This window comes from Coregonus lavaretus, assembly GCF_964263955.1.
Source record: "Coregonus lavaretus genome assembly, chromosome: 6".
NCBI lineage: Eukaryota > Metazoa > Chordata > Actinopteri > Salmoniformes > Salmonidae > Coregonus > Coregonus lavaretus.
This window is the reverse complement of record NC_139993.1, coordinates 3663164-3807342: the sequence shown is the minus strand read 5'-3', so window position 1 is coordinate 3807342 and position 144179 is coordinate 3663164. Positions and strand designations below refer to the sequence as shown.

The 144179-nt window shown below is 42.5% G+C and overlaps 7 protein-coding genes across 12 annotated transcripts in view; 2 read left to right on the top strand and 5 right to left on the bottom strand.

The window, feature by feature from the left end:
• Window positions 1-2094, top strand: part of LOC311131479 (serine/threonine-protein kinase N2-like) — a gene marked incomplete at its 5' end in the record, with an annotated part of 3095 nt that extends 1001 nt beyond the window's left edge. The window contains one exon of the mRNA XM_084164500.1: window positions 77-2094. Coding sequence (XP_084020626.1) covers window positions 77-280 — 204 coding nt within the window. The 3' untranslated portion in view covers window positions 281-2094. The remainder of the gene's footprint in view (window positions 1-76) is intronic.
• A 667-nt stretch (window positions 2095-2761) lies between these two features.
• Window positions 2762-17167, top strand: LOC311131617 (dual specificity mitogen-activated protein kinase kinase 7-like). 2 transcript variants are annotated; one of them, XM_084164684.1, is made up of 12 exons: window positions 2762-3289; window positions 5031-5078; window positions 9180-9327; window positions 9498-9564; window positions 9774-9887; window positions 12466-12585; window positions 12732-12839; window positions 13069-13248; window positions 13485-13565; window positions 14111-14253; window positions 14470-14515; window positions 16053-17167. In XM_084164684.1, exons 1-12 carry the CDS (start codon window positions 3166-3168, stop codon window positions 16191-16193), a joined length of 1320 nt encoding a protein of 439 aa, XP_084020810.1. In that variant the 5' UTR covers window positions 2762-3165; the 3' UTR covers window positions 16194-17167. The 2 variants fall into 2 exon arrangements, with proteins under 2 accessions (XP_084020810.1, XP_084020811.1); XM_084164685.1 differs by lacking the exon at window positions 5031-5078 and having other exon boundaries at window positions 3177-3289.
• Window positions 17168-32463: 15296 nt separating this feature from the next.
• On the bottom strand, window positions 32464-49171 carry LOC311130174 (lysozyme g-like). Of its 2 annotated transcripts, none has more exons than XM_084162868.1 (4): window positions 49056-49171; window positions 41817-42007; window positions 41555-41693; window positions 32464-32979 (listed from the first exon to the last, which is right to left on the bottom strand). In XM_084162868.1, exons 1-4 carry the CDS (start codon window positions 49057-49059, stop codon window positions 32846-32848), a joined length of 468 nt encoding a protein of 155 aa, XP_084018994.1. In that variant the 5' UTR covers window positions 49060-49171; the 3' UTR covers window positions 32464-32845. The 2 variants fall into 2 exon arrangements, with proteins under 2 accessions (XP_084018994.1, XP_084018993.1); XM_084162867.1 differs by lacking the exon at window positions 49056-49171 and adding an exon at window positions 44931-45031.
• A 5818-nt stretch (window positions 49172-54989) lies between these two features.
• On the bottom strand, window positions 54990-70882 carry LOC311130674 (lysozyme g-like). 2 transcript variants are annotated; one of them, XM_084163461.1, is made up of 4 exons: window positions 70720-70882; window positions 59781-59971; window positions 59519-59657; window positions 54990-55505 (listed from the first exon to the last, which is right to left on the bottom strand). In XM_084163461.1, the coding sequence occupies exons 1-4, from the start codon at window positions 70721-70723 to the stop codon at window positions 55372-55374; spliced, it is 468 nt and encodes a 155-aa protein (XP_084019587.1). In that variant the 5' UTR covers window positions 70724-70882; the 3' UTR covers window positions 54990-55371. The 2 variants fall into 2 exon arrangements, with proteins under 2 accessions (XP_084019587.1, XP_084019586.1); XM_084163460.1 differs by lacking the exon at window positions 70720-70882 and adding an exon at window positions 62990-63166.
• A 6335-nt stretch (window positions 70883-77217) lies between these two features.
• Window positions 77218-85442, bottom strand: LOC311130871 (lysozyme g-like). Its single transcript, XM_084163678.1, has 4 exons — window positions 85266-85442; window positions 82057-82247; window positions 81795-81933; window positions 77218-77733 (listed from the first exon to the last, which is right to left on the bottom strand). Exons 1-4 carry the CDS (start codon window positions 85267-85269, stop codon window positions 77600-77602), a joined length of 468 nt encoding a protein of 155 aa, XP_084019804.1. The 5' UTR covers window positions 85270-85442; the 3' UTR covers window positions 77218-77599.
• Window positions 85443-120117: 34675 nt separating this feature from the next.
• LOC311130673 (lysozyme g-like) lies at window positions 120118-136200 on the bottom strand. Of its 2 annotated transcripts, none has more exons than XM_084163459.1 (4): window positions 135886-136200; window positions 124935-125125; window positions 124673-124811; window positions 120118-120633 (listed from the first exon to the last, which is right to left on the bottom strand). In XM_084163459.1, exons 1-4 carry the CDS (start codon window positions 135887-135889, stop codon window positions 120500-120502), a joined length of 468 nt encoding a protein of 155 aa, XP_084019585.1. In that variant the 5' UTR covers window positions 135890-136200; the 3' UTR covers window positions 120118-120499. The 2 variants fall into 2 exon arrangements, with proteins under 2 accessions (XP_084019585.1, XP_084019584.1); XM_084163458.1 differs by lacking the exon at window positions 135886-136200 and adding an exon at window positions 128138-128314.
• A 6183-nt stretch (window positions 136201-142383) lies between these two features.
• Window positions 142384-144179, bottom strand: part of LOC311130751 (lysozyme g-like) — a 12230-nt gene continuing 10434 nt past the window's right edge. For both annotated transcript variants that reach the window (XM_084163545.1, XM_084163544.1), the window contains exon 4: window positions 142384-142899. In XM_084163545.1, coding sequence (XP_084019671.1) covers window positions 142766-142899 — 134 coding nt within the window. In that variant the 3' untranslated portion in view covers window positions 142384-142765. The remainder of the gene's footprint in view (window positions 142900-144179) is intronic.

Genomic DNA, 144179 nt, shown 5'->3' with positions numbered 1-144179 from the left:
TTTGTTAACCCTCTTTTTCTCTCTCCTATCTCTCTCTCTCCCTCTCTCGCTCTCTCCCTCTCTCTCTCTCCTCCAGGGTCTGGATTGGGAGGCCCTGCTACAGAGGAAGCTTCCTCCTCCCTTCGTTCCCTCCATCAAGGGCCGGGAGGACGTCAGCAACTTCGACGAGGAGTTCACCGCCGAGCCTCCCGCCCTGACGCCGCCGCGCGAGCCCCGCACGCTCTCCCGCAAAGACCAGGACAGCTTCTGCGACTTCGACTACGTCTCCGACCTCTGCTAGGGGTCGAGAGGTCGTGACCTCTATCACATCGTCATATGAGGGTCATGGGGTCACGGCAGTCTGCAAGGGTGGTCTGCTGCATCCACCACACTGTGAATGTGATGTGAGAAACTGAGAAGGGTCGGTCTGTAGTGTAGTCTATGTCTGTCTGTGTGGGGGGATATGAACTATTGGAGATTAATGCAGACCCAGGCCAAGACCCTGTGACTGTGTTGCTATGTACACTCTGTGGCTGTGGGTTTTTTTACACTGCAGCAGCATCTCACACAACTGTGAGAAGGAGCCCGTCAAGAGGACAAGTGGTTGATGGGAAATTAAGTTCTGTTACGATGAGAGACACCAATGACTATGGTTTCCAAATGTTTTTTGTTTTTTCTATATAAACTGTGACGCCCGCTAAGCTTGTGCCACCTCCTCCCTATCTAGAACACTCCAATGGCTGTGTCCTTACAATAACTTGTCATAACATGTGTAACTTCTACTACACAGTCAACCCCTTTAACTTTGCCTTCCAGTTCCATCCTCCTTTGTGCCAGTGTTGTAGTCTGCTCTGAGGATAGAGGAGGATCTCCATGTAACTTTCAGGGTTGGGGTCCATTTCAATTCAGTCAATTCAGGAAGTCAATTGGAATTGGAATTTCAGTTTATTTCCTGAATTGAAATGGAATGGACCCCAACCCTGGTTCCTTCATACTGTGACGAAACAAAAATAATATTTGGGAGAGGGTGTGGTGCATGGCTTGAAATGATGCCTTACATTTCTACTGGGATCTATAGAAATGCATTTCATTTTGTTATTTTGTGGTCCTTAGTAACCAACTGTGGTCCTTAATAAGGGTGATAATGTTTTACATAAATGCTAAGAGGAGAAAAGGAAGTACCTCCATCTGCCTATCAAAATGGTCGCTTGGAGGAAGTTGAATCAACAGTGTGTAGAATCATCTATATATGTACTCTACATTGTTACAGTGTTGTGAACGATCACCCATCAAGTTACCCAATGCTAGTCTTGTGTCAACAAAAGGGGTAAAGAACCACTGCTTGTGAGGAACGGTCAATTCTGATCCAACCAGATCACAATGGGCTGTTGTTGCCCTTATAACATTCTTTAAAATGTTCTTTTTTTATGGGATTTTAAAAAATGTAGGACGACAATGCTTTTGGTTCTGTTTTTGGTTGATAATGATGATGTTGTTGAGAAAAGCAACAGAGAGCGTTATTGAATTTATCCTGTTGCCTTTTAATTGGTCCAGTCTGTGAATTTTATATAAGGGTGTGTCATGATGGGACAGTCTACACCTGTGCCATTTGGTCATATTTGAACACACACACAAAAAGGCTGAAGGATGCTAGTCTCGTTCCAAACACTTAAATATTCACACGAACGTACACCCACACAAATGTGTACACACACATACACACACACTGAGAGACTTTAATGCTCAAGACACTCAAATTCAATCAGTGGCATGAAGCGGAAGGAAACACATCCAAGCAATGAATCATGCACAATGCTTCTCCAGGTTGAAGTGACCATTAAGAATGGGTCTAGGATCAGTTTATTCTAACCTCATCCATTAGGAAGTGAAAAGAAAACTGACCTTAGATCAGAACTTAGAGGCAGCTTCATCCTCCAACTACAACACATGCTCATCTGCAGAAGTCAATAGAAATCAAACTGTACCTCCCTTGTCTTTGTGTATGGGGGTGTGTTGTGAATCATGTTTGTCTGGCTGCAGACTACTTATCTTGTGTAGGACTATACAAAAGGAAGTGAAAGTATGAGATGAGTTATTTATAAAGAAAATCTGGTGAAAAAACCTGTGTATACGGTTTACTGTGTTTGATTGGGTGTCTCATCATCAGACCATTCTCTGTCACCTCCCTGCTATTAATGCAATACTGTATCTTCTTCACAAGTAAGATGGTCATAAAACCAAAGTAATTTTTAGACAAGCTCTACCATGTAAACTCATGAAGAATATCCTGAAAGTATCAACTCAAGTCCTCTCATCCACAAAACACATTATAATAAATCACTCAAAATGCAGTTTTATTTCTATGTTTTGAATGGGACTGTGTGAGGATCTAAGAAGTAAATTGCAGGACTATGCTAATTTGGGAAAATAGTATTAATATTTTCATGATCAATTGACATGCATACTTTAGTCCTCTGTAGCTCAACTGGTAGAGCACGGCGCTTGTAACGCCAAGGTAGTGGGTTCGATCCCCGGGACCACCCATACACAAAAAATGTATGCACGCATGACTGTAAATCGCTTTGGATTAAAGCGTCTGCTAAATAGCATATTATTATTATTATTATATGGCCCCAAAGTTTGACAGCAAGTTTTACAACATGCTATTCCAAACATGCAAGCAAGCCAATTTCCTGTTGAAATGTATGACCTGAGAATGTTTCACGCAGGACATTGGGACATCAGCCGTCCCTGCCTGCATAGTCCACCAGAGAGGGAGTCTAGAGCTAGCTGGTTACGCTCGATGGTGCCAGAGAGGAAGAGGCGAAGCGAGAGGATTTACTCCAATCTGTTCGCGTGAAATAAGCCCTTTTTTGTACGGAGGTATATGAGCGTGTCGGAAGTTGAATTACGTTATGCTTATTTGATCGAATAGAAGTTTCGTAATGTTTAGGCTATTACAAATGTATTGATATAAGTGGATACACGTTGCATTCTGGCAACTTTGAGAAAAACTACTTAGTTGTGCATGTTCACACTCGTATTTGCCCTCTCATTGGATAGAATGGTCCCACCTGATCGTTCCTGCCTTCAATCATTGAGGACATGTATTTCCATCGTTAGAGCGGTCACTCGGCTATCTTGTCAATATAATAGATAATCTTCGATAGCGCTACATTTTTCAAGATGTCGTCGCTGGAACAGAGACTCTCCCGAATCGAGGAGAAACTAAAGCAAGAAAATAAAGAAGCTCGTAGAAGAATTGACCTCAATATCGACATGAGTCCACAACGTTCACGTCCGAGGCCAAGTGAGTAGGTGGGGGAGTCGGTAACGGAGAGAGGACAGGGAAAATAAGTGAAAGGAGAGGCAGAGTGAGGGCAGGAGAGAGGGGGTGTAATAGGGATATGCTGCTGCTGATAGCTAACAGGCTAAATGGATAAACAAATACCCCAACTCGGGACGTTGCCCTGCCCAGAGGTGTCATGCGTGTGCATGTATATAACATATCACATAAAGATTTTGAAACATTGTAAACCAGCATTTGATATCAGTCCAACGTTGTAACAGAAACAACTCAATTTAAAGCCACGTCCCGAACTGTGTTTTGATTCTGTCCTGGCAACTGCTGGCTAGCAGCAAGCTAGCTAAGTTAGCTCTAGCAGGCCCCATCATCCATCCGTCAGTCAATTTGTTGTTGTGTTAATTTCTCCACACGAAACAATTGGATTTCTATCAGTATTTAACATATGTATATCTGGTCTAATATGGTTTATTGTGCAGATATGGCTTGTGTATATACATTTCTAGCGAAACTTCCAATATGATTTTGACCGAGTCAATGTTAGCCAGCTAGCTAAGCTAACGTTAGCTTTTCGAGCTAACGCAGCTTGCCAGCTAGTTACGTGAACAAACTTGCCAGCTAACGTTCAAGATAGCAAGTTACCCCTAAAAGTGGTTCTTGTCAAATCAGAAATTGCACGAATATGGTGTTGTTAGTAACTACAACACTAAACAACAGCTGCTATCTTTTCGGTGTTTCCATTTTCTCAACCAATTCCATATGTCTGGTAAGCCCGTGATTTGTTTTGCATTAATGCAGTTCTCATATTTTGGGCATGATGGATATTTCTTTATTTAGGATGAGGCAGTCTTGAACATCTTTGGCAGATAACGTTTTGGTCATAATGTAGACGAACACCTCTGGCAGAATGTGTGGACATAATATAGCTGGCTAGCTAGAGACTTTGCCAGCCAAGCCACCAAAATGCACCATGTGGAATTTATCCCAACAGACCCGATTTAGGATCAGTTACAGCCGATATGAAGGTCAAACAGGCTGGGCTCCTGCCCAATGCTTATGGGTGAACTTCATCCTGCACCATTTCAATGGCAGCCACATTCAGTGTAATGTGGTGGTAGGGGTACTCAACCCTATGGTGATAGTGGTGTGATCGCCCTGAGGTAAATTCCAATACTTTTCAATCAAGGTATTTGATGCGTTTTCTTATCACTTATTTCCCCCACCAAATCTGACAGCATGAATGATCCAGTGGTGTTTGATTTACAACCAGCCTCATTGGAAATCTAAAGGCATAGGAAAGCAAAGATGGTATAGAGGTAATGCAACCCTCTTATCTTTGACGAGCTCAGCATTTGAGGTGTTTTTTTTAATTTTTGCACACAGCATATGTTTTGTTTTATGTTTTAGTCATTTTAGCAGACGCTCTTATCCAGAGCGACTTACAGTTAGTGAGTGCATACATTTTCATACTGGTCCCCCGTGGGAATCGAACCCACAACCCTGGCGTTGCAAGCGCCATGCTCTACCAACTGAGCTACACGGGACTATCTGAGGTGCTCTGATCTATTGAACCTTCCTTCATTTTGTTCTGTGTGTGTGTTAGTATGGGGGTTGTAGTTCATTGGCGTGTGTGTATGGTAGTTTATTGGTGAGTCTCTGTGGGTGTTAGACAGGGTATGTGTGAGTGAGTACGTGGCAGTGAACAGTGCAGTAATGTGCACGTGTGTATTTTCTCTCCTCTGTCCAGTCATCGTGATCCAGCTCAGTCCTGCTCCAGCTCCTTCCCAGCGTGCAGGTATCATTCAATCATCGCTCTCTCTCTGCCACTGCACCCTCCATCCATCCCTCTCTTTCTCACAATCCGTTCTTTATCCCTCTCCTTTGCTCTGCTCTCTCTCCCTATCTCCATGTCACTCCTATTCAACAGCAAGGGAATATTTCACCCTCAGTAGCTCAGAACAGAACGTACAGAAGCTAGCAACTTCATACATTCTTCAGATGGTTTCGCCAAACCTGAATGACTGGCCTGAATGATACCTTACCAACACTGATAACTTCTCCTTAGATTTGAATGAAGGCCTAAATGAATTGCGGTACACAACACATAGCCTATTACACATATTTTGTGAGAGGAGAATACATTGGCTAAGGCTATTGTTGTGTAAAAGCGATAATTTCAGATATTTAGCACACAATGGTACACAGCACACCAAAAATATTGTAAGACTATTCTGAAAGTGTGGAAGCCAAGAGGCATTTTTTTTAGGTGGCCATTTGCACTGTATCCCCAGTTGGTCGCTACTCTCACCTCCCCTCTAATCTCATTCTCCCTCCATCTTTCCATCCCATCCCTTCTTCTCCATGTGCCAGTGGCAGGGCAGTGCGTGTGTATGCCTGGGTCTGCGTGTGTGTGTGAGGATATTATTAACCCCCGTTTTGCTGGATGCAGAGACACGGTGCATGTGGCTTCCTGCACGGCACGGTTTTTATTACACAGTCTAATCCAGCTTCCCACCACCGGTTGGTCTGCAGGAGTGCTGCTGTGGCCAAACCTGACCACCTCTTCTCTTTCTCCTTTCACGTCTGAAATCTTGTCCTTCAGTCTGTCTGTCTGTCATGTCTTCCATCCAGGCTGGGCCTATGTCTGTGTCCAAGCTGGCGTTCTCTTTGCTCTGCAGTTCAGGCTGTCTGACAGGTCCATTTCTGTCTGTCCTGTTGTGCGTCTGTCTGTCTGTTTCTTCCATGCTCTCTCTCTTTCTCAGGGACAGCTAGTGTTCTTTGTGCGCTCCTGGCATCCTGGCAGTGGCATTGTGAATTGCCAGCAGTGCCTAAGTGGCTGATGTGTGTTTGTCTGGATCCAGCTGTGTGGAGGACTTTCTGGTCTTTGTCAAACCAAAAATTGCCTGAGTCTACTACTAACCCCCACTAACCGATTCTCTCCAGGGAGCAGGTCCTGGCTGCAGGTGATTGAACCAGGGATAAAAGCTACTGCCTGGCGTTGGTGCATTTTTCTCTTGAAAAGGCATTTTATAGAACTGTTCAACACTGCCTCGTTGCTTTGAAAACCTTACACAAACCAAGGGCTCCAAATGTGCGCTTTGCAAAACATCCCCACTCACAGATGAGGAATGGGGCACTCTTCACACACAGCGTCTAAAACACACCATATGACATTTGTTGATTTCATCTGAAGAAAATAAATTGAGAACGGTCTGAACTGATGGTTTTGGGGGTGGGGGGGATTTTGGAGTCCTCTCAATGTCCTTTTCAGGGTGGTCTCACAGAGGTCAGAGTTCACTGAGAAAGCTCCAATGTTATACAGCAGAGGGTCCACTCCGTTTGGTGCTGCTAGCTAGCTACTGACTGAGCAGCAGTCTGAACCCATGGTCTGTTTGCATGGCGGGTCAAAGCTAACACTACTCTCATAGCTGGTCTCCACTGCTCAGTGCTCACCCTGTCTATCTGCCTGTGAAGTGCCGTCTCCTTGAACAATAACACTTTTTGCCTTTGTGTCAAATGAAGTAGTAAAAATGGATTGACTAAGCAAGCCTTCAAGTTCAATTGAAGTTGTTTACCTATGCTTTGCTAATATACAGGTAACGGGTTGTCTTGCTATTGTTAATACTTGAGGAATGTCTTGTCGAAGTGTTCGTATTGTGGTCTATAGACATTCACAGCCAACCTCTGTTGGAGACGGAACTGAAATCGTTCTACTTACACTGGCCTGCTCTCTGTCCGTCAAGGTCAAATTGAGCATGGACTGCTTTCATTCACTCCTTTCGAAGTCTGAATAGAAACATGGGGGAGTCCCAAATGGTACCCTTTTCTCCCCTTATAGTGCACTGCTTTTGACCAGGGCCCATAGGGGATGCACACAAAATGTGTACAAACTGAGAGGCAATCGGTGAGACCATGAAGTAGAATGTCACCGAATGTTATAAGCCAACATATACAGTGCATTCGGAAAGTATTCAGACCCCTTCACTTTTTCCACATTTTGTTACGTTACAGCCTTATTCTAAAATGTATAATAGTTTTTTTTCTTCATCAATCTACACACAGTACCCCATAATGACAAAGCAAAAACAGGTTTTTAGAAATATTTATAAATAATAATAAAAAAACAGAAATATCACAGTTTACATAAGTATTCAGACAATTTACTCAGTACTTTGTTGAAGCACCTTTGGCAGCGATTACAGCCTTGAGTCTTCTTGGGTATGACACGACAAGCTTGGCACACCTGTACTTGGGGAGTTTCTCCCATTCTTCTCTGCAGATCCTTTCAAGCTCTGTTAGGTTGGATGGGGAGCGTCACTGCAAAGCTATTTTCAGGTCTCTCCAGAGATGTTAGATCGGGTTCAAGTCCGGGCTCTGGCTGGGCCACTGGGTTGTTGTCCCGTTGGAAGGTGAACCTCCCCAGTCTGAGGTCCTGAGAGCTCTGGAGCAGGTTTTCATCAAGGATCTCTCTGTACTTTGCTCCGTTCATCTTTCCCTCAATCCTGACTAGTGTCCCTGCCGCTGAAAAACATCCACACAGCATGATGCTGCCACCACCATGCTTCACCGTTGGGATGGTGCTAGGTTTCCTCCAGGCATGACGCTTGGCATTCAGGCCAAAGAGTTCAATCTTGGTTTCATCAGACCAGAGAATCTTGTTTCTCATGGTCTGAGAGTCCTTTAGGTGCCTTTTGGTAAACTCCAAGTGTGCTGTCATGTGCCTTTTACTGAGGAGTGGCTTCAGTCTGGCCACTCTACAATAAAGTCCTGATTGGTGGAGTGCTGCAGAAATGGTTGTCCTTCTGGAAGGTTCTCCCATCTCCACAGAGGAACTCTGTCAGAGTGACCATCGGGTTCTTGGTCACCTCCCTGACCAAGGCCCTTCTCCACTGATTGCTCAGTTTGGCCAGGCGGCCAGCTCTAGGAAGAGTCTTGGTGGTTCCAAACTTCTTCCATTTAAGAATGATGGAGGCCACTGTGTTCTTGGGGACCTTCAATGCTGCAGACATTTTTTGGTACCCTTCCCCAAATCTGTGCCTCGACACAATCCTGTCTCGGAGCTCTGCGGACAATTCCTTCGACCTCATTACTTGGTTTTTGCTCTGACATGCACTGTCAACTGTGGGACCTTTTATATAGACAGGTGTGTGCCTTTCCAAATCATTTCCAATCAATTGAATTTACCACAGGTGGACTCCAATCAAGTTGTAGAAACATCTCAAGGATGATCAATGGAAACAGGATGCACCTGAGCTCAATTTCGAGTCTCATAGCAAAGGGTCTGAATACTTAGGTAAATAAGGTATTTCTGTTTTTAATTTTTTATACATTTCTAAACATTTCTAAAAACCTGTTTTCACTTTGTCATTATGGGGTATTGTGTGTAGATTGATGAAGGAAAAATAATAATTTAATCAATTTTAGAATAAGGCTGTAACAAAATGTACACTGAACACTTTCCGAATGCACTGTAGACCTGTAACTGTCAGTGTGTTTTGAATAGCCCTTCAGTGACAGGGAGTTAATATAATCCCAGTACTCCAATGCTATTTGGCTTCCTTTCCTTAGGTCTTTCTCTGTGTCACTGTCGGGTCAAAGAGCTAGATAGATTTCCACTACAGCACTACCCTCTATTCAATGCTGTAAGATCAATGAACATCAAGAAGAGCGATGAGGAAAGAAGAGTATAATTGATTATAGTAACACTAGCCTGTCTGTTTCTGACAACGACGAGTTTCCTAAAGCAGAAACCAGACTAGCACAGACTAAAGCAGAAACCAGACTAGCACTAGCACAGACTAAAGCTAAAACAGACTAGCATCCAGGCTAATAAAGGACAGCCACAGTCTTCTTCTTTTACCGTCCCTTCTTTATAATCCTCTCCTCCTCCCCCCAGCTCTTCAGCTGCCCCTGGCTAACGACGGAGGGGGGAGTCGCTCCTCGTCCTCTGAGAGCTCGCCCCAGCACCACTCTTACCCCAGCCGCCCGCGACACATGCTCAACCTGCCCCCGCCGCAGTATGGCCTGGTGAAGAGCCTGGAGAAGTACGACAAACACGCATACACGGAGCATACGCGCACACAAATGGATACACATGCACACAGAGCATTCATGTTCTGGAAAGGCGTACAGAAAGTCTCAAACGCTTTCATTCTCACACACGTGTCAAATGACACACCTAACCTTATTGTGTGTCTGTGCCGTGTCCCCTTAGTGCAGAGATAGACCAGAAGCTGCAGGAGATCATGAAACAGACAGGCTACCTGAAGATCGACGGCCAGGTAAGAGACAATATCATTGCCTAAAGTGATTTCTTTTTGTAATTCTCTCTACTCATTGAAATAATGTGCTGTATTGACAAAGAGTCGGGACACTATTATAACCGGATATCATACACAGAGCATTATGGGTACTGTAGTACATCATGCTACATGTGCCCCGTTTGTTTGTAATTGACATGTTGTGACTCGTCACCTGTTCCCCTCCTCAGCGGTACCCAGCCGAGGTCAGTGACCTGATCAGCGAGGGGGAGATCGGCAGCGGCACGTGCGGTCAGGTGTTCAAAGTGCGCTTCAAGAAGACGGGCCACGTCATCGCCGTCAAAGTAAGCCTCGTCCACCTCCAACCACAGCTTGTTGGCATTAAGTCAACGGTAATAGTAATGTATTGCATTTAAACAGGCAGTCTGGAAGCGCTTTATGTTGTATGGAAGGGGGCCACTTCACATTTACTACTAGCACCTCATCTCTTGAGGATGAAAAGTCTGTCCCTCCTGCCTCCGCTCTGATTCTGTTGTCCAGGATGCATTGTCTTGTTGCAGTTTGACACTTACAATACAATATACTTTATTGTCGGTTTACATGGAAATTCATTTTGTGATGTCCGCATACAAACACAACACAATATATTACATGCAGTACAGAAAAATGGAAAGGTATTACACAAGTATCCATTTACATTTTCACATATTCAAAGTCTCTGCGGCCTGCTGTCCGACCGTGTATTGGGTCTGCATCTGTCCGATGTCCCACTGTTCAACACCCTGATGGAATAAATCTTGCCTTGCTCCTATTCTTGCTGAACAGTGGGACCCTTAATCCCCTTCCAGAGGGCAGCAGCTCCAAACATTAGGCCTATTCTGTTATACAAGTGCTGTGTGGATGTTCTACTGCCGCCTATTTGGGTTAAGGCCATAGCATTGGTTTTTCCTACTGTGGCAGAACACATAATTCCATAGCAGCTGATTTGGCCAGAGGATATAACTGTTGGAGGCAGCCCTGGGCTGTTTGTCAGTTCAGTATCGCTGTCCTTTTTTCTATTGGTTTCTATCTGGGTTTTGCCTTCCATTGTTTATCCTCACACAATGATAGTAATTATAGTGTATCGTCACAGTTTAAATTAAGCACTGTTAAATGGGGGTTAACTTAACTGTTTAACTATTAGGAAGTCAGTCACTACTACTCTATGGGGGGTTGCTTATCCTTGGTATACACAGTCATGGTTACAAGCACAAACAACATGGCCTACAGGGATAATGGCAGACACTGGAGCTGTAAATTATATATTATAGCTATGCAATTTAAGATGTAGAATGCTATTATGTTTATTTCGATGTTTTGTACAGCCTTAACTGGCTGGTATAAACTTTATAATCTGTGTGTTCTGTTCTTAAAATACATAGGCCTACCTCTATGGTTAAATCATATACAGTTTCTCTTCACCATCTGGTGACTAAATAGATGAGGGGGGAATAGGTTTGGATGAGGTGGGAGGGGGGGATAGGTTTGGATGAGGTGGGAGGGGGGATAGGTTTGGATTAGGTGGGAGGGGGGATAGGTTTGGATTAGGTGGGAGGGGGGAATAGGTTTGGATGAGGTGGGAGGGGGGATAGGTTTGGATGAGGTGGGAGCGAGGATAGGTTTGGATGAGGTGGGAGCGAGGATAGGTTTGGATTAGGTGGGAGGGGAGGATAGGTTTGGATGAGGTGGGAGGGGGAATAGGTTTGGATGAGGTGGGAGGGGGGATAGGTTTGGATGAGGTGGGAGGGGGGATAGGTTTGGATGAGGTGGGAGGGGGGGATAGGTTTGGATGAGGTGGGGGGAGGATAGGTTTGGATGAGGTGGGAGGGGGGATAGGTTTGGATGAGGTGGGAGGGGGGATAGGTTTGGATGAGGTGGGGGGAGGATAGGTTTGGATGAGGTGAGGGAGGATAGGTTTGGATGAGGTGGGAGGGGGGATATGTTTGGATGAGGTGAGGGAGGATAGGTTTGGATGAGGTGGGAGGGGGGATAGGTTTGGATGAGGTGGGAGGGGGGATAGGTTTGGATGAGGTGGGAGGGGGAATAGGTTTGGATGAGGTGGGAGGGGGGATAGGTTTGGATGAGGTGGGAGGGGGGATAGGTTTGGATGAGGTGGGAGGGGGGATAGGTTTGGATGAGGTGGGAGGGGGAATAGGTTTGGATGAGGTGGGAGGGGGGATAGGTTTGGATGAGGTGGGAGGGGGGATAGGTTTGGATGAGGTGGGAGCGAGGATAGGTTTGGATGAGGTGGGAGGGGGAATAGGTTTGGATGAGGTGGGAGGGGGGATAGGTTTGGATGAGGTGGGAGGGGGGATAGGTTTGGATGAGGTGGGAGGGGGGGATAGGTTTGGATGAGGTGGGGGGAGGATAGGTTTGGATGAGGTGAGGGAGGATAGGTTTGGATGAGGTGGGAGGGGGGATATGTTTGGATGAGGTGGGAGGGGGGGATAGGTTTGGATGAGGTGGGAGGGGGGATAGGTTTGGATGAGGTGGGAGGGGGGATAGGTTTGGATGAGGTGGGGGGAGGATAGGTTTGGATGAGGTGAGGGAGGATAGGTTTGGATGAGGAGGGAGGGAGGGGGGGTAAGTTGCTGGAAACAGCTGATACTCTGGAATGAGGTAGGTTACTATGGTTACCCAGAGACAGATTGGACTATGAAGCACTTTCGATGGATAATCTCCTTTTTAGTCTAGGATTAGTCCTAATCTGTGTCCGGGAAACCGGCAGTATGTGATTGGCCAATGGTTAAGTGCAGACAGGTGTGTGGGGTGGGCGGAGTTGTAAATTCGTGGTGCCATCCGGTTGCTTGAAGTTCTCTTCCCTCAACTAAAATATCAACGTTGAATATTGATGACTGATTTATTGTGGGTGTGTGTCACCAGCAAATGCGCCGGACAGGAAACAAGGATGAGAACAAGAGGATTCTGATGGATCTGGATGTGGTGCTTAAGAGCCACGACTGCCCTTACATCATCCAGTGCTACGGCGCCATAGTTACCAATGTGAGTCACACGCACAGATAATTTAGTATGTCACATCATTTAAACCACATTCATTCAGATTGACAGAAATAGCTTCTTTTTTGTAGCAGTTTCACTTTTCTGTTTAAAATGCCAATGCTATGTGACTGACTGTGATTGGTCCTCAGACGGATGTGTTCATCGCCATGGAGCTGATGGGGACGTGTGCTGAGAAACTCAAGAAGAGGATCCAGGGACCCATCCCTGAACGCATCCTGGGCAAGATGACCGTGGCAGTGAGTCTCTCTATCTCTCATCTATTATCTCTTGCTCTCTCAAACCCTCAATTCAGGCTTTGAACCGAAACTCGAATGATGAATAAAAAATTGCCCTTCATTTTCAATTAGGATTCTATTTGTTCAGTTAATCTCCTGAATTTAGTTAAAAATGGAATTGACCCCATCCCATAAAGTGTTGTTTACCTTCTCTTCAATGTAGTAGTGTGTACCCGCTGTGTGTCTACAGATCGTGTCGGCTCTGCTGTACCTGAAGGAGAAACACGGTGTGATCCACCGGGACGTGAAGCCCTCCAACATCCTGCTGGACAACAAGGGCCAGATCAAGCTGTGTGACTTTGGCATCAGCGGACGCCTCGTCGACTCCAAGGCCAAGACCCGCAGCGCCGGCTGTGCTGCCTACATGGCTGTGAGTCACCTTGGTGGACACATACACCACCATTATACCCTACCACGATTAGCCTACCGAAGTGAAGGCAGCCATTTTGATGCTAAAGCGCCACTATTTCTCCACCTGGGTTGCTCATAACTCCGTAAAAATGCTGAATGCTGCTGTTCTCTGTAAATGTTTTTAATTTCCCTGTGTATTGGTACAATAAATGCTGTTTCCCCCTAACCCAAGCCTGTTTCTCTGCGTGTCCCCAGCCTGAGAGAATAGACCCTCCAGATCCCAGCAAGCCTGACTATGACATCCGAGCAGACGTCTGGAGCCTGGGCATCTCTCTGGTAAAACACCTACACTACTACATCACACCCTATTCCCTATGAAGTGCACTTCTTTTGGTCAGTCCTGGGCCTTCGTATGTGGCCCTGGCCAAACATTGAGAGCTTTACCTACCTTCTACACTTTGACACTTCTCAATGTCCCGTCATCCATCTGAAAGGATCAAATGGGTGTAAGCAGTGTTATTAATTGCTCCATCAAACCCTTTGGTAGTCTAGGTGGACATTCCGCCATTTTGTTTACACCCATCCAGGGAGCATGAAATACTGTCTAGGTTAGGGGCTAAGGGTTGATTTCTAACCAGTGAAGAGGTTTGATAACTTTAGTCTTAGTGACCTGTCGTTGTGAGTGTAAAGGCTGGTTTACAGTCAGTCTATCGACACGTCTGTAGACAATTTTCTTTATTTTGTCGTCCAACATCAAACTTGTTGTTGTCGTTATGAAAAAGTATATACACAAAACGACATCAACAGCCCTGTGCTCCAAATAGCATACTTTCTCTATTTGAACACCGATTAACGCTGTAATGTGTCATCTCGGCCTGCAGGTGGAGCTGGCCACAGGACAGTTCCCCTATAAGAACTGCAAGACAGACTTTGAGGTCCTGACCAAAGTGCTGCAGGAAGACCCTCCCTCGCTCCCCCTCAGCATGGACTTCTCCCTTGACTTCCAGTCCTTCGTCAAAGACTGGTGAGACAAAACGCACACACATTGTGACTCATTGAGATAGTTTATACATTTTTGAAGTCTTACTGCGCACACACATTGTGACTCATTGAGATAGTTTATACATTTTTGAAGTCTTACTGCTCTCAAAACCAGTCTCTTGTGACAGGACAGTTGCTAAGTAATATCAAGTGCTTTGTCTATGTACATTTTTCCGTCATTGACTGCCTCTTTCCACAGCCTCACAAAGGATCACAGAAAAAGGCCAAAATACCACAAGCTGCTCGTAAGTCTCTCCTCTCCAGCTATTCACACTAATTAACCACCACCACCACCACTCTAAATCGTGATTTGGGATTACAAGAAAGGGACAGAAAGAGAATAATATTGTCTGAATGAAATGTTTATTAGAAAGAAAAATCTGTACATTAGAGAGAAAGGGAATGGACGCAGTGTTCTAACTCCTCTCTCCCCCCTCTACCTCACTGTTATTCCTCCCGCCTGTCTCCCCCCTCTACCTCACTGTTATTCCTCCCGCCTGTCTCCCCCCTCTCCCTCACTGTTATTCCTCCCGCCTGTCTCCCCCCTCTCCCTCACTGTTATCCCTCCCGCCTGTCTCCCCCCTCTCCCTCACTGTTATCCCTCCCACCTGTTTCCCCCCTCTCCCTCACTGTTATTCCTCCCGCCTGTCTCCCCCTCTACCTCACTGTTATTCCTCCCGCCTGTCTCCCCCCTCTCCCTCACTGTTATCCCTCCCGCCTGTCTCCCCCCTCTCCCTCACTGTTATCCATCCCGCCTGTCTCCCCCCTCTCCCTCACTGTTATTCCTCCCGCCTGTCTCCCCCCTCTCCCTCACTGTTATCCCTCCCGCCTGTCTCCCCCCTCTCCCTCACTGTTATCCCTCCCGCCTGTCTCCCCCCTCTCCCTCACTGTTATCCCTCCCGCCTGTCTCCCCCCTCTCCCTCACTGTTATTCCTCCCGCCTGTCTCCCCCCTCTCCCTCACTGTTATCCCTCCCGCCTGTCTCCCCCCTCTCCCTCACTGTTATCCCTCCCGCCTGTCTCCCCCCTCTCCCTCACTGTTATCCCTCCCGCCTGTCTCCCCCCTCTCCCTCACTGTTATCCCTCCCGCCTGTCTCCCCCCTCTCCCTCACTGTTATCCCTCCCGCCTGTCTCCCCCCTCTCCCTCACTGTTATCCCTCCCTCCTGTCTCCCCCCTCTCCCTCACTGTTATCCCTCCCGCCTGTCTCCCCCCTCTCCCTCACTGTTATCCCTCCCTCCTGTCTCCCCCCTCTCCCTCACTGTTATCCCTCCCGCCTGTCTCCCCCCTCTCCCTCACTGTTATCCCTCCCTCCTGTCTCCCCCCTCTCCCTCACTGTTATCCCTCCCTCCTGTCTCCCCCCTCTCCCTCACTGTTATCCCTCCCTCCTGTCTCCCCCTCTCCCTCACTGTTATCCCTCCCTCCCTCTCACTGTTATCCCTCCCACCTGTCTTCCCCCTCTCCCTCACTGTTATCCCTCCCTCCTGTCTCCCCCCTCTCCCTCACTGTTATCCCTCCCGCCTGTCTCCCCCCTCTCCCTCACTGTTATCCCTCCCACCTGTCTCCCCCCTCTCCCTCACTGTTATCCCTCCCTCCTGTCTCCCCCCTCTCCCTCACTGTTATCCCTCCCTCCTGTCTCCCCCCTCTCCCTCACTGTTATCCCTCCCTCCCTCTCACTGTTATCCCTCCCACCTGTCTTCCCCCTCTCCCTCACTGTTATCCCTCCCGCCTGTCTCCCCCCTCTTCCTCACTGTTATCCCTCCCTCCCGTCTCCCTCCTCCCCCAGGAGCACAGTTTCATTCGGCGCTATGAGGTGCTGGAGGTGGACGTGTCGGGCTGGTTCCAGGCAGTGATGGAGCGCACTGAGTCACCGCGCAGCAGCCAATGTTACAGCCAGCACCAGCTCCACTCGCTCTTCAGCAGGTAGCCCCCAGCCACTGGCCCCGCCCCGGAGCCACTGGATCCTGCAGCCGCCCCAGCCTGCAGCCGGGAGACCCCGGAGAGGGACGTAGAGTTGGAGACACGGAGTAGGCCTATAACCCTAGACAGACAGACTGGCTCGGTGGATTGATTGATCGATTGATTCTGGATCAGGACAGACAGACACGGGGGAGCGTAGTGCTTCACACTGTAGTTAGGCGTCATAAGAAGTCATATCAGCACACGTACATTATTATCGTGAACACCTCAGCACATACTGTAGGTTAGTCTGTATCCAGAATGCATGTTCACTTGTCCATCCGTTAGATACTGACGTACAGTAGTGATACTGTAACTGCATTTACGTGGTTAAACACATACATAAATACTACTCACTCACTAGTCATATCTCGCTCGCCTGTATAATCTTGTTCAGTTCTAGCTCAGGCCCTAGTCATAGCTATGGGGTCTGACAACAGAGTAGTCGATACACACTGGAGCAGATTCCTGCTACGTCATGTAGTGTTAAGACAATGGAAGAGTCCCTACGGCAAGCCCAGAGGCCCAGTTTCATCCACAGTGATGGCTAGGCTCAGAAGTGGAAGGTTCAGTGCAATATTCAGCCGGGTATTATGATTTCTATACTTACTCTTCAATAGGTTGTGTGTGAGTTTGAGTGTGTGTGAAGACACAAGTGTAGGTTGACTTTTCTGGATGGCATATAGCTGTCCCACTAGTTCTAACACACAAACTAGACCCGCTGTATTTGTAGATGAGAGAAACATTAACTTTGATTCAAATGCTTAAAGAGAATATGGACAAGTACATGTTCTAGCAGCTTTGAATTGGAAAAACCGCGAAAAATACAAAAAAAAGTAGGGTTATGCGTAGCTCTGTAGAAAAGGTGTTTTGTATTAATTCTTTGAGTTCAGGGTGGTTTTGAGTGGAACTGGATAACAGGTGGGAGAGATGGAGGGACACAAAGGAGGAGAAAAGGATGAGGGGAGAGGAGGACAAAATAGTCTGCCTTTAATCGGGCCCCACCTGCTGTGGTGAAACTGTACTGCCAGGTAGATGAGGTTCAAAGCAGTGTTGCTTATTGTTGAAGAGGAGTGTTAGAAAAGAAAACCGTTTGGAGGATAACTGAGGGGAGGCGCGAGTTATTTTTGGCAAGAGACAGGAGCTTGCCCTTTACAAAGAATACAATTAGATATTGTCTGGAGCATTTCAACCCTCTCGCTTTCTGCTCTTTCTCAATGGCACTCAGCCACTCACCCTCTCTCTTCTTTCTTTCATTCTTTCTGCTGTTCCATCTTTTAGAGGCTCCACAGTTTTGTCAAACCAAATGTGGTAGTTGTCAGTGGAGGGTGTCACACAAGGCCCTCTCGTTGCTCCTGACTGTTGCCTCCCCTCCTGCAGGGCCAGAGCCAGGTAGAGAAGACGACCCCCCTAGCCTGAGCATTAGGAGTTGGCAAGACGGCACAGACAGATCTGGGAGCAGGCTAGACTTCCCCAACACACACCAAGCCAAATCACTGCTAGACACAGACGATGGGAGAGGGAGATCAACGGTATGTCAGAGAAATGGAGAGAGGGAACTGGAAACGTCGACTATGAATATGTGCAGAAGAAGAGCTAGGGAGCAGCAAGGAGAGGAAAGAGTTGGATAAAAAGTATTGGGGATGAAAGGATGAGGCAAAAAGGAGCAGAGGAAGAGAAGGATAAGAAAGTGAGACAAGGTCAAGAGAGGTAAGCGACAAAGGTAAGGGCCATTAGAGCTAGTGAGGGAGGAGTGACAGAGCAGGGAAGTGAGTGTTTGATAACGGAGAGATGTAAGAAGGAGAGAGAGTTTGGAGCCCTGCATTTAGCCATAGGCAGCCAGGCTATGGATCAGATGCTGAAGCTAGCTGGACGTTGTAAAAGCTTTCAATGGTGTTGCACCAATATACCAATTATGATTTTAGGGAGTGAATTAGGATTTGTGTTTTGTTTGTTTGCTGTTCTATTCAGTATTGTATCTTTCAAAAAAATATTTAATTATTTATTACATTGCTACTACTGCTGCTAAATCTTTGCTTTTGACTCTGCTGTTGATAATTTTCCCCCAAAGGACAAATATGTTCTTCTTTTTAAACCAAATAAGTGAAATAATGCAATGTCTTTACAGTTACCAAATACAGAAAAGCAAGTCTGATGATGGTGAAAGGTGTTACAACACTGACCGAGAGCTAAACCCATAGATGAGTAGCGTAGGTTAACGTCACAAAACTAATCCACACACATGATGTACACCTCACATGTATCTAACAACGTAATGGTATGTTGTAGTCACAATTATCACACTACAGCACCGCAAAGTCTAGTCGTTATTAGTGAAGGAGTGTCCGTCTGTCCGTCCTGACCTGTGAACCTTGACCTTTTGCTCCCTGACCTTGGGGACATTGTTGTCCAGGGTCACCCTGATTTAGAATGGTCTGTCTACCTGTCCGTCTGTCTGTCCATGGGCCTCCTGCAAGCTCGACCTTGACATTACACACCAAAGGTGTCATCAACGAAAATAAATACAAGAGTTGTTATTGTTATTGATATTCTAATTGATTACTATGACTATGATATATTCAGAGTTTCTCTGTAGCTAGTGAGGGATAGGGGGAGGGGGCGCTTTAGGGGTAACAATGCCCATGTGTGTAGAATACAGGGAGAGACTTGTACTCTGACAAAGCCTGGGCACAGCAATCACACCCACTCAGCCAGACAGACCTACTTACTGTGTAAACCGGTACTGTAATAGGCCACTGCTCACCATCACCAAGTCTTGGGAGAGTTCAGGAGATTGGAAGTGTTGCAGATAGAAATGGGATGATGTACGATAGACATGGTTCTCTTATCGTTGTGGAATAGAGAACAGTGTTGGTTCTTTGCGTTATGTTTCAGTCTGCAACATTCTGTTTGTTGTTCCCGCTCCACAAATCATCATGTACCAACTTTGAACCATGGCTTTTTGATTTTGGTTCTCCTGTTGGCAATCAGGTAGTAATGATAGACATTATTATACAATCTAGGCTGCCTGGCCCACTTGCTAAAACAAAGTACTGACTTTATATGTACTTCTATAAGTACTATCCCTTGTAATTTACACGCTCTCTAACCCTTGGGTTGTCCAAAATCACTACAAAGTGCCCCCTATTCCCTCAGTCTTGGCTGTCCAGTGCTGTGTCAGACCCAGTCTCCCACTGTCAACTGTTTCTCTTTTGTTTTGCTGATGTCCTTTTACAAACACACACACACACAAGTGGTTTGTACGTGTGTTTGAGAACACCGACTGCTGACTGTGCTGCTCTTCACCTTTCTAAAAACAGCAAGAACTTTTTTGGGTCGGGTGCAAAACCGAATGACTTGGGTGTTAGTGTGTGTGTTCGTAAAATGTATAATAATAAAAAAAAAAGTTTGAATACTAATCCTAACCCATTGCCAAGGACAGCGGTGGCTTGCCACACATACACACACCAAATGTAGGCTATAGACAATATGTCCACAGTGATGCTGGTTGGCTGCCGTTTAGTGGCTTTGTGTGTTTTTTAGCAGGCAGTGGCAAAGCCAGCGCTGTTAAAGATGTACTCTAGTAGGGTGCCCCCTGAAATCACACCCTATGTAGTGCACTACTTTTCACCAGGGCTCATAAGACCCTGTTCAAAAGTAGTGCACAATGTAGTGAATAGGGTGCCATTTTGGATGCATATAGTAGTGTCTGCTGCTGCGCTGTACCTTGGGCGTGCGGTGGGAGGGTGTGTCATCGCCACATATGTAAGTAAAGCCAAATATCATTTTCACTATGCAGTCATTCAAATCTGTCAGCTTGCTGTACTTTAGGAAGTCCTCCTGTATATACACATGGCGATGAAACTGGAGTTGGTGACCATATGAGATCTTCTCCCTAGTACGGTTGAAATCATGTCTTCAGCTAGTCCAGAGGGAAAATGAGTAGAGCGAGAGACGTGTTTTTGAATGAGCTGACTATTTAAGGATTGTATTGGGGTTGGGGAGGGGCCGTCGGGTTGTAGTTTTTGGGGTGGGGTGGGTTAAATGGGGTTTTGTAGTTTGGGAGTTGCTAGTCCAATGCTGTAAGTATATCAATTGCATGTTATTGTCACTGATGTAACTGCTATTGATTTTAGATTATGGTCGAGGGGGGGGCACAAAACGATCTTTATTTATAATTTTTACATAGAATATATTCTCTCTTTTTTGCGAAATGTTGAATTGTGTACTTAGAAAAAGACACACTTTTGCCTTTGTTCTCTCGACTTGTTTTGAATCTGCTATTTGCAATATACATTTTTACGTGTATCGTCACTTAGTTGGTTTCATGGCGAGAATGAGTTGTTATTTGTGTAGATCTTAACAGCAGACTAGTTTTTTAGTCTGTTTCTTTTCCTAAATGTGCCGTGTGTCTTTTTCATTCAGTTAGCTGTGTGAGTGAGGAGGGATGGAGGGCAAGGTCTGTGTCTTGGAAGTATTTTGTCTACCAAAAGTCTTTATGATTATTATTTACCTTTTATTTTCGTCCATTGTTTATTTTGTATTACTATTTTTATTATATTCAGGGAAAAGACGACACCAAATTGAATAAAGAAATTTCCGGATGATCCTAGAGAGCGGTTGAGATGGAGAGAGTGTGACAGTGTAGTTAGAGGAGGAGAAGAAGTCTTCTTTCTGTCCTTCCGGAACGCCGGGGTCAAAGGTGTCTTTTTCTCTCAAAGCGGAGCGAACACTTTCACTGCTCCGTTTAGCCTCTTCACCCTGTGTTGCTGAAAAAAACGGTCCTCCGATATCCTCTTAACTGAATTTTGCTTTATTTATTTTCATGATCAAAATATCTTGATTAATGTTTCTCGGTTGAAATCTTTTGTGTGCCATTTTCTATTATTTTTTTGTACCCAGAAGCCCCACTTTGTTTTTGTGGTTCTCTGATGCTGTATTAAGCTGTATGGTCAAACTAATTTGACTACATCTGAAATGGCACCCTATTCCCTAAATAGTGCACCAAAAGTAGTGCACTACATCGGGAATAGGGTGCCATTTGCGACGGCGCCAATGAGAGAGCGTCTTAATGCTGAAATTGTCATGAGTGCCGTTTGCACTTGGGCGGCTTTTGAAGCGGGAGGGGAACGGGTGGGGAGGAGTCGTTTGGAGCTCTTTCGGGTTGCAGACGTCCTGTTTGACCAATCACAGACCTGCGACTGGCAGGAAAAAAAAACTGATTTCAACAATGTATGTATTTTCACTGATATTTATTTATTGGTTGGTTGTGCGTTTTATTTTTTTAAAGCCAAACAAGACACGCATGGTAAAAGGAATTGTCTGTCTGTCTGTCTGTCATTGGGTTTGCCGTTGATACAAAAGCCAAATATCGAACCACACTAACCCACAGGAAACCTATTGTAGTGGAGCGGTTTAAACTCTAGATGGTGTATGCTCTGCTAGTACTGGCTTGGCTGAGCTGTAGGATGTCTGTTTGGATACTGAAGTGTGTGCACTCATTTCATTGAAATCCTACTCCGTCAAGCCAAACAGTGGTTATGGTTTAAACCTTAACATTTACAGCATGTGTGGTATTAGAGAGAAAGTGCTAAGCTAATACCCATTTAAGTTAGCTCCTATTGTTTGAAAAATTGATTGGTTTTACACAAGTAATGAATTATCCTCCTGAAACAGACTAGCAGTCAATGTTTTATGCATACTATGACTGAAATAGTTTTCTATTCCGAAGTGGACTGATTGGCTCGTATTTAACCTGCACTCTGTAGCGAGGTGGAAACCCTGTTTTTAAAATGTTGGTAAAGAATAATTAGCTTGTTCCCTAGGGTTTCTAAATGCAGTATTGCATGACTTGCTCGATTTGAAGGGGGGACATTTTTCCATCGCCATTGCAATTCCATGGCTTCTTGTTTGTATGTATGACTCAAAGGGTTTGTTTTGTTTTGACAGTTGTATCAATCTACACAGCTACTGTCTCACTCTGCTTTTTGCTGTCTTTCATTTTCCGTCTCATTTCCTCTATTTCAAACAGAATAAATGCCATTATATTGTGAATACCTCAGGATTTTTTTGGAGAAAAAATTAACAAATCAAATAAAGAGAAACTTCCAAAAAGTTGCGGAGATGTGTTACACGAGTCTTTATTGCCTGAAGCCTGCCTCTTATGACTTAATGATTTTTTTGTAAAGCATGAACCATTCCTTATTACATGATCTTCATGTCAATTGAAAACAACTAGAATGTTAGACGAAAGCATTCAATTAAACCTTCCTATTACATTGTGTATAACATTTTGTGAATTTAACGTTGATCATGATATCGGGCTACTGAACCATTCAATGCAACCTAGGGCCATACAACGTTGATTTACTGTTTAACGGATGCCCCTGTTGATGCTATCCCACTTTTGACACAAATGAGGTGTTGACAACAGAATCTATCCTATAAAATGTCTATGTAATTATATGGTCTTGATGAGGTCGCTAGGTGTTGAACTAAGGTTGCTATAGTATTTTTTTTAGAAAGTGGTTAACCTTTTGACTTGCTTGCTCGCCTCATAAAAATAAAAAAAACATCTGTTAAACAGTTTGTTAATCAAGTCTGTATGGCCTATCCTCCAGATACATTTAGGCTACTCAGACGGCACATGACATGTCGTTAGAATATTTGTATTTATTACGATCCCCATTAGCGGCTGCCAAGGCAGCAGCTACTCTCCTGGGGTCAAACCACAATTTACATCCAATAAAACATAACACAACACCTTATTACACACTACTCTACCATAACATAGCAAAATAACAATATTAAAATGTGCGTGTGTTAGCATGTGTTTGCGAATGCTGTTTGTGTGTCTCTTCACAGTCTGCACTGTTCCATAAAGTGTTGTGTTTTTTCTGTTATTCTGATTTTACTGCTTGACTGAGTTACATGATGTGGAATAGAGTTCCATGTAGTCATGGCTCTATTTAGTACTGTGTGTTTCCCGTAGTCTGTTCTGGACTTGGGGACTGTAAAGAGACCTCTGGTGGCATGTCTCGTGGGGTATGCATGGGTGTCCGAGCTGTGTGCCAGCATTCCAAACAGACAGCTCAGTACATTCAGCTTGTCTACACCTCTTAAAAAAACAAGCAGTGATGAAGTCAATCTCTCTTCCACTCTAAGCTGGGAGACTAACATGCATGTCATTAATGTTAGCTCTCCGTGTACTTTTAAGGGCCAGCCGTGCTGCCCTGTTCTGAGCCAACTGCAATTTTCCCAAGTCCCTCCTTGTGGCACCTGACCACACTACTAAACAGTAGTCTAGGTGCAACAAAACTAGGGCCTGTAGGACCTGCCTTGTTGATAGTGTTAAGAAGGCAGAGCAGGGCTGAATTATGGAGATACTGCTCCCCATCTTAGCTGCTGTTGTATCAATATGCTTTGACCATGACAGTTTACAATCCAGGGTTACTGCAAGCAGTTTAGTCACCTCAACTTGCTAAATTTCCACATTATTCATTACGAGATGATAGTCTGGCTCAAAGGATGGTCGGTCCCACAGTTTACTTTAATAACCATTCTGCTTGAAATATTAAGTTTAGGCAACATCATGGAATAGTCCTTCCTTGTAGTGTAGGCATCCATTTTCTCATGAGATTAGGCAGTACAATAATATTTGTCAAAATTACACTCGTCATCTGGGGGTAAAATGATGGCAATTTGCATATACTCCAGAATGTTATGAAGAGTGATCAGATGAATTGCAATTAATTGCAAAGTCCCTCTTTGCCATGAAAATGAATTTAATCCCCCAAAACAAATTTCCACTGCATTTCAGCCCTGCCACAAAAGGACCAGCTGACATCATGTCAGTGATTATCTCATTAACACAGGTGAGAGTGTTGACGAGGACAAGGCTGGAGATCACTCTGTCATGCTGATTGAGTTAGAATAACAGACTGGAAGCTTTAAAAGGAGGGTGGTGCTTGAAATCATTGTTCTTCCTCTGTTAACCATGGTTACCTGCAAGGAAACACGTGCCGTCATGAATGCTTTGCACAAAAAGGGCTTCACAGGCAAGGATCTTGCTGCTAGTAAGATTGCACCTAAATCAACCATTTATCGTATCATCAAGAACTTCAAGGAGAGAGGTTCAATTGTTGTGAAGAAGGCTTCAGGGCGCCCAAGAAAGTCCAGCAAGCGCCAGGACCGTCTCCTAAAGTTGATTCAGCTGCGGGATCGGGGCACCACCAGTGCAGAGCTTGCTCAGGAATGGCAGCAGGCAGGTGTGAGTGCATCTGCATGCACAGTGAGGCAAATACTTTTAGAGGATGTCCTGGTGTCAAGAAGGGCAGTGAGGAAGCCCCTTCTCTCCAGGAAAAACATCAGGGACAGACTGATATTCTGCAAAAGGTACAGGGATTGGACTGCTGAGGTAAAGTCATTTTCTCTGATGAATCCCCTTTCCGATTGTTTGGGGCATCCGGAAAACACCTTGTCCGGAGAAGACAAGGTGAGCGCTACCATCAGTCCTGTGTCATGCCAATATATTTTTTAGATGTATTGTAAAGTGGTTGTCCCACTGGCTATCATAAGGTGAATGCACCAATTTGTAAGTCGCTCTGGATAAGAGCGTCTGCTAAATGACGAAAATGTAAAATGTAAATGTAAGTGAGAATGCAAGAATGCTTCTTTTTGCGAGATTGTCCTTGAAAGAGATCATGTCTCGATTTGTTTTGGATTTTCTCAACGGCAGTATTGATCTGACCATTTTTGCACCCCCTTTCCTTGAATTTTCTTTGCATCTCAGCCATGATTCTGTCTAGATCTGTTTGTTTTCTTGCACATTCTTTTGATTCGACAGAATTGGCTGTAGGGCAAACTGTTTTTCAAGAGCAGTGTGTGACAGCTATTAGCCCTCAACAAACTGTTACGATCAGTGGGTTTCCTGTAAAGATCAGTGTATTGAACCACACCAGGGTGGGCCTTCATGCAGGATATGTTTAAGCTCCTGAGGGTCAAACAGCTGTGCACCTCAGTCTACCCAGAGATGTCGTAAACATGGGGAAAGAGCGTACTCCCCAACAACTCCAAGAGGTAGGACACTTTGTTGATCAGTACAAGGATGTATTTTTCTCTTTGCCCAGGTGATGTGCTAGAAGCTCATTGCAAAGCCATCTGCACTGAGGTCAAAAGGCTGTGGGAGTTGGACGCCATAGAGAAGTCAAAAAGTTCATTGGCCAGCCCCGTTGTCCTGGTTTTAAAGCTAGATGGTACACTGCGCTTCTGAAACTACTTCTGACAACTAAATGAGGTGTCAGAGAATGATCTCGCTACATCACCACAATATACCTTACCAAAGGGTATTGGCACGTCCCACTGAATGCCTCTGCCTGTGAGAAAACAGACTTCTCCAAGGTTTTTCCTTTTGGCCTTCACAGGGCCCCAGACACCTTTCAACGGCTGATGGACTTTGTCCTATGGCCACATCGAGACTTTGCTGCTGCCTACCTGGACGATGTGATAATCCATTTGGAGACCTGGGAAGACCACTTGGAGATGGTAGGCCGTGTATTGGGTTCTCTCAGACAGGCAGGCCTGACAGCCAACCCAAAGAAGTGCTACATTGCACAGAGTGAGGCGCAATACCTTGGATAGATCATTGGTCGAGGACTCATCAAACCACAAGAAGGTTGAGACAATCCGGTGGTATACAAGGCCTAAAAAGACATACATTGTTTCACAGAAACAGTTCCAAAAAGACAGTCATACTCACACAGTGGCGGAGTAAATTCAACACCACACATAGGACTAACTATTAATTCAGGACCACGGACAGTTACTGCGCATCAGAGCAAAGAAAACAGGCGCACTGCCTCCGCTATTTCAGCAACACGCTGAAAGAGAGCGCCGACAGAAACAGCAGTCACACACAGCATCAAATCATCTTAAAGAAAAAGCAGCCCATTCACTCGAAAATAATAAGCCAGTAGACCCCAATACAAGAACACAACTATTTAGCAATTCCAACACAAAATGAACAAGCCATCTATTACTTCCCATTGCAAAAATATTTTATCACGTTCAGCACACAAAATGACCAGTGATCAAAAGTTCAAATGCAACAATATTTTACACAAGTTCTAGCAAAGAGATCAATAGCAACAGCGAGCAAACTTCAATAATAAAACTGTCTCACTCACCAGATGATGATCATTTGAAAACAAAGTCCATCCTCCATTCCTTCTTTATGAAATGGGCAATGGCAGGGTCATATAGTTTGTCCTTAGATTTTTTATTCAAGAGAAGTACTTTCCCAATTGAGATCATCGGCCAAGGCTGACAGCTGGGCCTGCCTAGTGGTTTTCCTGGAGTAAGTCTTGATCCGTTTCAGGGCGGAGAATATCCTTTCAACTGAGGCAGTGGACACGGGAATGGTCAAGACCAGACAGTTAAGGAGATACACTTGGTACATACTCTCATTCTTCTGCCGGAGAAAGTGGAGGAGATCGGCCAGGCTCCTACCCTCAAAGTCAGACGTGGAGTACATCACTGTGAGTTCAGTTTTGAGCCGTGGCAGATCAAAGTTGGGCCCATAACTTTCCTCGAGACTTGAGAACGCAGTATTTTTTTATCATTGTGAGAAAGAGTCTCTCTGCTCTGCTGCTCGTTAAGCTTAAGGTCTACTATTGTGTCCACAAATGTTTTTGAACTCAAAGTAGCTCGCAAGTATGAAGTTGAGTTTTGGTGATGCAGAGCTGACTTCGTAAAACTGTCTAGGTCTCTTTGGAACCAGTACTGGCCCAGGTTGAAGTCTTGTCGGTGCTGAAGAGTTGACAATCCCAGCAGTACAGCTTCTTGGTTTGCTCACACCCAGTCATCCTCAGATAGCGCCCATAATTGTTAGCTTGAAAATGCCTTTCATATCTCTTTCTTCGTTGCACCAATCGTGGCAGTGCTGGTGTTGGCCTCACCCGCATTTAACTTCTCATTGAAAGTTAGTCATAAAAAGGGTGATGCTAACAAATTAACCACCACATCCTCCTTGATAATTCCTGCTACAGCTGCCGCCATTGTCACACACACACTACTACAAAAGCATGGGAAAACTAGGCTATTACTCACTATTGGCTCTGTCAGTAGTGACCTGCCTTCCAGAAGAGAAGCAATTCGGGGCGTCCCTGCATGTGGGTATTCCTGTATCTGCAGGAACCCCTCTTTATACACTATACAAAAGTATGTGGACACCCCTTCAAATTAGTGGGTTCGGCTATTTCAGCCACACCCGTTGCTGACAGGTGTATAAAATTGAGCACACCGCCATGCAATCTCCATAGACAAACATTGGCAGTAGAATGGCCTTACTGAAGAGCTCAGTGACTTTCAACGTGGCACCGTCATAGGATGACACCTTTCCAACAAGTCAGTTTGTCAAATTTCTGCCCTGCTAGAACTGCCCCGGTCAACTGTAAGTGAAGTGGAAACGTCTAGGAGCAACAACTGCTCAGCCGCGAAGTGGAAGGCCACACAAGCTCACAGAACGGGACCGCCAAGAGCTGAAGCGCATAGCGAGTAAAATCGTCTGACCTCGGTTGCAACACTCACTACCGAGTTCCAAAGTGCCTCAGGAAGCAACGTCAGCACAAGAACTGTTCGTCAGGAGCTTCATGAAATGGGTTTCCACGGCCGAGCAGCTGCACACAAACCTAAGATCACCATGCGCAATGCCAAGCGTCGGCTGGAATGGTGTAAAGCTCACCGCTATTGCTCTGGAGCAGTGGAAACACTTTCTCTGGGTTTGGCGGATGCCAGGAGAACATTACCTGTCTGAATGCATAGTGCCAACTGTAAAGTTTGGTGGAGGAGGAATAATGGTCTGGGGCAGATTTTCCTGGTTCGGGCTTGAGAACATTCTGGATAAAACAGTGAACCACACAATGTAATGTTCTGAATATTTACCCTCAGACCAAGTTGTTGTGGTACCATTGAGCCCTGGCAACAACATCATTCGAATAGTCCTTTCCAGTGGTGTTCTCATCCACTTTCGCATATAGCGAACCGATCGCTCCATCCCCCTGGTTGTAGGCCGCAATTCCCCCTGAAAAGTAACAATCATGGCTGGATAACCAACCAGGCATGCAGTGCAGTTGATTTTGTTAGAATTGTTCAGCATTGTATTCCCCCCACGCAGCAAGTATCTATCAACTATCAAGCTTTGTACCTTTCAGCTGCTGCTCCCTGGTCCATTCAGGAAACTTGTCTTGGATTCTTTTGATGAAATAAATTAGAATCCCAGTGGCTTGTGGTCTAAGGCACTGCATCGCAGTGCTAGCTGTGCCACTAGAGATCCTGGTTCGAATCCAGGCTCTGTCGTGACCGGGAGACCCACGGGGTGGCGCACAATTCGTCCAGGGTAGGGGAGGGAATGGCCGGCAGGGATGTAGCTCAGTTGGTAGAGCATGGCGTTTGCAACGCCAGGGTTGTGGGTTCGATTCCCACGGGGGGCCAGTATGAAAAAAAGAATGTATGCACTCACTAACTGTAAGTTGCTCTGGATAAGAGTGTCTGCTAAATGACTAAAAATGTAAAATGTTGTTCAAGATGATCCTTACTGTCCCATTTACCCCTTCTCTTGTGGTTGCCACCACTTGGGTTAACATCAACCTAGGAAATATATTATGTAAATCAATGGACAGTACTTCATTTATGTTGTAATGCCATTCAAACATGTCATTCAGCATCAAACCGTAAAGGTAATGGAAACAGAAATAGGTTCAATGGCTTTATTAATCTGTATAAACTCAATTTATAGCCCCCTTCACAAATCCAGATACCAACTCAGTGGCCTTGTGGTTAGAGTTTCAGATGCTGCTACGTGGTACATGAAGGGAATTTTCTATCATACCAACTCAGAAAACACCACGTATTTGTTTAACCATTTTAGAAAGTAAATGAGAATACATTACATCTTGGCTGCAGCTTCAGGGTAGCTCACTGCCATAGTAAAGCTAAATAATGACCATACCACTGGTGAATCAACGTTGTTTCCATGTCATTTCAACCAAAAAAATGTGATAACGTTGAATCAACGTGGATTATGGCCGTGATAATAAAGATCTGTTCATTTAACTTTGACTTTGAGTCCTCAGTGGTAATTTCCATGACAACTGCCTCTATGAACACTCACAGGACTATACACACTCACGCACACTGACACTCCAACACACACACACACACACACACACACACACACACACACACACACACACACACACACAAATTCATACTGATTCTACACACATGCACATGGTGGCTGCATCATGTTATAGGTATGCTTGTAATCGTTAAGGACTGGGGAGGTTTTCAGGATAAAAAAGCTTGAAATGGTTGTTTAGCAATGATCAACAACCAATTTGACTGAGCTTGAAGAATTTTGATAAGAATAATGGGCAAATATTGTACAGTCAAGGTGTGCAAAGCTCTTTGAGACTTTCCCAGAAAGACTCACAGCTGTAATAACTGCCAAGGTGATTCTAACGTATTGACTCAGTGCCCAGGGGTGTGAATACTTATGTAAATTAGATATTTATGTTTTTCATTTTCAATACATTTGCAAAAATATCTAAACACGTTTTCACTTTGTCATTATGGGGTAGTGTGTGTTGATGGGTGAGACAATTAAAAAAAAATATTTAATCCATTTTGAATTCAGCCTGTAACACAACAAAATGTTGAACTAATCAAGGGGTATGAATACTTTCCGAGGGCACTGTAACCTCAGTTTTCACCACCAGGAGAATCAATGCACATATAGACCTTCAGCCTAAGAACCTGCTACCAGCTGATCTGAGATCAGTTTCAACCACAAGGAACACTACTGCTGATAGGCTCACAAATGGCCACAACTGCTGAGTTCAGTTTTAATTTATCAGTAGCCCAAGGATTCTCTCATTCCAGCCCTGTTTAGCACTAGCTGAACATTTTAACTTCTGTTGTGTCTTGGACTTTAATACCGGCATGGTGTTTTCCAGATTGTATCTCTGGTATATTAAGAGGACCTGATCAATGGATATACTCAGAAATAGGTGATACTGTCGGTCTTGGATCAATATGATACCACATATTATGATCTCAGTATCTAGAGTCATTATTATTGATTATTTGATTGATTACTTATTATTGGATACTACGTTTTATAATAAACTGCCCAAACAAATACACAAACATGATGCTCTTTCCATGACATAGGCTGACCAGGTGAATCCAGGTGAAAGCTATGATTCCTTATTGATGTCACTTGTTAAATCCACTTCAATCAGTGTAGATGAAGGGGAGGAGACAGGTTAAAGAAGGAGTTTTAAGCCTTGAGACAATTGAGACATGGATTGTGTATGTGTGCCATTCAGAGGGTGAATGGGCAAGACAAAAAACGTAAGTGCCTTTGAACGGGGTATGGTAGTAGGTGCCAGGTGCACCGGTTTGTGTCAAGAACTGCAACACTGCTGGGTTTTTCACGCTCAACAGTTTCCCCGTGTGTATCAAGAATGGTCCACCATCCAAAGGACATCCAGCCAACTTGACACAACTGTGGGAAGCATTGGAGTAAACATGGGCCAGCATCCCTGTTGAACACTTTCGACACCTTGTAGTCCATTCCCCAAGACATTTAGGCTGCTCTGAGGGCAAAAGGGGGTGCAACTCAATATTAGGGAAGTGTTCCTAATATTTTGTACACTCAGTGTATCTTTTAGAGTAATGATGTACCGTAATTTTCGGACTATAAACTGCGCCTTTTTTCCCATTTTTCGACCCTGCGGCTTATATAACGGTGCGGCTAATCTATGGATTTTTACAGCTAACGGCCACTAGAAGACCTCCTAAATCTATGGATTTTACAGGTTACAGTTGTAGTGTCTGAGGAATTATGACTTTGCTAACGTTTTCAAATGGAACCTGAGAGGAGTTTTTTCAGCTTAGAGGGAGTAGTTTTGTGGGGACACACCATAGAACAGAGGAAGTCTGTTGTGTGGAGACAGGGGATTGGTCTGTAGGGGAACACCCATATCAGATTACATTGAATATATACCACAGTTGGGACAAAGGAAGACAGAATAATCAGATTTGAGATGGGGCGATTATTCTCCGGGTATCTGCAGGTATCTGTAAATCGACGCTGTAACCCTTTGTTATGAATAAACCTTATGATGAAAATACAGCGTCAGCGGTTCTCCTTGGTATCACAGCATAATTAGCAATGTTTGCTCGACACAACACAGTCCACCAACTTTAACTCTATGGGCTCTATGACCGGTCCGCGCCCCCCACCTTTAAGCGGCGGGCTCCAGCAGGAAAAGCTGGAGGCCGGAAAAGAGTGAGACAGGTAGCGCGCAAAAGTAAAAGTGGAACCGAGAGTGGTACGAGAGACAGAACGAGAGCAAGACAGACAGACATTACGAAAGCGAGACAGTTTGTCTCTTTCCCAACAATCCCCTCTGTGCACGAACCCTTACATATGGTAATTAAACATTAAAACACCTGCGGCTTATAGTCCAGTGCGGCTTATATATGTACACATCATTCAATATCATTCAATTTAGCTGCTGCGGCTTATACTCCGGTGCGCCTTATAGTGCGGAAAATACGGTAATTGCCTATGTAAGGTTGTTTTTCTTCATTGAGTGGTAGACCTGTGTATGCATGTAAGTGATATTCTTCAAGAATCAATGGGTAGCCTATATTTCATTCATTTCAATTATAAAAATAATACCCTTTATTAATCAGAGATGAAAATACATAAAATGATTACAGATTAAATCACAGAAATGAAATGTGGTGTTACTGCTAGTGCTTGATGTATGGTAAAATTCAGCAATGTAATCACTCTACTTTTTGACAATTAAAAAATATTTACATTAAAGTCATTTAGCAGACGCTCTTATCCAGAGCGACTTACAGGAGCAATTAGGGTTAAGTGCTTTGCTCAAGGGCACATCGACAGATTTTTCACTTAGTCAGCTCGGGGATTAGAACCAGCGACCTTTCGGTTACTGGCACAACGCTCTTAACCACTAAGCTACCTGCCGCCCTAAGCTACCTTACCAAACTAAGAAAAAGTGAGTGTGTGTTCTGTAAAATGTTATTTTGACAAGTAACTCAACGTGTGTGTGTGTGTGTGTGTGTGATTCCATGACATGATTAGGGTTGCCACCAGATTTCCGTCATACTGATACTTATTTCAACAGAGGTCAACAACAAAAGACTGTAATCATACGTTTTATTTTTAAGGTTGTAGCTAGTCATGTTATTTCAATACATAGTGATGGTGCAAGACAATCGCAGGGAGCACAAATAGGTCAGAAACATTTCTTATTACATTGGGATTGGAAAATCATATGAACTAGAATGTTATAAATCTGTGCTTCCCAACTAAAGGTTTGATGATGAGTTGACTCAAGGGTGTTAGTGCTAGGCCAAAAACAAAAATGTGCACCCAAGGGCAAGGATGAGTAAATACTGGATTAATGAATCATAATTAATTAACAATTAAACATCAGCCTAAGTTTCGATAAGGTAGTAAAGGATATGTCATTTTCTTCACAATGGTCTGAATCAGACTGCTAGGCAACCACTGAGTTGACTTTAATAACCATTGCTTCTGTAAAATGTAGCTCTGGCAAGAACATCCCTGGAGTAGTCCCCCCCAGTGGTGTTCTCATCCACTCTGCTGTATGAGTGGACATTATCCAGACCCCTATTGTAGGCCGCTAATCCTCCTGAAAAAACAAACACAACAGGTTGTAGTGTAGCCATGTAATCTATGTAGTTGTATAATGCATAATAAAGTTTGTATTAAATGTATGACTGATCATCTCCATCAAACTCTTGGCAGTTTCATTTAAGGACCCAAAAACTGACAGCTGTGCCATATAGATTGCAAAATAGTTCGGAAGAGATTTTTGATGTACCGATTCCATGGCACATGGTTTATGAACTGATTCACAAAACAACGCCGGATTTAAAACGTAGAGTTTTCCCATTTAAATTATTATACAAAATTCTTGCAACCAATAGAATGTTAAATATATGGGGGATACAACCATCCCAGCTCTGCAGATTTTGCAGCGAAGAGACAGAATCATTAGATCATTTGTTTTGGTACTGTCCATATATTTGTTTTTGGTCGCAGGTCCAATAATGGTTGAAGAATTGCAACATTTACCTGGAACTAACTCTGCAGATAGCACTACTGGGTGATTTGAAAAATCATAGTCAATCAATCAATAATATAATAATACTTTTAGCAAAGGTGTTTATCTTTGGTTTGCAATCTGTAGACACTATGAGAATAGAAAGTTTCAGAACTTTTGTGAAACATCACAGCACAGTTGAAAAATATGGCAAATAGAAATCAAAACTGGATGGTCTTCAGAGATAGATGGGAGGGGTTGAGGGTAGCTGAAGGACGGGATTAAAAACAAACAAAAGAGAACTATTGTAAAATACATTGCGTCCGTAAAATCTATATAGTGTGTATAAGCTGGAAGTAGAAGCTTTAGTGTTGTTTTCCATTAGTTTACTCCAATTAGGGGAGGGGTGGTAGGGTTAGGGGAAAATTTATATATTTAAAAAGGATATATATATATATATATATATATATATACACACACACAGTACCAGTCAAACGTTTGGACACACCTACTCATTCAAGGGTCTTTCTTTATTTGTACTATTTTCTACATTGTAGAATAATAATGAAGACATCAAAACTATGAAATAAAACATATGGAATCATGTAGTGTTAAACAAATCAAAATATATTTGAGATTTTTCAAATAGCCACCCTTTGCCTTGATGACAGCTTTGCACACTCTATGCATTCTCTCAACAAGCTTAATGAGGTAGTCACCTGGAATGCATTTCAATTAACAGGTGTGCCTTCTTAAAAGTTAATTTGTGGAATTTATTTCCTTCTTAATGCATTTGAGACAATCAGTTGTGTTGTGACAAGGTAGGGTTGGTATACAGAAGATAGCCCTATTTGGTAAAAGACCAAGTCCATATTATGGCAAGAACAGCTCAAATAAGCAAAGAGAAATGACAGACATGAAGGTCAGTCAATCCGGAAAATTTCAAGAACTTTGAACCATCAAGCGCTATGATGAAACTGGCTCTCATGAGGACCGCCACAGGAAAGGAAGACCTAGAGTTACCTCTGCTGCCTCAGAAATCAGCAATTAACTGCACCTCAGATTGCAGCCCAAATAAATGCTTCACAGAGTTCAAGTAACAGACACATCTCAACATCAACTGTTCAGAGGACATTACGTGAATCAGGCCTTCATGGTCGAATTGCTGCAAAGAAACCACTAAAGGACACCAATAAGAAGAAGAGACTTGTTTGGGCCAAGAAACAAGAGCAATGGACATTAGACAGGTGCAAATATGTCCTTTGGTCTGATGAGTCCAAATTTGAGATTTTTGGTTCCAACCGCCGTGTCTTTGTGAGACGCAGAGTAGGTGAACGGATGATCTCCGCATGTGTGGTTCCCACCGTGAAGCATGGAGGAGGAGGTGTGATGGTGCTTTACTGGTGACAATGTCTGTGATTTATTTAGAATTCAAGGAACACTTAACCAGCATGACTACCACAGCATTCTGCAGCAATACGCCATCCCATCTGGTTTGCGCTTAGTGGGATAATACATTTGTTTTTCAACAGGACAATGATCCAAAACACACCTCCAGGATGTGTAAGGGCTATTTGACCAAGGAAAGTGATGGAGTGCTGCATCAGATGACCTGGCCTCCACAATCACCCGACCTCAACCCAATTAAGATGGTTTGGGATGAGTTGGAGTGAAGGAAAAGCAACCAACAAGTGTTCAGCATATGTGGGAACTCCTTCAAGATTGTTGGAAAAGCATTCCAGGTGACTACCTCATGAAGCTGGTTGAGAGAATGCCAAGAGTGTGCAAAGCTTTCATTAAAGCAAAGGGTGGCTACTTTGAAGAATCTCAAATATAAAATTAATATTCCTAGAGGGCAATTGTGGTGGGGATCGGGTGAGGTTGTGTTTTCTCTAGCAGGAGGTAAGCTTGGCTTCTTATATGGTGTTGAGTAAAGCTTAAACCATGTATTTAGATTGTAGGTAGGTATTGTAGTTAGGTATTGTAGGTAGTTTATTTAGGTAGTTATTGTAGGTAATTATTGTAGGTAAGTATTGTATTCGAGTGAGCCCGGTGAAGCACGAGGCTAGCTAACCTAGCGGGTAGCTACTGGTAACTTTTAGCAACTGTAGTAAAGCTTAAACCATGTATTTAGATTGTAGTTAGGTATTGTAGGTAGTTTATTTAGGTAATTATTGTAGGTAAGTATTGTATTCGAGTGAGCCCGGTGAAGCACGAGGCTAGCTAACCCACTGCCTGGACCAATAGAGCTAGCTAGCTAGCGGGTAGCTACTGGTAACTTTTAGCAACTGTGGATAGTTGTTTCCAATGTTATTTCACGCTTAAGAGTACATGTAATTAAGCCAGCTAGCTACCTACCATTCATCTGTTTTTCTAACCTCATTATCTGAAGCATTAACGTTAGGTAGTTAGTAGCTACTGTACTTAATTACAGCTACTGATTGCAGAAGACCAATGTCTTCTTGTCTGCCACCCAGACAGCTGGCGTCGGGTAAGTTTGGCTTTATGCATAGCTTGGGCTTTGTCGAGTAAGGCTTAAACTATGTATTTAGATTGTAGTTGGGTATTGTAGCTAGGCATCGTGGGTTGTTGTGGGTAGTTGTTGTATGTAGTTATTGTAGGTTAGTATTGTACTCGGCGGTGCCGGGTGTAGCACGAAGCTAGCTAGCTAACTCACCTCCTGGACTAGCTGGCGAGTAGCTATTAGCAACGGTAGCAACTAAATACAATATCCTTTTAGCCAGCTACATTCGTTCGCAGCGATGCCGTTTTTCAAACAAAGTCAACACAGCAGCCATTGCTAGCTAGCCAACACTACCAGCTAGCTGTACTGTAGTAGCTAAATACAATATCTTTGTGCTAGCTAGCCAACGTTTAATTATTGCTGTGTTATGAAAGAACTAGACACGGACACGAATTATCTGTTTAGTGTGTTAACACACTATTGGTAGTTTGTTGTAACCAAGTATTGGTGCTAAACTGTGTGTTATTGGATGCTAGCATGCTAGTTAGCTATGGCGTCATAGTTAGCTAGCTGAATAAAGTAAGTTGAGTCTATTCCTTGAAACATTGAACCGCTGTAGTTTACAGCAATTCTAATTTCTAAAGTGGAAGTTGGGAGAGTTTTATTCGGGTGGTTCAGTGAAACAATTATAGTTTCTGAGGTGGAAGTTGGGAGAGTTATATTTGGGAGTTTTTTGGTGAGGGAGGCCCTGCTCTCTCCTTTCCCAGATGTTTAGTTCACTTCATTCCGATCTCCTCTGCATTATTGTAGCCATCTGCTACAGCCTGTCAACTATGCCTCTGCCTATCCCTGTTCTCTCCTCTCCGCACAGGCTACACAAACGCCTCACACCGCGTGGCTGCTGCCTCTCTAACCTGGTGGTCCCTGCACGCACCACACACCTGGAGTTCCAGGTCTCAGGCAGCCTCTGGAACTGCCGTTCTGCTGCCAACAAGGCTGACTTCATCCCAGCCTATGCTACCCTCCAGTCCCTCGACTTCCTGGCGCTGACGGAAACATGGATTACCACTGAAAACACTGCTACTCCTACTGCTCTCTCCTCGTCTGACCATGTGTTCTCGCATACCCCGAGAGCATCTGGTCAGAGGGGTGGTGGCACAGGAATCCTCATCTCTCCCAAGTGGTCATTCTCAATTTTTCCCCTAACCCATCTGTCTATCTCCTAATTTGAATTCCACGCTGTCACAGTCACTAGCCCATTTAAGCTTAATATCCTTGTCATCTATCGCCCTCCAGGTTCCCTTGGAGAGTTCATCAATGAGCTTGACGCCTTGATAAGTTCCTTTCCTGAGGATGGCTCACCCCTCACAGTTCTGGGGGATTTCAACCTCCCTACGTCTACATTTGACTCATTTCTCTCTGCCTCCTTCTTTCCACTCCTCTCCTCTTTTGACCTCACCCTCTCACCGTCCCCCCCTACTCACAAGGCAGGCAATACGCTTGACTTCATCTTTACTAGATGCTGCTCTTCTACTAATCTCACTGCAACTCCCCTCCATGTCTCTGACCACTACTTTGTATCCTTTTCTCTCTCGCTCTCCTCCAACACTACTCACTCTGCCCCTACACAGATGGTAATGCGCCGCCGCAACCTTCGCTCTCTCTCTCCCAATACTCTCTCCTCTTCCATCCTATCATCTCTTCCCTCTGCTCAATCCTTCTCCCTCCAATCTCCTGATTCTGCCTCCTCAACCCTCCTCTCCTCCCTTTCTGCATCCTTTGACTCCCTGTGTCCCCTATCCTCCCGGCCGGCTCGGTCCTCCCCTCCAGCTCCGTGGCTTGATGACTCATTGCGAGCTCACAGAACAGAGCTCCGGGCAGCTGAGCGGAAATGGAAGAAAACTAAACTCCCTGCCGACCTGGCATCTTTTCACTCCCTCCTCTCTACATTTTCTTCATCTGTTTCTGCTGCTAAGGCCACTTTCTACCACTCTAAATTCCAAGCATCTGCCTCTAACCCTAGGAAGCTCTTTGCCACATTCTCCTCACTGCTGAATCCTTCCCCCCCTCCTCCCTCTCTGTGGATGACTTCGTCAACCACTTTGAAAAGAAGGTTGACGACATCCGATCCTCGTTTGTTAAGTCTAATGACACTGCTGGTCCTGCTCACACTGCCCTACCCTATGCTTTGACTTCTTTCTCCCCTCTCTCTCCAGATAAAGTCTTGCGACTTGTGACTGCAGGCCGCCCAACAACCTGCCCGCTTGACCCCATCCCCTCCTCTCTTCTCCAGACCATCTCCGGTGACCTTCTCCCCTACCTCACCTCGCTGATCAACTCATCCTTGACCGCTGGCTATGTCCCTTCCGTCTTCAAGAGAGCGAGAGTTGCACCCCTTCTCAAAAAACCAACACTCGATCCCACTGATGTCAACAACTACAGACCAGTATCCCTTCTTTATTTTCTTTCCAAAACTATTGAGAGTGCCGTCTTTAGCCAACTCTCTTGCTATCTCTCTCAGAATGACCTTCTTGATCCAAACCAGTCAGGTTTCAGGACTGGTCATTCAACTGAGACTGCTCTTCTCTGTGTCACGGAGGCTCTCCGCACTGCTAAAGCTAACTCTCTCTCCTCTGCTCTTGTCCTTCTAGACCTGTCTGCTGCCTTTGATACTGTGAACCATCAGATCCTCCTCTCCACCCTCTCCGAGCTGGGCATCTCCGGCGCGGCTCACTCCTGGATTGCGTCCTACCTGACCGGTCGCTCCTACCAAGTGGCGTGGCGAGAAGCTGTCTCCGCACCACGTGCTCTCACCTCTGGTGTCCCCCAGGGCTCAGTTCTAGGCCCTCTCCTATTCTCCCTATACACCAAGTCACTTGGCTCTGTCATATCCTCACATGGCCTCTCCTATCATTGCTACGCTGACGATACACAACTCATCTTCTCCTTTCCCCCTTCTGATAACCAGGTGGCGAATCGCATCTCTGCATGTCTGGCAGACATATCAGTATGGATGACGGATCACCACCTCAAGCTGAACCCTGGCAAGACGGAGCTGCTCTTCCTCCCGGGGAAGGACTGCCCGTTCCATGATCTCGCCATCACGGTTGACAACTCCGTTGTGTCCTCCTCCCAGAGTGCGAAGAGCCTTGGCGTGACCCTGGACAACACCCTGTCGTTCTCCGCTAACATCAAGGCGGTGACCCGATCCTGCAGGTTCATGCTCTACAACATTCGGAGAGTACGACCCTGCCTTACACAGGAAGCGGCACAGGTCCTAATCCAGGCACTTGTCATCTCCCGTCTGGATTACTGCAACTCGCTGTTGGCTGGGCTCCCTGCCTGTGCCATTAAACCCTTACAACTCATCCAGAATGCCGCAGCCCGTCTGGTGTTCAACGTTCCCAAGTTCTCTCACGTCACCCCGCTCCTCCGCACACTCCACTGGCTTCCAGTTGAAGCTCGCATCTGTTACAAGACCATGGTGCTTGCCTATGGAGCTGTGAGGGGAACGGCACCTCCGTACCTTCAGGCTCTGATCAGTCCCTACACCCAAACGAGGGCATTGCGTTCATCCACCTCTGGCCTGCTGGCTCCCCTTCCTCTGCGGAAGCATAGTTCCCGCTCAGCCCAGTCAAAACTGTTCGCTGCTCTGGCACCCCAATGGTGGAACAAGCTCCCTCACGACGCCAGGACAGCGGAGTCACTCACCACCTTCCGGAGACATTTGAAACCCCACCTCTTTAAGGAATACCTGGGATAGGATAAAGTAATCCTTCTACCCCCCCCCACATTTTTTTTTATAATAATTGTAAAGTGGTTATCCCACTGGCTATAGGGTGAATGCACCAATTTGTAAGTCGCTCTGGATAAGAGCGTCTGCTAAATGACGTAAATGTAAATGTAAATAAAATATATTTTAATTTGTTTAACACTTTTTTGGTTACTACATGATTCCATATGTGTTATTTCATAGTTTTGATGTCTTCACTATTATTCTACAATGTAGAAAATAGTAAAAATAATGAGTAGGTGTGTCCAAACTTTTGACTGGTACTTTGTGTATATATATAAACACACACACACACACACACACACACAGTGCCTTCAGAAAGTATCCAGACCCCTTGAATTTTCCCACATTTTGTTAGGTTACAGCCTTATTCTAAAATTGATAAAATTGTTTTTTTCCCTCAATCTACACACAATAACCCATACTGACTAAGTAAAAACAGTTTTTTTGAAAATGTTGCTAATTTATTCCATATAAAAAAACGGAAATATCAATTTACATAAGTATTCAGATCCTTTACTCAGTACTTTGTTGAAGCACCTTTGGCAGCGATTACAGCCTCGAGTCTTCTTGGGTATGACGCTACAAGCTTGGCACACCTGTATTTGGGGAGTTTCTCCCATTCTTCTCTGCAGATCCTCTCAAGCTCTGTCAGGTTGGATAGGGAGCGTTGCTGCACAGCTATTTTCAGGTCTCTCCAGAGATGTTCTATTGGGTTCAAGTAGGGCTCTGGCTGGGCCACTCAAGGACATTCAGAGACTTGTCCCGAATCACTCCTGCGTTGTCTTGGCTGTGTGCTTAGTGTCGTTGTCCTATTGGAAGGTGAACTTTCGCCCCAGTCTGAGGTCCTGAGCGCTCTTGAGTAGGTTTTCATCAAGGATCTCTCTGTACTTTGCTCTGTTCATCTTTGCCTCAATCCTGACTAGTCTCCCAATCCCTGCCGCTGAAAAACATCCCCACAGCATGATGCTGCCAGCACCATGCTTCACTGTAGGGATGGTGCCAGGTTTCCTCCAGACATGACACTTGGCATTCAGGCCAAAGAGCTCAATCTTGGTTTCATCAGACCAGAGAATCTTGTTTCTCATGGTCTGAGAGTCTGTAGGTGCCTCCAATCGGGCTGTCATGTGCCTTTTACTGCTTCCGTCTGGTCACTCTACCATAAAGGCCTGATTGGTGGAGTGCTGCAGAGATGGTTGTCCTTCTGGAAGGTTCTCCCATTTCCACAGAGGAACTCTAGAGCTCTGTCAGAGTGACCATCGGGTTCTTGGTCACCTCCCTGACCAAGGCCCTTCTCGCCCAAATTCTCAGTTTGGCCGGGCGGCCAGCTCTAGGAAGAGTCTTGGTGGTTCCAAACTTCTTCCATTTAAGAATGATGGAGGCCACTTTGTTCTTGGGGACCTTGACAGTCCTGTCTTGGAGCTCTACGGACAATTCCTTTGACCTAATGGCTTGGTTTTTGCTCTGACATGGACTGTCAACTGTGGGACCTTATATAGACAGGTGTGTGCCTTTATATAGACAGGATGCACCTGAGCTCAATTGCGAGTCTCATAACAAAGGGTCTGAATACTTATGTAAATAAGGTATTTCTGTTTTTTATATTTAATATATTTGCAAAAATTTCTAAAAACTTGTTTTCGCTTTGTCATTATGTGGTATTGTGTGTAGATTGATGAGGAGTTTTATTTATTTAATCAATTTTAGAATAAGGCTGTAACGTAACAAGATGTGGAAAAAGTCAAGGTGCCTGAATACTTTACGAAGGCACTGTATATATACCAAATAAATATGGGAGATTGAAAATGATGCAGACAATTACATTGATGGAAGCTGCAATATTAAAGCTGCAATATTCATATTAAACTCTTGGCAAGAAGAGCGGGTCAATTGGTAGGCTATACCTCTCAGCTGCTGCTCTGCGGTCCATGAAGGGAATTTACTCCGGACCGATCCGATTATATCAACGAGAATCTCAGTTGCTTGACTGAGATGTTCCTCACTGTCCCATCTCCCCCGTGGCTTGTGCCAGTTTTTGTCAACCTATAAAAAATATTCAATAGAAAACTATGGACACTGCTTACATTGTATTGTGAAATAGGAAACAAGCTCTCTTGTCTGCCAACAACAGTATAACAAAATGTACCTGCAAAGCTGAGTGCCTACCTGCATGAGTCCAAACCCATTTCCATTGTCCCCCCAACCATTGACCAGTCCTGCTCCTGTCCCAGCCCTGGTCTCTCGAGAGATGATACCAGCTATGATGGATGGCGCCACTCCATGCTTTTGCCCGACCCGCTTTATGATAGACTTATACTTGTTCATGTATTGCAGTTCATCTGCCATTTCGTGAGATCCTGTTTGTAAATGAATGTATATATAAGAACTTATTATATTGATTATTTGTTATAACTTGTAAGAATTGCCAGAGACCACTTACAGCTGTATGAGGTACAAGTAGTATCAACCTTCATATCATAGGCTATAATCAAGACAATTCACATTAGAGTGCACAGACTACACAAGACAAACTGAAGCGTACATTTGTACAAGCCCTGTTGTAAACTAGCAGTAATATTCCAAAAACACATTTATATAGATTTCTGGTAGGGGCGAGTGGGGTAAGTTAAGCCATTTTTTACATTCAGCATCACTCTGTTAAGTTGCGTCAATTCAAATCTGGTATAGGAACAAAAAGAGGTCAATACACGTCTTCTAAAATAGACTAGTATTTTAATTAATGCAAACACTTGAATTGGTAAATATGATGTTCGTATATACGGGCCCACTGAAAAACCACGCAGGGCAGTCAGAGAACTGAGCCATTGTTATAAGATCTTCTTTATATACTCTGACAGAGATAGTTCCCGCTCCCTGCTGGCCTATCAGAGTAGAGACTGAGCGTGGTTTAGACTTACTCAGCCTATCGTTGGCGCACAGGCTGGTCCCAGGCCCTTGGCGCTTCACTGTTGCCAGGCATTAGTTGTTATCTCCACAACTTGTCTCGAGTCAGCAACCTCAGACATCTTTGTAGCAGAACACATGTCCTTGAGCGGTTTAACAAAGAGGCAGTGTGTGTGTATGTGAGACACAAGTCTTATCTCATCCTACACCCTTACAGTTCCCGACATTAATCACAGCTTGTTATATTAAACAATCTATATCAGTACAGCACAAACCTATTATGTTTAATCATTAATGTATTATTTCTAAGCTAGGCATCACATCTAGTTATAAGAAAATAGATCCCCACAACTCTGTCAAGGGAAATATAGTATTATTTATATTAAAGATATCTACATATATTTCAGGATATTGTGTGTCCCTGAAAATAATCAGAATTGATGTAAACATTATAGTTTTGAAAACATAGCTTGTCCAAAAAAAGAGGTCTCTTGGCACAACTTACCCCGGGTATGGGGTAAGTTGAGCTGAGGGACAGGGTAAGGTATGGCGCCTAAACATTTCTGTACTGAATTAAATATTACCACTACCTTCTTAAACCATCTTTACTTCCCAAACACAATTCAAAACAATCACAATAGATTTTTTGTCTTTTAATCATTTTAAGCACCTTTTAACAAAGGCCTAACACCTAACAAACACTATGTGCTTTTTATTTTACACTTTTAACACAGGCCCTGTTGTTACCTCATACAGCAGCGATAATGCCTTGCATTACGCCTGGGAAGAAAACATTTCAATTGGCTCAACTTACCCCAAGGCAAACATTTTTACTGTATTAGCCCACAGAACTACAAGGACACACTTTCATGCTAGGTTTAGGACCTCATTTTGAAGCTTACAGAGATGTATAGAACTATCTTAAAAGTGTCCACTTTTTCCATGTGGTTTCTTCCTTCACAGACTCCATGAAATGATGACCTTTTCCTAAAAGATTTGGTAAAATTATACATTTTGTGTATGGTTTCCTAGAAACAAGGCTGGCTTCATTTACCCCACTCTTCCCTACATATACATTTCAAATCTAATAATATAAATATATGACAGGATCTTTTAACTGGTGCACCAGTTTTTGTGAAATACCTTTAACTATTATTCATACTTTTGAGTTGTAGGCTCAGGAAACCCATGTGCAACAGACAACATGGCACTGTAACTAGGTTTCCATCCAAATGTCAACAGATTGTCATGCAAATATTCTAAAATCCGCATAATATGCACATTTTCCCACCAGTAGTGTGTTTCCAGCAAATGGACTTGTTCCTGCAATATGTATCCTTTTGGGCGGCCTAACCAAATTCATATAGAAATGGGAGTTATAGATCTGCCATTCTCATTGAAAGCAAGTCTAAGAAGCTGTATATTCTATGTGCACTATTTCTATGCCTCCCATTTTTAAGTTTCGTTTTTGCCTCTTTTACTTTTGGTTTTGTACACAAGCATCAAACAGCTGAAAGTACAATATTTTTGGTTATGGAAAATATATTTCAAAGGATTTAGATGGTACAATGATTCTCTACACAATGACTACTTGTTTGTCACATAAACTGAAATTAGGCGAACTATTAGAAGTTTTGCAAACAGGACATGGCTGAGCGATTTCTGCATATTGCACATTTAGTTTTCATGTACCTAATAAAAATCTAAGGTTCAATATTTCCATCGCATTTTCAATGTCACAACAACTGTTGCGTTAAATAGCAAATGTGCCTGCCTACTATTTTTGGCTCGTGCGCTCTAGCCAACATCTCGCAGATACAATGCGGATAGGCTGTGCACGTATGCTACATGATGAGATTATTATGGATAAGAGCAATAATATTTGTATTTGTCAAACGGCAGTCAAGCATTGATCATCATGTCACTAGAATAAGACCCTTGATATTTATTGAAAAGGAGCATCAAGCTCATCACCGTGCACTTTTACCACCCTGTGAAGTTTGAACCAGTAGTCTCCACAAGCCCAGGTACTGGTTCTGTGAAGTTCATCACAATTTATTTAATCTGTAGCCAAATAAACTGCATGGTTAAACCGACTCGTAGTGACTCCAAGTATACTTCCATTTGATAGTTATTTAATCCACCACCATTTCTCGCATTATTAATTTTACCGACCCAAAAAGATCCCACCATGTCAAACGAACAAATGATCTGTCTGCATTTATACAATTTAACCGGACCTTCATGTTTCCATCACAACTGTTTTTAAAAATACAGTATGACTTTACTTTCATAAAAACTGTGGATGGGAACGTGGTTAATGGATGGAACCGAATCGCACCATTTTCCCTCTGTTTTCACAAGATAAAAGCTTACCCATGTTGAAGTTTTGATTATTGAAACTGGAGATTCCTCAAAATTGATAGACTAAAGCTCAGCTAGGTGCTGCTGTTGCAAATGTGACAAATATGCCTGACTTATTCCTTGCACTTCTACTTTTTCCCGGATAGTTGTTGCCTCTGTCCGTGCATAACTGACCTCCTGTAGGCAACACTGTTTTTATAACGGATATGGAGAGATTAAGGCTGGCCTACCAGTTGCAAGCAAATTGCATTGAGAGGCAGGGTCGAGTCACAGAGGAGGCGTTCCCTAACGGAAATATGCAAACACATGCTACAATGTGCCAACAAGATCTCGCTTGCTCATGCTTGGCTTTGCCCACCTCCTTGCTTGTTCTGCCCACTATGCTTCATTTGCTCCCACTGTAAATGACACAGATGAACTACAGTGCATTCGGAAAGTATTCAGACCCCTTGACTTTTTCCACATTTTGTTACGTTACAGCCTTATTCAAAAATGTATTACATTACTTATTTTCCTCATCAATCTACACACAATACCCCATAATGACAAAGCGAAAACAGGTTTTTAGACATTTTTGCAAATATATTAAATATAAAAACAGAAATACCTTATTTACATAAGTATTCAGACCGTTTGCTATGAGACTTGAAATTGAGCTCAGGTGCATCCTGTTTCCATTGATCATCCTTGAGATGTTTCTACAACTTGATTGGAGTCCACCTGTGGTAAATTTGACATGATCTGGAAAGGCACACACCTGTCTATATAAGGTCCCACAGTTGACAGTGCATGTCAGAACAAAAACCAAGCCATGAAGTCGAAGGAATTGTCCGTAGAGCTCCGAGACAGGATTGTGTCGAGGCACAGATGTCTGCAGCATTGAAGGTCCCCAAGAACACAGTGGCCTTCATTATTCGTAAATGGAAGAAGTTTGGAACCACCAAGACTCTTCCTAGAGCTGGCCGCCCGGCCAAACTGAGCATCGGGGGAGAAGGGCCTTGGTCAGGGAGGTGACCAAGAACCCGATGGTCACTCTGACAGAGCTCCAGAGTTCCTCTGTGGAGATGGGAGAACCTTCCAGAAGGGCAACGATCTCTGCAGCACTCCACCAATCAGGCCTTTATGGTAGAATTGCCAGACGGAAGCCACTCCTCAGTAAAAGGCACATGACAGCCCACTTGGAGTTTGCCAAAAGGCACCTAAATGACTCAGACCATGAGAAACAAGATTCTCTGGTCTGATGAAACCAAGATTGAGCTCTTTGGCCTGAATGCCAAGCGTCATGTCTGGAGGAAACCTGGCACCATTCCTATGGTGAAGCATGATGTTGGCAGCATTATGCTGTGGGATTTCTTTCAGCGGCAAGGACTAGGGACTAGTCAGGATCGAGGGAAAGATGAACGGAGCAAAGTACAGAGAGATCCTTGATAAAAACTTTCTACAGAGCGCTCAGGACCTCAGACTGGGGCAAAGGTTCACCTTCCAACTGGACAACAACCCTAAGCACACAGCCAAGACAACGCAGGAGTGGCTTCATGACAAGTCTCAGAATGACCTTGAGGGGCCCAGCCAGAGCCCGGACTTGAACCCGATCGAATATCTCTGGAGAGACCTGAAAATAGCTGTGCAGCGACGCTCCCCATCCAACCTGACAGAGCTTGAGAGGAAATGCAGAGAGGAATGGGAGAAACTCCCCAAATACAGTTGTACCAAGCTTGTAGCGTCATACCCAAGAAGACTCAAGGCTGTAATCGCTGCCAAAGGTGCTTCAGCAAAATACTGAGTAAAGGGTCTGAATACATATGTAAATGTGATATTTCATTTTTGTACCGTTTTTTTTGTGTGCAAAAATGTTGTGGTATCTGAGGAATTTATGACTTTGCTAATGGTTTCAAAGGGTCTTAGAGGATGTTGACTTAGCTTAAGGGGAGCATCTGGAGAGTAGTTTTATAGGGGCAATCTAGAACAGAGGAAGTATGTTAGGTGGAGTCCTGGGATTGGTCTGTAGGGGAAAACACCCATATTATGTTACATAGGGCATAGGATATAAATACCACGGTTAAAACAAAGGACGGGGAGAATAACATATTACAGATTGGAGCCAGTTATTCTCCAGATATCGGCAGATATCTGTAAATTGACCCTGGAATTCTTTGATATAAATAAACCTTTATAATCAAAGTACAGTTTATAATCAAAAACAGCGGATTTCCTTGTTTTCACAGCATAATTAGCATCGGTTTCTCGACACCACAATGTCTAAAACCAGTTTTTGCTTTGTCATTATGGGGTATTGTGTGTAGATTGATGAGGGAAAAAACGATTTAATCAATTTTAGAATAAGGCTGTAACGTAACAAAATGTGGAAAAAGTCAAGGGGTCTGAATAATAATATCTTTGCTTGGGGCTCTATCCAATCTGCATTGCGGAAGTTCAGCTTTTCAGCCTGATAGAAATGTAAACGCAATGGTCCCGCTTTAGTGGAGACTGCATTCACAGTAAATGGCTCAATCGTAAATTATCTTTAAATTTCTCTCGCGGAATCTATGGCGCTTTAGCATTACAGATTGAATAGAGCCCTTGGTCCTGGGAGCCCTAGCAATACAGCTGATTCAAATAATGAAACATCAAGCTTTGATTAGCTGTGTAGTGCTAGGGCAAAAAACCCTTCACACTGAGCAATGCAGGGTAAAATGACAGTGCCAACTCAATGTATTTCAATGGGGAAGGTGAGTTGGGATTGGCGCACTACCATGCAAGCGAGTGTACAGAAAGTTTGAACTCTTGATGGAACGCACCCTGACATAACGGTTTGTCTATCAACAGTGTTTACTGTGAATGTGATTGCCACGACCATCAAGGAAATTGCCTTTAAAAGGCGCATTATCAAGTTTGGTTTTACTCGCATTCCATGCATTGTTTTTGGGGGAATTTGTATTTATTGGGTTGTATTCTATGCATTGTTTACTTAATTCTAAGACAGCCACATAACTCCTCTTGAGGTAAGAATATAATTAACTATCTATTTATGTAGTGGAAGGTCTGATAATATTTTAACCAAGTTTGTAGACTATTTATCGTTTTAGGTTGTATTTTGAGTTCAACATCCCTTTAAGGGGCAGAGTTGCCTGATTTCCAAGAAATCCTGGTTCAGACTAGAAACAACCCCAAGCTTATTTACAAAAGGCTATGGCTCCATAAACCAATTCCAAGTCCAGCCAGGTGTAGTGTGATACATATTGTAGTTTCAAAGGACCTGATCACGGGACAGGATATCATAACGAAACTGAAAACAAAGTGATGATTTAAAGATGCCCTCCAGGATCTTAAGCACAACCAATTTGGTAACATATTGCACGAATTGGAGCCGTAGCATATCGCACGAATTGCAAAATTCGTATGATATGTAAATAGCTAAATTCGTTACATTTCACACGAAATGGAAGACAGTACACAATTGGATGATGTAGTACAAAAAAAACGGGGACCACTTTTGACTCGTGAGCACCACTTTCAAAACTACTGGCTGAAATTATCCAAAAGTTAAACAGTGCATCTTTAGTAGACTATGGCATAGGCTAAACACATTCTTATCTCAACAAGAACGCCTTGTTTTAAAAGAACAATATAGGCCAGCCCACAGCAGGAAGCTACAAATCAGACATTTGCTTTACCTGTTGTAAAGTAAATGTGTTTTCAGTATTTTTTTGTGAATGAGATGGATGTATGGATTAGTATTGATAATGTAGGTTCTTTTAGTTTCATAGGCCACATACCTCTAGCATGTCCGTCAGCATCTGCTGTCTCCTTAGAGGCACTAGCAGTTTCAACCTTCATAATGTTTCCATAACGAGAATCAGAGCTTCCTATCTCAACAAGACAAACATAAGCTGAGGTGTAGCTCAGTGGGTAGAGCATGGCTCTTGCAATGCCAGGGTTGTGGGTTCGATTCCCACGGGGGGCCAGTATAAAAAATGTACACACTCACTAACTGTAAATCGCTCTGGATAAGAGCGTCTGCTAAATGACTAAAATGTGAACTGTCCTGTTGTAGGCCTATGCCAAAATACAACAGATGTTTTATTTTCCAACTACTAAACACAAGTACACTATTTTAAAAAACATAACAAAGCTCACCCATGTTGATGTTTAATCTTCAAATTCTTGAAATTGGAGGATCCTCAAAATGATCAACTAAGCCCAGCCGGGAGCAGCATAAATGTGACCGTTAGTTAACTGAACCAACGTTCGCAAAATGTGGTCAAGACATCCGTTCTTCAGTTTCCGGCTGAATTTGGGTGTACGAATACACAACACTTTATGGTATCGCGTGTTTCTGGTAGGGGAAGCTGAGTCTAATGCACTCTCATGCACAGATAGAGACGATAGCTACACATCATTTCAAGTAAACAGTTTGAAGCACACTTATTCAATCTTCCATAATCCAAATGATATCATATAATTTATTCATTTTCGTGCCTTATCAAAAAAAGAGGGAGGGGGGGGGGGGTTTCGCGTCCGAACCAGCCCCCTGCACTCCTGATCTGAGGACACGCACATGCTAGAGCCATCTATACCCTTCCTGTGATGTTTTATACTTGCTTACTATCCAAATACACAATCATGTAAGAAGGAAGGTGTACATGTATACTGTGCGTGACTATAATACAATATGATATCTTTTTTGGACTGACTTAATATCAGTCTTTTTAAAGAATGTTACTTAATTGAATGAAATGTTATAGCTTGAAAAGAACAACATTTGCACACTTGATAAAGCAATGATTAATTCACCACAAAATCAACATTTTGCAATGGCCATCTCAGTTGCCTGACTTTATTTCAAACCAGTGTTTTGAATTAAATGGGGGAGTTCATAATAGCAGACGAAGGATATCAAGGATCTGGAAAGATACTGTATGGTGGAATAGTCTTAAGATCATTCCCAATGTGTTCTCCAACCTCATAAAACATTTGATAAAAAGTCTGTTTTGTTATCTACGCAAGTGGAGGGTGCTGGAGTATTGAAAACAGGTGGCAATAATTTTGCTCCATATCTTTTTGATAGATAAATAATAATTGATTAAACAAAATCTCTTTCTCTGTTCAATTGTATTAGTATAAAATAATATAATATAATATAGCACATACATCCAATATATCTCAGTATTTGTATGATTTATTTGATAGTCTTTTTTCCTCTTCTTTATCAAGGTTGCCAATAATTTTGGAGGTGACAGTATCTACACTAGGGTTTGGTTTGGAACTGGGCATATCTTGGAGTGGGACAACATTCCACAGGCCACAATCAACAGCCTGATCAACTCTATGCGAAGGAGATGTGTCGCGCTGCATGAGGTAAATTGTGGTCACACCAGATACTGACTGGTTTTCTAATCCACGTCCCTACCTTTTTGTTGTGGGATCTTATTCCGTATGGTTTGTATTGTAACCAAGGACTTCACGTTTCGTATCGTTTGTTGTTTTGTTCGTGTGGTGAATTAATAAAAAAAGCATGTTCACTCATCACGCTGCGCATTGGTCCACTTCCTCCAGCGATTGTGACAGAAGATCCCACCATAACTGGACCAAGCAGCGTGTCCAGGAGCCAACGCCAGAGAGGGCTCTAAAGGATATCAACCTCGACTGGGTCAAGCCGCGGGAGGAGGAGAGAGGCTGGACTTGGGAGCAGAGGAGCGAGAGTCTGGCGAGAGCCATGGAGGCCTGGCCCACGGGGAGGAGAGACGCCCAGAACATTTTTAGGGGGGGGCTCACGCCGTGGACGACGGGGCAGCAGGAGGCCGGGATAGAGTGGTTCAGCGGGTTGGCAAAGGAGGCCGCCAGGTTACGGGAGTCACTGGTCACCAGGGGGAAGGAGAATGTAGAGGCACGGCGAGAGGTACTGGGGTGTGTTGCCAGTCCGGTCCGGCCCGTTCCTGATCCCCGCGTAGGGCCAGTGGTGTGTGTTCCCAGTACGGTCCGGCTTGTTCCTGTCCCTCGCACCGAGCCTGTGGTGCGCGTCGTCAGCCCGGTCCGGCCTGTTCCTGCTCCCCGCACCAAGCCAGTGGTGCGCTTCGTCAGCCCGGTTCGGCCCGTCCCTGCTCCCCGCACCAAGCCTGTGGTGCGCGTCGTCAGCCCGGTCCTGCCTGTTCCTGCTCCCCGCACCAAGCCAGTGGTGCGCTTCGTCAGCCCGGTTCGGCCTGTCCCTGCTCCCCGCACCAAGCCTGTGGTGCGCGTCGTCAGCCCGGTCCGGCCTGTTCCTGCTCCCCGCACCAAGCCAGTGGTGCGCTTCGTCAGCCCGGTTCGGCCCGTCCCTGCTCCCCGTACTGTCACTCCCTGGCTCTGGGACTCTTATGTTGAGCCAGGGTGTGTTGTTTCTATGTGTTTTGTGTGCTAGGGTTATATTCTAGTTCATTTGTTTCTATGTTGGCCGGTGTGGTTCTCAATCAGAGGCAACGTGTATCAGCTGTTGCTTGTTGTCTCTGATTGGGAACCATACTTAGGCAGCCTGTTTTCCACAGTGTGTTGTGGGATCTTGTTCAGTATGGTTTGTATTGTAACCAAGGACTTCACGTTTCGTATCGTTTGTTGTTTTGTTCGTGTGGTGAATTTATAAAAAAAGCATGTTCACTCATCACGCTGCGCATTGGTCCACTTCCTCCAGCAATTGTGACAGTGAGTATTGGCAAAGTGGGACACCTTCTGAACATTTGCTTTCCGGAAAACCTTACATTTACATTTTAGTCATTTAGCAGACGCTCTTATCCAGAGCGACTTACAGTTAGTGAGTGCATACATTTTTGTTTTTTTCCCCCCATACTGGGCCCCCGTGGGAATCGAACCCACAACCCTGGCGTTGCAAACGCCATGCCCTACCAAGTGAGCTATTTGGGACCCCAATGAATCATCCCATTGTTTTAACCCCCAACATGATACTATTCTAGATAGCTTAAGAACTCTACTACACTATACAAACCAGAAAATAATGGTGTTGATGCTCCACATCTTTCAAGCCACTGGAGCACTGGGCCAGCCACTCTTAAAAATCACCTGCTCCAGCACAGGACAAGCCAGCACACGTGTAACACATACTGACTAACAAGGTGACAGCAATCTGTGCGCCCTACGTGCTAAAAGTCCAACCGCAAAATATAAATGGAAAAAACAAAACCTGTAGCACTTAGATCTTGCTGTGAAGCTGTGTGTGTCTGTCTCTGTCTCTGTCTGTATGTGTCTGTGTACTGTGTTTGTATGTCATGACTGTAAACAAATCTTGCTTTTACAATTTAACATTTTCTGAACTACGTTTTATAATAAACTGCCCAAACATATACACAGAGTGTACAAAACATGATGATCTTTCCATGACATAGACTGACCAGGTGAATCCAGGTGAAATCCAGTTTCAACCACAAGGAACACTACTGCTGATAGGCTCACAAATGGCCACAACTGCTGAGTTCAGTTTTAATTTATCAGTAGCCCAAGGATTCTCTCATTCCAGCCCTGTTTAGCACTAGCTGAACATTTTAACTTCTGTTGTGTCTTGGACTTTAATACCGGCATGGTGTTTTCCAGATTGTATCTCTGGTATATTAAGAGGACCTGATCAATGGATATACTCAGAAATAGGTGATACTGTCGGTCTTGGATCAATATGATACCACATATTATGATCTCAGTATCTAGAGTCATTATTATTGATTATTTGATTGATTACTTATTATTGGATACTACGTTTTATAATAAACTGCCCAAACAAATACACAAACATGATGCTCTTTCCATGACATAGGCTGACCAGGTGAATCCAGGTGAAAGCTATGATTCCTTATTGATGTCACTTGTTAAATCCACTTCAATCAGTGTAGATGAAGGGGAGGAGACAGGTTAAAGAAGGAGTTTTAAGCCTTGAGACAATTGAGACATGGATTGTGTATGTGTGCCATTCAGAGGGTGAATGGGCAAGACAAAAAACGTAAGTGCCTTTGAACGGGGTATGGTAGTAGGTGCCAGGTGCACCGGTTTGTGTCAAGAACTGCAACACTGCTGGGTTTTTCACGCTCAACAGTTTCCCCGTGTGTATCAAGAATGGTCCACCATCCAAAGGACATCCAGCCAACTTGACACAACTGTGGGAAGCATTGGAGTAAACATGGGCCAGCATCCCTGTTGAACACTTTCGACACCTTGTAGTCCATTCCCCAAGACATTTAGGCTGCTCTGAGGGCAAAAGGGGGTGCAACTCAATATTAGGGAAGTGTTCCTAATGTTTTGTACACTCAGTGTATCTTTTAGTGTAATGATGTACCGTAATTTTCGGACTATAAACTGCGCCTTTTTTCGACCCTGCGGCTTATATAACGGTGCGGCTAATCTATGGATTTTTACAGCTAACGGCCACTAGAAGACCTCCTAAATCTATGGATTTTACAGGTTACAGTTGTAGTGTCTGAGGAATTATGACTTTGCTAACGTTTTCAAATGGAACCTGAGAGGAGTTTTTTCAGCTTAGAGGGAGTAGTTTTGTGGGGACACACCATAGAACAGAGGAAGTCTGTTATGTGGAGACAGGGGATTGGTCTGTAGGGGAACACCCATATCAGATTACATAGAATATATACCACAGTTGGGACAAAGGAAGACAGAATAATCAGATTTGAGATGGGGCGATTATTCTCCGGGTATCTGCAGGTATCTGTAAATCGACGCTGCAACCCTTTGTTATGAATAAACCTTATGATGAAAATACAGCGTCAGCGGTTCTCCTTGGTATCACAGCATAATTAGCAATGTTTGCTCGACACAACACAGTCCACCAACTTTAACTCTATGGGCTCTATGACCGGTCCGCGCCCCCCACCTTTAAGCGGCGGGCTCCAGCAGGAAAAGCTGGAGGCCGGAAAAGAGTGAGACAGGTAGCGCGCAAAAGTAAAAGTGGAACCGAGAGTGGTACGAGAGACAGAACGAGAGCAAGACAGACAGACATTACGAAAGCGAGACAGTTTGTCTCTTTCCCAACAATCCCCTCTGTGCACGAACCCTTACATATGGTAATTAAACATTAAAACACCTGCGGCTTATAGTCCAGTGCGGCTTATATATGTACACATCATTCAATATCATTCAATTTAGCTGCTGCGGCTTATACTCCGGTGCGCCTTATAGTGCGGAAAATACGGTAATTGCCTATGTAAGGTTGTTTTTCTTCATTGAGTGGTAGACCTGTGTATGCATGTAAGTGATATTCTTCAAGAATCAATGGGTGTCACACCCTGGCTCTTGGACTCATTATGTTGAGCCAGGGTGTGTTTATTTTCTATGTGTGTATTTCTATGTTGGTGTATTCTATGTTTGCCTGAGTGACTCCCAATCAGAGGCAACGAGTGTCAGCTGTTTGGCTGGTTGTCTCTGATTGGGAGCCATATTTAATCTGTATGTTTTCCCTTTGGTGTTGTGGGTTTTTGTTCCGTGTCGGTGTTTGTTCACCGTGGACTTCACGAGTCGTGTTTTGTTTTGGTAAACTTTAACTATTAAAGTCATGTTTGTTTCACACGCTGCGCCTTGGTCTACTCACTCCTACGACGATCGTGACAGAAAAACCCACCATAAAAGGACCAAGCAGCGTGTCCAGGAGCAGGCAGACTGGACATGGAAGGAAGCGCCAGGAAAGGAGATGGAGAGGTTGGCGATGGCCCAGGTGGGCAAATCGTGGTCCTGGGAGGACATGCTCGGGGGCAAGGGACCTTGGGGTAGGATTAAGGCCCTGGCGAGAGAGGAGCAGCGGCGTCAGCAGTGCCATCGTCGAACGGACGAGATTAAATCACAGAAATGAAATGTGGTGTTACTGCTAGTGCTTGATGTATGGTAAAATTCAGCAATGTAATCACTCTACTTTTTGACAATTAAAAAATGTTACCAAACTAAGAAAAAGTGAGTGTGTGTTCTGTAAAATGTTATTTTGACAAGTAACTCAACGTGTGTGTGTGTGTGTGATTCCATGACATGATTAGGGTTGCCACCAGATTTCCGTCATACTGATACTTATTTCAACAGAGGTCAACAACAAAAGACTGTAATCATACGTTTTATTTTTAAGGTTGTAGCTAGTCATGTTATTTCAATACATAGTGATGGTGCAAGACAATCGCAGGGAGCACAAATAGGTCAGAAACATTTCTTATTACATTGGGATTGGAAAATCATATGAACAAGAATGTTATAAATCTGTGCTTCCCAACTAAAGGTTTGATGATGAGTTGACTCAAGGGTGTTAGTGCTAGGCCAAAAACAAAAATGTGCACCCAAGGGCAAGGATGAGTAAATACTGGATTAATGAATCATAATTAATTAACAATTAAACATCAGCCTAAGTTTCGATAAGGTAGTAAAGGATATGTCATTTTCTTCACAATGGTCTGAATCAGACTGCTAGGCAACCACTGAGTTGACTTTAATAACCATTGCTTCTGTAAAATGTAGCTCTGGCAAGAACATCCCTGGAGTAGTCCCCCCCAGTGGTGTTCTCATCCACTCTGCTGTATGAGTGGACATTATCCAGACCCGTATTGTAGGCCGCTAATCCTCCTGAAAAAACAAACACAACAGGTTGTAGTGTAGCCATGTAATCTATGTAGTTGTATAATGCATAATAAAGTTTGTATTAAATGTATGACTGATCATCTCCATCAAACTCTTGGCAGTTTCATTTAAGGACCCAAAAATGGACAGCTGTGCCATATAGATTGCAAAATAGTTCGGAAGAGATTTTTGATGTACCGATTCCATGGCACATGGTTTATGAACTGATTCACAAAACAACGCCGGATTTAAAACGTAGAGTTTCTCATTTAAATTATTATACAAAATTCTTGCAACCAATATAATGTTAAATTTATGGGGGATACAACCATCCCAGCTCTGCAGATTTTGCAGCGAAGAGACAGAATCATTAGATCATTTGTTTTGGTACTGTCCATATGTTTGTTTTTGGTCGCAGGTCCAATAATGGTTGAAGAATTGCAACATTTACCTGGAACTAACTCTGCAGATAGCACTACTGGGTGATTTGAAAAATCATAGTCAATCAATCAATAATATAATAATACTTTTAGCAAAGGTGTTTATCTTTGGTTTGCAATCTGTAGACACTATGAGAATAGAAAGTTTCAGAACTTTTGTGAAACATCACAGCACAGTTGAAAAATATGGCAAATAGAAATCAAAACTGGATGGTCTTCAGAGATAGATGGGAGGGGTTGAGGGTAGCTGAAGGACGGGATTAAAAACAAACAAAAGAGAACTATTGTAAAATACATTGTGTCCGTAAAATCTATATAGTGTGTATAAGCTGGAAGTAGAAGCTTAAGTGTTGTTGTCCATTAGTTTACTCCAATTAGGGGAGGGGTGGTAGGGTTAGGGGAAAATTTATATATTTAAAAAGGATATATATATATATATATATATATATATATATATATATATATACACACACACACAGTACCAGTCAAACGTTTGGACACACCTACTCATTCAAGGGTCTTTCTTTATTTGTACTATTTTCTACATTGTAGAATAATAATGAAGACATCAAAACTATGAAATAAAACATATGGAATCATGTAGTGTTAAACAAATCAAAATATATTTGAGATTTTTCAAATAGCCACCCTTTGCCTTGATGACAGCTTTGCACACTCTATGCATTCTCTCAACAAGCTTAATGAGGTAGTCACCTGGAATGCATTTCAATTAACAGGTGTGCCTTCTTAAAAGTTAATTTGTGGAATTTCTTTCCTTCTTAATGCATTTGAGACAATCAGTTGTGTTGTGACAAGGTAGGGTTGGTATACAGAAGATAGCCCTATTTGGTAAAAGACCAAGTCCATATTATGGCAAGAACAGCTCAAATAAGCAAAGAGAAATGACAAACATGAAGGTCAGTCAATCCGGAAAATTTCAAGAACTTTGAACCATCAAGCACTATGATGAAACTGGCTCTCATGAGGACCGCCACAGGAAAGGAAGACCTAGAGTTACCTCTGCTGCCTCAGAAATCGGCAATTAACTGCACCTCAGATTGCAGCCCAAATAAATGCTTCACAGAGTTCAAGTAACAGACACATCTCAACATCAACTGTTCAGAGGACATTGCGTGAATCAGGCCTTCATGGTCGAATTGCTGCAAAGAAACCACTAAAGGACACCAATAAGAAGAAGAGACTTGTTTGGGCCAAGAAACAAGAGCAATGGACATTAGACAGGTGGAAATATGTCCTTTGGTCTGATGAGTCCAAATTTGAGATTTTTGGTTCCAACCGCCGTGTCTTTGTGAGACGCAGAGTAGGTGAACGGATGATCTCCGCATGTGTGGTTCCCACCGTGAAGCATGGAGGAGGAGGTGTGATGGTTTGGGGGTGCTTTACTGGTGACAATGTCTGTGATTTATTTAGAATTCAAGGAACACTTAACCAGCATGGCTACCACAGCATTCTGCAGCGATACGCCATCCCATCTGGTTTGCGCTTAGTGGGATAATCATTTGTTTTTCAACAGGACAATGATCCAAAACACACCTCCAGGATGTGTAAGGGCTATTTGACCAAGGAAAGTGATGGAGTGCTGCATCAGATGACCTGGCCTCCACAATCACCCGACCTCAACCCAATTAAGATGGTTTGGGATGAGTTGGAGTGAAGGAAAAGCAACCAACAAGTGTTCAGCATATGTAGGAACTCCTTCAAGATTGTTGGAAAAGCATTCCAGGTGACTACCTCATGAAGCTGGTTGAGAGAATGCCAAGAGTGTGCAAAGCTTTCATTAAAGCAAAGGGTGGCTACTTTGAAGAATCTCAAATATAAAATATATTTTAATTTGTTTAACACTTTTTTGGTTACTACATGATTCCATATGTGTTATTTCATAGTTTTGATGTCTTCACTATTATTCTACAATGTAGAAAATAGTAAAAATAATGAGTAGGTGTGTCCAAACTTTTGACTGGTACTTTGTGTATACACACACACACACACACACACACACACACACACACACACACACACACACACACACAGTGCCTTCAGAAAGTATCCAGACCCCTTGAATTTTCCCACATTTTGTTAGGTTACAGCCTTATTCTAAATTTGATAAAATTGTTTTTTCCCTCAATCTACACACAATAACCCATAATGACTAAGTAAAAACAGGTTTTTTGAAAATTTTGCTAATTTATTCAAAGTAAAAAACGGAAATATCAATTTACATAAGTATTCAGATCCTTTACTCAGTACTTTGTTGAAGCACCTTTGGCAGCGATTACAGCCTCGAGTCTTCTTGGGTATGACGCTACAAGCTTGGCACACCTGTATTTGGGGAGTTTCTCCCATTCTTCTCTGCAGATCCTCTCAAACTCTGTCAGGTTGGATAGGGAGCGTTGCTGCACAGCTATTTTCAGGTCTCTCCAGAGATGTTCGATTGGGTTCAAGTAGGGCTCTGGCTGGGCCACTCAAGGACATGCCCCAGTCTGAGGTCCTGAGCGCTCTTGAGTAGGTTTTCATCAAGGATCTCTCTGTACTTTGCTCTGTTCATCTTTGCCTCAATCCTGACTAGTCTCCCAGTCCCTGCCGCTGAAAAACATCCCCACAGCATGATGCTGCCAGCACCATGCTTCACCGTAGGGATGGTGCCAGGTTTCCTCCAGACATGACACTTGGCATTCAGGCCAAAAAGTTCAATCTTGGTTTCATCAGACCAGAGAATCTTTTTTCTCATGGTCTGAGAGTCTTTAGGTGCCTCCAATCAGGCTGTCATGTGCCTTTTACTGCTTCCGTCTGGTCACTCTACCATAAAGGCCTGATTGGTGGAGTGCTGCAGAGATGGTTGTCCTTCTGGAAGGTTCTCCCATTTCCACAGAGGAACTCTAGAGCTCTGTCAGAGTGACCATCGGGTTCTTGGTCACCTCCCTGACCAAGAAGGCCCTTCTCGCCCAAATTCTCAGTTTGGCCGGGCGGCCAGCTCTAGGAAGAGTCTTGGTGGTTCCAAACTTCTTCCATTTAAGAATGATGGAGGCCACTGTGTTCGTGGGGACCTTCAATGCTGCAGACATTTCCTGTCTTGGAGCTCTACGGACAATTCCTTTGACCTAATGGCTTGGTTTTTGCTCTGACATGGACTGTCAACTGTGGGACCTTATATAGACAGGTGTGTGCCTTTATATAGACAGGATGCACCTGAGCTCAATTTCGAGTCTCATAACAAAGGGTCTGAATACTTATGTAAATAAGGTATTTCTGTTTTTTATATTTAATATATTTGCAAACATTTCTAAAAACGTGTTTTCGCTTTGTCATTATGGGGTATTGTGTGTAGATTGCTGAGGATTTTTATTTATTTAATCAATTTTAGAATAAGGCTGTAACGTAACAAGATGTGGAAAAAGTCTAGGTGTCCGAATACTTTACGAAGGCACTGTATATATACCAAATAAATATGGGAGATTGGAAATGATGCAGACAATTACATTGATGGAAGCTGCAATATTAAAGCTGCAATATTCATATTAAACTCTTGGCAAGAAGAGCGGGTCAATTGGTAGGCTATACCTCTCAGCTGCTGCTCTGCGGTCCATGAAGGGAATTTACTCCGGACCGATCCGATTATATCAACGAGAATCTCAGTTGCTTGACTGAGATGTTCCTCACTGTCCCATCTCCCCCGTGGCTTGTGCCAGTTTTTGTCAACCTATAAAAAATATTCAATAGAAAACTATGGACACTGCTTACATTGTATTGTGAAATAGGAAACAAGCGCTCTTGTCTGCCAACAACAGTATAACAAATTGTACCTGCAAAGCTGAGTGCCTACCTGCATGAGTCCAAATCCATTTCCATTGTCCCCCCAACCATTGACCAGTCCTGCTCCTGTCCCAGCCCTGGTCTCTCGTGAGATGATACCAGCTATGATGGATGGCGCCACTCCATGCTTTTGCCCGACCCGCTTTATGATGGACTTATACTTGTTCATGTATTGCAGTTCATCTGCCATTTCGTGAGATCCTGTTTGTAAATGAATGTATATATAAGAACTTATTATATTGATTATTTGATATAACTTGTAAGAATTGCCAGAGACCACTTACAGCTGTATGAGGTACAAGTAGTACCAACCTTCATATCATAGGCTATAATCAAGACAATTCACATTAGAGTGCACAGACTACACAAGACAAACTGAAGCGTACATTTGTACAAGCCCTGTTGTAAACTAGCAGTAATATTCCAAAAACACATTTATATAGATTTCTGGTAGGGGTGAGTGGGGTAAATTAAGCCATTTTTTACATTCAGCATCACTCTGTTAAGTTGCGTCAATTCAAATCTGGTATAGGAACAAAAAGAGGTCAATACACGTCTTCTAAAATAGACTAGTATTTTAATTAATGCAAACACTTGAATTGGTAAATATGATGTTCGTATATACGGGCCCACTGAAAAACCACGCAGGGCAGTCAGAGAACTGAGCCATTGTTATAAGATCTTCTTTAAATACTCTGACAGAGACAGTTCCCGCTCCTTGCTGGCCTATCAGAGTAGAGACTGAGCGTGGTTTAGACTTACTCAGCCTATCGTTGGCGCACAGGCTGGTCCCAGCCCCTTGGCGCTTCACTGTTGCCAGGCATTAGTTGTTATCTCCACAACTTGTCTCGAGTCAGCAACCTCAGACATCTTTGTAGCAGAACACATGTCCTTGAGCGGTTTAACAAAGAGGCAGTGTGTGTGTAAGTGAGACACAAGTCTTATCTCATCCTACACCCTAACAGTTCCCCACATTAATCACAGCTTGTTATATTAAACAATCTATATCAGTACAGCACAAACCTATTATGTTTAATCATTAATGTATTATTTCTAAGCTAGGCATCACATCTAGTTATAAGAAAATAGATCCCCACAACTCTGTCAAGGGAAATATAGTATTATTTCTATTAAAGATATCTACATATATTTCAGGATATTGTGTGTCCCTGAAAATAATCAGAATTGATGTAAACATTATAGTTTTGAAAACATAGCTTGTCCAAAAAAAGAGGTCTCTTGGCACAACTTACCCCGGGTATGGGGTAAGTTGAGCTGAGGGACAGGGTAAGGTATGGCGCCTAAACATTTCTGTACTGAATTAAATATTACCACTACCTTCTTAAACCATCTTTACTTCCCAAACACAATTCAAAACAATCACAATAGTTTTTTTGTATTTTAATCATTTTAAGCACCTTTTAACATAGGCCTAACACCTAACAAACACTATGTGCTTTTTATTTTACACTTTTAACACAGGCCCTGTTGTTACCTCATACAGCAGCGATAATGCCTTGCATTACGCCTGGGAAGAAAACATTTCAATTGGCTCAACTTACCCCAAGGCAAACATTTTTACTGTATTAGCCCACAGAACTACAAGGACACACTTTCATGCTAGGTTTAGGACCTCATTTTGAAGCTTATAGAGATGTATAGAACTATCTTAAAAGTGTCTACTTTGGTTTAGGTACAAGCATCATGAAACCTCTAACACAATAAAATCAGTTTGTTGGACCTAACTTGTTTACCACTTTTTCCATGTGGTTTCTTCCTTCACAGACTCCATGAAATGATGACCTTTTCCTAAAAGATTTGGTAAAATGATACATTTTGTGTATGGTTTCCTAGAAACAAGGCTGGCTTCATTTACCCCACTCTCCCTTACATATACATTTAAAATCTAATAATATAAATATATGACAGGATCTTTTAACTGGTGCACCAGTTTTTGTGAAATACCTTTAACTATTATTCATACTTCTGAGTTGTATGCTCAGGACACCCATGTGCGACAGACAACATGGCACTGTAACTAGGTTTCCATCCAAATGTCAACAGATTGTCATGCAAATATTCTAAAATCCGCATAATATGCACATTTTCCCACCAGTAGTGTGTTTCCAGCAAATGGACTTGTTCCTGCAATATGTATCCTTTTGGGCGGCCTAACCAAATTCACATAGAAATGTGAGTTATAGATCTGCCATTCTCATTGAAAGCAAGTCTAAGAAGCTGTAGATTCTATGTGCACTATTTCTATGCCTCCCATTTTTAAGTTTCGTTTTTGCCTCTTTTACTTTTGGTTTTGTACACAAGCATCAAACAGCTGAACGTACAATATTTTTGGTTATGGAAAATATATTTCAAAGGTTTTAGATGGTACAATGATTCTCTACACAATGACTACTTGTTTGTCACATAAACTGAAATTAGGCGAACTATTAGAAGTTTTGCAAACAGGACATGGCTGAGCGATTTCTGCATATTGCACATTTAGTTTTCATGTACCTAATAAAAATCGAAGGTTCAATATTTCCATCGCATTTTCAACTCTACGGATAGTTTTGTCACAACAACTGTTGCGTTAAATAGCAAATGTGCCTGCCTACTGTTTTTGGCTCGTTCGCTCTAGCCAACATCTCGCAGATACAATGCGGATAGGCTGTGCACGTATGCTACATGATGAGATTATTATATTATAGGATAAGAGCAATAATATTTGTATTTGTCAAACGGCAGTCAAGCATTGATCATCATGTCACTAGAATAAGACCCTTGATATTTATTGAAAAGGAGCATCAAGCTCATCACCGTGCACTTTTACCACCCTGTGAAGTTTGAACCAGTAGTCTCCATAAGCCCAGGTACTGGTTCTGTGAAGTTCATCACAATTTATTTAATCTGTAGCCAAATAAACTGCATGGTTAACCCGACTCGTAGTGACTCCAAGTATACTTTCATATGATAGTTATTTAATCCACCACCATTTCTCGCATTATTAATTTTACCGACACAAAAAAATCGCACCATGTCAAACAAACAAATGATCTGTCTGCATTCATACAATTTAACCGGACCTTCATGTTTCCATCACAACTGTTTTTTAAAATACAGTATGACTTTACTCTCATAAAAACTGTGGATGGGAACGTGGTTAGTGGATGGAACCGAATCGCACCATTTTCCCTCTGTTTTCAAAAGATAAAAGCTTACCCATGTTGAAGTTTTGATTATTGAAACTGGAGATTCCTCAAAATTGATAGACTAAAGCTCAGCTAGGTGCTGCTGTTGCAAATGTGACAAATATGCCTGACTTATTCCTCGCACTTCTACTTTCTCCCAGATAGTTGTTGCCTCTGTCCGTGCATAACTGACCTCCTGTAGGCAACACTGTTTTTTATAACGGATATGGAGAGATTAAGGCTGGTTTATCAGTTGCAAGCAAATTGCATTGAGAGGCAGGGTCGAGTCACAGAGGAGGCGTTCCCTAACGGAAATATGCAAACACATGCTACAATGTGCCAACAGGATCTCGCTGGCTCATGCTTGGCTTTGCCCACCTCCTTGCTTGTTCTGCCCACTATGCTTCATTTGCTCCCACTGTAAATGACACAGATGAACTACAGTGCATTCGGAAAGTTTTCAGACCCCTTGACTTTTTCCACATTTTGTTACGTTACAGCCTTATTCAAAAATGTATTACATTATTTATTTTCCTCATCAATCTACACACAATACCCCATAATGACAAAGCGAAAACAGGTTTTTAGACATTTGTGCAAATATATTAAATATAAAAACAGAAATACCTTATTTACATAAGTATTCAGACCGTTTGCTATGAGACTTGAAATTGAGCTCAGGTGCATCCTGTTTCCATTGATCATCCTTGAGATGTTTCTACAACTTGATTGGAGTCCACCTGTGATAAATTCAATTGATTTGACATGATCTGGAAAGGGACACACCTGTCTATATAAGGTCCCACAGTTGACAGTGCATGTCAGAGCAAAAACCAAGCCATGAAGTCGAAGGAATTGTCCGTAGAGCTCCGAGACAGGATTGTGTCGAGGCACAGATGTCTGCAGCATTGAAGGTCCCCAAGAACACAGTGGCCTTCATCATTCTTAAATGGCAGAAGTTTGGAACCACCAAGACTCTTCCTAGAGCTGGCCGCCCGGCCAAACTGAGCATCGGGGGAGAAGGGCCTTGGTCAGGGAGGTGACCAAGAACCCGATGGTCACTCTGACAGAGCTCCAGAGTTCCTCTGTGGAGATGGGAGAACCTTCCAGAAGGGCAACGATCTCTGCAGCACTCCACCAATCAGGCCTTTATGGTAGAATTGCCAGACGGAAGCCACTCCTCAGTAAAAGGCACATGGCAGCCCACTTGGAGTTTGCCAAAAGGCACCTAAATGACTCAGACCATGAGAAACAAGATTCTCTGGCCTGATGAAACCAAGATTGAACTCTTTGGCCTGAATGCCGAGCGTCATGTCTGGAGGAAACCTGGCACCATTCCTATGGTAAGGCGTGATGTTGGCAGCATTATGCTGTGGGAATTCTTTCAGCAGCAAGGACTAGGGACTAGTCAGGATCGAGGGAAAGATGAACGGAGCAAAGTACAGAGAGATCCTTGATAAAAGCTTTCTCCAGAGAGCTCAGGACCTCAGACTGGGTCAAAGGTTCACCTTCCAACAGGACAACAACCCTAAGCACACAGCCAAGACAACGCAGGAGTGGCTTCATGACAAGTCTCAGAATGACCTTGAGGGGCCCAGCCAGAGCCCAGATTTGAACCCGATCAAACATCTCTGGAGAGACCTGAAAATAGCTGTGCAGCGACGCTCCCCATCCAACCTGACAGAGCTTGAGAGGATATGCAGAGAAGAATGGGAGAAACTCCCCAAATACAGTTGTACCAAGCTTGTAGCGTCATACCCAAGAAGACTCGAGGCTGTAATCGCTGCCAAAGGTGCTTCAGCAAAATACTGAGTAAAGGGTCTGAATACTTATGTAAATGTGATATTTCATTTTTGTACCGTTTTTTTTTGTGTGCAAAAACGTCTAAAACCAGTTTTTGCTTTGTCATTATGGGGTATTGTGTGTAGATTGATGAGGGAAAAAACGATTTAATCAATTTTAGAATAAGGCTGTAACGTAACAAAATGTGGAAAAAGTCAAGGGGTCTGAATAATAATATCTTTGCTTGGGGCTCTATCCAATCTGCATTGCGGAAGTTCAGCTTTCCAGCCTGATAGAAATGTAAACGCAATGGTCCCGCTTTAGTGGAGACTGCATTCACAGTAAATGGCTCAATCGTAAATTATCTTTAAATTTCTCTTGCGGAATCTATGGCGCTTCAGCATTACAGATTGAATAGAGCCCTTGGTCCTGGGAGCCCTAGCAATACAGCTGATTCAAATAATGAAACATCAAGCTTTGATTAGCTGTGTAGTGCTAGGGCAAAAAACCCTTCACACTGAGCAATGCAGGGTAAAATGACAGTGCCAACTCAATGTATTTCAATGGGGAAGGTGAGTTGGGATTGGCGCACTACCATGCAAGCGAGTGTACAGAAAGTTTGAACTCTTGATGAAACGCACCCTGACATAACAGTTTGTCTATCAACAGTGTTTACTGTTAATGTGATTGCCACGACCATCAAGGAAATTGCCTTTAAAAGGCGCATTATCAAGTTTGGTTTTACTCGCATTCCATGCATTGTTTTTGGGGGAATTTGTATTTATTGGGTTGTATTCTATGCATTGTTTACTTAATTCTAAGACAGCCACATAACTCCTCTTGAGGTAAGAATATAATTAACTATCTATTTATGTAGTGGAAGGTCTGATTTATATTTTAACAAAGTTTGTAGGCTATTTATCGTTTTAGGTTGTATTTTGAGTTCAACATCCCTTTAAGGGGCAGAGTTGCCTGATTTCCAAGAAATCCTGGTTCAGTCTAGAAACAACCCCAAGCTTATTTACAAAAGGCTATGGCTCCATAAACCAATTCCATGTCCAGCCAGGTGTAGTGTGATACATATTGTAGTTTCAAAGGACCTGAACACGGGACAGGATATCATAACGAAACTGAAAACAAAGTGATGATTTAAAGATGCCCTCCAGGATCTTAAGCACAACCAATTTGGTAACATATTGCACGAATTGGAGCCGTAGCATATCACACGAATTGCAAAATTCGTATGATATGTAAATAGCAAAATTTGTAACATTTCACACGAAATGGAAGACAGTACACAATTGGATGATGTAGTACAAATAAAACGGGGACCACTTTTGACTCGTGAGCACCACTTTCAAAACTACTGGCTGAAATTATCCAAAAGTTAAACAGTGCATCTTTAGTAGACTATGGCATAGGCTAAACACATTCTTATCTCAAATTTGAACTGCTGCCTTGTTTTAAAAGGACAATATAGGCCAGCCCACAGCAGGAACTTACAAATCAGACATTTGCTTTACCTGTTGTAAAGTAAATGTGTTTTCAGTATTTTTTGTGAATGAGATGGATGTATGGATTAGTATTGATTATGTAGGTTCTGTTAATTTCATAGGCCACATACCTCTAGCATGTCGTCAGCATCTGCTGTCTCCTTTGAGGCACTAGCAGTTTCAACCTTCATAATGTTTCCATAACGAGAATCAGAGCTTCCTATCTCAACAAGACAAACACAAGCTGAGGTGTAGCTCAGTTGGTAGAGCATGGCTCTTGCAATGCCAGGGTTGTGGGTTCGATTCCCACGGGGGGCCAGTATGAAAAATGTACGCGCTCACTAACTGTAAGTCTGGATAAGAGCGTCTGCTAAATGACTAAAATGTGAACTGTCCTGTTGTAGGGTAATAAGCAGTGGCGGCTGGTGAAAAATATTCTCGGTGGGGCTGTGCCATACTTTTTTTTTCCTGTAACCATCGCGATATATTTTAACACAAACTGCAGGACAGCAGTGCTCAGTGAAACATTCAGTAATTATTTAATGCCAATATTAAAAAGTTGAGGCATTCTTACACAAAAACATATTACACAAACCCAAGCCTTTCATTTGCATTTAAAGTGAACTTTTCACCATTGGTAGTAAACAGGCAACGCAACAGGCATGCTGTCAGAACAGAGTGGAAAGTGGACAATAACATGAAATTATTATAAAGTTTATAGGAAATCTTACACTGTATAAAAGGATGTATAATATAGAAATGGATATCAAGTGGATGGACTCAAACCTTTGACTGGAAGAATAGCATACAGTATTTTATGATCATACTAAATGTGACTAATTGTTAATGTGCTCCAGAACTGCAACAATTAATTGATACAAAACAACATATATACAGTAATATTAGCAAAGACACTATTAAGACTTTCTAGAGTACCATATATAACTGGATTTTTTATGCTAAGGTCAACTATATACAAAGAAACATGCGGCCAGAGCTGCTCTCTGTGTGTGTGTCTGTCATCTTATTTGTACAGGAATTTTGCCCGTCTGTCCTTCTGAGTGGCAAACCTCTCAATGACCCTTTGATTAAAGTCAGGAATGTCCCTGACAAGTTTATTCTCCATGGAGAGCATGGCCAGAGCGTTCAGGCGATCCTGTGTCATGCTGTTTCTCAGGAAGGTCTTGATCCTTTTCAGTGTAGAGAAGCACCTTTCTGACTCAGCAGTTGTCATGGGTGTGGTGATGAGGATCTTGAGGAGGCTGGCAGTCTCTGTGAAAGTGCTCTGAAGGTTGTTCTCCATGAAGAACTGGTACAGGGGCACTGCACCACTACAAGCCTTGAACTCACTGTTCTCATAGATGAGGGACAGTTCGGTTTTGAGCTTGGCCTTGTTCAACATGGGGTACGCCTCCACGGTTGTTTCAAGCGCTGTATCGGGGAACTTCACACTGTGTTGTGGGAACAACTCTCCGTGCAATAGTGTTGCGCTGATGAGGTGCTGGGTGAAGGATAACCTCTCTTTGGCATGACTCAGGATGGTATCACATACCTGTAAAAGATACATCATCAGCTTTAATTTGCAATTAAGCTATTTTGATGCAAGTGATCCTGACTGACACATGCCTATGTCCAACTCAAGTATATGATTACCAAGGTGCTGATTGTTCAGGGTTTTGGCTACATACTACCAGGCCTGAAAAAAGTTCTAGGGGGAAACACTGACAATTACATCACAACTTACCTCTATAGCCAACCTCTGTTGTTCTCCTGGTCCCAGCATCCTCCGTCGCTTGATGGGCTGTTGCTGCTCGTCAGATGCGCTGTCCCCACACAAAGAGGGAATTGAGGCCCTGGGTCCAAAAAATAAAGTTTAATTTGATAACTTGCAATCAGACTTCTTAACTCACTGTAATTCCCCCTCAACACACAACCAGTGACTTTTATATATATATATATATATATATATATATATATATATATATATATAGACAGACAGACAGACAGACAGACAGATAGTGTGTATATACACACAAACTATGTCTAGTAACTGCTTTTAACCTGTGATGTACATAATTAACTGATGTTATTACGTTTTAAAGCCTTTTTCTATTACATTTGTGAGAGGGATGCAACATCATTTTGTTCTGCTGTGCACTTAGCAATAAAGTTAATCTTCAATAACAACTAGGCCTCTTCTAGAAATTGACCTGGTGGACACCTGAATAATTATTAAAAACTGTGTAGTACTTTCCTGCATTATTATCAACGTCTGATTGTGTCTTCTCTTTCCTTTTAAAATACTAAAACAAATATAATTGTGACGGCTCTATGATAATCACTCACTTTGATGACCAGACACATTTAGGCTTTTAAACTGTTGTAAGTGAACTATTCATCTTTCTAACAACATCTTTATCAGCCAATAGTAAATATAGTTATTTACCTGATTGTTAGCATGCTGTCTGTGAACCTCTGGACAAGTGCTTTAATGAAGACAGGGTCGATGTTCCTCTTCTGCAGCTGGCTGAAAAGCATGTCTACATTTGGCATGATCTTGTGGAACAGTGCCAGGAAAAAACAGAAAGCCTCGTCTTCGAGCATCCTCACAAAGCCCCCCGCCTCTCTGACAGTCGGGGCATCAAAGTTCCCAGAGTCTCTGATGGTCTGGAAACACGTTAGGAGGTCATCCCTGTACTCGTACACAGTGTTTACAGCGCGACTGTGGAAGTTCCACCGTGTTGTAGAGGCTCTGGGGAGTCTATGCGCAACCACTTCGTCAAGCACGGTGGTTCGCTTGGGAGACCTGGAGAAGAAAGCAGAAAATCCTGCAAGGTCGGAAAAGAAAGTGCCGATCCTGGGGATGCGTGAAGTAGCCTGCTGCATGATGAGGTTCAGCTGATGTGCATAGCAGTGGACGTAGTGCGCATTTTCGTACACATCCACTATTTTACGCTGCACTCCGCCGGTGGCTCCCCTCATCACACTTGCTCCGTCGTAAGCCTGGGCAATAAGTTTGGCCTTTTGTCCATGTGAGAGTATGGTGCTGAGCCTCTCCAGCAGCGCTGTAGCGATGGTGTCGGCGGTTGCGTTCTCGATAAAAATGAACTCGAAAAAACGCTCTTGGACGTTACTTTTAGCATCGATGTAGCGTATCACAAGCACCAACTGGCAGTGGGTGGAAACGTCAGTCGTCTCGTCAGCTTGAATGGCGATAAAATCAGCACTCTTTACTTCCTCCAGGATGTAATCCTTAAGCACTGACAGCATACAGTCCAACAGCTCGTTCTGTATCGTCTTTGACGTGCCCTTAAAAACGGTAGCTGTCTTCAGGTGCTCCTCCAGCACACTGTCGAGGGAGGCAACAAAATCCACTAAGCCCCGGAAAATGCCGGGGTTGTCCGAGGAGTCAGTCTCCTCGTGCCCACGCAAGGCCAACTCAAAAGCCCCACAGAACTTCACACAATCGATAATTTTGGATAGAATGTGCCTGTTTTTATCCACCTCCTCATTGTGTTTCCTCACCGCAATCCTGTGGCCGTCATCCAGCTGCGTAGCAATGTTCACCCTTCCTAATACAGCTAGCTTTACAGAGTTGTCCATGTGTGCCCTGGTGTTCTCATGTTTCTTTACCTTCTCTGACAGGTGCTTCATATCCCTCACTCCGGTACCTGTCCATGCTGAATCTGACCCCGTCGTTTTAAAAAGCAAGCACGGAAAGCAAAATAAAGCATTAGCATCAGTGCACCCAGCTAGCCAAGCCTTCCTGGTGTACCAGCTACGGGAGAAGCCGCGCATATACTGCTTCCCTTTCTCGCTAGCCTGCTGTCTGATTGAGAGGTCAGGTTGATCTGGGCCCAGCTCTTTCACCCGAACTTTCTCTGACAAAGTTCTCCTCTCAAACGGATCTTGGAGGAGAGATTTCACCGAGTTAGGGTTGGGTCTTGGAGGAGTAACGTTTGCGCTCGCCATTGTCGTCTAGTAAAAATGGCGCCACTGGAGCCCGGTCCTTATTTTATCATAATAATAATCATAATAATCGCCCTCCTTGGATTCTATTTAAGATCGCTGATTGGCTACATTTTATGTCATACATTCATATCTTAAATTAGCAATTGGCTTAACTGCTACGTAGACCCGCCTCCTCGGGGCACTTTCTGTATCGCCCAGAGCTGACGAGGCGTTTGACAGGCAGAGGAAAGGTTGCGAATATGATTTTCTATCATATCTTACACATATTACTGTGTGCATTCCATATTTCAAACACACAAATATTGACATACTGATGTTTTTATTATTATTATTATTATTTTTATTTATTTTTTATTTTATTTTTTTAAATTATTTTATTTAAGGGGGCGGCGCCCTAGCGCCCTCTATCGGCCAGCCGCCACTGGTAATAAGCCTATGCCAAAATACAACAGATGTTTTATTTTCCAACTACTAAACACAAGTACACCATTTTTAAAAATATAACAAAGCTCACCCATGTTGATGTTTAATCTTCAAATTCTTGAAATTGGAGGATCCTCAAAATGATCAACTAAGCCCAGCCGGGAGCAGCATAAATGTGACCGTTAGTTAACTGAACCAACGTTCGCAAAATGTGGTCAAGCCATCCGTTCTTCAGTTTCCGGCTGAATTTGGGTGTACGAATACACAACACTTTATGGTATCGCGTGTTTCTGGTAAGGGAAGCTGAGTCGAATGCACTCTCATGCACAGAGACGATAGCTACAAATCATTTCAAGTAAACAGTTTGAAGCACACTTATTCAATCTTCCATAATCCAAATGATACCATATAATTTATTCATTTTCGTGCCTTATCAAAAAAAGAGGGAGGGGATGGGGGGGTGGGGGGGGGGGGTGGGGGACGACGACGACGACGACAAACAGAGAAGAGGTGTTGCTCTGGGGCTGCAGACACGCGTCCGAACCAGCCCCCTGCACTCCTGATCTGAGGACACGCACATGCTAGAGCCATCTATAGCCTTCCTGTGATGTTTTATACTTGCTTACTATCCAAATACACAATCATGTAAGAAAGAAGATATACATGTATACTGTGCGTGACTATAATATAATATGATATATTTTTTGGACTGACTTAATATCAGTCTTTTTAAAGAATGTTACTTAATTGAATGAAATGTTATATGTTATAGCTTGAAAAGAACAACATTTGCACACTTGAAAAAGCAATGATTAATTCACCACAAAATCAACATTTTGCAATGGCCATCTCAGTTGCCTGACTTTATTTCAAACCAGTGTTTTGAATTAAATGGGGGAGTCCATAAGAGCAGACGAAGGATATCAAGGATCTGGAAAGATACTGTATGGAGGAATAGTCTTAAGATCATTCCCAATGTGTTCTCCAACCTCATAAAACATTTTATAAAAAGTATGTTTTGTTATCTACGCAAGTGGAGGGTGCTGGAGTATTGAAAACAGGTGGCAATAATTTTGCTCCATATCTTTTTGATAGATAAATAATAATTGATTAAACAAAATCTCTTTCTCTGTTCAATTGTATTAGTATAAAATAATATAATATAATATAGCACATACATCCAATATATCTCAGTATTTGTATGATTTATTTGATAGTCTTTTTTCCTCTTCTTTATCAAGGTTGCCAATAATTTTGGAGGTGACAGTATCTACACTAGGGTTTGGTTTGGAACTGGGCATATCTTGGAGTGGGACAACATTCCACAGGCCACAATCAACAGCCTGATCAACTCTATGCGAAGGAGATGTGTCGCGCTGCATGAGGTAAATTGTGGTCACACCAGATACTGACTGGTTTTCTAATCCACGTCCCTACCTTTTTTGTAAGGTATCTGTGACCAACAGATGCATATCTGTATGCCCAATCATGTGAAATCCATAGATTAGGGCCTAATGAATTTATTTCAATTGACTGATTTCCTTATATGAACTGTAACTCAGTAAAATCTTTGAAATTGTTGCATGTTGCGTTTATATTTTTGTTCAGTAAATTCCACCTTTCCAAATGATCACCTATTAGTCTACGTATAACACCAGAATTTACATCCACAAGATAAATAATAAAGAGTAGACAGTAGATAAACTGACTGAATATGTGAAGGATATTTTTCCCTTTTAAGTAGGGTGAGTGTCACGCCCTGGCTCTGGAACTCTGTTATGTTGAGCCAGGGTGTGTTGTTTCTATGTGTTTTGTGTGCTAGGGTTATATTCTAGTTCATTTGTTTCTATGTTGGCCGGTGTGGTTCTCAATCAGAGGCAACGTGTATCAGCTGTTGCTTGTTGTCTCTGATTGGGGACCATACTTAGGCAGCCTGTTTTCCACAGTGTGTTGTGGGATCTTATTCCGTATGGTTTGTATTGTAACCAAGGACTTCACGTTTCGTATCGTTTGTTGTTTTGTTCGTGTGGTGAATTAATAAAAAAAGCATGTTCACTCATCACGCTGCGCATTGGTCCACTTCCTCCAGCGATTGTGACAGAAGATCCCACCATAACTGGACCAAGCAGCGTGTCCAGGAGCCAACGCCAGAGAGGGCTCTAAAGGATATCAACCTCGACTGGGTCAAGCCGCGGGAGGAGGAGAGAGGCTGGACTTGGGAGCAGAGGAGCGAGAGTCTGGCGAGAGCCATGGAGGCCTGGCCCACGGGGAGGAGAGACACCCAGAACATTTTTAGGGGGGGGCTCACGCCGTGGACGACGGGGCAGCAGGAGGCCGGGATAGAGTGGTTCAGCGGGTTGGCAAAGGAGGCCGCCAGGTTACGGGAGTCACTGGTCACCAGGAGGAAGGAGAATGTAGAGGCACGGCGAGAGGTACTGGGGTGTGTTGCCAGTCCGGTCCGGCCTGTTCCTGATCCCCGCGTAGGGCCAGTGGTGTGTGTTCCCAGTACGGTCCGGCTTGTTCCTGTCCCTCGCACCGAGCCTGTGGTGCGCGTCGTCAGCCCGGTCCGGCCTGTTCCTGCTCCCCGCACCAAGCCAGTGGTGCGCTTCGTCAGCCCGGTTCGGCCCGTCCCTGCTCCCCGCACCAAGCCTGTGGTGCGCGTCGTCAGCCCGGTCCTGCCTGTTCCTGCTCCCCGCACCAAGCCAGTGGTGCGCTTCGTCAGCCCGGTTCGGCCCGTCCCTGCTCCCCGCACCAAGCCTGTGGTGCGCGTTTTCAGCCCGGTCCGGCCTGTTCCTGCTCCCCGCACCAAGCCAGTGGTGCGCTTCGTCAGCCCGGTTCGGCCCGTCCCTGCTCCCCGTACTGTCACTCCCTGGCTCTGGGACTCTTATGTTGAGCCAGGGTGTGTTGTTTCTATGTGTTTTGTGTGCTAGGGTTATATTCTAGTTCATTTGTTTCTATGTTGGCCGGTGTGGTTCTCAATCAGAGGCAACGTGTATCAGCTGTTGCTTGTTGTCTCTGATTGGGAACCATACTTAGGCAGCCTGTTTTCCACAGTGTGTTGTGGGATCTTGTTCAGTATGGTTTGTATTGTAACCAAGGACTTCACGTTTCGTATCGTTTGTTGTTTTGTTCGTGTGGTGAATTTATAAAAAAAGCATGTTCACTCATCACGCTGCGCATTGGTCCACTTCCTCCAGCGATTGTGACAGTGATTATTGGCAAAGTGGGACACCTTCTGAACATTTGCTTTCCGGAAAACCTTACATTTACATTTTAGTCATTTAGCAGACGCTCTTATCCAGAGCGACTTACAGTTAGTGAGTGCATACATTTTTGTTTTTTTCCCCCCATACTGGGCCCCTGTGGGAATCGAACCCACAACCCTGGCGTTGCAAACGCCATGCCCTACCAAGTGAGCTATTTGGGACCCCAATGAATCATCCCATTGTTTTAACCCCCAACATGATACTATTCTAGATAGATTAAGAATTCTACTACACTATACAAACCAGAAAATAATGGTGTTGACGCTCCACATCTTTCAAGCCACTGGAGCACTGGGCCAGCCACTCTTAAAAATCACCTGCTCCAGCACAGGACAAGCCAGCACACGTGTAACACATACTGACTAACAAGGTGACAGCAATCTGTGCGCCCTACGTGCTAAAAGTCCAACCGCAAAATATAAATGGAAAAAACAAAACCTGTAGCACTTAGATCTTGCTGTGAAGCTGTGTGTGTCTGTCTCTGTCTCTGTCTGTGTACTGTGTTTGTATGTCATGACTGTAAACAAATCTTGCTTTTACAATTTAACATTTTCTGAATTACGTTTTATAATAAACTGCCCAAACATATACACAGAGTGTACAAAACATGATGATCTTTCCATGACATAGACTGACCAGGTGAATCCAGGTGAAATCCAGTTTCAACCACAAGGAACACTACTGCTGATAGGCTCACAAATGGCCACAACTGCTGAGTTCAGTTTTAATTTATCAGTAGCCCAAGGATTCTCTCATTCCAGCCCTGTTTAGCACTAGCTGAACATTTTAACTTCTGTTGTGTCTTGGACTTTAATACCGGCATGGTGTTTTCCAGATTGTATCTCTGGTATATTAAGAGGACCTGATCAATGGATATACTCAGAAATAGGTGATACTGTCGGTCTTGGATCAATATGATACCACATATTATGATCTCAGTATCTAGAGTCATTATTATTGATTATTTGATTGATTACTTATTATTGGATACTACGTTTTATAATAAACTGCCCAAACAAATACACAAACATGATGCTCTTTCCATGACATAGGCTGACCAGGTGAATCCAGGTGAAAGCTATGATTCCTTATTGATGTCACTTGTTAAATCCACTTCAATCAGTGTAGATGAAGGGGAGGAGACAGGTTAAATAAGGAGTTTTAAGCCTTGAGACAATTGAGACATGGATTGTGTATGTGTGCCATTCAGAGGGTGAATGGGCAAGACAAAAAACGTAAGTGCCTTTGAACGGGGTATGGTAGTAGGTGCCAGGTGCACCGGTTTGTGTCAAGAACTGCAACACTGCTGGGTTTTTCACGCTCAACAGTTTCCCCGTGTGTATCAAGAATGGTCCACCATCCAAAGGACATCCAGCCAACTTGACACAACTGTGGGAAGCATTGGAGTAAACATGGGGCCAGCATCCCTGTTGAACACTTTCGACACCTTGTAGTCCATTCCCCAAGACATTTAGGCTGCTCTGAGGGCAAAAGGGGGTGCAACTCAATATTAGGGAAGTGTTCCTAATGTTTTGTACACTCAGTGTATCTTTTAGTGTAATGATGTACCGTAATTTTCGGACTATAAACTGCGCCTTTTTTCGACCCTGCGGCTTATATAACGGTGCGGCTAATCTATGGATTTTTACAGCTAACGGCCACTAGAAGACCTCCTAAATCTATGGATTTTACAGGTTACAGTTGTAGTGTCTGAGGAATTATGACTTTGCTAACGTTTTCAAATGGAACCTGAGAGGAGTTTTTTCAGCTTAGAGGGAGTAGTTTTGTGGGGACACACCATAGAACAGAGGAAGTCTGTTATGTGGAGACAGGGGATTGGTCTGTAGGGGAACACCCATATCAGATTACATAGAATATATACCACAGTTGGGACAAAGGAAGACAGAATAATCAGATTTGAGATGGGGCGATTATTCTCCGGGTATCTGCAGGTATCTGTAAATCGACGCTGTAACCCTTTGTTATGAATAAACCTTATGATGAAAATAGAGCGTCAGCGGTTCTCCTTGGTATCACAGCATAATTAGCAATGTTTGCTCGACACAACACAGTCCACCAACTTTAACTCTATGGGCTCTATGACCGGTCCGCGCCCCCCACCTTTAAGCGGCGGGCTCCAGCAGGAAAAGCTGGAGGCCGGAAAAGAGTGAGACAGGTAGCGCGCAAAAGTAAAAGTGGAACCGAGAGTGGTACGAGAGACAGAACGAGAGCAAGACAGACAGACATTACGAAAGCGAGACAGTTTGTCTCTTTCCCAACAATCCCCTCTGTGCACGAACCCTTACATATGGTAATTAAACATTAAAACACCTGCGGCTTATAGTCCAGTGCGGCTTATATATGTACACATCATTCAATATCATTCAATTTAGCTGCTGCGGCTTATACTCCGGTGCGCCTTATAGTGCGGAAAATACGGTAATTGCCTATGTAAGGTTGTTTTTCTTCATTGAGTGGTAGACCTGTGTATGCATGTAAGTGATATTCTTCAAGAATCAATGGGTGTCACACCCTGGCTCTTGGACTCATTATGTTGAGCCAGGGTGTGTTTATTTTCTATGTGTGTATTTCTATGTTGGTGTATTCTATGTTTGCCTGAGTGACTCCCAATCAGAGGCAACGAGTGTCAGCTGTTTGGCTGGTTGTCTCTGATTGGGAGCCATATTTAATCTGTATGTTTTCCCTTTGGTGTTGTGGGTTTTTGTTCCGTGTCGGTGTTTGTTCACCGTGGACTTCACGAGTCGTGTTTTGGTAAACTTTAACTATTAAAGTCATGTTTGTTTCACACGCTGCGCCTTTGTCTACTCACTCCTACGACGATCGTGACAGAAAAACCCACCATAAAAGGACCAAGCAGCGTGTCCAGGAGCAGGCAGACTGGACATGGAAGGAAGCGCCAGGAAAGGAGATGGAGAGGCTGGCGATGGCCCAGGTGGGCAAATCGTGGTCCTGGGAGGACATGCTCGGGGGCAAGGGACCTTGGGGTAGGATTAAGGCCCTGCGAGAGAGGAGCAGCGGCGTCAGCAGTGCCATCGTCGAACGGACGAGATTAAATCACAGAAATGAAATGTGGTGTTACTGCTAGTGCTTGATGTATGGTAAAATTCAGCAATGTAATCACTCTACTTTTTGACAATTAAAAAATGTTACCAAACTAAGAAAAAGTGAGTGTGTGTTCTGTAAAATGTTATTTTGACAAGTAACTCAACGTGTGTGTGTGTGTGTGATTCCATGACATGATTAGGGTTGCCACCAGATTTCCGTCATACTGATACTTATTTCAACAGAGGTCAACAACAAAAGACTGTAATCATACGTTTTATTTTTAAGGTTGTAGCTAGTCATGTTATTTCAATACATAGTGATGGTGCAAGACAATCGCAGGGAGCACAAATAGGTCAGAAACATTTCTTATTACATTGGGATTGGAAAATCATATGAACTAGAATGTTATAAATCTGTGCTTCCCAACTAAAGGTTTGATGATGAGTTGACTCAAGGGTGTTAGTGCTAGGCCAAAAACAAAAATGTGCACCCAAGGGCAAGGATGAGTAAATACTGGATTAATGAATCATAATTAATTAACAATTAAACATCAGCCTAAGTTTCGATAAGGTAGTAAAGGATATGTCATTTTCTTCACAATGGTCTGAATCAGACTGCTAGGCAACCACTGAGTTGACTTTAATAACCATTGCTTCTGTAAAATGTAGCTCTGGCAAGAACATCCCTGGAGTAGTCCCCCCCAGTGGTGTTCTCATCCACTCTGCTGTATGAGTGGACATTATCCAGACCCCTATTGTAGGCCGCTAATCCTCCTGAAAAAACAAACACAACAGGTTGTAGTGTAGCCATGTAATCTATGTAGTTGTATAATGCATAATAAAGTTTGTATTAAATGTATGACTGATCATCTCCATCAAACTCTTGGCAGTTTCATTTAAGGACCCAAAAATGGACAGTTGTGCCATATAGATTGCAAAATAGTTCGGAAGAGATTTTTGATGTACCGATTCCATGGCACATGGTTTATGAACTGATTCACAAAACAACGCCGGATTTAAAACGTAGAGTTTTCTCATTTAAATTATTATACAAAATTCTTGCAACCAATAGAATGTTAAATTTATGGGGGATACAACCATCCCAGCTCTGCAGATTTTGCAGCGAAGAGACAGAATCATTAGATCATTTGTTTTGGTACTGTCCATATGTTTGTTTTTGGTCGCAGGTCCAATAATGGTTGAAGAATTGCAACATTTACCTACTACTGGGTGATTTGAAAAATCATAGTCAATCAATCAATAATATAATAATACTTTTAGCAAAGGTGTTTATCTTTGGTTTGCAATCTGTAGACACTATGAGAATAGAAAGTTTCAGAACTTTTGTGAAACATCACAGCACAGTTGAAAAATATGGCAAATAGAAATCAAAACTGGATGGTCTTCAGAGATAGATGGGAGGGGTTGAGGGTAGCTGAAGGACGGGATTAAAAACAAACAAAAGAGAACTATTGTAAAATACATTGTGTCCGTAAAATCTATATAGTGTGTATAAGCTGGAAGTAGAAGCTTAAGTGTTGTTGTCCATTAGATTACTCCAATTAGGGGAGGGGTGGTAGGGTTAGGGGAAAATTTATATATTTAAAAAGGATATATATATATATATATATATATATATATATATATATATATATATATATATATACACACAGTACCAGTCAAACGTTTGGACACACCTACTCATTCAAGGGTCTTTCTTTATTTGTACTATTTTCTACATTGTAGAATAATAATGAAGACATCAAAACTATGAAATAAAACATATGGAATCATGTAGTGTTAAACAAATCAAAATATATTTGAGATTTTTCAAATAGCCACCCTTTGCCTTGATGACAGCATTGCACACTCTATGCATTCTCTCAACAAGCTTAATGAGGTAGTCACCTGGAATGCATTTCAATTAACAGGTGTGCCTTCTTAAAAGTTAATTTGTGGAATTTCTTTCCTTCTTAATGCATTTGAGACAATCAGTTGTGTTGTGACAAGGTAGGGTTGGTATACAGAAGATAGCCCTATTTGGTAAAAGACCAAGTCCATATTATGGCAAGAACAGCTCAAATAAGCAAAGAGAAATGACAAACATGAAGGTCAGTCAATCCGGAAAATTTCAAGAACTTTGAACCATCAAGCACTATGATGAAACTGGCTCTCATGAGGACCGCCACAGGAAAGGAAGACCTAGAGTTACCTCTGCTGCCTCAGAAATCGGCAATTAACTGCACCTCAGATTGCAGCCCAAATAAATGCTTCACAGAGTTCAAGTAACAGACACATCTCAACATCAACTGTTCAGAGGACATTGCGTGAATCAGGCCTTCATGGTCGAATTGCTGCAAAGAAACCACTAAAGGACACCAATAAGAAGAAGAGACTTGTTTGGGCCAAGAAACAAGAGCAATGGACATTAGACAGGTGGAAATATGTCCTTTGGTCTGATGAGTCCAAATTTGAGATTTTTGGTTCCAACCGCCGTGTCTTTGTGAGACGCAGAGTAGGTGAACGGATGATCTCCGCATGTGTGGTTCCCACCGTGAAGCATGGAGGAGGAGGTGTGATGGTTTGGGGGTGCTTTACTGGTGACAATGTCTGTGATTTATTTAGAATTCAAGGAACACTTAACCAGCATGGCTACCACAGCATTCTGCAGCGATACGCCATCCCATCTGGTTTGCGCTTAGTGGGATAATCATTTGTTTTTCAACAGGACAATGATCCAAAACACACCTCCAGGATGTGTAAGGGCTATTTGACCAAGGAAAGTGATGGAGTGCTGCATCAGATGACCTGGCCTCCACAATCACCTGACCTCAACCCAATTAAGATGGTTTGGGATGAGTTGGAGTGAAGGAAAAGCAACCAACAAGTGTTCAGCATATGTAGGAACTCCTTCAAGATTGTTGGAAAAGCATTCCAGGTGACTACCTCATGAAGCTGGTTGAGAGAATGCCAAGAGTGTGCAAAGCTTTCATTAAAGCAAAGGGTGGCTACTTTGAAGAATCTCAAATATAAAATATATTTTAATTTGTTTAACACTTTTTTGGTTACTACATGATTCCATATGTGTTATTTCATAGTTTTGATGTCTTCACTATTATTCTACAATGTAGAAAATAGTAAAAATAATGAGTAGGTGTGTCCAAACTTTTGACTGGTACTTTGTGTATACACACACACACACACACACACACACACACACACACACACACACACACACACACACACACACACACACACACACACACACACACACACACACACACACACACACACACACACACACACAGTGCCTTCAGAAAGTATCCAGACCCCTTGAATTTTCCCACATTTTGTTAGGTTACAGCCTTATTCTAAATTTGATAAAATTGTTTTTTCCCTCAATCTACACACAATAACCCATAATGACTAAGTAAAAACAGGTTTTTTGAAAAGTTTGCTAATTTATTCAAAGTAAAAAACGGAAATATCAATTTACATAAGTATTCAGATCCTTTACTCAGTACTTTGTTGAAGCACCTTTGGCAGCGATTACAGCCTCGAGTCTTCTTGGGTATGACGCTACAAGCTTGGCACACCTGTATTTGGGGAGTTTCTCCCATTCTTCTCTGCAGATCCTCTCAAACTCTGTCAGGTTGGATAGGGAGCGTTGCTGCACAGCTATTTTCAGGTCTCTCCAGAGATGTTCGATTGGGTTCAAGTAGGGCTCTGGCTGGGCCACTCAAGGACATGCCCCAGTCTGAGGTCCTGAGCGCTCTTGAGTAGGTTTTCATCAAGGATCTCTCTGTACTTTGCTCTGTTCATCTTTGCCTCAATCCTGACTAGTCTCCCAGTCCCTGCCGCTGAAAAACATCCCCACAGCATGATGCTGCCAGCACCATGCTTCACCGTAGGGATGGTGCCAGGTTTCCTCCAGACATGACACTTGGCATTCAGGCCAAAGAGTTCAATCTTGGTTTCATCAGACCAGAGAATCTTGTTTCTCATGGTCTGAGAGTCTTTAGGTGCCTCCAATCAGGCTGTCATGTGCCTTTTACTGCTTCCGTCTGGTCACTCTACCATAAAGGCCTGATTGGTGGAGTGCTGCAGAGATGGTTGTCCTTCTGGAAGGTTCTCCCATTTCCACAGAGGAACTCTAGAGCTCTGTCAGAGTGACCATCGGGTTCTTGGTCACCTCCCTGACCAAGAAGGCCCTTCTCGCCCAAATTCTCAGTTTGGCCGGGCGGCCAGCTCTAGGAAGAGTCTTGGTGGTTCCAAACTTCTTCCATTTAAGAATGATGGAGGCCACTGTGTTCGTGGGGACCTTCAATGCTGCAGACATTTCCTGTCTTGGAGCTCTACGGACAATTCCTTTGACCTAATGGCTTGGTTTTTGCTCTGACATGGACTGTCAACTGTGGGACCTTATATAGACAGGTGTGTGCCTTTATATAGACAGGATGCACCTGAGCTCAATTTCGAGTCTCATAACAAAGGGTCTGAATACTTATGTAAATAAGGTATTTCTGTTTTTTATATTTAATATATTTGCAAACATTTCTAAAAACTTGTTTTCGCTTTGTCATTATGGGGTATTGTGTGTAGATTGCTGAGGATTTTTATTTATTTAATCAATTTTAGAATAAGGCTGTAACGTAACAAGATGTGGAAAAAGTCAAGGTGTCCGAATACTTTACGAAGGCACTGTATATATACCAAATAAATATGGGAGATTGGAAATGATGCAGACAATTACATTGATGGAAGCTGCAATATTAAAGCTGCAATATTCATATTAAACTCTTGGCAAGAAGAGCGGGTCAATTGGTAGGCTATACCTCTCAGCTGCTGCTCTGCGGTCCATGAAGGGAATTTACTCCGGACCGATCCGATTATATCAACGAGAATCTCAGTTGCTTGACTGAGATGTTCCTCACTGTCCCATCTCCCCCGTGGCTTGTGCCAGTTTTTGTCAACCTATAAAAAATATTCAATAGAAAACTATGGACACTGCTTACATTGTATTGTGAAATAGGAAACAAGCGCTCTTGTCTGCCAACAACAGTATAACAAAATGTACCTGCAAAGCTGAGTGCCTACCTGCATGAGTCCAAATCCATTTCCATTGTCCCCCCAACCATTGACCAGTCCTGCTCCTGTCCCAGCCCTGGTCTCTCGTGAGATGATACCAGCTATGATGGATGGCGCCACTCCATGCTTTTGCCCGACCCGCTTTATGATGGACTTATACTTGTTCATGTATTGCAGTTCATCTGCCATTTCGTGAGATCCTGTTTGTAAATGAATGTATATATAAGAACTTATTATATTGATTATTTGTTATAACTTGTAAGAATTGCCAGAGACCACTTACAGCTGTATGAGGTACAAGTAGTACCAACCTTCATATCATAGGCTATAATCAAGACAATTCACATTAGAGTGCACAGACTACACAAGACAAACTGAAGCGTACATTTGTACAAGCCCTGTTGTAAACTAGCAGTAATATTCCAAAAACACATTTATATAGATTTCTGGTAGGGGTGAGTGGGGTAAATTAAGCCATTTTTTACATTCAGCATCACTCTGTTAAGTTGCGTCAATTCAAATCTGGTATAGGAACAAAAAGAGGTCAATACACGTCTTCTAAAATAGACTAGTATTTTAATTAATGCAAACACTTGAATTGGTAAATATGATGTTCGTATATATGGGCCCACTGAAAAACCACGCAGGGCAGTCAGAGAACTGAGCCATTGTTATAAGATCTTCTTTAAATACTCTGACAGAGACAGTTCCCGCTCCTTGCTGGCCTATCAGAGTAGAGACTGAGCGTGGTTTAGACTTACTCAGCCTATCGTTGGCGCACAGGCTGGTCCCAGCCCCTTGGCGCTTCACTGTTGCCAGGCATTAGTTGTTATCTCCACAACTTGTCTCGAGTCAGCAACCTCAGACATCTTTGTAGCAGAACACATGTCCTTGAGCGGTTTAACAAAGAGGCAGTGTGTGTGTAAGTGAGACACAAGTCTTATCTCATCCTACACCCTAACAGTTCCCCACATTAATCACAGCTTGTTATATTAAACAATCTATATCAGTACAGCACAAACCTATTATGTTTAATCATTAATGTATTATTTCTAAGCTAGGCATCACATCTAGTTATAAGAAAATAGATCCCCACAACTCTGTCAAGGGAAATATAGTATTATTTCTATTAAAGATATCTACATATATTTCAGGATATTGTGTGTCCCTGAAAATAATCAGAATTGATGTAAACATTATAGTTTTGAAAACATAGCTTGTCCAAAAAAAGAGGTCTCTTGGCACAACTTACCCCGGGTATGGGGTAAGTTGAGCTGAGGGACAGGGTAAGGTATGGCGCCTAAACATTTCTGTACTGAATTAAATATTACCACTACCTTCTTAAACCATCTTTACTTCCCAAACACAATTCAAAACAATCACAATAGTTTTTTTGTATTTTAATCATTTTAAGCACCTTTTAACATAGGCCTAACACCTAACAAACACTATGTGCTTTTTATTTTACACTTTTAACACAGGCCCTGTTGTTACCTCATACAGCAGCGATAATGCCTTGCATTACGCCTGGGAAGAAAACATTTCAATTGGCTCAACTTACCCCAAGGCAAACATTTTTACTGTATTAGCCCACAGAACTACAAGGACACACTTTCATGCTAGGTTTAGGACCTCATTTTGAAGCTTATAGAGATGTATAGAACTATCTTAAAAGTGTCTACTTTGGTTTAGGTACAAGCATCATGAAACCTCTAACACAATAAAATCAGTTTGTTGGACCTAACTTGTTTACCACTTTTTCCATGTGGTTTCTTCCTTCACAGACTCCATGAAATGATGACCTTTTCCTAAAAGATTTGGTAAAATGATACATTTTGTGTATGGTTTCCTAGAAACAAGGCTGGCTTCATTTACCCCACTCTCCCTTACATATACATTTAAAATCTAATAATATAAATATATGACAGGATCTTTTAACTGGTGCACCAGTTTTTGTGAAATACCTTTAACTATTATTCATACTTCTGAGTTGTATGCTCAGGACACCCATGTGCGACAGACAACATGGCACTGTAACTAGGTTTCCATCCAAATGTCAACAGATTGTCATGCAAATATTCTAAAATCCGCATAATATGCACATTTTCCCACCAGTAGTGTGTTTCCAGCAAATGGACTTGTTCCTGCAATATGTATCCTTTTGGGCGGCCTAACCAAATTCACATAGAAATGTGAGTTATAGATCTGCCATTCTCATTGAAAGCAAGTCTAAGAAGCTGTAGATTCTATGTGCACTATTTCTATGCCTCCCATTTTTAAGTTTCGTTTTTGCCTCTTTTACTTTTGGTTTTGTACACAAGCATCAAACAGCTGAACGTACAATATTTTTGGTTATGGAAAATATATTTCAAAGGTTTTAGATGGTACAATGATTCTCTACACAATGACTACTTGTTTGTCACATAAACTGAAATTAGGCGAACTATTAGAAGTTTTGCAAACAGGACATGGCTGAGCGATTTCTGCATATTGCACATTTAGTTTTCATGTACCTAATAAAAATCGAAGGTTCAATATTTCCATCGCATTTTCAACTCTACGGATAGTTTTGTCACAACAACTGTTGCGTTAAATAGCAAATGTGCCTGCCTACTGTTTTTGGCTCGTTCGCTCTAGCCAACATCTCGCAGATACAATGCGGATAGGCTGTGCACGTATGCTACATGATGAGATTATTATATTATAGGATAAGAGCAATAATATTTGTATTTGTCAAACGGCAGTCAAGCATTGATCATCATGTCACTAGAATAAGACCCTTGATATTTATTGAAAAGGAGCATCAAGCTCATCACCGTGCACTTTTACCACCCTGTGAAGTTTGAACCAGTAGTCTCCATAAGCCCAGGTACTGGTTCTGTGAAGTTCATCACAATTTATTTAATCTGTAGCCAAATAAACTGCATGGTTAAACCGACTCGTAGTGACTCCAAGTATACTTTCATATGATAGTTATTTAATCCACCACCATTTCTCGCATTATTAATTTTACCGACACAAAAAAATCGCACCATGTCAAACAAACAAATGATCTGTCTGCATTCATACAATTTAACCGGACCTTCATGTTTCCATCACAACTGTTTTTTAAAATACAGTATGACTTTACTCTCATAAAAACTGTGGATGGGAACGTGGTTAGTGGATGGAACCGAATCGCACCATTTTCCCTCTGTTTTCAAAAGATAAAAGCTTACCCATGTTGAAGTTTTGATTATTGAAACTGGAGATTCCTCAAAATTGATAGACTAAAGCTCAGCTAGGTGCTGCTGTTGCAAATGTGACAAATATGCCTGACTTATTCCTCGCACTTCTACTTTCTCCCAGATAGTTGTTGCCTCTGTCCGTGCATAACTGACCTCCTGTAGGCAACACTGTTTTTTATAACGGATATGGAGAGATTAAGGCTGGTTTATCAGTTGCAAGCAAATTGCATTGAGAGGCAGGGTCGAGTCACAGAGGAGGCGTTCCCTAACGGAAATATGCAAACACATGCTACAATGTGCCAACAGGATCTCGCTGGCTCATGCTTGGCTTTGCCCACCTCCTTGCTTGTTCTGCCCACTATGCTTCATTTGCTCCCACTGTAAATGACACAGATGAACTACAGTGCATTCGGAAAGTTTTCAGACCCCTTGACTTTTTCCACATTTTGTTACGTTACAGCCTTATTCAAAAATGTATTACATTATTTATTTTCCTCATCAATCTACACACAATACCCCATAATGACAAAGCGAAAACAGGTTTTTAGACATTTGTGCAAATATATTAAATATAAAAACAGAAATACCTTATTTACATAAGTATTCAGACCGTTTGCTATGAGACTTGAAATTGAGCTCAGGTGCATCCTGTTTCCATTGATCATCCTTGAGATGTTTCTACAACTTGATTGGAGTCCACCTGTGATAAATTCAATTGATTTGACATGATCTGGAAAGGGACACACCTGTCTATATAAGGTCCCACAGTTGACAGTGCATGTCAGAGCAAAAACCAAGCCATGAAGTCGAAGGAATTGTCCGTAGAGCTCCGAGACAGGATTGTGTCGAGGCACAGATGTCTGCAGCATTGAAGGTCCCCAAGAACACAGTGGCCTTCATCATTCTTAAATGGCAGAAGTTTGGAACCACCAAGACTCTTCCTAGAGCTGGCCGCCCGGCCAAACTGAGCATCGGGGGAGAAGGGCCTTGGTCAGGGAGGTGACCAAGAACCCGATGGTCACTCTGACAGAGCTCCAGAGTTCCTCTGTGGAGATGGGAGAACCTTCCAGAAGGGCAACGATCTCTGCAGCACTCCACCAATCAGGCCTTTATGGTAGAATTGCCAGACGGAAGCCACTCCTCAGTAAAAGGCACATGGCAGCCCACTTGGAGTTTGCCAAAAGGCACCTAAATGACTCAGACCATGAGAAACAAGATTCTCTGGCCTGATGAAACCAAGATTGAACTCTTTGGCCTGAATGCCGAGCGTCATGTCTGGAGGAAACCTGGCACCATTCCTATGGTAAGGCGTGATGTTGGCAGCATTATGCTGTGGGAATTCTTTCAGCAGCAAGGACTAGGGACTAGTCAGGATCGAGGGAAAGATGAACGGAGCAAAGTACAGAGAGATCCTTGATAAAAGCTTTCTCCAGAGAGCTCAGGACCTCAGACTGGGTCAAAGGTTCACCTTCCAACAGGACAACAACCCTAAGCACACAGCCAAGACAACGCAGGAGTGGCTTCATGACAAGTCTCAGAATGACCTTGAGGGGCCCAGCCAGAGCCCAGATTTGAACCCGATCAAACATCTCTGGAGAGACCTGAAAATAGCTGTGCAGCGACGCTCCCCATCCAACCTGACAGAGCTTGAGAGGATATGCAGAGAAGAATGGGAGAAACTCCCCAAATACAGTTGTACCAAGCTTGTAGCGTCATACCCAAGAAGACTCGAGGCTGTAATCGCTGCCAAAGGTGCTTCAGCAAAATACTGAGTAAAGGGTCTGAATACTTATGTAAATGTGATATTTCATTTTTGTACCGTTTTTTTTTGTGTGCAAAAACGTCTAAAACCAGTTTTTGCTTTGTCATTATGGGGTATTGTGTGTAGATTGATGAGGGAAAAAACGATTTAATCAATTTTAGAATAAGGCTGTAACATAACAAAATGTGGAAAAAGTCAAGGGGTCTGAATAATAATATCTTTGCTTGGGGCTCTATCCAATCTGCATTGCGGAAGTTCAGCTTTCCAGCCTGATAGAAATGTAAACGCAATGGTCCCGCTTTAGTGGAGACTGCATTCACAGTAAATGGCTCAATCGTAAATTATCTTGAAATTTCTCTTGCGGAATCTATGGCGCTTCAGCATTACAGATTGAATAGAGCCCTTGGTCCTGGGAGCCCTAGCAATACAGCTGATTCAAATAATGAAACATCAAGCTTTGATTAGCTGTGTAGTGCTAGGGCAAAAAACCCTTCACACTGAGCAATGCAGGGTAAAATGACAGTGCCAACTCAATGTATTTCAATGGGGAAGGTGAGTTGGGATTGGCGCACTACCATGCAAGCGAGTGTACAGAAAGTTTGAACTCTTGATGGAACGCACCCTGACATAACAGTTTGTCTATCAACAGTGTTTACTGTTAATGTGATTGCCACGACCATCAAGGAAATTGCCTTTAAAAGGCGCATTATCAAGTTTGGTTTTACTCGCATTCCATGCATTGTTTTTGGGGGAATTTGTATTTATTGGGTTGTATTCTATGCATTGTTTACTTAATTCTAAGACAGCCACATAACTCCTCTTGAGGTAAGAATATAATTAACTATCTATTTATGTAGTGGAAGGTCTGATTTATATTTTAACAAAGTTTGTAGGCTATTTATCGTTTTAGGTTGTATTTTGAGTTCAACATCCCTTTAAGGGGCAGAGTTGCCTGATTTCCAAGAAATCCTGGTTCAGTCTAGAAACAACCCCAAGCTTATTTACAAAAGGCTATGGCTCCATAAACCAATTCCATGTCCAGCCAGGTGTAGTGTGATACATATTGTAGTTTCAAAGGACCTGATCACGGGACAGGATATCATAACGAAACTGAAAACAAAGTGATGATTTAAAGATGCCCTCCAGGATCTTAAGCACAACCAATTTGGTAACATATTGCACGAATTGGAGCCGTAGCATATCACACGAATTGCAAAATTCGTATGATATGTAAATAGCAAAATTTGTAACATTTCACACGAAATGGAAGACAGTACACAATTGGATGATGTAGTACAAATAAAACGGGGACCACTTTTGACTCGTGAGCACCACTTTCAAAACTACTGGCTGAAATTATCCAAAAGTTAAACAGTGCATCTTTAGTAGACTATGGCATAGGCTAAACACATTCTTATCTCAAATTTGAACTGCTGCCTTGTTTTAAAAGGACAATATAGGCCAGCCCACAGCAGGAAGCTACAAATCAGACATTTGCTTTACCTGTTGTAAAGTAAATGTGTTTTCAGTATTTTTTGTGAATGAGATGGATGTATGGATTAGTATTGATTATGTAGGTTCTGTTAATTTCATAGGCCACATACCTCTAGCATGTCGTCAGCATCTGCTGTCTCCTTTGAGGCACTAGCAGTTTCAACCTTCATAATGTTTCCATAACGAGAATCAGAGCTTCCTATCTCAACAAGACAAACACAAGCTGAGGTGTAGCTCAGTTGGTAGAGCATGGCTCTTGCAATGCCAGGGTTGTGGGTTCGATTCCCACGGGGGGCCAGTATGAAAAATGTACGCGCTCACTAACTGTAAGTCTGGATAAGAGCGTCTGCTAAATGACTAAAATGTGAACTGTCCTGTTGTAGGGTAATAAGCAGTGGCGGCTGGTGAAAAATATTCTCGGTGGGGCTGTGCCATACTTTTTTTTTCCTGTAACCATCGCGATATATTTTAACACAAACTGCAGGACAGCAGTGCTCAGTGAAACATTCAGTAATTATTTAATGCCAATATTAAAAAGTTGAGGCATTCTTACACAAAAACATATTACACAAACCCAAGCCTTTCATTTGCATTTAAAGTGAACTTTTCACCATTGGTAGTAAACAGGCAACGCAACAGGCATGCTGTCAGAACAGAGTGGAAAGTGGACAATAACATGAAATTATTATAAAGTTTATAGGAAATCTTACACTGTATAAAAGGATGTATAATATAGAAATGGATATCAAGTGGATGAACTCAAACCTTTGACTGGAAGAATAGCATACAGTATTTTATGATCATACTAAATGTGACTAATTGTTAATGTGCTCCAGAACTGCAACAATTAATTGATACAAAACAACATATATACAGTAATATTAGCAAAGATACTATTAAGACTTTCTAGAGTACCATATATAACTGGATTTTTTATGCTAAGGTCAACTATATACAAAGAAACATGCGGCCAGAGCTGCTCTCTGTGTGTGTGTCTGTCATCTTATTTGTACAGGAATTTTGCCCGTCTGTCCTTCTGAGTGGCAAACCTCTCAATGACCCTTTGATTAAAGTCAGGAATGTCCCTGACAAGTTTCTTCTCCATGGAGAGCATGGCCAGAGCGTTCAGGCGATCCTGTGTCATGCTGTTTCTCAGGAAGGTCTTGATCCTTTTCAGTGTAGAGAAGCACCTTTCTGACTCAGCAGTTGTCATGTGTCAATGTCGCGTCAATTCAAATCTGGTATCAGGAACAAAAGAGGTCAACACTACTTCTAAGGTATACTAGTTATTTTAATTAATGCAAAAACCTTCAATGGTAAATATGATGTTTCGTATATACGGGCTCTCTGATATGCCTCGCAGGACATTCCAGAGAACTAACACATTGCTTTCAGAAACAATACCCAAATACCCTGACAGAAAGTTTCCCACTTCTCTGCTGGCCAATTAGAGTAAAGACTTGAGCGTGGTTTACACTATCTCAGCCAATCCGTTGATGCAGTGGTTGCTCTCATCTCCTCGGCGCCATTTGTTACACACTCCAGGCAGACACAAGATTATCATAACAACCTGTCATAGTGAGAAGAGCCAGCTCCCTTAGACATCATTCCCATGTCAAAGGAAGACTCATAGATCACAATGAACCATTATAGTCTTGTATTTGAAGACACAATCCTTATCTTCTCTTCACATCAATCACAGCCTTGCCAGGTGTCACAGCCTACATTAGCCCAGTCAAGAATGCATTCTTTCTAAGTTAGTCATCCTATCAGTTTAGAAGAATAATAAATCCCTAATAATCCCCCTTTTCACACCACATAAGGTGTGATTCAAAAATAAGAAAACACAGATCTTCATTCATTATAATACAAAACAAACAAAAAATCACACTTTTATTAATAGGCCATTATGATACTAAAAAATGCAAACGCTCAGTCCATCTACACCCCACTTGCAAATTGTTACCAGTCATCAAGGAACTTCAAACCATCACATAAGAAAAGACAAACATTCACATGGTTAACTTGATTAATAAAGCATAAAACACAGGATTAAATAGAACACAAAACATAAGACTATTAAAACATAAAACACAAACAGAGAAGTATATTTTGGCCCCCTTTAGACACCCTCTAGTGTCACTCCACCAAGCCTGGTAGGTCATATCCTCCATTCCTAGGTTGGAGTCCAGGATTGGGCCTTATCTCACCATCTGTGGGAAATCACCTTCTCCATCTCCTTTCTCACCAAACCTCAGACACAGGAAATAAGACAACATCCACAAAGAACAAGTATACCCATAGAAGCTATAACTTCACCCAGAATAGTTACAACAATAGTTTTCCATTTATCAAATATGTTATCAAACCAACCGTTTATGGAGCTATCAATATCAGATCTCTCAGCCAGTTTGTTCGTCAGTGTAGTTACTCCCCTGAAGCTCTTTTGTCACTGACCCGTCCGGTGCTATATTGTTTGAGGATGAAAATACAGCACATAGATCCAAACAGAACACAAACTCCGCCCCTCTCAGCCAAAAGCCTATCTAACGCTATTCTATTCTGCTTTGTCATTAAGATAGTTGCCGCTTTCTGCTCCCTTTATTGCATCACAAGTGTGGTTTATACATCTTTGCTGGTTATAGTAAATATAATTTATCCAATCTACGTTTTTATTAATTGTTGACCAACAAAAAATACTTGATTCAAACTCAACTGTGGTCTGATTCCTAGCTTTGAATTGTTCTGTAACCTCTCGAGGTACTCCTATCCCATCACAGGATCCTTTCATCAAAGGATCCCGGGAGGAGGTCTTACTTTCTATTTGACAACTCACCAGTCTCTGACACGTTTGATTGTTTACATATGTAGTTGAGTTCACAATCAGTTATCACCACACAACCATCAGATGTCAGCACAGGCCTGGTTTTGGGTCCTACAATTCTATGTCTGTAACAAATAGGAGAGATTAGTCATGGTCTCTTTAGGTGTGACATTCTCTGTGTAGGAGCAGAGCTAAGATGCCCTACTCTGTATCCTATCTTACTAGTCCTAGAAAAACGATTAGAATCCCCTGAGACTTCAAACGTAGGCAACCTAGGTCGGAATAAGTTTGTTATCGGGGATACTGATAGTTCAAGTTACTACAAGACTCTTTCACCACATTCCCAGGTGGTTTGCATGGGGATAAACCTGTTTTTGCGTACTTCAGACTTTCAGACAGTACCTACCCTTCTATGGGTCGCACTGCCATTTCTGGTAATTCCCTACCCTCACAACACTACACCTGTCCCCAAACTGTATATGGAGATTTACATATCCCCCACGCTCTCGATATGAGCAACTACATAGTCCCAGGATGTACACGGCGACACACATATAGTGATGTCCTCCCCTAAAGTCCTTAATCTTCCCCTTTCCCTACGTCTAGCTGTCTCCTATGCCTTCATAGACTGTGCTCCGGTATTATTCTATCAACTTGTTTTAGGTTAACTACTACTTTTGGCTGATCAGAAGGGTTTGAGTGTGTTAGGAATATGGCCCCCACAATCAGACAGCTACCTACCGTCAGGAGACCTGTGAATCCCCACCCTTGCCCTGAGAACATGTCAGACGCCAACCCATTACTTTACCTTCTACCAAACTCACACAGGGATGATCAGACAGGGTAAGGGAATCTTCGTTAAGGAGGCAACCCCCGGACCATAGTGGTGATCGGATCTTTCTCCTAACTCTGTGTTTGTTCATCAGGTGTAACTGGGTTTACCTTTTTGCAGTGTGTGACATGCACCCAGATTGATCTAATAGGACTTGATAGGGCCCTTCCCAACAGGCCTGCTTCCAGTTTTTCTTCTTTTTAGGGACTGGATCCACACCCAGTCTCCTGGTGTGATAGAGTGGGTCACCTTCTCCTTTAGTTCACCTGTGGGGCACAAAACCTCTGACATACGGGTGTGGTTAATAAACTATCTTCACACATACATGTTGAGCTCTCAATTTCTATTGTTGTTTTTTCTTTTTATTTAATCCTATCATTTTTATTTAATCCTATCATTATTATTTAATCCTATCACTATTATTTAATCCTATCACTATTATTTAATCCTATCATTTCCCCTTTTTGACACATGATTTGCCCATGTGTCAATATTACCACCTTTCTAAACCATTTCTTATGTAATTTATCATCCTATTGCCATGCCTTTCATTTTTTAGATTATCTTTTGCTCCTTTATTGCTCCTCCCACTTCCTTTGTCTTTTATGGAAGCTAAATTCAACTTTCATCCAGTTCAGAATCAATTAGTAATCCAATCAATCAATCTCTTATCTTATAAAAACACTTATGTTTAGTTCAAACTCTGTTCTACCCAGGCTCTCCCGGGCTTGACCTGAAGACTAATTGTTGGACATGACAAGTCTATTTTTTAAGTCACCTAAGTCTTCTGTCTAGCAACAAAGAATAAAAATCTTTATGTTCATGATTAACCCAGTTATATCTAATAGTCCACCAGAAAACCTAATCATCTTTAAATCACTACCAATGTCATATCCCTCGTAACTCTCTACCATTTGAATAACATCCCTTATGTATGTATGCCTCCTTAGAGTTCCAAATTACTTTACCATGGGCTGCCATTGCCTTCCCATAGATAAGATCACTTAATTTACCCGTATGCAGTACATAATGGAGTACGCAAACTTTACAGCACTTTATCATTAACAAAAAGCTGATCATTTGTTTTTTGTTTTAACGGTTTTGGCATTTAAATATAGCAGTTTTCCTGGATGAATTTAACATTCGCCCCTCCTGTGTTATAGTGTGTCCTAGGTAAATGACCTCGCTCTACCAAAGTTGAAGTTTCTTTTTGCTCACTTTGTGTCCCTGTTCTGCCAGGAAGGTTAACAATAGGATTGTATCCCTCTTACATCCCTCCTGAGTGGGATTAGCCAATAGAATATCATCTACATAAACTAACATTTGCATCCTTCCCTATGTTCAAACTTTCCCAAATTCTTAGTTATAGCCTGGTCTAAGATTGTAAGACTTTCTGAGTAGCCTTGAGGTATCCTAGCCTAAGTCCATTTCCTTCCCTGAAAAGTAAAGCCGAACCACCCCTGACTATCCGGATGAACTTGGATACTAAAGAAAACATTAGCTAAATCTATCACTGTAAAATAGGAGTTCTCTGGTTTCAATTGGTTCAGCATTGTATGTGGATCTGTACACATTGAACTCTGGGAATGATATTTCCATTAAACTAACTGTAAGTCCATGACCATCCTCCAGTCGGCGCTAGGTGCCTCCTTTCTAACAGGAAATATTGGAGAGTTTCATTGTACCTCATCTCCAGGAATTATCACCTCTCCCTTAAGTAAATGCTCAAATGTAGGTGTTATCCCTTTTATTGCTTCTGGTTTCATAGTATATTGCTTTTGGTATGGTCTATTATCGAATCGAGGAATCACTTGTACTGGAGCTACCCCCTTTATTAGTCCTACATCTGTTGTCCTTGTGACCATAATTTGAACAGAATTGCTGCTAACTCACCCTCCTGTTCCTGAGTTAAGAAAATCTCTTCCTGTCATCCGTTAAAACTTATCTCCAGATGGACACTGGGCTGGGTTTTTGCTCTCCCATTCAACTTTATTCTATATCTCCCAGTGGAGTGGCCATACTGATCCCCATTTTGTGTATTCTGCCAGTCAGTAATGTTCTTCCCTTGTTTTATATATTTACCTAGTGATAAACATTCCTCTGAATGTTCTTTCACTAGGACTACATGGGGGCTCCACCTTTCTCTGTACAGCCTCTGGCTCTGTGAACCCATTTTAACCCAATTTGAAAAAACAACAATCACAAATAGCCAGGCCTCACTCAATTTGATAGCTCACTTTTATGACCTAAATTCTGCCTAACTGAGATGAGCTAATCTCTTTCTCCTAGTTATATTCTAAAGATGGTAGTACACACAAAACATGATAGATATTCCCAGTCTTAACCCATCAATAATTGTTTGTATCATTCTAATTCCTCCTAACTAATCCATTAAACCACTCAAAATTCCTCGAGTATACTATGATTATTTAATTGATTACCCTAACTCTGCTACATGTGATCTCATCTCAAATGATCCATTTATCAATTATTTATTCAACTACCTAGGAAAACCTGTCTTCCCTTCCATTTTTCCTGTCCTTCCTGTATATGTCATATTTGAGTTTTTAGCCAATACAATCACAGTTACATCAAATGTTCCCTCATTTAATGGTATTTTCTTCCTAATATAACTTCCCTGAATGAGATTAAATCCCCTGTCTTCCTCTACTATCCTTATATCATTACTGGATCAATGATAATAACCGTAACAACTATCAACAACAATTGTAATAACTAATTCACATTAAATTGTGTCTTTTTTCTGATTATGCTACAATTGTAGCCTATTCTATCGCCCCAGTCCAAAATATAAGTTTATGTAACAAATCCATAACCCACCACAGGCTGGCGCCATTCCCCAGCACAACAGCCAATGCATACTTTCATCCTAACCAAAATAAATTATCGTTTTATATTCGTTCCAATTATTTTGTATTTCCCCGCTAACCCATTTCAGTTCGCTATTCAATGTATTTAACTGTTCTCTCTGATTATGCCCTAATTAATAAAACAAATACTTGCTATCGTTGGTCAGCATACGCTTAATGACATTCTTATCATCTGAACTATACTGTCTCTCACCCTCCCCTTGCTCCTTCGGGGAGAGCGCATGGTAACCTTATTACATATTTTCATAGACTTTTCTAGAATACTTCTATTTAAGATATCTAATGCAACCTTTCACATAGTAATCTAGGTATATAGCCCCACTGCGAAAGCTTTGTCTACTGTCCCTACCTGTGTTCGAACCAGGGACAACGCCAGTCACTTCACACCATCTGCGATGCTCTCAAAGTAACTACTTCCAGTTCATAGAGCAAGTGACGTCACCAAATGAAAATCGCAGTAGCTTTCACCTCAGCAAAAAACTCTCTCTCTCTTTGATTCCCTATTGTATAATTAAGTTTTTCTATTTACCCCCTAAACACGCTCGCTACAAATAGTCCATTCAACATTACCAAACCAAATACTCCATCGTACCCATTCAATCAACACATCAGCCGTGGAATTCACACTCATAAATGCAGATTATTACTCCATGCCTTGAAATGATAAATAGATTTCCACTAATAGTACCATTAATGATCTCATCTTACCCTCTGACACAAAATGAAGTTCCCTCACTGTACTACGTTAGCTCTACCATGATAATTAGTTCAATTTAACCCTCTATTTGTTTTGTACTATATTATACATTACGTCTAAAACAACATTACTTATGGTCAGTTTATTCCGCCATCATATTATCCAACAACGCCACAATCTTAAACTCATATGGGGCGGCCGACAGTTTAGTGACCAATAGCGCCGCGCCAACAACCGAGAGGTCGCCGGTTCCAATCCCCGAGCCGACCAGGCGAAAAATCTGCCGATGTGCCCTCGAGCAAGGCACTCAACCCCAATTGTTCCCATAAATCGCTCTATTCAATAGCGTCTGCCAAATTACCAAAAACGCACATGTAAATATTCTCTACTCTCTCACCCAACGCACGTCTACGCTCGGTGAGCAAGTTTAGAATAATAATAAAATAAAATTTAGAACACTCTCTCGCCAGATACCCACATGCGTTCCCAGCCATCTCCCAGTCTTTTCATGGCTCCAAAAGCCACACTTTCGCTCTCTCCAGCCCCTCCCCTCGCAACTCTACCTTTTTGAGGAGCTGTGAGGAGCTGCTTCTCATCTCAGCGCACCTCCAATATTCCGCCGTTACTCAAAGTACTCCAGTCCATTTATTTAAATCAAATAATTCCCACCTAATTAGTTAAAGTTTGTGCACGTTTATAAACCGAATTATTTCGGTCTAATTGTTTAACCAGTATTTTGCACGGTCAAACATCAAACGTTAAATCAAATAATAAACCAAATAGCCCAAACCAAGCACCTAAAACCAGTATTATTCTATGTCAAACATCAAACCTCAAATCAAATACTAAACCGAATTGTTTCGACACAACTATTCAAAAGCAGTATTATGCTATTTCAAACACCAAACGTTATATTTCAAATATATCAATTCAACCGTTTTACATTTACATTTACATTTACATCATTTAGCAGACGCTCTTATCCAGAGCGACCTACAAATTGGATAAGATTGATCCCCTACCCTGGGTCCTGTTTCAAAGGGTAGCTCTCGCTGAGGCAGACATAACGTCTCACTCAGAATATATGCTTGGTCTGTCTGTACAAAAACACACCAAAATTAAATTTTAAAAAATCGTACATGCATAAAACTATAGAAAACACTACAGCATTAAGTAGAAAGTACAATTACTGGAGCCAAAGCCTTATTTTGAGATGTATCTAAATATAAGACTAACTGGAACAAAGCCTCTAGCAACTGTATATTATGCTGGTGGATATCTTGCATTATAACAGGAAGTAATCTCTCATGTTGATTTGCATCCATTAGGCTGCTACCTGCTGAGTCTTTCAGGACACTTGAGAGAACAATCTGACACTGATTACATTGGCCTGGCACTGGCAGCACAACCATTTTAGGACCATGCAGAGAATTAAAGGACAAACATTACGCGTAAACTAATGGCTTTACAAGTTACAAATCCAGGCTTGATGTTTTTTTTTTTTTTTTTTTCATTCTGCATGAAAATGTTTGACAGCATTAGCATATTTTTCGATCTTGACTTCCATCACATATTTCATTTCAGTATGTCTACTTTACATGCGTATCACTATGTTTTTGTGCATCTGAAATAAACCTACCGATTTTTTATGCATCTGATTAATTAAATCTATTTAAAATAAAAAACGAAAATGTGGGATATTTCATATTTCACAACATATGATTCACATTTAGTTCAGTCACACAATTCACCACTTTAGCTTTATGTTCCCAATTGTTTTTAACGGGTTATATGGTTTAAGCAACCACAAATCCAACAGTTATTCCCAAATTATACCGTTTGGACAGCCACAGACGTCTTAATATACAGGTTTATTATTTTTTAATAACACCTATTCACTATTTTATTTCGTCTGTGATCATTCGCGCACTCATGCATACAACAACACCCAGTGTCCCCCTGACTCTATCCGTATCTAGCATTTTGATACGTGTCAGTAGCGTAACACTATCTAAAATTTAAGTGGCCATTGTGATCCTAGCCATATCTTCAGTGGATATGTGCCACAACGTTACACTTTGATCAATTAATCCCTGTATCTCACAGTTACACCATTTGTGCTCCAGAGATTTCAGTATTTTTCTCAGAACCTAGCCATATCTCTTCTGGATATGTGTCTCAGAAACAATACTCAACTAAAATTTTTGGCGTTCCTCTAATCCTAGCCATATCTCTGATGGATATGTGTCAGCAGTCAACGCCCTTAGCCAATAATTCCCTGTATCTCACAGTTCTCACCCCTGGTGATCCTAGCCTGGAGATTTCAGTATTTTTCTCAGAACCTAGCCATATCTCTTCTGGATATGTGTCTCAGAAACAATACTCAACTAAAATTTTTGGCGTTCCTCTGATCCTGGCCATATCTCTGATGGATATGTGTCAGTAGCCAACGCCCTTAGCCAATAATTCCCTGTATCTCACAGTTCTCACCCCTGGTGATCCTAGCCTGGAGATTTCAGTATTTTTCTCAGAACCTAGCCATATCTCTTCTGGATATGTGTCAAAGAAACAATACTCAACTAAAATTTTTGGCGTTCCTCTGATCCTGGCCATATCTCTGATGGATATGTGTCAGTAGCCAACGCCCTTAGCCAATAATTCCCTGTATCTCACAGTTCTCACCCCTGGTGATCCTAGCCTGGAGATTTCAGTATTTTTCTCAGAACCTAGCCATATCTCTTCTGGATATGTGTCAAAGAAACAATACTCTACGGTACCAATGTTTTAACATCACATTCACCAGAGGTTTACATGTCACAATATTGTGCTTATCTACTCATAATAGTTTCATAATTTAGTTCACTTACATCAGACAGGTGTTTCACAAAATTAATTTGGATAAAGCCAATTTGCAGATCTTTGGTTATTTAACAACAGGTATCTGCTTACCTTTGTAGAAGCCCGGGCAGTTTGTGAAACACACGGTTCGATTAAAGAGTTGACCAAATGGGCCGGACATTTACCCAGCGAAGTCCCTTCTACCAGATCACGACGGGTATCACCAATTGTCAATGTCGCGTCAATTCAAATCTGGTATCAGGAACAAAAGAGGTCAACACTACTTCTAAGGTATACTAGTTATTTTAATTAATGCAAAAACCTTCAATGGTAAATATGATGTTTCGTATATACGGGCTCTCTGATATGCCTCGCAGGACATTCCAGAGAACTAACACATTGCTTTCAGAAACAATACCCAAATACCCTGACAGAAAGTTTCCCACTTCTCTGCTGGCCAATTAGAGTAAAGACTTGAGCGTGGTTTACACTATCTCAGCCAATCCGTTGATGCAGTGGTTGCTCTCATCTCCTCGGCGCCATTTGTTACACACTCCAGGCAGACACAAGATTATCATAACAACCTGTCATAGTGAGAAGAGCCAGCTCCCTTAGACATCATTCCCATGTCAAAGGAAGACTCATAGATCACAATGAACCATTATAGTCTTGTATTTGAAGACACAATCCTTATCTTCTCTTCACATCAATCACAGCCTTGCCAGGTGTCACAGCCTACATTAGCCCAGTCAAGAATGCATTCTTTCTAAGTTAGTCATCCTATCAGTTTAGAAGAATAATAAATCCCTAATACATGGGTGTGGTGATGAGGATCTTGAGGAGGCTGGCAGTCTCTGTGAAAGTGCTCTGAAGGTTGTTCTCCATGAAGAACTGGTACAGGGGCACTGCACCACTACAAGCCTTGAACTCACTGTTCTCATAGATGAGGGACAGTTCGGTTTTGAGCTTGGCCTTGTTCAACATGGGGTACGCCTCCACGGTTGTTTCAAGCGCTGTATCGGGGAACTTCACACTGTGTTGTGGGAACAACTCTCCGTGCAATAGTGTTGCGCTGATGAGGTGCTGGGTGAAGGATAACCTCTCTTTGGCATGACTCAGGATGGTATCACATACCTGTAAAAGATACATCATCAGCTTTAATTTGCAATTAAGCTATTTTGATGCAAGTGATCCTGACTGACACTTGCCTATGTCCAACTCAAGTATATGATTACCAAGGTGCTGATTGTTCAGGGTTTTGGCTACATACTACCAGGCCTGAAAAAAGTTCTAGGGGGAAACACTGACAATTACATCACAACTTACCTCTATAGCCAACCTCTGTTGTTCTCCTGGTCCCAGCATCCTCCGTCGCTTGATGGGCTGTTGCTGCTCGTCAGATGCGCTGTCCCCACACAAAGAGGGAATTGAGGCCCTGGGTCCAAAAAATAAAGTTTAATTTGATAACTTGCAATCAGACTTCTTAACTCACTGTAATTCCCCCTCAACACACAACCAGTGACTTTTATATATATATATATATATATATATATATATATATATATATATATATATATATATATATAGACAGACAGACAGACAGACAGACAGATAGTGTGTATATACACACAAACTATGTCTAGTAACTGCTTTTAACCTGTGATGTACATAATTAACTGATGTTATTACGTTTTAAAGCCTTTTTCTATTACATTTGTGAGAGGGATGCAACATCATTTTGTTCTGCTGTGCACTTAGCAATAAAGTTAATCTTCAATAACAACTAGGCCTCTTCTAGAAATTGACCTGGTGGACACCTGAATAATTATTACAAACTGTGTAGTACTTTCCTGCATTATTATCAACGTCTGATTGTGTCTTCTCTTTCCTTTTAAAATACTAAAACAAATATAATTGTGACGGCTCTATGATAATCACTCACTTTGATGACCAGACACATTTAGGCTTTTAAACTGTTGTAAGTGAACTATTCATCTTTCTAACAACATCTTTATCAGCCAATAGTAAATATAGTTATTTACCTGATTGTTAGCATGCTGTCTGTGAACCTCTGGACAAGTGCTTTAATGAAGACAGGGTCGATGTTCCTCTTCTGCAGCTGGCTGAAAAGCATGTCCACATTTGGCATGATCTTGTGGAACAGTGCCAGGAAAAAACAGAAAGCCTCGTCTTCGAGCATCCTCACAAAGCCCCCCGCCTCTCTGACAGTCGGGGCATCAAAGTTCCCAGAGTCTCTGATGGTCTGGAAACAGGACCATCAGAGACTCGTTAGGAGGTCATCCCTGTACTCGTACACAGTGTTTACAGCGCGACTGTGGAAGTTCCACCGTGTTGTAGAGGCTCTGGGGAGTCTATGCGCAACCACTTCGTCAAGCACGGTGGTTCGCTTGGGAGACCTGGAGAAGAAAGCAGAAAATCCTGCAAGGTCGGAAAAGAAAGTGCCGATCCTGGGGATGCGTGAAGTAGCCTGCTGCATGATGAGGTTCAGCTGATGTGCATAGCAGTGGACGTAGTGCGCATTTTCGTACACATCCACTATTTTACGCTGCACTCCGCCGGTGGCTCCCCTCATCACACTTGCTCCGTCGTAAGCCTGGGCAATAAGTTTGGCCTTTTGTCCATGTGAGAGTATGGTGCTGAGCCTCTCCAGCAGCGCTGTAGCGATGGTGTCGGCGGTTGCGTTCTCGATAAAAATGAACTCGAAAAAACGCTCTTGGACGTTACTTTTAGCATCGATGTAGCGTATCACAAGCACCAACTGGCAGTGGGTGGAAACGTCAGTCGTCTCGTCAGCTTGAATGGCGATAAAATCAGCACTCTTTACTTCCTCCAGGATGTAATCCTTAAGCACTGACAGCATACAGTCCAACAGCTCGTTCTGTATCGTCTTTGACGTGCCCTTAAAAACGGTAGCTGTCTTCAGGTGCTCCTCCAGCACACTGTCGAGGGAGGCAACAAAATCCACTAAGCCCCGGAAAATGCCGGGGTTGTCCGAGGAGTCAGTCTCCTCGTGCCCACGCAAGGCCAACTCAAAAGCCCCACAGAACTTCACACAATCGATAATTTTGGATAGAATGTGCCTGTTTTTATCCACCTCCTCATTGTGTTTCCTCACCGCAATCCTGTGGCCGTCATCCAGCTGCGTAGCAATGTTCACCCTTCCTAATACAGCTAGCTTTACAGAGTTGTCCATGTGTGCCCTGGTGTTCTCATGTTTCTTTACCTTCTCTGACAGGTGCTTCATATCCCTCACTCCGGTACCTGTCCATGCTGAATCTGACCCCGTCGTTTTAAAAAGCAAGCACGGAAAGCAAAATAAAGCATTAGCATCAGTGCACCCAGCTAGCCAAGCCTTCCTGGTGTACCAGCTACGGGAGAAGCCGCGCATATACTGCTTCCCTTTCTCGCTAGCCTGCTGTCTGATTGAGAGGTCAGGTTGATCTGGGCCCAGCTCTTTCACCCGAACTTTCTCTGACAAAGTTCTCCTCTCAAACGGATCTTGGAGGAGAGATTTCACCGAGTTAGGGTTGGGTCTTGGAGGAGTAACGTTTGCGCTCGCCATTGTCGTCTAGTAAAAATGGCGCCACTGGAGCCCGGTCCTTATTTTATCATAATAATAATCATAATAATCGCCCTCCTTGGATTCTATTTAAGATCGCTGATTGGCTACATTTTATGTCATACATTCATATCTTAAATTAGCAATTGGCTTAACTGCTACGTAGACCCGCCTCCTCGGGGCACTTTCTGTATCGCCCAGAGCTGACGAGGCGTTTGACAGGCAGAGGAAAGGTTGCGAATATGATTTTCTATCATATCTTACACATATTACTGTGTGCATTCCATATTTAAAACACACAAATATTGACATACTGATGTTTTTATTATTATTATTATTATTTTTATTTATTTTTTATTTTATTTTTTTAAATTATTTTATTTAAGGGGGCGGCGCCCTAGCGCCCTCTATCGGCCAGCCGCCACTGGTAATAAGCCTATGCCAAAATACAACAGATGTTTTATTTTCCAACTACTAAACACAAGTACACCATTTTTAAAAACATAACAAAGCTCACCCATGTTGATGTTTAATCTTCAAATTCTTGAAATTGGAGGATCCTCAAAATGATCAACTAAGCCCAGCCGGGAGCAGCATAAATGTGACCGTTAGTTAACTGAACCAACGTTCGCAAAATGTGGTCAAGCCATCCGTTCTTCAGTTTCCGGCTGAATTTGGGTGTACGAATACACAACACTTTATGGTATCGCGTGTTTCTGGTAAGGGAAGCTGAGTCGAATGCACTCTCATGCACAGAGACGATAGCTACAAATCATTTCAAGTAAACAGTTTGAAGCACACTTATTCAATCTTCCATAATCCAAATGATACCATATAATTTATTCATTTTCGTGCCTTATCAAAAAAAGAGGGAGGGGATGGGGGGGGGGGGACGACGACGACGACGACGACGACGACAAACAGAGAAGAGGTGTTGCTCTGGGGCTGCAGACACGCGTCCGAACCAGCCCCCTGCACTCCTGATCTGAGGACACGCACATGCTAGAGCCATCTATAGCCTTCCTGTGATGTTTTATACTTGCTTACTATCCAAATACACAATCATGTAAGAAAGAAGATATACATGTATACTGTGCGTGACTATAATATAATATGATATATTTTTTGGACTGACTTAATATCAGTCTTTTTAAAGAATGTTACTTAATTGAATGAAATGTTATATGTTATAGCTTGAAAAGAACAACATTTGCACACTTGATAAAGCAATGATTAATTCACCACAAAATCAACATTTTGCAATGGCCATCTCAGTTGCCTGACTTTATTTCAAACCAGTGTTTTGAATTAAATGGGGGAGTCCATAAGAGCAGACGAAGGATATCAAGGATCTGGAAAGATACTGTATGGAGGAATAGTCTTAAGATCATTCCCAATGTGTTCTCCAACCTCATAAAACATTTTATAAAAAGTATGTTTTGTTATCTACGCAAGTGGAGGGTGCTGGAGTATTGAAAACAGGTGGCAATAATTTTGCTCCATATCTTTTTGATAGATAAATAATAATTGATTAAACAAAATCTATTTCTCTGTTCAATTGTATTAGTATAAAATAATATAATATAATATAGCACATACATCCAATATATCTCAGTATTTGTATGATTTATTTGATAGTCTTTTTTCCTCTTCTTTATCAAGGTTGCCAATAATTTTGGAGGTGACAGTATCTACACTAGGGTTTGGTTTGGAACTGGGCATATCTTGGAGTGGGACAACATTCCACAGGCCACAATCAACAGCCTGATCAACTCTATGCGAAGGAGATGTGTCGCGCTGCATGAGGTAAATTGTGGTCACACCAGATACTGACTGGTTTTCTAATCCACGTCCCTACCTTTTTTGTAAGGTATCTGTGACCAACAGATGCATATCTGTATGCCCAATCATGTGAAATCCATAGATTAGGGCCTAATGAATTTATTTCAATTGACTGATTTCCTTATATGAACTGTAACTCAGTAAAATCTTTGAAATTGTTGCATGTTGCGTTTATATTTTTGTTCAGTAAATTCCACCTTTCCAAATGATCACCTATTAGTCTACGTATAACACCAGAATTTACATCCACAAGATAAATAATAAAGAGTAGATAGTAGATAAACTGACTGAATATGTGAAGGATATTTTTCCCTTTTAAGTAGGGTGAGTGTCACGCCCTGGCTCTGGGACTCTGTTATGTTGAGCCAGGGTGTGTTGTTTCTATGTGTTTTGTGTGCTAGGGTTATATTCTAGTTCATTTGTTTCTATGTTGGCCGGTGTGGTTCTCAATCAGAGGCAACGTGTATCAGCTGTTGCTTGTTGTCTCTGATTGGGGACCATACTTAGGCAGCCTGTTTTCCACAGTGTGTTGTGGGATCTTATTCCGTATGGTTTGTATTGTAACCAAGGACTTCACGTTTCGTATCGTTTGTTGTTTTGTTCGTGTGGTGAATTAATAAAAAAAGCATGTTCACTCATCACGCTGCGCATTGGTCCACTTCCTCCAGCGATTGTGACAGAAGATCCCACCATAACTGGACCAAGCAGCGTGTCCAGGAGCCAACGCCAGAGAGGGCTCTAAAGGATATCAACCTCGACTGGGTCAAGCCGCGGGAGGAGGAGAGAGGCTGGACTTGGGAGCAGAGGAGCGAGAGTCTGGCGAGAGCCATGGAGGCCTGGCCCACGGGGAGGAGAGACACCCAGAACATTTTTAGGGGGGGGCTCACGCCGTGGACGACGGGGCAGCAGGAGGCCGGGATAGAGTGGTTCAGCGGGTTGGCAAAGGAGGCCGCCAGGTTACGGGAGTCACTGGTCACCAGGGGGAAGGAGAATGTAGAGGCACGGCGAGAGGTACTGGGGTGTGTTGCCAGTCCGGTCCGGCCTGTTCCTGATCCCCGCGTAGGGCCAGTGGTGTGTGTTCCCAGTACGGTCCGGCTTGTTCCTGTCCCTCGCACCGAGCCTGTGGTGCGCGTCGTCAGCCCGGTCCGGCCTGTTCCTGCTCCCCGCACCAAGCCAGTGGTGCGCTTCGTCAGCCCGGTTCGGCCCGTCCCTGCTCCCCGCACCAAGCCTGTGGTGCGCGTCGTCAGCCCGGTCCTGCCTGTTCCTGCTCCCCGCACCAAGCCAGTGGTGCGCTTCGTCAGCCCGGTTCAGCCCGTCCCTGCTCCCCGCACCAAGCCTGTGGTGCGCGTCGTCAGCCCGGTCCGGCCTGTTCCTGCTCCCCGCACCAAGCCAGTGGTGCGCTTCGTCAGCCCGGTTCGGCCCGTCCCTGCTCCCCGTACTGTCACTCCCTGGCTCTGGGACTCTTATGTTGAGCCAGGGTGTGTTGTTTCTATGTGTTTTGTGTGCTAGGGTTATATTCTAGTTCATTTGTTTCTATGTTGGCCGGTGTGGTTCTCAATCAGAGGCAACGTGTATCAGCTGTTGCTTGTTGTCTCTGATTGGGAACCATACTTAGGCAGCCTGTTTTCCACAGTGTGTTGTGGGATCTTGTTCAGTATGGTTTGTATTGTAACCAAGGACTTCACGTTTCGTATCGTTTGTTGTTTTGTTCGTGTGGTGAATTTATAAAAAAAGCATGTTCACTCATCACGCTGCGCATTGGTCCACTTCCTCCAGCGATTGTGACAGTGAGTATTGGCAAAGTGGGACACCTTCTGAACATTTGCTTTCCGGAAAACCTTACATTTACATTTTAGTCATTTAGCAGACGCTCTTATCCAGAGCGACTTACAGTTAGTGAGTGCATACATTTTTGTTTTTTTCCCCCAATACTGGGCCCCCGTGGGAATCGAACCCACAACCCTGGCGTTGCAAACGCCATGCCCTACCAAGTGAGCTATTTGGGACCCCAATGAATCATCCCATTGTTTTAACCCCCAACATGATACTATTCTAGATAGCTTAAGAACTCTACTACACTATACAAACCAGAAAATAATGGTGTTGACGCTCCACATCTTTCAAGCCACTGGAGCACTGGGCCAGCCACTCTTAAAAATCACCTGCTCCAGCACAGGACAAGCCAGCACACGTGTAACACATACTGACTAACAAGGTGACAGCAATCTGTGCGCCCTACGTGCTAAAAGTCCAACCGCAAAATATAAATGGAAAAAACAAAACCTGTAGCACTTAGATCTTGCTGTGAAGCTGTGTGTGTCTGTCTCTGTCTCTGTCTGTGTACTGTGTTTGTATGTCATGACTGTAAACAAATCTTGCTTTTACAATTTAACATTTTCTGAACTACGTTTTCTAATAAACTGCCCAAACATATACACAGAGTGTACAAAACATGATGATCTTTCCATGACATAGACTGACCAGGTGAATCCAGGTGAAATCCAGTTTCAACCACAAGGAACACTACTGCTGATAGGCTCACAAATGGCCACAACTGCTGAGTTCAGTTTTAATTTATCAGTAGCCCAAGGATTCTCTCATTCCAGCCCTGTTTAGCACTAGCTGAACATTTTAACTTCTGTTGTGTCTTGGACTTTAATACCGGCATGGTGTTTTCCAGATTGTATCTCTGGTATATTAAGAGGACCTGATCAATGGATATACTCAGAAATAGGTGATACTGTCGGTCTTGGATCAATATGATACATTACGTCTAAAACAACATTACTTATGGTCAGTTTATTCCGCCATCATATTATCCAACAACGCCACAATCTTAAACTCATATGGGGCGGCCGACAGTTTAGTGACCAATAGCGCCGCGCCAACAACCGAGAGGTCGCCGGTTCCAATCCCCGAGCCGACCAGGCGAAAAATCTGCCGATGTGCCCTCGAGCAAGGCACTCAACCCCAATTGTTCCCATAAATCGCTCTATTCAATAGCGTCTGCCAAATTACCAAAAACGCACATGTAAATATTCTCTACTCTCTCACCCAACGCACGTCTACGCTCGGTGAGCAAGTTTAGAATAATAATAAAATAAAATTTAGAACACTCTCTCGCCAGATACCCACATGCGTTCCCAGCCATCTCCCAGTCTTTTCATGGCTCCAAAAGCCACACTTTCGCTCTCTCCAGCCCCTCCCCTCGCAACTCTACCTTTTTGAGGAGCTGTGAGGAGCTGCTTCTCATCTCAGCGCACCTCCAATATTCCGCCGTTACTCAAAGTACTCCAGTCCATTTATTTAAATCAAATAATTCCCACCTAATTAGTTAAAGTTTGTGCACGTTTATAAACCGAATTATTTCGGTCTAATTGTTTAACCAGTATTTTGCACGGTCAAACATCAAACGTTAAATCAAATAATAAACCAAATAGCCCAAACCAAGCACCTAAAACCAGTATTATTCTATGTCAAACATCAAACCTCAAATCAAATACTAAACCGAATTGTTTCGACACAACTATTCAAAAGCAGTATTATGCTATTTCAAACACCAAACGTTATATTTCAAATATATCAATTCAACCGTTTTACATTTACATTTACATTTACATCATTTAGCAGACGCTCTTATCCAGAGCGACCTACAAATTGGATAAGATTGATCCCCTACCCTGGGTCCTGTTTCAAAGGGTAGCTCTCGCTGAGGCAGACATAACGTCTCACTCAGAATATATGCTTGGTCTGTCTGTACAAAAACACACCAAAATTAAATTTTAAAAAATCGTACATGCATAAAACTATAGAAAACACTACAGCATTAAGTAGAAAGTACAATTACTGGAGCCAAAGCCTTATTTTGAGATGTATCTAAATATAAGACTAACTGGAACAAAGCCTCTAGCAACTGTATATTATGCTGGTGGATATCTTGCATTATAACAGGAAGTAATCTCTCATGTTGATTTGCATCCATTAGGCTGCTACCTGCTGAGTCTTTCAGGACACTTGAGAGAACAATCTGACACTGATTACATTGGCCTGGCACTGGCAGCACAACCATTTTAGGACCATGCAGAGAATTAAAGGACAAACATTACGCGTAAACTAATGGCTTTACAAGTTACAAATCCAGGCTTGATGTTTTTTTTTTTTTTTTTTTCATTCTGCATGAAAATGTTTGACAGCATTAGCATATTTTTCGATCTTGACTTCCATCACATATTTCATTTCAGTATGTCTACTTTACATGCGTATCACTATGTTTTTGTGCATCTGAAATAAACCTACCGATTTTTTATGCATCTGATTAATTAAATCTATTTAAAATAAAAAACGAAAATGTGGGATATTTCATATTTCACAACATATGATTCACATTTAGTTCAGTCACACAATTCACCACTTTAGCTTTATGTTCCCAATTGTTTTTAACGGGTTATATGGTTTAAGCAACCACAAATCCAACAGTTATTCCCAAATTATACCGTTTGGACAGCCACAGACGTCTTAATATACAGGTTTATTATTTTTTAATAACACCTATTCACTATTTTATTTCGTCTGTGATCATTCGCGCACTCATGCATACAACAACACCCAGTGTCCCCCTGACTCTATCCGTATCTAGCATTTTGATACGTGTCAGTAGCGTAACACTATCTAAAATTTAAGTGGCCATTGTGATCCTAGCCATATCTTCAGTGGATATGTGCCACAACGTTACACTTTGATCAATTAATCCCTGTATCTCACAGTTACACCATTTGTGCTCCAGAGATTTCAGTATTTTTCTCAGAACCTAGCCATATCTCTTCTGGATATGTGTCTCAGAAACAATACTCAACTAAAATTTTTGGCGTTCCTCTAATCCTAGCCATATCTCTGATGGATATGTGTCAGCAGTCAACGCCCTTAGCCAATAATTCCCTGTATCTCACAGTTCTCACCCCTGGTGATCCTAGCCTGGAGATTTCAGTATTTTTCTCAGAACCTAGCCATATCTCTTCTGGATATGTGTCTCAGAAACAATACTCAACTAAAATTTTTGGCGTTCCTCTGATCCTGGCCATATCTCTGATGGATATGTGTCAGTAGCCAACGCCCTTAGCCAATAATTCCCTGTATCTCACAGTTCTCACCCCTGGTGATCCTAGCCTGGAGATTTCAGTATTTTTCTCAGAACCTAGCCATATCTCTTCTGGATATGTGTCAAAGAAACAATACTCAACTAAAATGTTTGGCGTTCCTCTGATCCTGGCCATATCTCTGATGGATATGTGTCAGTAGCCAACGCCCTTAGCCAATAATTCCCTGTATCTCACAGTTCTCACCCCTGGTGATCCTAGCCTGGAGATTTCAGTATTTTTCTCAGAACCTAGCCATATCTCTTCTGGATATGTGTCAAAGAAACAATACTCTACGGTACCAATGTTTTAACATCACATTCACCAGAGGTTTACATGTCACAATATTGTGCTTATCTACTCATAATAGTTTCATAATTTAGTTCACTTACATCAGACAGGTGTTTCACAAAATTAATTTGGATAAAGCCAATTTGCAGATCTTTGGTTATTTAACAACAGGTATCTGCTTACCTTTGTAGAAGCCCGGGCAGTTTGTGAAACACACGGTTCGATTAAAGAGTTGACCAAATGGGCCGGACATTTACCCAGCGAAGTCCCTTCTACCAGATCACGACGGGTATCACCAATTGTCAATGTCGCGTCAATTCAAATCTGGTATCAGGAACAAAAGAGGTCAACACTACTTCTAAGGTATACTAGTTATTTTAATTAATGCAAAAACCTTCAATGGTAAATATGATGTTTCGTATATACGGGCTCTCTGATATGCCTCGCAGGACATTCCAGAGAACTAACACATTGCTTTCAGAAACAATACCCAAATACCCTGACAGAAAGTTTCCCACTTCTCTGCTGGCCAATTAGAGTAAAGACTTGAGCGTGGTTTACACTATCTCAGCCAATCCGTTGATGCAGTGGTTGCTCTCATCTCCTCGGCGCCATTTGTTACACACTCCAGGCAGACACAAGATTATCATAACAACCTGTCATAGTGAGAAGAGCCAGCTCCCTTAGACATCATTCCCATGTCAAAGGAAGACTCATAGATCACAATGAACCATTATAGTCTTGTATTTGAAGACACAATCCTTATCTTCTCTTCACATCAATCACAGCCTTGCCAGGTGTCACAGCCTACATTAGCCCAGTCAAGAATGCATTCTTTCTAAGTTAGTCATCCTATCAGTTTAGAAGAATAATAAATCCCTAATACATGGGTGTGGTGATGAGGATCTTGAGGAGGCTGGCAGTCTCTGTGAAAGTGCTCTGAAGGTTGTTCTCCATGAAGAACTGGTACAGGGGCACTGCACCACTACAAGCCTTGAACTCACTGTTCTCATAGATGAGGGACAGTTCGGTTTTGAGCTTGGCCTTGTTCAACATGGGGTACGCCTCCACGGTTGTTTCAAGCGCTGTATCGGGGAACTTCACACTGTGTTGTGGGAACAACTCTCCGTGCAATAGTGTTGCGCTGATGAGGTGCTGGGTGAAGGATAACCTCTCTTTGGCATGACTCAGGATGGTATCACATACCTGTAAAAGATACATCATCAGCTTTAATTTGCAATTAAGCTATTTTGATGCAAGTGATCCTGACTGACACTTGCCTATGTCCAACTCAAGTATATGATTACCAAGGTGCTGATTGTTCAGGGTTTTGGCTACATACTACCAGGCCTGAAAAAAGTTCTAGGGGGAAACACTGACAATTACATCACAACTTACCTCTATAGCCAACCTCTGTTGTTCTCCTGGTCCCAGCATCCTCCGTCGCTTGATGGGCTGTTGCTGCTCGTCAGATGCGCTGTCCCCACACAAAGAGGGAATTGAGGCCCTGGGTCCAAAAAATAAAGTTTAATTTGATAACTTGCAATCAGACTTCTTAACTCACTGTAATTCCCCCTCAACACACAACCAGTGACTTTTATATATATATATATATATATATATATATATATATATATATATATATATATATATATAGACAGACAGACAGACAGACAGACAGATAGTGTGTATATACACACAAACTATGTCTAGTAACTGCTTTTAACCTGTGATGTACATAATTAACTGATGTTATTACGTTTTAAAGCCTTTTTCTATTACATTTGTGAGAGGGATGCAACATCATTTTGTTCTGCTGTGCACTTAGCAATAAAGTTAATCTTCAATAACAACTAGGCCTCTTCTAGAAATTGACCTGGTGGACACCTGAATAATTATTACAAACTGTGTAGTACTTTCCTGCATTATTATCAACGTCTGATTGTGTCTTCTCTTTCCTTTTAAAATACTAAAACAAATATAATTGTGACGGCTCTATGATAATCACTCACTTTGATGACCAGACACATTTAGGCTTTTAAACTGTTGTAAGTGAACTATTCATCTTTCTAACAACATCTTTATCAGCCAATAGTAAATATAGTTATTTACCTGATTGTTAGCATGCTGTCTGTGAACCTCTGGACAAGTGCTTTAATGAAGACAGGGTCGATGTTCCTCTTCTGCAGCTGGCTGAAAAGCATGTCCACATTTGGCATGATCTTGTGGAACAGTGCCAGGAAAAAACAGAAAGCCTCGTCTTCGAGCATCCTCACAAAGCCCCCCGCCTCTCTGACAGTCGGGGCATCAAAGTTCCCAGAGTCTCTGATGGTCTGGAAACAGGACCATCAGAGACTCGTTAGGAGGTCATCCCTGTACTCGTACACAGTGTTTACAGCGCGACTGTGGAAGTTCCACCGTGTTGTAGAGGCTCTGGGGAGTCTATGCGCAACCACTTCGTCAAGCACGGTGGTTCGCTTGGGAGACCTGGAGAAGAAAGCAGAAAATCCTGCAAGGTCGGAAAAGAAAGTGCCGATCCTGGGGATGCGTGAAGTAGCCTGCTGCATGATGAGGTTCAGCTGATGTGCATAGCAGTGGACGTAGTGCGCATTTTCGTACACATCCACTATTTTACGCTGCACTCCGCCGGTGGCTCCCCTCATCACACTTGCTCCGTCGTAAGCCTGGGCAATAAGTTTGGCCTTTTGTCCATGTGAGAGTATGGTGCTGAGCCTCTCCAGCAGCGCTGTAGCGATGGTGTCGGCGGTTGCGTTCTCGATAAAAATGAACTCGAAAAAACGCTCTTGGACGTTACTTTTAGCATCGATGTAGCGTATCACAAGCACCAACTGGCAGTGGGTGGAAACGTCAGTCGTCTCGTCAGCTTGAATGGCGATAAAATCAGCACTCTTTACTTCCTCCAGGATGTAATCCTTAAGCACTGACAGCATACAGTCCAACAGCTCGTTCTGTATCGTCTTTGACGTGCCCTTAAAAACGGTAGCTGTCTTCAGGTGCTCCTCCAGCACACTGTCGAGGGAGGCAACAAAATCCACTAAGCCCCGGAAAATGCCGGGGTTGTCCGAGGAGTCAGTCTCCTCGTGCCCACGCAAGGCCAACTCAAAAGCCCCACAGAACTTCACACAATCGATAATTTTGGATAGAATGTGCCTGTTTTTATCCACCTCCTCATTGTGTTTCCTCACCGCAATCCTGTGGCCGTCATCCAGCTGCGTAGCAATGTTCACCCTTCCTAATACAGCTAGCTTTACAGAGTTGTCCATGTGTGCCCTGGTGTTCTCATGTTTCTTTACCTTCTCTGACAGGTGCTTCATATCCCTCACTCCGGTACCTGTCCATGCTGAATCTGACCCCGTCGTTTTAAAAAGCAAGCACGGAAAGCAAAATAAAGCATTAGCATCAGTGCACCCAGCTAGCCAAGCCTTCCTGGTGTACCAGCTACGGGAGAAGCCGCGCATATACTGCTTCCCTTTCTCGCTAGCCTGCTGTCTGATTGAGAGGTCAGGTTGATCTGGGCCCAGCTCTTTCACCCGAACTTTCTCTGACAAAGTTCTCCTCTCAAACGGATCTTGGAGGAGAGATTTCACCGAGTTAGGGTTGGGTCTTGGAGGAGTAACGTTTGCGCTCGCCATTGTCGTCTAGTAAAAATGGCGCCACTGGAGCCCGGTCCTTATTTTATCATAATAATAATCATAATAATCGCCCTCCTTGGATTCTATTTAAGATCGCTGATTGGCTACATTTTATGTCATACATTCATATCTTAAATTAGCAATTGGCTTAACTGCTACGTAGACCCGCCTCCTCGGGGCACTTTCTGTATCGCCCAGAGCTGACGAGGCGTTTGACAGGCAGAGGAAAGGTTGCGAATATGATTTTCTATCATATCTTACACATATTACTGTGTGCATTCCATATTTAAAACACACAAATATTGACATACTGATGTTTTTATTATTATTATTATTATTTTTATTTATTTTTTATTTTATTTTTTTAAATTATTTTATTTAAGGGGGCGGCGCCCTAGCGCCCTCTATCGGCCAGCCGCCACTGGTAATAAGCCTATGCCAAAATACAACAGATGTTTTATTTTCCAACTACTAAACACAAGTACACCATTTTTAAAAACATAACAAAGCTCACCCATGTTGATGTTTAATCTTCAAATTCTTGAAATTGGAGGATCCTCAAAATGATCAACTAAGCCCAGCCGGGAGCAGCATAAATGTGACCGTTAGTTAACTGAACCAACGTTCGCAAAATGTGGTCAAGCCATCCGTTCTTCAGTTTCCGGCTGAATTTGGGTGTACGAATACACAACACTTTATGGTATCGCGTGTTTCTGGTAAGGGAAGCTGAGTCGAATGCACTCTCATGCACAGAGACGATAGCTACAAATCATTTCAAGTAAACAGTTTGAAGCACACTTATTCAATCTTCCATAATCCAAATGATACCATATAATTTATTCATTTTCGTGCCTTATCAAAAAAAGAGGGAGGGGATGGGGGGGGGGGGACGACGACGACGACGACGACGACGACAAACAGAGAAGAGGTGTTGCTCTGGGGCTGCAGACACGCGTCCGAACCAGCCCCCTGCACTCCTGATCTGAGGACACGCACATGCTAGAGCCATCTATAGCCTTCCTGTGATGTTTTATACTTGCTTACTATCCAAATACACAATCATGTAAGAAAGAAGATATACATGTATACTGTGCGTGACTATAATATAATATGATATATTTTTTGGACTGACTTAATATCAGTCTTTTTAAAGAATGTTACTTAATTGAATGAAATGTTATATGTTATAGCTTGAAAAGAACAACATTTGCACACTTGATAAAGCAATGATTAATTCACCACAAAATCAACATTTTGCAATGGCCATCTCAGTTGCCTGACTTTATTTCAAACCAGTGTTTTGAATTAAATGGGGGAGTCCATAAGAGCAGACGAAGGATATCAAGGATCTGGAAAGATACTGTATGGAGGAATAGTCTTAAGATCATTCCCAATGTGTTCTCCAACCTCATAAAACATTTTATAAAAAGTATGTTTTGTTATCTACGCAAGTGGAGGGTGCTGGAGTATTGAAAACAGGTGGCAATAATTTTGCTCCATATCTTTTTGATAGATAAATAATAATTGATTAAACAAAATCTATTTCTCTGTTCAATTGTATTAGTATAAAATAATATAATATAATATAGCACATACATCCAATATATCTCAGTATTTGTATGATTTATTTGATAGTCTTTTTTCCTCTTCTTTATCAAGGTTGCCAATAATTTTGGAGGTGACAGTATCTACACTAGGGTTTGGTTTGGAACTGGGCATATCTTGGAGTGGGACAACATTCCACAGGCCACAATCAACAGCCTGATCAACTCTATGCGAAGGAGATGTGTCGCGCTGCATGAGGTAAATTGTGGTCACACCAGATACTGACTGGTTTTCTAATCCACGTCCCTACCTTTTTTGTAAGGTATCTGTGACCAACAGATGCATATCTGTATGCCCAATCATGTGAAATCCATAGATTAGGGCCTAATGAATTTATTTCAATTGACTGATTTCCTTATATGAACTGTAACTCAGTAAAATCTTTGAAATTGTTGCATGTTGCGTTTATATTTTTGTTCAGTAAATTCCACCTTTCCAAATGATCACCTATTAGTCTACGTATAACACCAGAATTTACATCCACAAGATAAATAATAAAGAGTAGATAGTAGATAAACTGACTGAATATGTGAAGGATATTTTTCCCTTTTAAGTAGGGTGAGTGTCACGCCCTGGCTCTGGGACTCTGTTATGTTGAGCCAGGGTGTGTTGTTTCTATGTGTTTTGTGTGCTAGGGTTATATTCTAGTTCATTTGTTTCTATGTTGGCCGGTGTGGTTCTCAATCAGAGGCAACGTGTATCAGCTGTTGCTTGTTGTCTCTGATTGGGGACCATACTTAGGCAGCCTGTTTTCCACAGTGTGTTGTGGGATCTTATTCCGTATGGTTTGTATTGTAACCAAGGACTTCACGTTTCGTATCGTTTGTTGTTTTGTTCGTGTGGTGAATTAATAAAAAAAGCATGTTCACTCATCACGCTGCGCATTGGTCCACTTCCTCCAGCGATTGTGACAGAAGATCCCACCATAACTGGACCAAGCAGCGTGTCCAGGAGCCAACGCCAGAGAGGGCTCTAAAGGATATCAACCTCGACTGGGTCAAGCCGCGGGAGGAGGAGAGAGGCTGGACTTGGGAGCAGAGGAGCGAGAGTCTGGCGAGAGCCATGGAGGCCTGGCCCACGGGGAGGAGAGACACCCAGAACATTTTTAGGGGGGGGCTCACGCCGTGGACGACGGGGCAGCAGGAGGCCGGGATAGAGTGGTTCAGCGGGTTGGCAAAGGAGGCCGCCAGGTTACGGGAGTCACTGGTCACCAGGGGGAAGGAGAATGTAGAGGCACGGCGAGAGGTACTGGGGTGTGTTGCCAGTCCGGTCCGGCCTGTTCCTGATCCCCGCGTAGGGCCAGTGGTGTGTGTTCCCAGTACGGTCCGGCTTGTTCCTGTCCCTCGCACCGAGCCTGTGGTGCGCGTCGTCAGCCCGGTCCGGCCTGTTCCTGCTCCCCGCACCAAGCCAGTGGTGCGCTTCGTCAGCCCGGTTCGGCCCGTCCCTGCTCCCCGCACCAAGCCTGTGGTGCGCGTCGTCAGCCCGGTCCTGCCTGTTCCTGCTCCCCGCACCAAGCCAGTGGTGCGCTTCGTCAGCCCGGTTCAGCCCGTCCCTGCTCCCCGCACCAAGCCTGTGGTGCGCGTCGTCAGCCCGGTCCGGCCTGTTCCTGCTCCCCGCACCAAGCCAGTGGTGCGCTTCGTCAGCCCGGTTCGGCCCGTCCCTGCTCCCCGTACTGTCACTCCCTGGCTCTGGGACTCTTATGTTGAGCCAGGGTGTGTTGTTTCTATGTGTTTTGTGTGCTAGGGTTATATTCTAGTTCATTTGTTTCTATGTTGGCCGGTGTGGTTCTCAATCAGAGGCAACGTGTATCAGCTGTTGCTTGTTGTCTCTGATTGGGAACCATACTTAGGCAGCCTGTTTTCCACAGTGTGTTGTGGGATCTTGTTCAGTATGGTTTGTATTGTAACCAAGGACTTCACGTTTCGTATCGTTTGTTGTTTTGTTCGTGTGGTGAATTTATAAAAAAAGCATGTTCACTCATCACGCTGCGCATTGGTCCACTTCCTCCAGCGATTGTGACAGTGAGTATTGGCAAAGTGGGACACCTTCTGAACATTTGCTTTCCGGAAAACCTTACATTTACATTTTAGTCATTTAGCAGACGCTCTTATCCAGAGCGACTTACAGTTAGTGAGTGCATACATTTTTGTTTTTTTCCCCCAATACTGGGCCCCCGTGGGAATCGAACCCACAACCCTGGCGTTGCAAACGCCATGCCCTACCAAGTGAGCTATTTGGGACCCCAATGAATCATCCCATTGTTTTAACCCCCAACATGATACTATTCTAGATAGCTTAAGAACTCTACTACACTATACAAACCAGAAAATAATGGTGTTGACGCTCCACATCTTTCAAGCCACTGGAGCACTGGGCCAGCCACTCTTAAAAATCACCTGCTCCAGCACAGGACAAGCCAGCACACGTGTAACACATACTGACTAACAAGGTGACAGCAATCTGTGCGCCCTACGTGCTAAAAGTCCAACCGCAAAATATAAATGGAAAAAACAAAACCTGTAGCACTTAGATCTTGCTGTGAAGCTGTGTGTGTCTGTCTCTGTCTCTGTCTGTGTACTGTGTTTGTATGTCATGACTGTAAACAAATCTTGCTTTTACAATTTAACATTTTCTGAACTACGTTTTCTAATAAACTGCCCAAACATATACACAGAGTGTACAAAACATGATGATCTTTCCATGACATAGACTGACCAGGTGAATCCAGGTGAAATCCAGTTTCAACCACAAGGAACACTACTGCTGATAGGCTCACAAATGGCCACAACTGCTGAGTTCAGTTTTAATTTATCAGTAGCCCAAGGATTCTCTCATTCCAGCCCTGTTTAGCACTAGCTGAACATTTTAACTTCTGTTGTGTCTTGGACTTTAATACCGGCATGGTGTTTTCCAGATTGTATCTCTGGTATATTAAGAGGACCTGATCAATGGATATACTCAGAAATAGGTGATACTGTCGGTCTTGGATCAATATGATACCACATATTATGATCTCAGTATCTAGAGTCATTATTATTGATTATTTGATTGATTACTTATTATTGGATACTACGTTTTATAATAAACTGCCCAAACAAATACACAAACATGATGCTCTTTCCATGACATAGGCTGACCAGGTGAATCCAGGTGAAAGCTATGATTCCTTATTGATGTCACTTGTTAAATCCACTTCAATCAGTGTAGATGAAGGGGAGGAGACAGGTTAAAGAAGGAGTTTTAAGCCTTGAGACAATTGAGACATGGATTGTGTATGTGTGCCATTCAGAGGGTGAATGGGCAAGACAAAAAACGTAAGTGCCTTTGAACGGGGTATGGTAGTAGGTGCCAGGTGCACCGGTTTGTGTCAAGAACTGCAACACTGCTGGGTTTTTCACGCTCAACAGTTTCCCCGTGTGTATCAAGAATGGTCCACCATCCAAAGGACATCCAGCCAACTTGACACAACTGTGGGAAGCATTGGAGTAAACATGGGGCCAGCATCCCTGTTGAACACTTTCGACACCTTGTAGTCCATTCCCCAAGACATTTAGGCTGCTCTGAGGGCAAAAGGGGGTGCAACTCAATATTAGGGAAGTGTTCCTAATGTTTTGTACACTCAGTGTATCTTTTAGTGTAATGATGTACCGTAATTTTCGGACTATAAACTGCGCCTTTTTTCGACCCTGCGGCTTATATAACGGTGCGGCTAATCTATGGATTTTTACAGCTAACGGCCACTAGAAGACCTCCTAAATCTATGGATTTTACAGGTTACAGTTGTAGTGTCTGAGGAATTATGACTTTGCTAACGTTTTCAAATGGAACCTGAGAGGAGTTTTTTCAGCTTAGAGGGAGTAGTTTTGTGGGGACACACCATAGAACAGAGGAAGTCTGTTATGTGGAGACAGGGGATTGGTCTGTAGGGGAACACCCATATCAGATTACATAGAATATATACCACAGTTGGGACAAAGGAAGACAGAATAATCAGATTTGAGATGGGGCGATTATTCTCCGGGTATCTGCAGGTATCTGTAAATCGACGCTGTAACCCTTTGTTATGAATAAACCTTATGATGAAAATAGAGCGTCAGCGGTTCTCCTTGGTATCACAGCATAATTAGCAATGTTTGCTCGACACAACACAGTCCACCAACTTTAACTCTATGGGCTCTATGACCGGTCCGCGCCCCCCACCTTTAAGCGGCGGGCTCCAGCAGGAAAAGCTGGAGGCCGGAAAAGAGTGAGACAGGTAGCGCGCAAAAGTAAAAGTGGAACCGAGAGTGGTACGAGAGACAGAACGAGAGCAAGACAGACAGACATTACGAAAGCGAGACAGTTTGTCTCTTTCCCAACAATCCCCTCTGTGCACGAACCCTTACATATGGTAATTAAACATTAAAACACCTGCGGCTTATAGTCCAGTGCGGCTTATATATGTACACATCATTCAATATCATTCAATTTAGCTGCTGCGGCTTATACTCCGGTGCGCCTTATAGTGCGGAAAATACGGTAATTGCCTATGTAAGGTTGTTTTTCTTCATTGAGTGGTAGACCTGTGTATGCATGTAAGTGATATTCTTCAAGAATCAATGGGTGTCACACCCTGGCTCTTGGACTCATTATGTTGAGCCAGGGTGTGTTTATTTTCTATGTGTGTATTTCTATGTTGGTGTATTCTATGTTTGCCTGAGTGACTCCCAATCAGAGGCAACGAGTGTCAGCTGTTTGGCTGGTTGTCTCTGATTGGGAGCCATATTTAATCTGTATGTTTTCCCTTTGGTGTTGTGGGTTTTTGTTCCGTGTCGGTGTTTGTTCACCGTGGACTTCACGAGTCGTGTTTTGGTAAACTTTAACTATTAAAGTCATGTTTGTTTCACACGCTGCGCCTTTGTCTACTCACTCCTACGACGATCGTGACAGAAAAACCCACCATAAAAGGACCAAGCAGCGTGTCCAGGAGCAGGCAGACTGGACATGGAAGGAAGCGCCAGGAAAGGAGATGGAGAGGCTGGCGATGGCCCAGGTGGGCAAATCGTGGTCCTGGGAGGACATGCTCGGGGGCAAGGGACCTTGGGGTAGGATTAAGGCCCTGCGAGAGAGGAGCAGCGGCGTCAGCAGTGCCATCGTCGAACGGACGAGATTAAATCACAGAAATGAAATGTGGTGTTACTGCTAGTGCTTGATGTATGGTAAAATTCAGCAATGTAATCACTCTACTTTTTGACAATTAAAAAATGTTACCAAACTAAGAAAAAGTGAGTGTGTGTTCTGTAAAATGTTATTTTGACAAGTAACTCAACGTGTGTGTGTGTGTGTGATTCCATGACATGATTAGGGTTGCCACCAGATTTCCGTCATACTGATACTTATTTCAACAGAGGTCAACAACAAAAGACTGTAATCATACGTTTTATTTTTAAGGTTGTAGCTAGTCATGTTATTTCAATACATAGTGATGGTGCAAGACAATCGCAGGGAGCACAAATAGGTCAGAAACATTTCTTATTACATTGGGATTGGAAAATCATATGAACTAGAATGTTATAAATCTGTGCTTCCCAACTAAAGGTTTGATGATGAGTTGACTCAAGGGTGTTAGTGCTAGGCCAAAAACAAAAATGTGCACCCAAGGGCAAGGATGAGTAAATACTGGATTAATGAATCATAATTAATTAACAATTAAACATCAGCCTAAGTTTCGATAAGGTAGTAAAGGATATGTCATTTTCTTCACAATGGTCTGAATCAGACTGCTAGGCAACCACTGAGTTGACTTTAATAACCATTGCTTCTGTAAAATGTAGCTCTGGCAAGAACATCCCTGGAGTAGTCCCCCCCAGTGGTGTTCTCATCCACTCTGCTGTATGAGTGGACATTATCCAGACCCCTATTGTAGGCCGCTAATCCTCCTGAAAAAACAAACACAACAGGTTGTAGTGTAGCCATGTAATCTATGTAGTTGTATAATGCATAATAAAGTTTGTATTAAATGTATGACTGATCATCTCCATCAAACTCTTGGCAGTTTCATTTAAGGACCCAAAAATGGACAGTTGTGCCATATAGATTGCAAAATAGTTCGGAAGAGATTTTTGATGTACCGATTCCATGGCACATGGTTTATGAACTGATTCACAAAACAACGCCGGATTTAAAACGTAGAGTTTTCTCATTTAAATTATTATACAAAATTCTTGCAACCAATAGAATGTTAAATTTATGGGGGATACAACCATCCCAGCTCTGCAGATTTTGCAGCGAAGAGACAGAATCATTAGATCATTTGTTTTGGTACTGTCCATATGTTTGTTTTTGGTCGCAGGTCCAATAATGGTTGAAGAATTGCAACATTTACCTACTACTGGGTGATTTGAAAAATCATAGTCAATCAATCAATAATATAATAATACTTTTAGCAAAGGTGTTTATCTTTGGTTTGCAATCTGTAGACACTATGAGAATAGAAAGTTTCAGAACTTTTGTGAAACATCACAGCACAGTTGAAAAATATGGCAAATAGAAATCAAAACTGGATGGTCTTCAGAGATAGATGGGAGGGGTTGAGGGTAGCTGAAGGACGGGATTAAAAACAAACAAAAGAGAACTATTGTAAAATACATTGTGTCCGTAAAATCTATATAGTGTGTATAAGCTGGAAGTAGAAGCTTAAGTGTTGTTGTCCATTAGATTACTCCAATTAGGGGAGGGGTGGTAGGGTTAGGGGAACATTTATAAATTTAAAAAGGATATATATATATATATATATATATATATATATATATATATATATATATATATATATATATACACACAGTACCAGTCAAACGTTTGGACACACCTACTCATTCAAGGGTCTTTCTTTATTTGTACTATTTTCTACATTGTAGAATAATAATGAAGACATCAAAACTATGAAATAAAACATATGGAATCATGTAGTGTTAAACAAATCAAAATATATTTGAGATTTTTCAAATAGCCACCCTTTGCCTTGATGACAGCATTGCACACTCTATGCATTCTCTCAACAAGCTTAATGAGGTAGTCACCTGGAATGCATTTCAATTAACAGGTGTGCCTTCTTAAAAGTTAATTTGTGGAATTTCTTTCCTTCTTAATGCATTTGAGACAATCAGTTGTGTTGTGACAAGGTAGGGTTGGTATACAGAAGATAGCCCTATTTGGTAAAAGACCAAGTCCATATTATGGCAAGAACAGCTCAAATAAGCAAAGAGAAATGACAAACATGAAGGTCAGTCAATCCGGAAAATTTCAAGAACTTTGAACCATCAAGCACTATGATGAAACTGGCTCTCATGAGGACCGCCACAGGAAAGGAAGACCTAGAGTTACCTCTGCTGCCTCAGAAATCGGCAATTAACTGCACCTCAGATTGCAGCCCAAATAAATGCTTCACAGAGTTCAAGTAACAGACACATCTCAACATCAACTGTTCAGAGGACATTGCGTGAATCAGGCCTTCATGGTCGAATTGCTGCAAAGAAACCACTAAAGGACACCAATAAGAAGAAGAGACTTGTTTGGGCCAAGAAACAAGAGCAATGGACATTAGACAGGTGGAAATATGTCCTTTGGTCTGATGAGTCCAAATTTGAGATTTTTGGTTCCAACCGCCGTGTCTTTGTGAGACGCAGAGTAGGTGAACGGATGATCTCCGCATGTGTGGTTCCCACCGTGAAGCATGGAGGAGGAGGTGTGATGGTTTGGGGGTGCTTTACTGGTGACAATGTCTGTGATTTATTTAGAATTCAAGGAACACTTAACCAGCATGGCTACCACAGCATTCTGCAGCGATACGCCATCCCATCTGGTTTGCGCTTAGTGGGATAATCATTTGTTTTTCAACAGGACAATGATCCAAAACACACCTCCAGGATGTGTAAGGGCTATTTGACCAAGGAAAGTGATGGAGTGCTGCATCAGATGACCTGGCCTCCACAATCACCTGACCTCAACCCAATTAAGATGGTTTGGGATGAGTTGGAGTGAAGGAAAAGCAACCAACAAGTGTTCAGCATATGTAGGAACTCCTTCAAGATTGTTGGAAAAGCATTCCAGGTGACTACCTCATGAAGCTGGTTGAGAGAATGCCAAGAGTGTGCAAAGCTTTCATTAAAGCAAAGGGTGGCTACTTTGAAGAATCTCAAATATAAAATATATTTTAATTTGTTTAACACTTTTTTGGTTACTACATGATTCCATATGTGTTATTTCATAGTTTTGATGTCTTCACTATTATTCTACAATGTAGAAAATAGTAAAAATAATGAGTAGGTGTGTCCAAACTTTTGACTGGTACTTTGTGTATACACACACACACACACACACACACACACACACACACACACACACACACACACACACACACACACACACACACACACACACACACACACACAGTGCCTTCAGAAAGTATCCAGACCCCTTGAATTTTCCCACATTTTGTTAGGTTACAGCCTTATTCTAAATTTGATAAAATTGTTTTTTCCCTCAATCTACACACAATAACCCATAATGACTAAGTAAAAACAGGTTTTTTGAAAAGTTTGCTAATTTATTCAAAGTAAAAAACGGAAATATCAATTTACATAAGTATTCAGATCCTTTACTCAGTACTTTGTTGAAGCACCTTTGGCAGCGATTACAGCCTCGAGTCTTCTTGGGTATGACGCTACAAGCTTGGCACACCTGTATTTGGGGAGTTTCTCCCATTCTTCTCTGCAGATCCTCTCAAACTCTGTCAGGTTGGATAGGGAGCGTTGCTGCACAGCTATTTTCAGGTCTCTCCAGAGATGTTCGATTGGGTTCAAGTAGGGCTCTGGCTGGGCCACTCAAGGACATGCCCCAGTCTGAGGTCCTGAGCGCTCTTGAGTAGGTTTTCATCAAGGATCTCTCTGTACTTTGCTCTGTTCATCTTTGCCTCAATCCTGACTAGTCTCCCAGTCCCTGCCGCTGAAAAACATCCCCACAGCATGATGCTGCCAGCACCATGCTTCACCGTAGGGATGGTGCCAGGTTTCCTCCAGACATGACACTTGGCATTCAGGCCAAAGAGTTCAATCTTGGTTTCATCAGACCAGAGAATCTTGTTTCTCATGGTCTGAGAGTCTTTAGGTGCCTCCAATCAGGCTGTCATGTGCCTTTTACTGCTTCCGTCTGGTCACTCTACCATAAAGGCCTGATTGGTGGAGTGCTGCAGAGATGGTTGTCCTTCTGGAAGGTTCTCCCATTTCCACAGAGGAACTCTAGAGCTCTGTCAGAGTGACCATCGGGTTCTTGGTCACCTCCCTGACCAAGAAGGCCCTTCTCGCCCAAATTCTCAGTTTGGCCGGGCGGCCAGCTCTAGGAAGAGTCTTGGTGGTTCCAAACTTCTTCCATTTAAGAATGATGGAGGCCACTGTGTTCGTGGGGACCTTCAATGCTGCAGACATTTCCTGTCTTGGAGCTCTACGGACAATTCCTTTGACCTAATGGCTTGGTTTTTGCTCTGACATGGACTGTCAACTGTGGGACCTTATATAGACAGGTGTGTGCCTTTATATAGACAGGATGCACCTGAGCTCAATTTCGAGTCTCATAACAAAGGGTCTGAATACTTATGTAAATAAGGTATTTCTGTTTTTTATATTTAATATATTTGCAAACATTTCTAAAAACTTGTTTTCGCTTTGTCATTATGGGGTATTGTGTGTAGATTGCTGAGGATTTTTATTTATTTAATCAATTTTAGAATAAGGCTGTAACGTAACAAGATGTGGAAAAAGTCAAGGTGTCCGAATACTTTACGAAGGCACTGTATATATACCAAATAAATATGGGAGATTGGAAATTATGCAGACAATTACATTGATGGAAGCTGCAATATTAAAGCTGCAATATTCATATTAAACTCTTGGCAAGAAGAGCGGGTCAATTGGTAGGCTATACCTCTCAGCTGCTGCTCTGCGGTCCATGAAGGGAATTTACTCCGGACCGATCCGATTATATCAACGAGAATCTCAGTTGCTTGACTGAGATGTTCCTCACTGTCCCATCTCCCCCGTGGCTTGTGCCAGTTTTTGTCAACCTATAAAAAATATTCAATAGAAAACTATGGACACTGCTTACATTGTATTGTGAAATAGGAAACAAGCGCTCTTGTCTGCCAACAACAGTATAACAAAATGTACCTGCAAAGCTGAGTGCCTACCTGCATGAGTCCAAATCCATTTCCATTGTCCCCCCAACCATTGACCAGTCCTGCTCCTGTCCCAGCCCTGGTCTCTCGTGAGATGATACCAGCTATGATGGATGGCGCCACTCCATGCTTTTGCCCGACCCGCTTTATGATGGACTTATACTTGTTCATGTATTGCAGTTCATCTGCCATTTCGTGAGATCCTGTTTGTAAATGAATGTATATATAAGAACTTATTATATTGATTATTTGTTATAACTTGTAAGAATTGCCAGAGACCACTTACAGCTGTATGAGGTACAAGTAGTACCAACCTTCATATCATAGGCTATAATCAAGACAATTCACATTAGAGTGCACAGACTACACAAGACAAACTGAAGCGTACATTTGTACAAGCCCTGTTGTAAACTAGCAGTAATATTCCAAAAACACATTTATATAGATTTCTGGTAGGGGTGAGTGGGGTAAATTAAGCCATTTTTTACATTCAGCATCACTCTGTTAAGTTGCGTCAATTCAAATCTGGTATAGGAACAAAAAGAGGTCAATACACGTCTTCTAAAATAGACTAGTATTTTAATTAATGCAAACACTTGAATTGGTAAATATGATGTTCGTATATACGGGCCCACTGAAAAACCACGCAGGGCAGTCAGAGAACTGAGCCATTGTTATAAGATCTTCTTTAAATACTCTGACAGAGACAGTTCCCGCTCCTTGCTGGCCTATCAGAGTAGAGACTGAGCGTGGTTTAGACTTACTCAGCCTATCGTTGGCGCACAGGCTGGTCCCAGCCCCTTGGCGCTTCACTGTTGCCAGGCATTAGTTGTTATCTCCACAACTTGTCTCGAGTCAGCAACCTCAGACATCTTTGTAGCAGAACACATGTCCTTGAGCGGTTTAACAAAGAGGCAGTGTGTGTGTAAGTGAGACACAAGTCTTATCTCATCCTACACCCTAACAGTTCCCCACATTAATCACAGCTTGTTATATTAAACAATCTATATCAGTACAGCACAAACCTATTATGTTTAATCATTAATGTATTATTTGTAAGCTAGGCATCACATCTAGTTATAAGAAAATAGATCCCCACAACTCTGTCAAGGGAAATATAGTATTATTTCTATTAAAGATATCTACATATATTTCAGGATATTGTGTGTCCCTGAAAATAATCAGAATTGATGTAAACATTATAGTTTTGAAAACATAGCTTGTCCAAAAAAAGAGGTCTCTTGGCACAACTTACCCCGGGTATGGGGTAAGTTGAGCTGAGGGACAGGGTAAGGTATGGCGCCTAAACATTTCTGTACTGAATTAAATATTACCACTACCTTCTTAAACCATCTTTACTTCCCAAACACAATTCAAAACAATCACAATAGTTTTTTTGTATTTTAATCATTTTAAGCACCTTTTAACATAGGCCTAACACCTAACAAACACTATGTGCTTTTTATTTTACACTTTTAACACAGGCCCTGTTGTTACCTCATACAGCAGCGATAATGCCTTGCATTACGCCTGGGAAGAAAACATTTCAATTGGCTCAACTTACCCCAAGGCAAACATTTTTACTGTATTAGCCCACAGAACTACAAGGACACACTTTCATGCTAGGTTTAGGACCTCATTTTGAAGCTTATAGAGATGTATAGAACTATCTTAAAAGTGTCTACTTTGGTTTAGGTACAAGCATCATGAAACCTCTAACACAATAAAATCAGTTTGTTGGACCTAACTTGTTTACCACTTTTTCCATGTGGTTTCTTCCTTCACAGACTCCATGAAATGATGACCTTTTCCTAAAAGATTTGGTAAAATGATACATTTTGTGTATGGTTTCCTAGAAACAAGGCTGGCTTCATTTACCCCACTCTCCCTTACATATACATTTAAAATCTAATAATATAAATATATGACAGGATCTTTTAACTGGTGCACCAGTTTTTGTGAAATACCTTTAACTATTATTCATACTTCTGAGTTGTATGCTCAGGACACCCATGTGCGACAGACAACATGGCACTGTAACTAGGTTTCCATCCAACTGTCAACAGATTGTCATGCAAATATTCTAAAATCCGCATAATATGCACATTTTCCCACCAGTAGTGTGTTTCCAGCAAATGGACTTGTTCCTGCAATATGTATCCTTTTGGGCGGCCTAACCAAATTCACATAGAAATGTGAGTTATAGATCTGCCATTCTCATTGAAAGCAAGTCTAAGAAGCTGTAGATTCTATGTGCACTATTTCTATGCCTCCCATTTTTAAGTTTCGTTTTTGCCTCTTTTACTTTTGGTTTTGTACACAAGCATCAAACAGCTGAACGTACAATATTTTTGGTTATGGAAAATATATTTCAAAGGTTTTAGATGGTACAATGATTCTCTACACAATGACTACTTGTTTGTCACATAAACTGAAATTAGGCGAACTATTAGAAGTTTTGCAAACAGGACATGGCTGAGCGATTTCTGCATATTGCACATTTAGTTTTCATGTACCTAATAAAAATCGAAGGTTCAATATTTCCATCGCATTTTCAACTCTACGGATAGTTTTGTCACAACAACTGTTGCATTAAATAGCAAATGTGCCTGCCTACTGTTTTTGGCTCGTTCGCTCTAGCCAACATCTCGCAGATACAATGCGGATAGGCTGTGCACGTATGCTACATGATGAGATTATTATGGATAAGAGCAATAATATTTGTATTTGTCAAACGGCAGTCAAGCATTGATCATCATGTCACTAGAATAAGACCCTTGATATTTATTGAAAAGGAGCATCAAGCTCATCACCGTGCACTTTTACCACCCTGTGAAGTTTGAACCAGTAGTCTCCATAAGCCCAGGTACTGGTTCTGTGAAGTTCATCACAATTTATTTAATCTGTAGCCAAATAAACTGCATGGTTAACCCGACTCGTAGTGACTCCAAGTATACTTTCATATGATAGTTATTTAATCCACCACCATTTCTCGCATTATTAATTTTACCGACACAAAAAAATCGCACCATGTCAAACAAACAAATGATCTGTCTGCATTCATACAATTTAACCGGACCTTCATGTTTCCATCACAACTGTTTTTTAAAATACAGTATGACTTTACTCTCATAAAAACTGTGGATGGGAACGTGGTTAGTGGATGGAACCGAATCGCACCATTTTCCCTCTGTTTTCAAAAGATAAAAGCTTACCCATGTTGAAGTTTTGATTATTGAAACTGGAGATTCCTCAAAATTGATAGACTAAAGCTCAGCTAGGTGCTGCTGTTGCAAATGTGACAAATATGCCTGACTTATTCCTCGCACTTCTACTTTCTCCCAGATAGTTGTTGCCTCTGTCCGTGCATAACTGACCTCCTGTAGGCAACACTGTTTTTTATAACGGATATGGAGAGATTAAGGCTGGTTTATCAGTTGCAAGCAAATTGCATTGAGAGGCAGGGTCGAGTCACAGAGGAGGCGTTCCCTAACGGAAATATGCAAACACATGCTACAATGTGCCAACAGGATCTCGCTGGCTCATGCTTGGCTTTGCCCACCTCCTTGCTTGTTCTGCCCACTATGCTTCATTTGCTCCCACTGTAAATGACACAGATGAACTACAGTGCATTCGGAAAGTTTTCAGACCCCTTGACTTTTTCCACATTTTGTTACGTTACAGCCTTATTCAAAAATGTATTACATTATTTATTTTCCTCATCAATCTACACACAATACCCCATAATGACAAAGCGAAAACAGGTTTTTAGACATTTGTGCAAATATATTAAATATAAAAACAGAAATACCTTATTTACATAAGTATTCAGACCGTTTGCTATGAGACTTGAAATTGAGCTCAGGTGCATCCTGTTTCCATTGATCATCCTTGAGATGTTTCTACAACTTGATTGGAGTCCACCTGTGATAAATTCAATTGATTTGACATGATCTGGAAAGGGACACACCTGTCTATATAAGGTCCCACAGTTGACAGTGCATGTCAGAGCAAAAACCAAGCCATGAAGTCGAAGGAATTGTCCGTAGAGCTCCGAGACAGGATTGTGTCGAGGCACAGATGTCTGCAGCATTGAAGGTCCCCAAGAACACAGTGGCCTTCATCATTCTTAAATGGCAGAAGTTTGGAACCACCAAGACTCTTCCTAGAGCTGGCCGCCCGGCCAAACTGAGCATCGGGGGAGAAGGGCCTTGGTCAGGGAGGTGACCAAGAACCCGATGGTCACTCTGACAGAGCTCCAGAGTTCCTCTGTGGAGATGGGAGAACCTTCCAGAAGGGCAACGATCTCTGCAGCACTCCACCAATCAGGCCTTTATGGTAGAATTGCCAGACGGAAGCCACTCCTCAGTAAAAGGCACATGGCAGCCCACTTGGAGTTTGCCAAAAGGCACCTAAATGACTCAGACCATGAGAAACAAGATTCTCTGGCCTGATGAAACCAAGATTGAACTCTTTGGCCTGAATGCCGAGCGTCATGTCTGGAGGAAACCTGGCACCATTCCTATGGTAAGGCGTGATGTTGGCAGCATTATGCTGTGGGAATTCTTTCAGCAGCAAGGACTAGGGACTAGTCAGGATCGAGGGAAAGATGAACGGAGCAAAGTACAGAGAGATCCTTGATAAAAGCTTTCTCCAGAGAGCTCAGGACCTCAGACTGGGTCAAAGGTTCACCTTCCAACAGGACAACAACCCTAAGCACACAGCCAAGACAACGCAGGAGTGGCTTCATGACAAGTCTCAGAATGACCTTGAGGGGCCCAGCCAGAGCCCAGATTTGAACCCGATCAAACATCTCTGGAGAGACCTGAAAATAGCTGTGCAGCGACGCTCCCCATCCAACCTGACAGAGCTTGAGAGGATATGCAGAGAAGAATGGGAGAAACTCCCCAAATACAGTTGTACCAAGCTTGTAGCGTCATACCCAAGAAGACTCGAGGCTGTAATCGCTGCCAAAGGTGCTTCAGCAAAATACTGAGTAAAGGGTCTGAATACTTATGTAAATGTGATATTTCATTTTTGTACCGTTTTTTTTTGTGTGCAAAAACGTCTAAAACCAGTTTTTGCTTTGTCATTATGGGGTATTGTGTGTAGATTGATGAGGGAAAAAACGATTTAATCAATTTTAGAATAAGGCTGTAACGTAACAAAATGTGGAAAAAGTCAAGGGGTCTGAATAATAATATCTTTGCTTGGGGCTCTATCCAATCTGCATTGCGGAAGTTCAGCTTTCCAGCCTGATAGAAATGTAAACGCAATGGTCCCGCTTTAGTGGAGACTGCATTCACAGTAAATGGCTCAATCGTAAATTATCTTTAAATTTCTCTCGCGGAATCTATGGCGCTTCAGCATTACAGATTGAATAGAGCCCTTGGTCCTGGGAGCCCTAGCAATACAGCTGATTCAAATAATGAAACATCAAGCTTTGATTAGCTGTGTAGTGCTAGGGCAAAAAACCCTTCACACTGAGCAATGCAGGGTAAAATGACAGTGCCAACTCAATGTATTTCAATGGGGAAGGTGAGTTGGGATTGGCGCACTACCATGCAAGCGAGTGTACAGAAAGTTTGAACTCTTGATGAAACGCACCCTGACATAACAGTTTGTCTATCAACAGTGTTTACTGTTAATGTGATTGCCACGACCATCAAGGAAATTGCCTTTAAAAGGCGCATTATCAAGTTTGGTTTTACTCGCATTCCATGCATTGTTTTTGGGGGAATTTGTATTTATTGGGTTGTATTCTATGCATTGTTTACTTAATTCTAAGACAGCCACATAACTCCTCTTGAGGTAAGAATATAATTAACTATCTATTTATGTAGTGGAAGGTCTGATTTATATTTTAACAAAGTTTGTAGGCTATTTATCGTTTTAGGTTGTATTTTGAGTTCAACATCCCTTTAAGGGGCAGAGTTGCCTAATTTCCAAGAAATCCTGGTTCAGTCTAGAAACAACCCCAAGCTTATTTACAAAAGGCTATGGCTCCATAAACCAATTCCATGTCCAGCCAGGTGTAGTGTGATACATATTGTAGTTTCAAAGGACCTGATCACGGGACAGGATATCATAACGAAACTGAAAACAAAGTGATGATTTAAAGATGCCCTCCAGGATCTTAAGCACAACCAATTTGGTAACATATTGCACGAATTGGAGCCGTAGCATATCACACGAATTGCAAAATTCGTATGATATGTAAATAGCAAAATTTGTAACATTTCACACGAAATGGAAGACAGTACACAATTGGATGATGTAGTACAAATAAAACGGGGACCACTTTTGACTCGTGAGCACCACTTTCAAAACTACTGGCTGAAATTATCCAAAAGTTAAACAGTGCATCTTTAGTAGACTATGGCATAGGCTAAACACATTCTTATCTCAAATTTGAACTGCTGCCTTGTTTTAAAAGGACAATATAGGCCAGCCCACAGCAGGAACTTACAAATCAGACATTTGCTTTACCTGTTGTAAAGTAAATGTGTTTTCAGTATTTTTTGTGAATGAGATGGATGTATGGATTAGTATTGATTATGTAGGTTCTGTTAATTTCATAGGCCACATACCTCTAGCATGTCGTCAGCATCTGCTGTCTCCTTTGAGGCACTAGCAGTTTCAACCTTCATAATGTTTCCATAACGAGAATCAGAGCTTCCTATCTCAACAAGACAAACACAAGCTGAGGTGTAGCTCAGTTGGTAGAGCATGGCTCTTGCAATGCCAGGGTTGTGGGTTCGATTCCCACGGGGGGCCAGTATGAAAAATGTACGCGCTCACTAACTGTAAGTCTGGATAAGAGCGTCTGCTAAATGACTAAAATGTGAACTGTCCTGTTGTAGGGTAATAAGCAGTGGCGGCTGGTGAAAAATATTCTCGGTGGGGCTGTGCCATACTTTTTTTTTCCTGTAACCATCGCGATATATTTTAACACAAACTGCAGGACAGCAGTGCTCAGTGAAACATTCAGTAATTATTTAATGCCAATATTAAAAAGTTGAGGCATTCTTACACAAAAACATATTACACAAACCCAAGCCTTTCATTTGCATTTAAAGTGAACTTTTCACCATTGGTAGTAAACAGGCAACGCAACAGGCATGCTGTCAGAACAGAGTGGAAAGTGGACAATAACATGAAATTATTATAAAGTTTATAGGAAATCTTACACTGTATAAAAGGATGTATAATATAGAAATGGATATCAAGTGGATGGACTCAAACCTTTGACTGGAAGAATAGCATACAGTATTTTATGATCATACTAAATGTGACTAATTGTTAATGTGCTCCAGAACTGCAACAATTAATTGATACAAAACAACATATATACAGTAATATTAGCAAAGACACTATTAAGACTTTCTAGAGTACCATATATAACTGGATTTTTTATGCTAAGGTCAACTATATACAAAGAAACATGCGGCCAGAGCTGCTCTCTGTGTGTGTGTCTATCATCTTATTTGTACAGGAATTTTGCCCGTCTGTCCTTCTGAGTGGCAAACCTCTCAATGACCCTTTGATTAAAGTCAGGAATGTCCCTGACAAGTTTCTTCTCCATGGAGAGCATGGCCAGAGCGTTCAGGCGATCCTGTGTCATGCTGTTTCTCAGGAAGGTCTTGATCCTTTTCAGTGTAGAGAAGCACCTTTCTGACTCAGCAGTTGTCATGGGTGTGGTGATGAGGATCTTGAGGAGGCTGGCAGTCTCTGTGAAAGTGCTCTGAAGGTTGTTCTCCATGAAGAACTGGTACAGGGGCACTGCACCACTACAAGCCTTGAACTCACTGTTCTCATAGATGAGGGACAGTTCGGTTTTGAGCTTGGCCTTGTTCAACATGGGGTACGCCTCCACGGTTGTTTCAAGCGCTGTATCGGGGAACTTCACACTGTGTTGTGGGAACAACTCTCCGTGCAATAGTGTTGCACTGATGAGGTGCTGGGTGAAGGATAACCTCTCTTTGGCATGACTCAGGATGGTATCACATACCTGTAAAAGATACATCATCAGCTTTAATTTGCAATTAAGCTATTTTGATGCAAGTGATCCTGACTGACACATGCCTATGTCCAACTCAAGTATATGATTACCAAGGTGCTGATTGTTCAGGGTTTTGGCTACATACTACCAGGCCTGAAAAAAGTTCTAGGGGGAAACACTGACAATTACATCACAACTTACCTCTATAGCCAACCTCTGTTGTTCTCCTGGTCCCAGCATCCTCCGTCGCTTGATGGGCTGTTGCTGCTCGTCAGATGCGCTGTCCCCACACAAAGAGGGAATTGAGGCCCTGGGTCCAAAAAATAAAGTTTAATTTGATAACTTGCAATCAGACTTCTTAACTCACTGTAATTCCCCCTCAACACACAACCAGTGACTTTTATATATATATATATATATATATATATATATATATATATATATATATATATATATATATATATATATAGACAGACAGACAGACAGACAGATAGTGTGTATATACACACAAACTATGTCTAGTAACTGCTTTTAACCTGTGATGTACATAATTAACTGATGTTATTACGTTTTAAAGCCTTTTTCTATTACATTTGTGAGAGGGATGCAACATCATTTTGTTCTGCTGTGCACTTAGCAATAAAGTTAATCTTCAATAACAACTAGGCCTCTTCTAGAAATTGACCTGGTGGACACCTGAATAATTATTAAAAACTGTGTAGTACTTTCCTGCATTATTATCAACGTCTGATTGTGTCTTCTCTTTCCTTTTAAAATACTAAAACTAATATAATTGTGACGGCTCTATGATAATCACTCACTTTGATGACCAGACACATTTAGGCTTTTAAACTGTTGTAAGTGAACTATTCATCTTTCTAACAACATCTTTATCAGCCAATAGTAAATATAGTTATTTACCTGATTGTTAGCATGCTGTCTGTGAACCTCTGGACAAGTGCTTTAATGAAGACAGGGTCGACGTTCCTCTTCTGCAGCTGGCTGAAAAGCATGTCTACATTTGGCATGATCTTGTGGAACAGTGCCAGGAAAAAACAGAAAGCCTCGTCTTCGAGCATCCTCACAAAGCCCCCCGCCTCTCTGACAGTCGGGGCATCAAAGTTCCCAGAGTCTCTGATGGTCTGGAAACACGTTAGGAGGTCATCCCTGTACTCGTACACAGTGTTTACAGCGCGACTGTGGAAGTTCCACCGTGTTGTAGAGGCTCTGGGGAGTCTATGCGCAACCACTTCGTCAAGCACGGTGGTTCGCTTGGGAGACCTGGAGAAGAAAGCAGAAAATCCTGCAAGGTCGGAAAAGAAAGTGCCGATCCTGGGGATGCGTGAAGTAGCCTGCTGCATGATGAGGTTCAGCTGATGTGCATAGCAGTGGACGTAGTGCGCATTTTCGTACACATCCACTATTTTACGCTGCACTCCGCCGGTGGCTCCCCTCATCACACTTGCTCCGTCGTAAGCCTGGGCAATAAGTTTGGCCTTTTGTCCATGTGAGAGTATGGTGCTGAGCCTCTCCAGCAGCGCTGTAGCGATGGTGTCGGCGGTTGCGTTCTCGATAAAAATGAACTCGAAAAAACGCTCTTGGACGTTACTTTTAGCATCGATGTAGCGTATCACAAGCACCAACTGGCAGTGGGTGGAAACGTCAGTCGTCTCGTCAGCTTGAATGGCGATAAAATCAGCACTCTTTACTTCCTCCAGGATGTAATCCTTAAGCACTGACAGCATACAGTCCAACAGCTCGTTCTGTATCGTCTTTGACGTGCCCTTAAAAACGGTAGCTGTCTTCAGGTGCTCCTCCAGCACACTGTCGAGGGAGGCAACAAAATCCACTAAGCCCCGGAAAATGCCGGGGTTGTCCGAGGAGTCAGTCTCCTCGTGCCCACGCAAGGCCAACTCAAAAGCCCCACAGAACTTCACACAATCGATAATTTTGGATAGAATGTGCCTGTTTTTATCCACCTCCTCATTGTGTTTCCTCACCGCAATCCTGTGGCCGTCATCCAGCTGCGTAGCAATGTTCACCCTTCCTAATACAGCTAGCTTTACAGAGTTGTCCATGTGTGCCCTGGTGTTCTCATGTTTCTTTACCTTCTCTGACAGGTGCTTCATATCCCTCACTCCGGTACCTGTCCATGCTGAATCTGACCCCGTCGTTTTAAAAAGCAAGCACGGAAAGCAAAATAAAGCATTAGCATCAGTGCACCCAGCTAGCCAAGCCTTCCTGGTGTACCAGCTACGGGAGAAGCCGCGCATATACTGCTTCCCTTTCTCGCTAGCCTGCTGTCTGATTGAGAGGTCAGGTTGATCTGGGCCCAGCTCTTTCACCCGAACTTTCTCTGACAAAGTTCTCCTCTCAAACGGATCTTGGAGGAGAGATTTCACCGAGTTAGGGTTGGGTCTTGGAGGAGTAACGTTTGCGCTCGCCATTGTCGTCTAGTAAAAATGGCGCCACTGGAGCCCGGTCCTTATTTTATCATAATAATAATCATAATAATCGCCCTCCTTGGATTCTATTTAAGATCGCTGATTGGCTACATTTTATGTCATACATTCATATCTTAAATTAGCAATTGGCTTAACTGCTACGTAGACCCGCCTCCTCGGGGCACTTTCTGTATCGCCCAGAGCTGACGAGGCGTTTGACAGGCAGAGGAAAGGTTGCGAATATGATTTTCTATCATATCTTACACATATTACTGTGTGCATTCCATATTTCAAACACACACATATTGACATACTGATGTTTTTATTATTATTATTATTATTTTTATTAATTTTTTATTTTATTTTTTAAAATTATTTTATTTAAGGGGGCGGCGCCCTAGCGCCCTCTATCGGCCAGCCGCCACTGGTAATAAGCCTATGCCAAAATACAACAGATGTTTTATTTTCCAACTACTAAACACAAGTACACCATTTTTAAAAATATAACAAAGCTCACCCATGTTGATGTTTAATCTTCAAATTCTTGAAATTGGAGGATCCTCAAAATGATCAACTAAGCCCAGCCGGGAGCAGCATAAATGTGACCGTTAGTTAACTGAACCAACGTTCGCAAAATGTGGTCAAGCCATCCGTTCTTCAGTTTCCGGCTGAATTTGGGTGTACGAATACACAACACTTTATGGTATCGCGTGTTTCTGGTAAGGGAAGCTGAGTCGAATGCACTCTCATGCACAGAGACGATAGCTACAAATCATTTCAAGTAAACAGTTTGAAGCACACTTATTCAATCTTCCATAATCCAAATGATACCATATAATTTATTCATTTTCGTGCCTTATCAAAAAAAGAGGGAGGGGATGGGGGGGTGGGGGGGGGGGGGGGGGGACGACGACGACGACGACAAACAGAGAAGAGGTGTTGCTCTGGGGCTGCAGACACGCGTCCGAACCAGCCCCCTGCACTCCTGATCTGAGGACACGCACATGCTAGAGCCATCTATAGCCTTCCTGTGATGTTTTATACTTGCTTACTATCCAAATACACAATCATGTAAGAAAGAAGATATACATGTATACTGTGCGTGACTATAATATAATATGATATATTTTTTGGACTGACTTAATATCAGTCTTTTTAAAGAATGTTACTTAATTGAATGAAATGTTATATGTTATAGCTTGAAAAGAACAACATTTGCACACTTGAAAAAGCAATGATTAATTCACCACAAAATCAACATTTTGCAATGGCCATCTCAGTTGCCTGACTTTATTTCAAACCAGTGTTTTGAATTAAATGGGGGAGTCCATAAGAGCAGACGAAGGATATCAAGGATCTGGAAAGATACTGTATGGAGGAATAGTCTTAAGATCATTCCCAATGTGTTCTCCAACCTCATAAAACATTTTATAAAAAGTATGTTTTGTTATCTACGCAAGTGGAGGGTGCTGGAGTATTGAAAACAGGTGGCAATAATTTTGCTCCATATCTTTTTGATAGATAAATAATAATTGATTAAACAAAATCTCTTTCTCTGTTCAATTGTATTAGTATAAAATAATATAATATAATATAGCACATACATCCAATATATCTCAGTATTTGTATGATTTATTTGATAGTCTTTTTTCCTCTTCTTTATCAAGGTTGCCAATAATTTTGGAGGTGACAGTATCTACACTAGGGTTTGGTTTGGAACTGGGCATATCTTGGAGTGGGACAACATTCCACAGGCCACAATCAACAGCCTGATCAACTCTATGCGAAGGAGATGTGTCGCGCTGCATGAGGTAAATTGTGGTCACACCAGATACTGACTGGTTTTCTAATCCACGTCCCTACCTTTTTTGTAAGGTATCTGTGACCAACAGATGCATATCTGTATGCCCAATCATGTGAAATCCATAGATTAGGGCCTAATGAATTTATTTCAATTGACTGATTTCCTTATATGAACTGTAACTCAGTAAAATCTTTGAAATTGTTGCATGTTGCGTTTATATTTTTGTTCAGTAAATTCCACCTTTCCAAATGATCACCTATTAGTCTACGTATAACACCAGAATTTACATCCACAAGATAAATAATAAAGAGTAGACAGTAGATAAACTGACTGAATATGTGAAGGATATTTTTCCCTTTTAAGTAGGGTGAGTGTCACGCCCTGGCTCTGGGACTCTGTTATGTTGAGCCAGGGTGTGTTGTTTCTATGTGTTTTGTGTGCTAGGGTTATATTCTAGTTCATTTGTTTCTATGTTGGCCGGTGTGGTTCTCAATCAGAGGCAACGTGTATCAGCTGTTGCTTGTTGTCTCTGATTGGGGACCATACTTAGGCAGCCTGTTTTCCACAGTGTGTTGTGGGATCTTATTCCGTATGGTTTGTATTGTAACCAAGGACTTCACGTTTCGTATCGTTTGTTGTTTTGTTCGTGTGGTGAATTAATAAAAAAAGCATGTTCACTCATCACGCTGCGCATTGGTCCACTTCCTCCAGCGATTGTGACAGAAGATCCCACCATAACTGGACCAAGCAGCGTGTCCAGGAGCCAACGCCAGAGAGGGCTCTAAAGGATATCAACCTCGACTGGGTCAAGCCGCGGGAGGAGGAGAGAGGCTGGACTTGGGAGCAGAGGAGCGAGAGTCTGGCGAGAGCCATGGAGGCCTGGCCCACGGGGAGGAGAGACACCCAGAACATTTTTAGGGGGGGGCTCACGCCGTGGACGACGGGGCAGCAGGAGGCCGGGATAGAGTGGTTCAGCGGGTTGGCAAAGGAGGCCGCCAGGTTACGGGAGTCACTGGTCACCAGGAGGAAGGAGAATGTAGAGGCACGGCGAGAGGTACTGGGGTGTGTTGCCAGTCCGGTCCGGCCTGTTCCTGATCCCCGCGTAGGGCCAGTGGTGTGTGTTCCCAGTACGGTCCGGCTTGTTCCTGTCCCTCGCACCGAGCCTGTGGTGCGCGTCGTCAGCCCGGTCCGGCCTGTTCCTGCTCCCCGCACCAAGCCAGTGGTGCGCTTCGTCAGCCCGGTTCGGCCCGTCCCTGCTCCCCGCACCAAGCCTGTGGTGCGCGTCATCAGCCCGGTCCTGCCTGTTCCTGCTCCCCGCACCAAGCCAGTGGTGCGCTTCGTCAGCCCGGTTCGGCCCGTCCCTGCTCCCCGCACCAAGCCTGTGGTGCGCGTCGTCAGCCCGGTCCGGCCTGTTCCTGCTCCCCGCACCAAGCCAGTGGTGCGCTTCGTCAGCCCGGTTCGGCCCGTCCCTGCTCCCCGTACTGTCACTCCCTGGCTCTGGGACTCTTATGTTGAGCCAGGGTGTGTTGTTTCTATGTGTTTTGTGTGCTAGGGTTATATTCTAGTTCATTTGTTTCTATGTTGGCCGGTGTGGTTCTCAATCAGAGGCAACGTGTATCAGCTGTTGCTTGTTGTCTCTGATTGGGAACCATACTTAGGCAGCCTGTTTTCCACAGTGTGTTGTGGGATCTTGTTCAGTATGGTTTGTATTGTAACCAAGGACTTCACGTTTCGTATCGTTTGTTGTTTTGTTCGTGTGGTGAATTTATAAAAAAAGCATGTTCACTCATCACGCTGCGCATTGGTCCACTTCCTCCAGCGATTGTGACAGTGAGTATTGGCAAAGTGGGACACCTTCTGAACATTTGCTTTCCGGAAAACCTTACATTTACATTTTAGTCATTTAGCAGACGCTCTTATCCAGAGCGACTTACAGTTAGTGAGTGCATACATTTTTGTTTTTTTCCCCCCATACTGGGCCCCCGTGGGAATCGAACCCACAACCCTGGCGTTGCAAACGCCATGCCCTACCAAGTGAGCTATTTGGGACCCCAATGAATCATCCCATTGTTTTAACCCCCAACATGATACTATTCTAGATAGCTTAAGAACTCTACTACACTATACAAACCAGAAAATAATGGTGTTGACGCTCCACATCTTTCAAGCCACTGGAGCACTGGGCCAGCCACTCTTAAAAATCACCTGCTCCAGCACAGGACAAGCCAGCACACGTGTAACACATACTGACTAACAAGGTGACAGCAATCTGTGCGCCCTACGTGCTAAAAGTCCAACCGCAAAATATAAATGGAAAAAACAAAACCTGTAGCACTTAGATCTTGCTGTGAAGCTGTGTGTGTCTGTCTCTGTCTCTGTCTGTGTACTGTGTTTGTATGTCATGACTGTAAACAAATCTTGCTTTTACAATTTAACATTTTCTGAACTACGTTTTATAATAAACTGCCCAAACATATACACAGAGTGTACAAAACATGATGATCTTTCCATGACATAGACTGACCAGGTGAATCCAGGTGAAATCCAGTTTCAACCACAAGGAACACTACTGCTGATAGGCTCACAAATGGCCACAACTGCTGAGTTCAGTTTTAATTTATCAGTAGCCCAAGGATTCTCTCATTCCAGCCCTGTTTAGCACTAGCTGAACATTTTAACTTCTGTTGTGTCTTGGACTTTAATACCGGCATGGTGTTTTCCAGATTGTATCTCTGGTATATTAAGAGGACCTGATCAATGGATATACTCAGAAATAGGTGATACTGTCGGTCTTGGATCAATATGATACCACATATTATGATCTCAGTATCTAGAGTCATTATTATTGATTATTTGATTGATTACTTATTATTGGATACTACGTTTTATAATAAACTGCCCAAACAAATACACAAACATGATGCTCTTTCCATGACATAGGCTGACCAGGTGAATCCAGGTGAAAGCTATGATTCCTTATTGATGTCACTTGTTAAATCCACTTCAATCAGTGTAGATGAAGGGGAGGAGACAGGTTAAAGAAGGAGTTTTAAGCCTTGAGACAATTGAGACATGGATTGTGTATGTGTGCCATTCAGAGGGTGAATGGGCAAGACAAAAAACGTAAGTGCCTTTGAACGGGGTATGGTAGTAGGTGCCAGGTGCACCGGTTTGTGTCAAGAACTGCAACACTGCTGGGTTTTTCACGCTCAACAGTTTCCCCGTGTGTATCAAGAATGGTCCACCATCCAAAGGACATCCAGCCAACTTGACACAACTGTGGGAAGCATTGGAGTAAACATGGGGCCAGCATCCCTGTTGAACACTTTCGACACCTTGTAGTCCATTCCCCAAGACATTTAGGCTGCTCTGAGGGCAAAAGGGGGTGCAACTCAATATTAGGGAAGTGTTCCTAATGTTTTGTACACTCAGTGTATCTTTTAGTGTAATGATGTACCGTAATTTTCGGACTATAAACTGCGCCTTTTTTCGACCCTGCGGCTTATATAACGGTGCGGCTAATCTATGGATTTTTACAGCTAACGGCCACTAGAAGACCTCCTAAATCTATGGATTTTACAGGTTACAGTTGTAGTGTCTGAGGAATTATGACTTTGCTAACGTTTTCAAATGGAACCTGAGAGGAGTTTTTTCAGCTTAGAGGGAGTAGTTTTGTGGGGACACACCATAGAACAGAGGAAGTCTGTTATGTGGAGACAGGGGATTGGTCTGTAGGGGAACACCCATATCAGATTACATAGAATATATACCACAGTTGGGACAAAGGAAGACAGAATAATCAGATTTGAGATGGGGCGATTATTCTCCGGGTATCTGCAGGTATCTGTAAATCGACGCTGTAACCCTTTGTTATGAATAAACCTTATGATGAAAATAGAGCGTCAGCGGTTCTCCTTGGTATCACAGCATAATTAGCAATGTTTGCTCGACACAACACAGTCCACCAACTTTAACTCTATGGGCTCTATGACCGGTCCGCGCCCCCCACCTTTAAGCGGCGGGCTCCAGCAGGAAAAGCTGGAGGCCGGAAAAGAGTGAGACAGGTAGCGCGCAAAAGTAAAAGTGGAACCGAGAGTGGTACGAGAGACAGAACGAGAGCAAGACAGACAGACATTACGAAAGCGAGACAGTTTGTCTCTTTCCCAACAATCCCCTCTGTGCACGAACCCTTACATATGGTAATTAAACATTAAAACACCTGCGGCTTATAGTCCAGTGCGGCTTATATATGTACACATCATTCAATATCATTCAATTTAGCTGCTGCGGCTTATACTCCGGTGCGCCTTATAGTGCGGAAAATACGGTAATTGCCTATGTAAGGTTGTTTTTCTTCATTGAGTGGTAGACCTGTGTATGCATGTAAGTGATATTCTTCAAGAATCAATGGGTGTCACACCCTGGCTCTTGGACTCATTATGTTGAGCCAGGGTGTGTTTATTTTCTATGTGTGTATTTCTATGTTGGTGTATTCTATGTTTGCCTGAGTGACTCCCAATCAGAGGCAACGAGTGTCAGCTGTTTGGCTGGTTGTCTCTGATTGGGAGCCATATTTAATCTGTATGTTTTCCCTTTGGTGTTGTGGGTTTTTGTTCCGTGTCGGTGTTTGTTCACCGTGGACTTCACGAGTCGTGTTTTGGTAAACTTTAACTATTAAAGTCATGTTTGTTTCACACGCTGCGCCTTTGTCTACTCACTCCTACGACGATCGTGACAGAAAAACCCACCATAAAAGGACCAAGCAGCGTGTCCAGGAGCAGGCAGACTGGACATGGAAGGAAGCGCCAGGAAAGGAGATGGAGAGGCTGGCGATGGCCCAGGTGGGCAAATCGTGGTCCTGGGAGGACATGCTCGGGGGCAAGGGACCTTGGGGTAGGATTAAGGCCCTGCGAGAGAGGAGCAGCGGCGTCAGCAGTGCCATCGTCGAACGGACGAGATTAAATCACAGAAATGAAATGTGGTGTTACTGCTAGTGCTTGATGTATGGTAAAATTCAGCAATGTAATCACTCTACTTTTTGACAATTAAAAAATGTTACCAAACTAAGAAAAAGTGAGTGTGTGTTCTGTAAAATGTTATTTTGACAAGTAACTCAACGTGTGTGTGTGTGTGTGATTCCATGACATGATTAGGGTTGCCACCAGATTTCCGTCATACTGATACTTATTTCAACAGAGGTCAACAACAAAAGACTGTAATCATACGTTTTATTTTTAAGGTTGTAGCTAGTCATGTTATTTCAATACATAGTGATGGTGCAAGACAATCGCAGGGAGCACAAATAGGTCAGAAACATTTCTTATTACATTGGGATTGGAAAATCATATGAACTAGAATGTTATAAATCTGTGCTTCCCAACTAAAGGTTTGATGATGAGTTGACTCAAGGGTGTTAGTGCTAGGCCAAAAACAAAAATGTGCACCCAAGGGCAAGGATGAGTAAATACTGGATTAATGAATCATAATTAATTAACAATTAAACATCAGCCTAAGTTTCGATAAGGTAGTAAAGGATATGTCATTTTCTTCACAATGGTCTGAATCAGACTGCTAGGCAACCACTGAGTTGACTTTAATAACCATTGCTTCTGTAAAATGTAGCTCTGGCAAGAACATCCCTGGAGTAGTCCCCCCCAGTGGTGTTCTCATCCACTCTGCTGTATGAGTGGACATTATCCAGACCCCTATTGTAGGCCGCTAATCCTCCTGAAAAAACAAACACAACAGGTTGTAGTGTAGCCATGTAATCTATGTAGTTGTATAATGCATAATAAAGTTTGTATTAAATGTATGACTGATCATCTCCATCAAACTCTTGGCAGTTTCATTTAAGGACCCAAAAATGGACAGTTGTGCCATATAGATTGCAAAATAGTTCGGAAGAGATTTTTGATGTACCGATTCCATGGCACATGGTTTATGAACTGATTCACAAAACAACGCCGGATTTAAAACGTAGAGTTTTCTCATTTAAATTATTATACAAAATTCTTGCAACCAATAGAATGTTAAATTTATGGGGGATACAACCATCCCAGCTCTGCAGATTTTGCAGCGAAGAGACAGAATCATTAGATCATTTGTTTTGGTACTGTCCATATGTTTGTTTTTGGTCGCAGGTCCAATAATGGTTGAAGAATTGCAACATTTACCTACTACTGGGTGATTTGAAAAATCATAGTCAATCAATCAATAATATAATAATACTTTTAGCAAAGGTGTTTATCTTTGGTTTGCAATCTGTAGACACTATGAGAATAGAAAGTTTCAGAACTTTTGTGAAACATCACAGCACAGTTGAAAAATATGGCAAATAGAAATCAAAACTGGATGGTCTTCAGAGATAGATGGGAGGGGTTGAGGGTAGCTGAAGGACGGGATTAAAAACAAACAAAAGAGAACTATTGTAAAATACATTGTGTCCGTAAAATCTATATAGTGTGTATAAGCTGGAAGTAGAAGCTTAAGTGTTGTTGTCCATTAGATTACTCCAATTAGGGGAGGGGTGGTAGGGTTAGGGGAAAATGTATATATTTAAAAAGGATATATATATATATATATATATATATATATATATATATATATATATATATATATATATATACACACAGTACCAGTCAAACGTTTGGACACACCTACTCATTCAAGGGTCTTTCTTTATTTGTACTATTTTCTACATTGTAGAATAATAATGAAGACATCAAAACTATGAAATAAAACATATGGAATCATGTAGTGTTAAACAAATCAAAATATATTTGAGATTTTTCAAATAGCCACCCTTTGCCTTGATGACAGCATTGCACACTCTATGCATTCTCTCAACAAGCTTAATGAGGTAGTCACCTGGAATGCATTTCAATTAACAGGTGTGCCTTCTTAAAAGTTAATTTGTGGAATTTCTTTCCTTCTTAATGCATTTGAGACAATCAGTTGTGTTGTGACAAGGTAGGGTTGGTATACAGAAGATAGCCCTATTTGGTAAA

Excerpts from the sequence above, each read along its gene's own strand:
- LOC311131617 (XM_084164684.1), top strand. The coding sequence starts at position 3,166 with ATGTCGTCGCTGGAACAGAGACTCTCCCGAATCGAGGAGAAACTAAAG. Across the intron at positions 12,840-13,068 it reads TGGGCAAGATGACCGTGGCA|ATCGTGTCGGCTCTGCTGTA; the intron begins GTGAGTCTCTCT and ends GTGTGTCTACAG. Across the intron at positions 13,249-13,484 it reads GCTGTGCTGCCTACATGGCT|CCTGAGAGAATAGACCCTCC; the intron begins GTGAGTCACCTT and ends GCGTGTCCCCAG.
- LOC311130174 (XM_084162868.1), bottom strand. Across the intron at positions 41,694-41,816 it reads ATGGGTTTGGACTCATGCAG|GTTGACAAAAACTGGCACAA; the intron begins GTAGGCACTCAG and ends TATTTTTTATAG. Across the intron at positions 32,980-41,554 it reads CGCAGAGCAGCAGCTGAGAG|GAGGATTAGCGGCCTACAAT; the intron begins GTATAGCCTACC and ends TTGTTTTTTCAG.
- LOC311130674 (XM_084163461.1), bottom strand. Across the intron at positions 59,658-59,780 it reads ATGGATTTGGACTCATGCAG|GTTGACAAAAACTGGCACAA; the intron begins GTAGGCACTCAG and ends TATTTTTTATAG. Across the intron at positions 55,506-59,518 it reads CGCAGAGCAGCAGCTGAGAG|GAGGATTAGCGGCCTACAAT; the intron begins GTATAGCCTACC and ends TTGTTTTTTCAG.
- LOC311130871 (XM_084163678.1), bottom strand. Across the intron at positions 81,934-82,056 it reads ATGGATTTGGACTCATGCAG|GTTGACAAAAACTGGCACAA; the intron begins GTAGGCACTCAG and ends TATTTTTTATAG. Across the intron at positions 77,734-81,794 it reads CGCAGAGCAGCAGCTGAGAG|GAGGATTAGCGGCCTACAAT; the intron begins GTATAGCCTACC and ends TTGTTTTTTCAG.
- LOC311130673 (XM_084163459.1), bottom strand. Across the intron at positions 124,812-124,934 it reads ATGGATTTGGACTCATGCAG|GTTGACAAAAACTGGCACAA; the intron begins GTAGGCACTCAG and ends TATTTTTTATAG. Across the intron at positions 120,634-124,672 it reads CGCAGAGCAGCAGCTGAGAG|GAGGATTAGCGGCCTACAAT; the intron begins GTATAGCCTACC and ends TTGTTTTTTCAG.